This window comes from Trachypithecus francoisi, unplaced genomic scaffold (genome assembly GCF_009764315.1).
Source record: "Trachypithecus francoisi isolate TF-2019V2 unplaced genomic scaffold, Tfra_2.0 Lachesis_group20, whole genome shotgun sequence".
NCBI classification, from domain to species: Eukaryota; Metazoa; Chordata; class Mammalia; order Primates; family Cercopithecidae; genus Trachypithecus; species Trachypithecus francoisi.
In genome coordinates this window covers 3,361,059-3,505,237 of record NW_022681466.1, presented here as the reverse complement: position 1 = coordinate 3,505,237, position 144,179 = coordinate 3,361,059, and the positions used below count along the sequence as shown (strand labels likewise).

The 144,179-nt window shown below is 43.7% G+C and overlaps 1 protein-coding gene and 1 long non-coding RNA gene across 9 annotated transcripts; one reads left to right on the top strand and one right to left on the bottom strand.

The window, feature by feature from the left end:
* Positions 1-36,377: 36,377 nt before the first annotated feature.
* On the bottom strand, positions 36,378-41,765 carry SOX9 (SRY-box transcription factor 9). Its single transcript, XM_033181988.1, has 3 exons — positions 40,959-41,765; positions 39,802-40,055; positions 36,378-39,230 (listed from the first exon to the last, which is right to left on the bottom strand). Exons 1-3 carry the CDS (start codon positions 41,387-41,389, stop codon positions 38,386-38,388), a joined length of 1,530 nt encoding a protein of 509 aa, XP_033037879.1. The 5' UTR covers positions 41,390-41,765; the 3' UTR covers positions 36,378-38,385.
* A 209-nt stretch (positions 41,766-41,974) lies between these two features.
* On the top strand, positions 41,975-142,116 carry LOC117066609. Of its 8 annotated transcripts, none has more exons than XR_004430404.1 (4): positions 41,992-42,016; positions 78,134-78,190; positions 137,990-138,069; positions 141,988-142,116. It is a non-coding gene; the product is annotated as an uncharacterized LOC117066609 (long non-coding RNA). The 8 variants fall into 8 exon arrangements; XR_004430405.1 differs by lacking the exons at positions 41,992-42,016; positions 78,134-78,190 and adding exons at positions 132,616-133,037; positions 134,167-134,376; XR_004430408.1 differs by lacking the exons at positions 41,992-42,016; positions 78,134-78,190 and adding exons at positions 133,091-133,623; positions 134,167-134,376.
* Positions 142,117-144,179: the final 2,063 nt, after the last annotated feature.

Here is a 144,179-nt window from a genome sequence, read left to right as displayed (position 1 = left end):
CCCCATATCCCAGCTTCTATGATTATTACCTTGGACTATACACAGCTGGCCTTGGAGATGTTCCTGTGGAGAGGTATCAATTTCTTTTATGCAGGGAGCTCCTCCAAAGAGGAATAGTCAGTGCGTGAGGTGAGGTGGCATGCAGCTCTTATCTCATTGGAGCTTCCAGCTCTCTTTCCCACAGCTAGGAACATTTGCCAGTGGACGAGGTGTCTTGTGTAAAGAGGCCTCTCCCTGGAATGAGTGATGATAGCTTATCCCTTTTCCCACTGGCTTCCAACATAGCTATAGCCTGACACCAGGGAATTGAGCTCTACAAAGCTGACCTGAAAGGACCTAAGAAAAGCAGATCTTTAGATTATGCAATAAGAGTAGTAAAGAGCTGGGCCGGGCGCGGTGGCTCAAGCCTGTAATCCCAGCACTTTGGGAGGCCGAGACGGGCGGATCACAAGGTCAGGAGATCGAGACCATCCTGGCTAACACGGTGAAACCCCATCTCTACTAAAAATACAAAAACTAGCCGGGCGAGGTGGCGGGCGCCTGTAGTCCCAGCTACTTAGGAGGCTGAGGCAGGAGAATGGCGTAAACCCGGGAGGTGGAGCTTGCAGTGAGCTGAGATCCGGCCACTGCACTCCAGCCTGGGAGACAGAGCCAGACTCCGTCTGAAAAAAAAAAAAAAAAAAAAAAGAGTAGTAAAGAGCTGATTTGGAAGAGGAGGGACAGAAGGGTTAATATTCCATTGATGGTGAGGGTAGCCAGGTAATTACAGAGTAGCTAAGGTTGCTAACTATCCTTATTGACCAAAGAACAAGTTAGAACTTGGCCCCAACTAGAAAGTACTAGCAAAAGGAAAACCTTATTTGAAGCATATGTTTCTTCTCAAGGCATGTTGTTGTTGTTGTTGTTGTTATTTTAGTTATGTCTTCAACCTTCACTAGATGGGTTGTTGAGTCTAGCTTTCGAGGTGAGAAATGAGGAATTTGAAATTTGCACTTTTGGCCGGGTGTCGTATCTCACGCCTGTAATCCCAACACTTTGGGAGGCTGAGGCGGGCGGATCACAAGGTCAGGAGATTGAGACCATCCACGGTGAAACCCCCTTCTCTACTAAAAATACAAAAAATTAGCCGGGTGTGGTGGCAGGCGCCTGTAGTCCCAGCTACCCGAGAGGCTGAGGCAGGAGAATGGCGTGAACCTGGGAGGCGGAGCTTGCAGTGAGCTGACATGGTGCTACTGCACTCCAGCCTGGGCAACAGAGTGAGACTGTCTCAAAAAAAAAAAAAAAAAGAAAAGAAATTTGCACATTTGTGTAACATAATTTTCATTTGCAAATTACTGTTACTTGATAGAGACTCTTTGAGTTCAGAATTGTGAATACACATGCAGTGCTTTTGATCTTCTCTGCCCTAAGGTGGACATTCTATAGGAAGTAAATTTATTCTTACAAATTAATATCAAAATAGTTGCTAATAGTTATTGAGTTTTTACCCTTGCCAGACATTGTTTTAAGCATATTATATGGGAATATTTTATCCTTCTAACCCTTTAAGACAACTACTATTATCAACCCTATTTTTAGATGAAAAAATAAAACCTAGAGAAGTTAAGAAGTTTCCCAGGGTCATATGGCTAACAAGTGGCAAAACTTGGATTTGAACCCAAATAATATGACCTATGACACCCAACACTTTACTGTCCCTTTCGCCTGTGAAATGCACTGATTATAGGTCAACATGTGTTTCTCCTGAATAAGGTGAAGCGATTTCCTCTTTAAGGAGCAGTACTGGTTCTAGACATCAGTCTCCACCCTGGCTGGTGTTTTCTGCTTCTTTATGCCATGGAGAATGCCCCACATCCTCAAGGCATCAGACTGGCTTCTGGATCTTTCTATTTTTTTCAAACTTATTTAAATGTAGTCCTTCCTAGTCTTTCTTCCACTTCCTGATGATGTCCACTGGGCCAACATTCCAAGGGCAGCAAAAAACTTTAGCCAGGGAGCCCCAGTTGTTGTTGTTTTTCAACTTCCTTTGATCCTATTTTGTGGTTGACTTGGCGAAAGTCCACATCTGTCACCAATGGGCTTTAAAGCCCATATCGGATTTGACCTCAACACACCCAGTTCTAAGGCATCCATTTCCTTTCAATATTGGATGAATAAACGGGGTTTCTCTTATTCCACATTCATCTTTCCTGTTTTCTGTCTCTCTCTCTCCTCCCCCTCCATAATCCTTCAGACTCAGGAAGGACCTTAGCATGTTTCTGTTGCTGTGCAGCATATGTTGTGTTCTAATCCTTCCTGTGTTTGCTGTAGGTATGGCGGCTCTCCAAAACAAATTACTGATGTTGTCGAGGAGGTCACCAGGGCATCTTTCTGATGGGGGATGGAGGGGGAAGACGTCTCTGGCGATACACTCTCGGGGCCGCCTCCGCCTCTTGGCCTGTTTGGTGCTTGTTTGACGCTGAAGTGCTAGACCTTGGGACCCCAAGCTGTGAGCTGGCAGAAAGGGAAGGAAGAGATGAGTTTTACCTACTGGTCTTGTCATTTGATGAAGGAGAAGCTTGTATGGGGCAGGCCTCGGGCAACAGATGTTGGGGGAGGATCTGCCAAGACTGGGTTGAGGCCGAGGGAGTGATGCATATGTTACTTGACACGGGAGGATTAGGGAAACCATGAGGAAGCATGCCTGGGCCCTTCACACCGTGACACCTCGGGGAAGTGAATTATGAGGACAGAGCAGCACAGTCCACGCACAGTCAGGGCATGATGGGCTCAGGGCAGGCAGTTTGAATGATGCCTTTGCTTTTTTCTCCCCCATCAATTGTCCCCCACTCCCCTGCTGGGACGATTGGCAGGCGTAGTGGGATGTTTTGTGCGAGTTGTGAAATCAAAAGCAGAACTCATCTGATGGAAGAGCTGCCTTCAGGGTTGTCTTCTGTTGTTCCACTCTGTTAGCCTTCCCCGCCCATCCCCACATTGATAAGAGGTTCTAATGCAATGCCCAGTCCTTTTTCCTGGATTTTGCAAATGAAGTCATATGGAAGGTAGCCAGAGGGTCCAACCATCCGTCTTTGTTGATGGCACAAGGGAGCATCTAGGGAAATGAAAACAATTCAATGGGCTCAGGCCCTCGAAAAAAGCAGGCAACAGGGTCATTGGACATTTAAGATTGGGTCACATGAGAATCAGGTAACAAGTGGGAAGGAAATGAGTTAGAGCCCACGGTTTCTTCTTTTTCCCTTTGTGTTGTGGTTTCTTGGGTCTCTGCATTCTCCTGGTGGAGCTAGAGGCAGCAGAGGATTCAAGCACTTATCTGCCTCCCCCATCTGTGAAATTGTGTGTGTAGGGTAGAGGGTGGCGGAGAGTGGTGAGTAGAAGAAAAAAGAGATGATGGAGGTTGAGTGTGGTGGCTCATGCCTGTAATCCCAGCACTTTGGGAGGCTGAGGCAGGCAGATCACGAGGTCACAAGATCGAGAACATCCTGGCCAACATGGTGAAATCCCGTCTCTACTGAAAACACAAAAGTTAGCTGGGCATGGTGGCAGGTGCCTGTAGTCCCAGCTACTCAGGAGGCTGAGGCAGGAGAATCACTTGAACCCGGGAGGTGGAGGTTGCAGTGAGCTGAGATCGCGCCACTGCACTCCAGCCTGATGACAGAGCAAGAGTCTGTCTCAAAAAAAAAAAAAAAAAAAAAAAAAAAAAGAGAGAGATGATGGAAGATTGGCCTAGGAAAGACACATTTTGGTAATGAAAAGGCTTTTGGAAATGATCTCAGGATCTCAGTTTCTTTTTTGGGCTATCGCACGTTTGGAGGAGGAGTAAGAACAACCCTACTGAAGTCCATGACTGAATCCAGTGACCTCTACTAGAAAAAGAGGTCAAGGTTTATTTCCATTAAACGAAGCAAGCCTCTCAACCAAGTCTTGGTTCCCTTCTGCAATACCAACCTGTTTCCGCCACTGGAGATTCTAGAAAGGGTAGAGAGAGGGTGGGAAAGAAGGAAGGGAAAGGGTTGGAGAAAATGAAGAACGTGTGGAAAAAACACAAAATGTGGAGAGAGACAAAGAAGGGAAGAGAGGAAGCCAGTGAGAGAGAGAGAGAAGAATGAGGAAAAGGGGCGTGGAAAGAAGAAGTCAACCTGGAGGTATGCTAATGTGGCTGCATGTTTGTGGTTGCGTGGGTCTTGACATGCTTGGTGCCTGGGCCTAGTGCTTTCTTGCTGCAGAATAGTGGAAGCAATTTTGAGGCACTTCATCAAGTTTGGACTCAGACAAGAGGCACTGTAAGAGCACAAACACTTGTGCCAAGTTGGTGTGCTGCACCCATCAACTCGTCAGCACCCATCAACTTGTCAGCACCGATTAACTCGTCATTTACATCAGGTATAGTATACATATGTAACAAACCTGCACGTTATGCACATGTACCCTAGAACTTAAAGTATAATAATAATAAAATAATTAAAAATAAATAAATAAATAAATAAATTCAAATTTAAAATACTAAAAAAAAAAAAAAAAAAAAGCACAAACACTCTGGCTCAAATATCTCTACTTGGTCTTTCCTACTTTCTTAGAAATCTGACTGCATGGCTGGGTGCGGTGGCTCACACCTGTCATCCTAGCACTTTGGGAGGCCGAGGCGGGCAGATCACGAGGTCAGGAGATCGAGACCATCCTGGCTAACACGGTGAAACCCCGTCCATACTAAAAATACAAAAAATAAGCTGGGCGTGGTGGCAACACCTGTAGTCCCAGCTACTGGAGAGGCTGAGGCAGGAGAATGGCGTGAACCCAGGAGGCGGAGCTTGCAGTGAGCGGAGATCTCGCCACTGCACTCCAGCCTGGGCGACAGAGCGAGACTCCGTCTCAAAATAAAAAAGAAAAAGAGAAAGAAATCTGACTGCAGAGTTTGTCAGGTCCTCAGACTCTACAGGCTGTTTTCAGATTGCAAGAAAGAGTTTATGAGAATAGTATTAAAATGGAGGTAGCTTTACATACAACAGGACTAGGCCAGAGGTATTTCCTTTATCGCTTGTCATTTTTGCTGGAATTCTCCCATTAGAGATTTATTCCATTAAATCTCAAAGGTGTTCTAGAGGTTGCTGTGAAAGTTTAAAAAGAGTGCTCTGGGAGGGTGTATTAGTTTGCTAGGACTGTCATTGCAAAGTGTCACAGGCTGGGTGGCTTAAATCATTTTCTCATGGTGCTGGAGGCTGAAAGTCTGAGATCAAGGGGTCTGCCATGATTGGTTTCTTTGGAGAACTCTCTCCGTGGTTTGTAGATGAATGTCTTTTTTTTTTTTTTTTGTGACGGAGTTTCCCTCTTGTTGCTCAGGCTGGAGTGCAATGGCACAATCTGGGCTCACTACAACCTCCATCTTTCAGGTTCAAGCAATTCTCCTGCGTCAGCCTCCCGAGTAGCTGGGGTTACAGGCATGTGCCACCATGCCTGGCTAATTTTGTATTTTTAGTAGAGATGGGGTTTCTCCATGTTGGTCAGGCTGGTCTCGAACTCCTGACCTCAGGTGATTCCCCTGCTTTGGCTTCCCGAGTGCTGAGATTACAGGCATGAGCCACCGTGCCCGGCCATGTAGATGGCTGTCTTTGCCCTGTGTTGTCCTCACACAGTCGTTCCTCTGTGTGTGTCTGCATCCTAATCTCTTCTTGCTCTAAGGATAAGAGTCATATTTGATTAAGGCCTGCCCGTAAGACTTCATTTTACTTTAATCACCTCTTTAAAGACTCCGTCTCCAAATACAGTCACATTGTCACATTCTGAGATATCAGGGGTGAGGACTTCAGCATATGAAGTCACAGGGAAGGAGGGAATTTAGCCATGACAGAGGAGTCCAAACTTAATTCTTTTTTTTTTTTTGAAACGGAGTTTCGTCCTTTCGCCCAGGCTAGAGTACAACGGTGGGATCTCGGCTCACTGCAACCTCCACCTTCCGGTTTCAAGTGATTCTCCTGCCTCAGCCTCCTGAGTAACTGGGATTACAGGCACCCGCCACCACGCTTGGCTGATTTTTGTATTTTTAGTACAGATGGGGTTTCACCATGCTGGCCAGGATGGTGTCGAACTCCTGAGCTCGTGATCCGCCTACCTCGGCCTCCCAAAGTGCTGGGATTACAAGCGTGACCCACCGCGCCCGGTACAAGCCTAATTCTTTATCAGCCATTCAGAGTTTAGCAGGGATCTGAGAGCTGGCTGAGAACGAGCCCCACGGGTAAGGAAAGCCAGGCTCAGGGGAATTCAATAACTTGCCCAAGGACACAGAGGAAAAATCTGGAATTTCAAGACAGGTCAGTGGGACTGCAATGTTCACTCTGTTTCCATCATGCAGAGAAAGAGAAAAGATGGAGGGAGTGTGAGGTTGGGATGTGAATCTGGAAGGAGCCATTTGGGCTAAAGGACAAGCAGTGAGGCTGAGGATGCGTGTGGATGGGACCTCAATTCCTGATCATCCCTGACTGACAGTGACCAACACCATGCGGTCATTCCTGATGGCAGTCACTCTCACAGCCCGTGACTCTCCAGCCCCACACCCCTCACCCATTTCTAGTTTGAAAACCTGCCCAGCACTGCAAGCTAATAAACAAATCAAGTCTCTATAACATGCCTGTGCTTCTAGTCCTTCCAAAGGATTTCAAACTTTCAAGGGTGCCATATACAAGCAGCACTGAATAATTATAAAAGTTCACAAAGTCTCTCTTCCATCACACACAGACACATATACATGAAATTTTTTATGATGGTTATTTTTTATAGTTTCAAATTATGTAGTTTCTGGAAATTTCACATCTCTAGTGATTCCAAGTGGAAATGAATTGAGCTCTGGGGTTTATTTTAGCACATGGTTTATTTTAGTACCAAGTGCTGAAGTATAAAGGGGGTTGACTTTGGTCTGGGCCATACCATGGGCATAGGCAAATAACAAGGATCATCAACACTATAGCATCTGCTATGCAATTGACACAAAAGTCTAAGCATTTTGCTTATATTAAGCCATATAATCTTTCCCTTTGGGACACACACTCTTATTATCATTATCATTTCCATGTTACAGACGAAGAAGCTATGGCTGGAGAGTCTGAGTAACTCCCCATGCACAGTTCCTGAGAGAAAGGACTGGGGTTAGATCTGGGCAGTCTGTGTCCAAAATCCCCTATAGTTGAGAACCATTGGTCTGCACCCTTTGCCCTGACAGAGTACTGGGTGTGGAGTCTGAGCAGTATGCCCTTCTGTGATTGAGGCCTCTCTATTACATTCTCCTCTGAAGGTTTCTTCCCCTCAGACAGCAGGTCCTTCCTGAATTCTGCTCATCATACAACCAGGAAGCCTTAAGAATGGGGTTACAAAGCTTTGATCCCAATCCTGACTTTTCAATGCTAGTGCTATCATTATTAATTAATAATAGTTATCAAGGGCAGGTGCAGTGTGGCTCATGCCTGTAATCCCAGCACTTTGGGAGACTGAGGCGGGTGGATTACAAGGTCAGGAGTTAGAGATTAGCCTGGCCAATATGGTGAAACTCTGCCTGTACTAAAAATACAAAAATAATTAGCCAGGTGTGATGGCGCGCACTTGTAGTCCCAGCTACTTGGGAGGCTGAAGCAGAAGAATCACTTGAACCCAGGAGGTGGAAGTTGCAGTGAGCTGAGATCGCACCACTGCACTCCAGCTTGGGTGACACAGCAAGACTCCATCTCAATAAAAAAAAGAAGTAATAACAGTTACCATTTATTTAGCATCTGCTTTGTTCTAGAACTTCTGTTAGGCATTTAAGATAAATTGACTTCTGTCTTCTCAATAACCCTGGGCATGATTATTATCTATTATTTTATATATAATTATCTATAATTAATTATCTATATATAAAATAATAGATAATAATTATCTATTAGATATAGATAATAAAATAAAATAATAGATAAATAATAATAGATAAAATAATAGATAATGATATATATAATTATATATATATAATTTTTTTTAAAGACAGGGTCTTGCTCTGTTGCCCAGGCTGGAGTGCAGTGACTCAATCATGGCTTACTGCAGCCTCAACCTCCTGGGCTCAAGCGATCCTCCCATCTCAGTCTCCTTAGTAGCTGGGACTACAGGTACATGTCACCACACCTGGCTAATTTTTGTATTTTTTGTAGAGACTTTGTCTTGCTGTGTTGCTCAGGCTGGTCTTGAACTCCTGGGCTCAAGAGATCCCCTGCCTTGGCCTCCCAAAGTGCTGGGATTACAGGTGTGAGCCACCACACCCAGCCTATTATCTGTTATTATCTTCTGTTTACAGATGAGCAAAGGCATACATTATTGAATAATTTGCAATAAGGAAAAATTGGAAACAAACACATGTGCCAATTGCAAATTTCTTACTCTTATATGAGTTTTTGTGCCCTTATACGAGTTTATTTTAGTCTAGATTCTAAGAACTTGAAGAACATATATTTGAAATGACAAATATTGCCATGTTGCCCTACCAAGGACGGCAGTTATTGACTCACCCGCTGTCAGTGTATGGGGGTGCCTGTCTTTCCACACTCTGTGTCATGCTGGATAATATCAATTTTTGGAAAGTTTTTGCCAGACATTTGGAATAGTGTTACCTAACTATTACAGTAACCACTATGCATGTATGGCTATATAAGTTGATTGGAATGAAATAAAATAAAAAATTCAGCTCCCCAGCCGTACTAGTCAAATTCCAAATGTTTGGTAACGGCACTTTGCTCTAGAGGCGATCATATTAACAATGAAGATACAGAGCATTTCTGCCATCACAGAAAGTTCTACCAGACAGTGCTGCTCTTGGACAAAAAAATGAAATCTCATTGGTGTTTCATGCCTGTTCCCGATACTAGTAAGATTGATCAGCTTTTCATAGAATGATTATAGAAAACTGTTAGGCACACCTGCTGTGTAACAAGCATTAATCTAAGTGCATGATGCAGGTAATCCACTTAATATATTGATTGACCTGTTGTTTGAATGCAGACAAGAAGGCTCAAGAAGTGAAAGGGAATTTGAAGGTGCCCCAGCGAGAGGACTAACTGAGCCTGCAGGTCCCTGGGGAGGATTCAGAGCAATTGGTCTTTGATAGCAGAAAGGACTTCTTTTCCCCGGAAGCATCAGGGAAGGAGGAGAAGATGAGTAAAGTGGGGCTGCACCTGTAGGTTTAGTGGGGATGGCTTCCATCTTCTCTGTGAAGTATAAGACATGATCATCACCCAGAAGGCAAAGAACAGGGGAAATTTCCAAAGGGAGGGTCGAGGAAAGCAGAGGTAAAAACCATAACCACTCACTAGAATGGGAACATGAGTTGTCTAAAGAAACATATGCTATTTCTGGCTATTTTGAGGGCCCAGTTGAGGTTGGGGATCGTGAATGTATCTTGACAGCAATGTAGTTATAGATCTGATTTTCTTTCGGCAATTATGCTGGCATTAAACTTAGAGCAAGGTATGCCCTCTGAGCCTGAGTTTTCTCAGTGTGGAATGCTTAGCTTCTGAGAAGCTTAGATGAATGTCCCTATGTAATGGCTGTTGGGGGGCTGCCCAACATTCAGTAGAGCCCCAGGAAGATTCTGTTGAATGAATGAATGAAGTAGCTGTGGGTTTTTTTTTTTTTTTCCCCCTTTTCCACTTTCTGCCCCTACCTCCAAGCAGATTAGTTTATGCGTCCTTTCAAATTTGGTCAAATACCTAAAACGATGTGAGCAAATCCTGGTAGAGTGAGCTTCGGCAAGCCCATGTCCTCCAACTGAAATTAAGAAACATGCCACCCAGCTCCCCAGGCAAGTAGCCCTTGTCCAGACCAGCCCAAAGTCCCTGAGGGGGTCTGTTGTCCTTTCTTTAGCTCTTAGCTTGTCCACAGTCATCCAGGCCATTTCCTCTTTGTCTTGGCTTGGGGTTGAATGGACGTAGCCCTCCCTTCGGTTGGAGGTATAAGCTGCAGTATTCTTGGCTTCCTGATATCTCTTCAGCCTCTGACCCCTGACAAGAAGGTAGAATGAACTTCTTTAGAGAATTATAGGTACCTTGGAATCTTCATAATGAATTCCCAACTAACCAATCAGAAAAGAAAATGCAGCTTGGGAAGTGAGGGTGAAGGGAATAGGAATGTCTCCTCAAGGATTTTCTCCCTGGGCCTAAAGTATTTACATTCAGATTTGCATATAATTTGCATATAATTTGTCTGGCTACAAAGCCTTTCTGTTGTTCAGATAATGTGTAAGCTACAGTTGATTTCTACTATGTCCTTCTCTGCCCCTATCTTTCCTTACCCTATTTACTCAGATGTGTGGTAAAAATGTCAAGACTGTCAGGGACCAGTTCGGTGTCTGGGACAAGGGTAGGCTCTGGGTCACATTCTTTCTGTGTTAGCAATGCTGCATGATATTATGCATTTTATTGTTGCAAAACATTCTGTACAGCAAAAGAAACCAGAACAGAGCTGCCTGGAGTAGGGTTGGAAGCAATAAGTAGAGGAGTGAACTTGGCTAAATTGGAAAGGGGAGTTAGTCAGATAAACCAAAAAAAAAGGTGAAGTCTGGGAAAATTAATTAATAACCCTTGCTAACATTTTATTTAAAATGCTTACAGCATGCCAGGCATCATTTTCAGCATTTCCCATGTAGTATGTGTTCAATCATTACGACAGCCTTAGGAGGTGAGTAACAATTGTTACCTCCATTTTATAGATGAGTAAACTGAGGCACACAGAGTGTAAGTAACTTGTCTAAGATTGTGCAGCTAGAAAATAGACAGTCAGGATTTGAACTTGATCTTCAGAACCTGGAACTGTGCTTTAAACTAGTCTAGTGTGCTGTATACAGAACAAGAAGGCATAGTTCTAGAAGTGAGAGCGAGTGCCAGCTCTTAACTTTAGGCTACAGGGATCAGATGCTCAGGCCAGTAAAGGGTTAGGGACAAGGTATCTGGATATCCAGGGGGTGGACAGGTGGAAAGAAGGTTTAGAGCCTGCGCCTACAGCACAAATGAGCTGTAGCTCTGCCATCACCTCCTTCTGGCTTGGTCTGAAGCCACCCTTGTTTGCTCTTTCTCTTGGCTCTTGGGTTAGAGTTGACAGATGACTCGCTTCAGGGTAAAAACTGGCCTCAGCCGGTGGCAGTGGCCTGGTGGCTGAACTTAAGCCTGCTGATGTGGATAAGCGGGAATACTTGGTCAGTGGCTGGGACTAAGAGGTTGGCAGGACAAACAATGGCAAGGATGAGTCACCGCTCTATAGTCAAACCCACAGGATCTGTCTTATCAGGCCCCAAGTGACCCACAGGATGCTGCTTGCTGGAGAGAAAAGATGCTGCTTGGAGTCTTTCCACAATGGGAAAAGGGAAAAGAGGAGCTGCTGCTCCGTGGAAGCCTGGAAATTATTTGGTTTCTCTGTTTAGTCAAACTCCGTTTTCAGCATCGATCTGAAATGTAACTTTCCCGCTGGTTTTTATTCATCTTTTAAAAAATTGTATTTTGTTTATGGCAATGATGTTGACTGTTCCGGGATGAAAAGGAGCCAACAGCAGCTGGGAAGTGAAGGGGGATATAGCTGAGAACAAATCTTGCAGGAGTGAAGGGGAGAAAAATAATTAATGAAAGATGGCGTAGAGGCCCGTTAGTATTGGCTGAGACAGTGTGAGAAACTTCCTTGTGCTGAGGCAGTGTTGTCGAGGAGAGAGTGTTGTCATCTGAATTAATTTGCATGACAATAGGCTGAACCCTGATTATGCATAGGGATGCTAATGGGCACCAGCCACAGTGCATTTCCATGGGAAAAGCCTCTTCCTTTCAGGAGACAACCTCTTCCTCCTCCCCTTCCCCACCTCCCCTCCCCCTTCCTCCTCTCCCAACCTGTCCTTCTAACCCCTCCTCTCTGTTCTCCCCTCCTCCCCTCCTCCTTTTCCATTTTTCTTCCCTCTTTTCCCTCTTCTCCCCCTCCTCCTCACAGTGGAAGCCCCAGCCCCTCTCCTAGTGGAATATCCCCTTGGGGTGGCCACTCTTAAAGGGAAGGAGAGGGTCTATGAGATGGAAGGAATGAATGCCTTCCAAAACCTCCCCAGACCCGCATTTCTCCCTCCCACCTCTTACGAAATGACCAAGGAGGAGGTGTGAATGTGTGTAGTATAACTGAAAACAAATGGATCCCAAATAGTGTCAACCTAGTTGTCACTGGAGATGCTGGGGGAGAAGCCACTGTGTGGGAGCAGGTGGGGCAGAAGATACCGAGGTTTAGGGTGAGAGTAGGGCCCAGGAAACAGGGCAGAGACAGCCTTTATTCAAGGACTTTCAAAATGTGTTTCGGTGCAAGCTGTTCTCTTATAGTGTTTCCATTGCACGCCCTTGAAGAAAGACTTAAAACTTGGCATGGTGGGGCTGCTCTATCTCACTTCCCACACCACACTTGGGGAGGCTGGAGAATTCAAGGGCAGAGTCTGGATCCAGATTACCTGGGTTCAAATCCCATCTCTGCTGTTTACCAGCTATCTGATGCTGACTTTGTGACTTAACTTTTTATTGCCCTAGTTTCTTCACAGGTAACATTGAGCTATTAGTGCCTTTTCCCCATCAGGCTGTTGTTTGGTTGAGACAAGTCATGCAAAGTGCTTAGAACATACCTGGCATATTGTAGATACTCAAGGAATGTCACATATTACCATCTGCCTTTCTTCTCTAGCTAGTTCTCCTTCTACTCAATGGCCTCTGTTGTCTCTTGTTCCATTAGAAAATCTCTTCAAGTGTTAGGTGACTGATGGCATTGACTAATTCCCCAAAGCCCTATATCTCTATCCCTGTTCCCCCTGCCCGCCCCTCCACACCACCACCCTGCTGGTGGCAAAAGAAGTGAAGACCAGGCTTTGTGGGACTGGACCGCTCATGATCACGGGAAGAGTCTGTCCCTGCTTTGTCACATGGGAAGATAAAATGTCAGCTGATGAACCTGATTATATCGTGGGTGCTGGGAGTTCTCAACGGCTAATCTATAACATGCCTCATGGTATAAAGTGTTCTCTCTTGTCCAGAACAAGATTTGATTGTCAAAGTTGAAATAACTGCCTCTTAAGTGATTTTGACTTGCTTAGCTTTGCCTCACAGTGTCCCTGAGGAGGAAAGATAAGGACATCTCATTAATGGGGCTCCTGACCTACCCAGAGGCTTGAAGGGTGAGACTTGGGCACCTCAGCAGTGATTCTCACACTTTTTCTTAAAGCTCATGTTTGAGAAATATAAATATTTCTATATTGTCATTTAATATCTCAAAATGGATATTTTCACTAAATGTAATTCAAACAGGTGATAATTCTAAATTTACTTTTTGTAAGGCCTTTATTTGAGGGTGTGATGAGGACCAATCAACAATCTGGTATTAACTCATGAAGCTCTAGGGTGATACCTGTGTCAGAGGCGTTTGAATCAGAGCAACTCCACTTGAATAGGAGCTGGGTAAAATAAGGCTGAAACCTACTGGGCTGTTTTCTGAGAGAGTTAGCCATTCTAAGTCACACGATGAGATAGGAGGTGAGCACAAGATACAGGTCATAAAGATCTTGCTGTTAAAACAGGTTGCAGTTAAGAAGCCAGCAAAACCCACCAAAATCAAGCGACGAGGAGAGTGACCTTTGGTCATCCTCACTACAACACTCCCGCCACCACCATGACAGTTTACAAATGCCATGGCAACGTCAGGAAGTTACCCTATATGGTCTAAAAAGGGGAGGCATAAATAATCCACCCCTCGTTTAGCATATCATCAAGAAATAACCATAAAAATGGGCAGCTGGGCACAGTGTCTCACGCTGGTAATCCCAGCACTTTGGGAGGCTGACGCGGGCAAATCATGAGGTCAGGAGTCTGAGACCATCCTGGCCAACACAGTGAAACCCTGTCTCTACTAAAAAATACAAAAATCATCTGGGTATGGTGGTGCATGCCTGTAATCCCAGCTACTTGGGAGGCTGAGGCAGGAGAATCGCTTGAACCCGGGAGGTGGAGGTTGCAGTGAGCCAAGATCGCACCACTGCACTCCAGCTTGGGCGACAGAGCTAGACTTCATCTCATAAAATAAAATAAAATAAAATAAATAAATAAATAAATAAATAATAAAAACCCTCAGGGCTGCTCTGTCTATGGAATAGCCATTCTTTTATTCTTTTACTTTCTTAATAAACTTGCTTTCACTTTACTCTGTGGACTCACCCTGAATTCTTTCTTGTGCAAGATCCAAGAACACTCTCTTGGAGTCTGGATTGGGACCCCTTTTCGGTAACACCTAGGTGGTACCCATGACGGGGTGGAGAGATTTGAGGCGGATATCAAGCTTCTTTACCCTTGTGCTTAGAATGGCCACATCTTACAAACCTTTTTTGACTGTTCCATGCTATTAATAGAAGGGTGTTAATGTGAGGGAATGTCTTCAGGGGAAGATCGTTTGAGTTCTACTTTACCATGGTCCTACTTAACACTTTAATTTAAAAAAAATTAGATGAAGTCATAAAAGAAATGCCTCTGAAATATGTTGATGATCAACAGTTGGACAGGATAACCAATATTGATAGTATTACCAATCAGAATTAAAAATGATCTGAAGAGTCTGGTAGCCAGGCGTCAAAACAAGCCAAATGAAATTCAATGGGGTCAAAAGTGAAGTCCTGAGAATTTTAGTTTCAAAAATCCATTGCATAGAGATGATGATGATGAAGAACATCAAATGTGGAAACAGTTTTGATGGGAATAAAGCAGGATGTTTGGGTTAATGACAAGTTCAGTAAGAACTGAAGGTATTGAGAAAGCAGATAGGAATACTGACTCCAATCTTCTGGTTAATTAACAAAGACATGTGTCATCTCCACGTTAAAAAGAGAACTCTTTCCCACACCTTCATTTGCAACCTTGTTGTTTGGAATTTGGAATGTATTTTTTTCCCCTGGAAACACTGTTATAAATTAACCAGGCTTTGATAAAGCTTCAGCTAAAATCTAGCAGAACAACAGTACAGTAAAAATAATCACTTTGATTCCAATTTGCAGACAGAAGGACAACCCAGGCCTCATTACCTCCAGGTACAGGTGGTTTGCTTTTAGTGTCCCCAGACCCTGCTCCTCAACAATCAGACTCCTTTTCATGCAGCATGTCCCACTCGTTCCTACACAGCTGGCTGTGGGCAGCAGGAAAGGGCGTTACCAGAGCTGCCACTGCGAAGAGAGATCAAGAGTGTGAAGCAGGAGATGGCAAAATTCAAACATTGCGCAGGCTTCATTTTGGGAAAAGCCCTTCTTAATTGATTTGTTCAATACCTAGAATAGTAACCCCAGGTAAAACATTATTATCTGCAGCTATATATTAGGTTGGTGCAGAAGTAATGACAAAAACCATAATTACTTTCCCCTACAGAAGGCTCAAGGCCTAGACTGCATTCTGTGGGCATTTCAGGACTTGGCAATTTTTTCTGTATTTTTCAGAGACCCTTTGTTAGATCTCACTGCTCATATTGTCATTTCCAGACAAAGGGAGAGAAACTGTAGCAACCTCATGGGGGTTTCCAGTTTGTAGATGGTTAAAAATTTCTTTTTAATCAGGAAATTTCGATGTGACTTATTTTATTTTCTCCTCCTCCTCCTCCGCCTTTTCCTTCTTCTTCTCCTTCTTCTTCCCCTTCCCCTTCTCTTTCTCCTCCCCCTCCTCCCCCTCTTCCTCCTCCTCTTCCTCCTCCTCCTTCTTCTTCTTCCTCTTCCTCTTTCTCCTCCTTCTCCTCCTCCTCTTCTTCTTCTTCTTCTTTTTTACTTTCTATTTCTCCACACATCTCAGTTTTGAACATGGTTAAAATAATGATGTGTCACTAATGAGGTCATCTCATAATAAGAACCCTTGGCTCGGGTACAGGGAAGTTGAAGTATTTCCATCAACTCTCCCAATCTTGCCAGGATGAACCAGATGAAAGCTAGCTGGGCAGGAGTCCTGACCCCTCTTGGAGCATCGTGTTTTCGTTTTGAATCTTTTGAAGGAATGGGAATCTTAGCAATTAGGAAATAAACCATTCTACCAAAGTTTCATATTGCCCCAATGACATTTACAAAGTGACCAAAAAAAAAAAAGCTGGGGAGTTACTCTTTATTCTGGTTGCAAATGCAAACAAAATAAAATACTGACCATTTTCACAGAAGGCTCAGTCTCATGAGAGACACAGGTATGAGAAAAGATGATTGAAATATAATGTGGTAAATGGTAGGAGGAGAGAATAAGAAAGTGGTCTGAGAGTGCAGTGGAGAGGCTGACACAACCTGGGAGGAGGGGAGGCTTCCAGACTTTCAGCTAAGGCTTGGAGGATGAGTGAGTAGGAGTACCCAGGAGAAGAGATCAGAGGATCAGCACAAAGAACTCACTCATGTGCAGCCACAGCTAGGAGAGACACAGCAAGGAGCATCAAGGGGTATGGCGTTGCTTTCTCCTTAAAGAGCAAAGCAAGGAGAAGCAAGGGATAAAGCTGTTCAGAGTAGAGAAAGACCATATAACCAAGAACTTTCCAGTCTGGATTAAAGATACTGGACTTTATTCTATAAGCAAGGGGAGGCTTTTAAATATTTTAACCTGGGAGATTGGTACATCAGGATAGTTTTAGATTGATCACTTGCTGGACAAAATGGAGTATGAAGTAGATGAGTGTAACCCTTGAGTTGGTGAAACCCATTAGAAGGATGACGCAATAATCTAGGAGAAAGGATTTCTGAACTAGGACAGTGGTTGTAGGGAAGAGGAGTATGGGTTAAAGGAATGTTTAGTAGGTAAAATCAGGAAGCCTTGGGGATTGATTGTAAAGGCATGGGAGTAGGAAGAGTTGAGGATGCTTTGAAAATTTTTAGCTGGATGGTGTTGAGACCCCTCACTCTAACAGAAAATAAAGACTTGGGGGACAAGATGACTTCAGTCTCGGACAAGTTGAAAAACTCTATGCAGATGAAGCTGTCTAGCCAGTGTGTCTATTTGTTTGACTACACCTCTGTGTCCTCATTAATGTATTAGTGGCTATGGAGTGCCTATCACATACTATGTTTAAGGCACTGTTCTATTCATTCTAGCTCTATCAGGGATAATTGAACACGACTTTTGCCTTCAAAGAATGTACAATCTAATAATAGGAGAGAAGATACAACTACAAAAAATACTACTCCAAGAAAAAGTTCTTATTGCCATAAAATAGAATTCAGGGGTAATAACAGAAGGCTTTATAAAAGAAGGAGGTAACATTTGAGAAGAGATTTGAAATCCAAGTAGAATTTGAATATACAGAGATTTACAGTTAAAAAGAAAGGCATCCCAGATGGAAGGAGGAATATAAACAAAAAGAGACCCAAGAGATTTGAGGATGAAAAAGGAAAGAGAGAAGGGGGGAGAAGAAGAGGAAGTAGGAGGAGGAGGAGAAAGAGAAGGAGGAAGAATAGGTTGTTTGATGTGAATGGAGCATAGAATGGTTGAAGAGCAGGAGAATAGTAAGATACCAAATTAGCAAGGTAAGTTGAACCAAGATTATGGAAGGCTTGCTTGTTTGTCTTTTATCTGTATTAGTTCCCCACCATCTTGGCTCATGAAGTCTGAGCAATAATCAGTCTTGCCCCACACTTTCCTTGTTAAGACACATGCATTTACTCTTGGCATCACCCATCATGATGCTTGGCTATGGTGCTTCTCTTCTGAGTTGGTGGCCATGGCCCCTATGCCAAGGATGAGAGACCTGCTCTGTGCACCAGTGTTTCCTTCTGCTTTGCTACAGGAATAATCTGTACTCTATGATTCATGCACATGCCCTCAGCCACTGACAAGCATGTTCACTTGGCCGTTTTGCTATTTGCCCCTGGTAAGTACCTACTTGCATATCAATATCCAGGGACAAAGCAGACTGGTAAAAATCAACAGGCTGGTATCTTGTAGGACTTACTTGCATAGCTGCTCCAAAAAAGTGATCAGGGTGAAAAAAAAAAAAAGTAACTGGTGCTACTGTGTTGACTTATAACCTGTATGAGCATCTGACATGTGCAGAGCCCTCCTTTCTGGTGGCTGACTCTATCTCCCCTTTCAGAGTTCCTCCTGTCTCCACGGCTTCTGAGAGATTCTAACTCTGAGAGTCGAGAAACCTTCCTAAGCTTTCGTTAATATAAAGGGGTTTGGACATGAACTTGAATGGCTATTGAGCTGATTTTCCAGCTGACAGGAGATGGTTAATTGTATGGTGTCTATAGGAGTCTTACAAATCTGTCTGGCCATGTTAATAACAGTTTGAAATTTATGGCTTGAGACCATTGGGGGTGAAAATGAACTCAGGGCCCAGCAAGGGTAATAATCCCTTAGGTGGAAAATAAAGTCCAGTGGGCAGATCCCAGAGCCCTATAAAGAGAGATGATCAAAAGTAAACATGGTGCAAGTTCAGCAGCTCTGGTGGTATTATGTTCTCTCCTTCTGGGATATCATCTGTCTTTTCAGAAGCATATACGGTCAGTTAAGAGTGGAACTAAGAGTTGGTGGTTATAACATAGTCTGCTTACGTGCTATAGGGATGGGAACTCTGCATCTTTTCCAGGAATCACCTCCTCCCTGCTATGGTTTTTGATTCTAATAATCAAAAGGCAAGAGAGACAATTTATTATAACTGAATATGTGGATAGATTTCTTTTTCTCCCTTGAATCCTGAGTCAAAATGCAATAGTGACACTCATAGAAGGAAGAGACCCAATCTTTCTTCCAGAGAGAATGTGGGGAACTTCTCCAGAATTCTTCTGTTGCGGGATTCATTCTTGTGTTATCTTTGGGAGGAGGCAGTATCTGCAGCGATGTGAGCTGCAGCCCCCCTGCCCAGAAGCTTAGGGTCATAGGTGAGGATGTGGTCTGTGTCGTTTGCTGCCAGTTCCTTTCTTTCCAGCACTAGTTTGGTTCTCAGGCCTACCCCGACTCTGTGTCTCATTGGTTCCTCTGATTGCTGCTTCCTCATCTGTATACTTAGAAAGTAGGGCTAAAGGGCCCTACCTCTCAAGGTCATAGTGCGGATCAAAGGAGACAGGTGCACAGCACAAGGTGCTAAACAAATAGAAGTCCAATAAATGGTGTTGCCTTACTTCTCATTTGCATTTGCAGGGCACATGCGCAATGGAAGGGACACATATGCAGTGGTTAGTGGAGGTTTCCACTGGGAGCTGGAGTGCGGGGGTTCTTCCACTTATTTCTGTAATTTCTGTATTTGTAATAAGCTGTTCACAGCGTGTATGATATTTTTATAGTTGAAAAGGAAAGCTTAACTGCATTCACAATAAAGAAAATTGAGGGTCTTTTATCATACCCTCCACACAGTGTGGTAGCTAAGGGGAAATGTGAATAGTAGTTACTTGGACTCATAGAGCGCATGACAAAAGGCAACAGCTGTGACCGTAGTTTTCAAGGGTTCTCTAGCTCATGGGCTGAGCTGATCCCATTCCTTCCTTCACCATCCATGCAGCCACCTTAACACAGATGCACACAATCTATTTTAATCCAGTTGAGTGATCTCCCCTCTCCCGCTCCATGAGATTGCATCTTCAACTACAAGGAGTGTATTTGACCAAAGGCCTGAGCATCTACTCTCTGAAACTCAATGCCAAGTTTGCTCCAAAGCCATGACTCCCATAGGCTGCTCCTGACCAATGGTTGAGTGCAGCAAGGATGCTGTGCTAAGGAAGACCTGTTCTTGGGAGATTCAACTTTAGCTTGACAGTTCCCCTGTGGCCTTGGCCAGTGGTCTAGGAGGCTTTTACCAACCTTCTGTCCTTAACTCAGGGTCAGATTTGCATTGAGGCCTGATGGCTGTACCAACTTTTCCAGCTCTCTCTATCCCCTGCCCCGCCTCCCTGCCCTCACAAGCATTTCTTTTAATAAAATATTCACTTATGAGACTGGGCACGGTGGCTTATACCTATAATTCCAGCACTTTGGAAGGCCAAGGCTGGAGGATCACTTGAGGCCAGGAGTTTGAGATCAGCCTGGGCGACATAGCAAGACTCTATTACTACAAAGCCATTGAAAAAAAGAAATTAGCCACTACAAGTGGTGTGCACCTGTAGTCCTAGCTACTTGGGGGACTGAGGCAGAAGGGTCGCTTGGGCCCAGGAGTTCCACACTGCAGTGAGCTATGGTTGCACCACCACACTCCAGCCAGGGAGACAGAGTAAGACCCTGTCACAAATAAAATAAAACGATAAAAAATAAAATCCATGCTCATTTAATCTTATCTCAGCATCTGCTTCTCAGTAGGCCCAGGCTAACACACTTTTGTTTGTTGTTTGTTCTTTATTTATTGCTTTTGTTTTCCTATCTGCAATCCCTAGGAAGCCAAGTGGGAAGATCCTTGCTGGTTTCTCCCTCTGAGGAAGGAGAAAAATGCCATGATTCCCTGTATGGCATCTCTTGGAACCATATTTTGAGGTACCCTACTTCCTTCTTGAGTGTCAGCAGAGCAACTGTGGGACTGGCATGAGATCTGGTCATTTCTAGGAGAGCGTATACCTTTTGCCTCTTTGATGAGAAAACTAGATGAGACATTGTTTAGCAATTCTTGAGCTCAGACTTTGGCATTATGACAATGTGCATTCAAATTCTGCCCCAGCCACTTGCAAGCTGGGACCTAAGGTCATGAGCTTCTGGTTGTTCATCTACAACAAGCGGATCTCAGTACCTACCTCATAGGGCTGCTGTGAGGAGTAAAATAAGATGCATCCATCAACCAGCTTGCAGTGTCTGCACTTAGCAGGTGCCCAGGTGCAATACCTTGACAGTTTGTGATGTTTATTCTCTTCCTCATTAGCATGCATATGTGTCTGTATCTTGTCAATATAAGCCAATATCTTAAAATGTATGAGTCAGGCTTTTAAAAATATTTAAGTACACATTTTAAACTACAAAACCTAATGAATTGAATATATAAGGATTCTTGAGGGCAAAAATGCTTTTCACTCTTACTGTCATTTTTCCATGTTCATATGAATGTATACGGATATGTGTTTGTGAATATAGCACCAGCACTGCCCTAGGATTGATGAGAAACACAAAAGTTGATCTGTTAGAGATCATACCTCTAGGAAGATGTCAGTTCAGAAAGGGAATGCACAGTAACTACGATCTGGGATAGATGTATAGGAAAGATTAGGTGTCAGAATACATATTTATCTCACTGATTATAAAAAGCACATTTTGTCTTTCAGCCAATGGCATCTTAGATTTGACCAAAATGCAAGTTTGTGCAATATGTTTCGGTAGTTTAGAGGAAAGAAAGATTCTTTTAGCTTAGGCATGAGCGTGGAGAGGACAAGGCTCAGGAAAGGCTTGAACTTTTGGATGGACAGAATTTGGGTAGAAGGCAATGGGGACAAGCACTTTGAGGGGAAGAATAGAATAAACAAAACATACAGGCAGTGAATGGGAGTAGGGGGAGAGAGGTGAGAAAGGCGAGGTGGGATAGGGAAGCTCAGGGGTTTGTGGATTTTATTATGCAAATCAGAGAGGGTCAACAGAACTCTTGCATGAGAGGGTGGGGAAGTAGCAGCGAATAATTAGGGCTGTGTTTCAGGATTTGATTTGACAGGGGCACAGAGGTCAATGGGAGGTAGAGCGTGAGGTGACTTGGAAGGCTATTATGACAGCCTGGTGGAGAAGTAATGGAGAGAAAGGGAAGCCCAGTTCTTGGCCCCATACAATGCGGCAGTCATTATCTCATGTGTCCTTTAAAATGACCTTGGAAATTGTTGGGAAAATTAAATGAATTGACTCTGTCTTCCGCAGCTTCAGTTATCTGCTTCAGTCTTACGGCAAGCTTGAAAAGACCTTGCCCCAACTCTAATCCCCATGGCTATGTCTTGTGGGAGGTGTAGTGAGAGGCTATCCATTTTGGTTGCTTTGTTTTCATGCCCTCCACATGTTTGGCAGTGGTGTGCCTTCACTTACATCCTGGAGGTGGCCTTAGTTCTTTAGTGTTTGGATGGAGGAGACACAGGGCCCTGGTTTTTACTTGTAGCAGCTTCTATGTACACAGAAGCCATAGCTTTTGGTGTGTGACTGTGGCATTTAGGGAAGCTTTCAAACTGAGGTCATCAGAAAGAAATCTTTGCATCCAGGCCCAAAGCCAAGGCCACCTGGACTTAGGCTTTCTGATGATTCCAGTAATTTGGGAAGCAGGTGCCAGTAAGGGCACAAAGGAGTACTCGGATCAGGACAGAAACAATTTAGGAGAACTGCTAATTTTCTAGTTCTATGAGAAGTCATTTGATACCTTCCTTCCCTCTCCACTTCCCTCCAATCCTCCCCTCCTTCCTCCCTCTCTTCGTTTCTTCCTTCTATTCTTCCCTCCTGCCGCTGATGTTTGTTGAGGGCTTACTACGTGCCAGGTACTCTGCAATGAGTGCAATGCTGCGTAGGTTGCTAAGTGCTACAGGTGGTACCTAAGAGGGAAGAAAGCACAACTCCTGTGGTCCAGATGCTTGAGAAGTGTTGCTGTCAAGGAGACAAAGCCGTAAAACAGTTGGGAGGCAATGACAACACAAAATACAAGAAATGTCTACATAACACAGGACCAAGACATAGGAACATAGAACACACAGTTCAAGGGTGACTGACTCCGGTTCTTTGGAGGAGATGATTCAAGTCTTCAAAGTTCTAAACAAGGAGAGGTAATAGGAAGGGGTATATCCCAGACTGAGGATCTCGTGAAATGCAGCCATAATTATTCACCGCTACCTCCCCACCCTCTCATGCAAGAGTTCTGTTGACCCTCTTTGATTTGCATAATAAAATCCAGAAATCCCTGAGCTTCCCTATGCAACCTTGCCTTTCTCACTCTCTCCCCGCCACTGCCGTTCACTACGTGTATGTTTTGTTTATTCTATTTTTTCCCTTAAAGTGTTCGTCCCCGTTGTCTTCTACCCAAATTCTGTTCATGCCGCAGCGTCAAGCCTTTCCTGAGCCTTATCCTCTCCACTCTTGTGCCCAAGCTAAAAGAATCATTCATTCCTCTAAACTACCAAAGAATATTGAATGAACTTGCATTTGGTCAAATCTAAGATGCCATTGGCTGAAAGACAAAATGTGCTTTTTAAAATCAATGCAAAAAATAGGTATTCTGACACCTGAATCTTTCCTATACATCTATCCTGGATCGTAGTTACTGTGCGTGGGTTGTTCTCCCTTTCTGAAATGCCATCTTCTTTTTGTTTGTTTATTTTTGTTTTTTTGGAGATGTAGTTTCGCTCTTGTTGCCAAGGCTGTAGTGGAGTGGTGGGATCTCGGCTCAGTGAAACCTCCTTCTCCTGGGTTCAAGCGATTCTCCTGCCTCAACCTCCTGAGCAGCTGGGATTACATGTGCCCACCACCACATCCACCCTGAGTAGCTGGGATTACAGGCAACCGCCACCACGTCCAGCTAAGTTTTGTATTTTTATTAGAGATAGGGTTTCGCCATGTTGGCCAGGCTGGTCTTGAACTCCTGACCTCAGGTGACCCACCCACCTTGGCCTCTCATGAATGCCACCTTCTTAAAGGTATGGTCTCTAACAGATCAACTCAACTGGGGCAGTTTTCCTTCTTCCCCCACCCAACCCTCCTCAATCCAAGGACATCTGGAAATATCTGGAGACAATATTGGGTTGTTGGAACTAGGGAGGGGTGTTATTAGCATTTAGTGGGTAGAGGCTAAGCATGCTGCTAAACACCAAGTCCCCCTGCAACAAAATGCCACAAAATGCAGTTGTGCCAAGGCTATGAAACCCACATGAATCATCTCACAATGCAATGGGGCATGGGACTGATTATCCAGAGAGGTGGCTGGAGATGGATCCATTGAGGAAAGGTGTGCTTGAAAAAGATTATAAAGTTTCACAGAGTGGTCTTTAGGATCCCATGCTGTTGGTTCCTGAACAATCCAGAAACAAGACAACTGGTGCTTCCAAGTGTTTGGATGACAGTATAAGTGAGGAGACAATGGCACCAACTGCAGCCTGAACTGCAGTAGCATTTTCTGGGCAGGTGGCTCTGAAGAGATGCACTGGGAAGGAAAAATGAACAGGACATGCAGACTCGCTCCTGCTCCGTAAGGAAGGAAGAATAATCATCGAAAGATCAATTTTGGTACTTTCGTGTGACCATGTCTTCAGAGACCTAGCTTTGAACTTGGGGCCTTAGGGACTTTGCCTTTTGTTTTAAAAATGACACTGTTTCATTCCATCTTGAAGGGCAAGTTGCTCTATCAATTAGTTTCTAACATTTTTCTTCAACCCAAGATCATTTATCTTAGGTTTTCTGGACTTGAGATAATTTGCACTGCAGACTTTGAGATAATTTGCACTGCGAGCCCTGTTTTGTGTGTTTGTTTTAATAAGTTGAAGTAAAAACAGAAACAAAACAAAAAGTCTTCCTCAGAAGAAAACCTGTTGTTTTCGTGAGAAGCTTTTACTCCTGTCTCTGATGCTCCTTCCACGGAATGCTCTTCCATCAGGGCTTCTGAGGACACTGCCTCCTCCCCGAAAAGGCCGCCTTTCCTTTCAGGTCCCTGGAGTGTTGCTGGGTGGGTGATGTTCACTTCTGGTTCCCATTCATTGTCCTAAAAGGAGCTTGTGGGGTCTGGTGTGGAGTGTGTATGCACGCGTGCATGTGTGAGCTTTGCCTCTGGGAACAGGCAAAAGAGCAAGAGAGGAACAGATGGGCCCCCTGAGCTTCTCTTTGGCCTGAAAAATGAAAGGCGGAGAAAATTGTAATAAAAAACGGAAACAGCTGTGGCAGGACAACAGCAGCTTGTGGGGTGGGCCTAAGCCTGAGGGGGAGTTGCAGTCTGTCAAGATTCTGCTCCTTGGTTGGTTGGGTATCACCAAAAAGAGTGTCCGGAGGTCATCAGATGTGCCCTGTGGCCTTCCTCCCTCTTCACTCTCCAAGCTAGACTGTAAAAATGGAGATTGAATGATTTTTAAAATATATCAGAGAACATGGACAAAGAGGTACCATAACTGCCACTGAACCTATCCATGCAACATGACTGTTCTTTCTTCGATCTCATGTAAGCTCCCCCAACTTTGTTGAAACCTGTTTTTTGTTGGGTTCTTGGCACATAAAGTCAGCAGCAGGTTAAGAAGGCATTTGCCAATGACCGACCAGGATGATTCACTGAATAAGCAGAAAAGACATTTAGTCATAATTATTGGCTCCCATTCAAGAACAACTGGACTCTTTCTCCAGAGGGACTTTTAGACCGGGTAGCTCTGAGAAATGAAGACTGAAAATGTGACAATGTGAAGGAAGACTGCAGATATCATATCAGAAGAGACAAAGAGTTTCTGAGAAAGTGAGGAGTTTGCTACTCCTTCTCTACTTCCCACCATCAATAATGAATAGTAATGATCATTTCAGTTGAATCACTAATGCAGTAATAAAGTATAACCTTGCTATGTAGAGCAATCCAATTGCTAATCAAATGACAGGTGGCTGTACAAATCAGGATATTACTTTTTGTCAGGTAACCTATTTATTTATTAAGCAACCTTTTATTTTTTATTTGGTATTTAAAAGCAACACACATTTAGATGATGAATTTTAGAAGCTAGGGAACTCCTGACCATAAGCTCTTTATTTGCTTAACTCCCTTGACTATGTTTAATGAAGAAACATAAATATCCATAATTTATTAGCATCGTTTGTTTAATGTTGGTCTCTTCCTACTAGGTGTGGGGTCCCTCTGTCCTGTTCACCTCTGTGCCATTAGCCTAGCATGAGCCTGTCAGGTAGTAGATGAGCAAGAAACATTGGTTGTCTTGACGATTACGACTTCCTGGACAATGTGGCTGGATAGACCTGAGCATGTCAGTTCTTTCCACACTGTATGCCCATGAGGACGGTTTTGATGAACAGCTGTGGGCGCTGGTCTCTAGCTGGAAGCTGGATTTCATTTGGTCCCATGTCCATTGATTGACTACTATGCATGGCTGATTTCTGTTATGCTGTTGGCTCAGGTTATGTTCCTGCCGTCTTAATTTTGTTGTCTAGCATGAGATGCAAGCTTGGTTCTTATAGTTGCCGACTTGCACTGTGGTTGAATCAAAATGATCAGATAACACAGGTGAACATTGGAGGGAAAGGAGTCTTGGTGGGAATAGGGGCTCAAGGGGCAGGGGCATTGGGGAGACTTAAATATGCCATGTCATTTTTTTCCCCTTAAATCCCAGAAAACAGCTGCAGGTGGAGAATGGGATGGATTTCAAGAATTCTTCATGGAGGCAGGGGTTCACACAGGGGCCAGCTGGGTGATGAAATCCACTGAGAGGTCAGATGTGTGCTTATGTTCAGTGAAGACTTCAGAAATTTCAGGGACTTTCAAAATTGGCTCTGGAGGGAGGCAGATCTGTTGACTGGGAAGGACTCACACATGATGATTCTGAGACCCAGGGGCCTCAACCAAGAGGGAAAATGAGGACCCAGACTCCTTCTAGTTCTGTTTTGGGAAACCCTTGAAGAGAAGTGTCTCTTCTTTTCTAAATTTACAGAGATGTAGGACATTCAGAATAGGAGCAAATCTTACGGTTTCCAGGGGCTTTAAGCTATAAAGTGCAGAAGTCCCACAAACATTGTCTTTCCAAAGGTCCTTTATTTGCATAGATGTGGGTCAGCTCCTCACAGTTCCAGGAATTAGAGCAATTTGCATAAGTGCCACCTAGAGGGCCAGATGTTTATTTGGGCTTTAACTTTCCCCCCTTATCCCTTGACTTCTTCCGCCTCCCAAGCTGCCTGTAAGTGAGCCTGAAAGTCTCACATTAGACACTCCTGAATTCCCAGCCCTATTTGTCACCAGCTGGACCTAGAGGACCAGCATAATCAGCTTCTTCACAGAGCTTGGCACATCCCCACATGAGTCTAGCTAGATTCATACAGTGCCGAGGCAGCTGCAAATATGAAAAGTCAAAAGAAAAACGGATATCTGAACTCTTCCTATCCAAATAAAGGAAATAAACATCTGGGTTCCAAAAAGAGTGTCAGGGTCATCAGATCTGATGTCCCTCGAATTCCGTAAGGCCAAACAGTGTGCAAAGGAACTGGATAGGGCATTGAGGAAGAAGGGGTGTTGGAAATGTAAAGTGAAAGCATGAGATACCATTTTACACCCACAAAAGTGGGTGTCGCAAATACAAAATCTGACAACTGATGGGAGTGTTGATGTAGAGGAACTGTAACTCTCCTTCCCTGCTTGTGGGAGTGTAAAATGATTTCAGCACTTTGGAAAATGCTTTGGCAATTTTTTTTGTAAGATTGAACGTTTATCTATTCTATGACTCAGCAATCACATTTCTAGGTATTTACCCAGGAGAGATTTATATCAGCTTTATTCACAATAGCTCCAAACTAGAGAGTGCAAATGTCTGCCAGCAGGAAAATGGATAAACAGATTCTTGTAGATTCATGCAATGGAGTACTAGTTAGGAAGAGAAAAGAATAAACTACTGATACATGCAACGGCATTGAGGAATCTCAAAAATCATTTTAAGCAAAACAAACCAGATGTGAATGGGTACCTATTGTATAATTTCTTTCATATCAAGTTCAAGAACAGATTCTAATCAAGGGTATTAGAGATCAGACCAGTGGTTGTCTATGGAAATGAAGACGGACTGAAACAGGGAAGGAGCAAATGTTCTTGGGTGATTAGTTTGTTCTCTAATTTGACTGGTGTGGTAGTTGCTCAAAGGTACACATATATCAAAAATCATCAAGTTGCACACTTAAGACCTATGCATTTCACTGCATGTAAAGGATTAAAAAAAACAAAAAACAAACAAACATACAAAGAAACCCCATAATAAAGCAGGACAGGAGTCCAAGAGGGGAAAGGAAATCTGTAAAGGATGCTTTTTGAAGAGTTGTTTCATCAATGGATACTCATCCTCCCTTCACTGGGGAGATGTGGTGTATTACTCATTGGCCCCAGGTTGAGTAAATGGGGCTTTATTTTATTTTTTTTAAGATTAATTTTTTTAATGATTTTTTTTCTTTTTTATTATACTTTAAGTTCTAGGGTACATGTGCACTATGTGCAGGTTCGTTGTATATGTATACATGTGCCATGTTGGTGTGCTGCACCCATTAACTCGTCATTTACATTAGGTATATCTCCTAATGCTATCCCTCCCCCCTCCCCCCACCCCACAACAGGCCCCGGTGTGTGATGTTCCCCTTCCTGTGTCCAAGTGTTCTCATTGTTCAATTCCTCACATGAGTGAGAACATGTGGTGTTTGGTTTTCTGTTCTTGCGATAGTTTGCTCAGAATGATGGTTTCCAGCTGCATCCATGTCCCTACAAAGGACATGAACTCATCGTTTTTTATGTCTGCATAGTATTCCATGGTGTATATGTGCCACATTTTCTTAATCCAGTCTATCATTGATGGACATTTGGGTTGGTTCCAAGTCTTTGCTATTGTAAATAGTGCCACAATAAACATACATGTGCGTGTATCTTTATAGCAGCATGATTTATAATCCTTTGGGTATATACCCAATAATGGGATGGCTGGGTCAAATGGTATTTCTAGTTCTAGATCCTTGAGGAATCGCCACACTGTCTTCCACAATGGTTGAACTAGCTAAAGTCCCACCAACATTGTAAACATGTTCCCCCTTCTCCACATCCTCTCCAGCACCTGTTGTTTCCTGACTTTTTAATGATCGCCATTCTAACTGGTGTGAGATGGTATCTCATTGTGGTTTTGATTTGCAGTAAATGGAGCTTTAAAAGAGGTCACTTGCAAAGCTTTGAGAAGAGTTCTTGCAGTTGAGAAGCACGGAGAACTCATGCTTGCCTTGAGAATCTAGTTATCTAGGGTGAGCTGTGAGAACTGTTGACTTTTCTTGGGTAAGGGAGGGACGTGTTTCCATCGACCAAATGTGGGTCCCTATCTAGAAGAGAGAGCAAACATGGCACTGTCGTGGGTCCTGTTTAGCAGAGTTACCTGCAAAGGTGAGGAGACCTCTACAGAAAGAGGCTGGTGGTGTTCTGAGCATGCTCTGTGGTGGGAAAGGCAGTGAAACTACCTGTCTAATAGAGATGTATCTGCCGGAGTCAAGACAGCCGTATGAATGAACAGTTCATGAAAGCGCCCAAGGGGAAACAGTGCAGCGCTGCTCAGGTGCCTGGCCCACCAGGAATACCAGCCTTAAACATCTACTAGGACTGGAGAATTTGGCACCATCCATATAAATACCCCTTTCTCTTACTTTTCCTCCCCTGTTAGTCTCATCCTTTTTGACTCTGTTGGGTAGACAGGAAAAAGCAGCCAGTTAGTGGGAGAGGGGAAAACAGGGAACGTGCAGAGAGGTGTACGATCATCCTCTTCCCCAGAGTGGGTTTTCATCCTGGAGCATATGTGAGTTGAGGAGGGAAGATTTACTATTAAAGCCAATTTAGACATTTCCTGGGAGGGACATTTCAGTTTTCTAAAATGAGACTTAAAGCATAAGCGGCCAGGTGTGGTGGCTCACTCCTGTAATCCCAGCAGGTTGGGAGGCCGAGGTGGGCAGATAACCTGAGGTCAGGAGTTTGAGACCAGCCTGACTAACATGGTGAAACCCCGTTTCTACTAAAAATACAAAAATTATCCAGGTATAGTGGCAGGCACCTGTAATCCCAGCTACTCAGGAGGCTGAGGCAGGAGAATCGCTTGAACCCAGGAGGCAGAGGTTGCAGTGAGCCGATATCAGGCCATTGCACTCCAGCCTGGGTGACAGAGCAAGACTCCATCTCAAAATAATAATAATAATAGAAAAAAAAACATAAGCATAGTAGTTTTTTTCTCCCTATCATTCTGAGAATAATAGGAAAAGTCATGTCTCCCTCCCTTCCTACCCGCTTTCCTACTTCCTGTGAGCACTAAGGGTCAAGGGAAGATCCAGCTCCTGAATAAAATCCAGAGTCAATGAAGGCAAACAGAAAGTGCATTTTGATCACGATCCACATAGGTTACATGTATTTCTAACTACTACTAAGCATGTCCAACTACATTCCTATATTCCATGATTTGTTCAAATGACACTATCTTTCACTCTGCCACTGAAGGTAGGGCATAGAAGTTAGCCTCGATGTCACCTTCTGAGTGGTCTGCATACCAACAGTTCTCAACCTCATCACTTCTAGCCCTTGAGTCCTCTCTTAGCCATCCATCCTCTCCGTTTTTATTCCTGCTGCCTTGGCCTTAGCTCAGGCTTTATCTCTTCTATGATGGACTAAACTAGAGACTCCTAAGTGGTCTCCTTAATGATCTGGTTTCCTGGATTTTGACAGCAAAGTCAAAAGTCTGGGTTGGAGCAGGGGGAACAATGTCCACTTTTAAATTTGTATATATAGTTTTTGAAATAGAGTCTTGCTACGTTGCCCAGGCTGGCCTCGAACTCCTGGGCTCAAGGGATTTTCCCACCTCAGCCTCCTGAGTAGCTGGGACTACAAGCGCAAGCCACCACACCCAGCTAATGTCCTCTTTTTTAAAACACACAACAACTCTTGGCATTTCCTGGTTCAAAGCCTTCTTAAGTTCATTATGATTCTGCTTATCTCTTAACTAATTTTCTGCTATTTACCTACCCATATCCGATACTAGTCACAGTGAACTAACTTACAATTGCCCCAAAGCACCAGCCTGTTGAATATTTCCATGTTCTTGCACAGTGCCTCCTCTGTGCCTTAGTGTCTTTCCTTAGCTGGACAATTTCCCTCTCCTCCCCTTCCTCTGCATTCTTTATATATATCTCTAACTCAATGCTCAACAATCTTGTCTGTTTAATGTCTTTATCTTCACCCTTCTTTCTGTGAGCTCCTTATCTTATTAGTTTTGAAGCCCAACTGCTACCTGGCGTATAGTGAGCATTAATCAAGTGTTCATTTAATTTAATTGATAATTTAATTAATGAGTAATTGATTTTTTTTTTTTTTTTTTTGCCTTCTAACCCCTAATACTTGATTCCCATCTCAGGATCTAGGAGAATACAGCAACTTAATACACCAATGAATTCGTCAATAAATGCTGACTGAGCTCCTGTTATGTGTCAAAGACTTTCCCAGGTAATGGAGATAAATTGAGAACAAGACGAAGTTCAAAGCCTTAGTTGGAGGAGACAAACACATAAATGACAAAGATTATTTCAGGAAGTGATGGTGTTATAAAAATGGAATAATGGATTAGTGAGGTTGGAGGTGATGGCAGTGTGGACTAGTATATCCAGGATGGGCAGGGAAGGCCCCTTGGACCAAATGGCCCCTTGGTCTGTTTCAGCTGATAACTGAAAGATGAAAAAGAAATAACAGGGAAACTGATGAAAGGGTGTTTAAGTCACGAAAGTAGGGAGTGCAAAGGCCCTGAAACAGCAAAGAGTTTGAGAGATTGAGAATGAGAAAGAAGGCAGAGGGGTGGGGCCTTGAGAATAAGGAGAGTAGTGGCAACAGATGAAGTCATAGAATTAGGCAAGGGCTACGTTGTGCAGGGCAGCAGTCAGCAAATCTTTTCTGCAAAGGGGCCAGCTAGTAAATATTTTGCACTTTGTTGGCTACTGCCTCTGTTTCAACTACTCAAGTCTGCCATGGAGGAGAAAAGCACATAGACAATCCGTAGACTAATGAGCATGACTTTGTTCCAATAAAACTTTATCTGCAACAATAGGAGGTGGGCCAGATTTGGTACATGGGCTGCGGTTTACCAACTCCTGGAGTAAGGCAGTTGAATCCTATGGTAAGGAATTTGGATTTTATTCCAAGAATAGGTAGCCATTGAGAGGTTTTGAACAGGGGGTCATATGGTCGGATTTTGCTTTGAAGAGGTTCCTGTAACATAATTTACAACATAAGGATTGTCTTTACCCGTTATGAACTCTATTTCTAATTTTCTTTTGAAAACTGAGAGAATTGGGGGAGCCTCTGGTAGTTACCTATGTCATTTACTAGTCACATGACCTTAGGTCAATTGCTTAATCTTTCTGAGCCTCAGTTTCCTTCTTCATAAAACTGTAATAAGAACACCTGTCTCAAAGGGTTGTTAAATGGATTACATGAGATCATGTATATACAACATCTGTCACAGTGACTGCCAAAGTAAGGGCTCAATAATGCAAATCCCTTTGCCATTTTTTTCTTCCATTGGGCCTGTATATGTCATACTCCAATCAAAACAAGAGGATATGTAAAGCTTGGATTGAAAAATCAATTGCACAATTAGAGGATAGGTAAGAAATTACTTAATATAACATAACTGGGTGACATGGCTGCTATAAGAGCTAATATGATTTTAATTTAAATTAATAGAAACATGATTCCTGATGACAAGAATGATGAATCTATTTGTCTTCCATGTTAGCCAAGTATTTGGAGTCCTGGAAAAAATCCGAGTGCACTCATTTGAGAATACTAGTAAGTGAAGTACATTCAAAGAAGGCTGTCAAATACAAAAGGGTTTGGGAACCCTATCATACGTAAAATGTATTGTAAGTGTTTAGATTGGGAAGAGTAAAAGAAAACTTTAAAACTGCACACATAGTTGAAAGGCTGTCACTCAGAAGAAGGATAAGACATACACTATTCTGCTGTGGAGGTGGGCCACCTTGGGCCATTGCATGGAAACTGCAGAGGTAAGATTTTTCCACAATTAAAGATCTCCATGGTGGATGTGAGCTCTCAATCTATGCAGGTATTCTGGAAGCGATGGAGGAGTATTCAATAGCTGAGATAATGTATAAGAGATTTTTGCAATGCAAACACAAATAAATTAAAAGACCTTTCTTTATACCTTCCTCATTTCTGATTCCTTCCTCATTTCTGCAGGGTACATTAACCAAATCTCTAGAGATCCAAAGACTCTTTGGATACTAGAGACTGGATTTTTCTCTTGGGGTCTCCGCTAAAAAGAGGATTGTGAGACCCGTGAATCCATGGTTCATTAAGAGGTAAAGAGACTAATAGAGGGTTATTGCGGGGTAGGGCAGAGGGGCAGGAGAGAGTGGCTAAGGTAAAAATAGAGTGGGTTCCCTTTATGTAAATGGAGTCAATTTTATATCACTGAAAAAGAGATGAAGATCAGGAGAGGAAAAATGAACTCAGCATGTTCTCACCAAAACCATTTCCAAATCCATCAACTCCTCCTTCCCTGTGCCTGTTCTCCCAGTTGGCCCTAATGAGTTGCATTTTTCCCCCATGGCAGGCAAACAAGGAAAGACCAGGAAGTACTATTTATTTTTGCCTGCCTCTTCTTCATGAAAATGTAAGCCCCATGGGGCAGTCTTTCTTGTTCATGGTTGCATCCTAATCAAATGTTTACAGAAAGAATGAGGAGTGGGAATCATTCTAGAGTAGAATATGACAGCAGGAAATAATGGTGATTGGATGAAGCTCAATATAAAATCCTGAATACTCAAGGGACATGTCTAACAATAGCTTCAGGGAACTATTGCCCCGAATTTAGCCTGGTTGTTTTCTGAGATTACCTGGCCCATGTTGTATCTGGTCAAAAAAGAACAATTCTCCAGAAATTCAGAGTAAAATAGTTCTAGTCTGTGCTTGATGGAGGAGGAATAGCTCAATCAGGGCCCAGCAAAGTTTTCAGCTGTCAGAGTCAAGGGGAGACTCTGAGAAAATGCAGGGGAGAGGTGGCAAAGAAAGGAAAAAAGGTATGAGCAGGAAGAGGGAAGGGAAAGAATAGGAGGGCAGGTCATTGCGTTTCTTGTGTGCAAGAAACTTGTCTTATGCCCACAAGTGAATGTCATTCGAGAAGCGAAAATTCATTTGACTCCTAGAGGGATGAGAAACTGTGTAAGGACAAGTGGTAGAGTGTTATTGCAGAGATTCCAGTGTGTTCTTTGGCAATACCATCATGTTCATGGATACAATGGAAGGGCACCTACTATGTTTCAGACACTGTTGAGAACAGAAAGAGCCTCTAATGCTGCAGTTTACTGGCCAGTAGGTGTGGTCAGGGGCAGATCCAGCTTTTGTGGGGCATGAAGCTTATTCTTTTTTTTTTTTTTTTTTTTTTTTGAGGAGAAGCTCTTTAAGAAAAAGAATTTAAATTTTAAAAAGTCAAGAATAAGTCTAGAGCCTTAAAAGGAGCCTGTGCTTTTGAGAGGTGCTGAAGCTTGGGCTTTGTTTGCTTCATAGTAAATCCATCTCTGGCTGTAGTGTTAGTTCATCAATTACTTTAATATAAAAAGTGCCACCATGCTGCCTCAAAAACATTCATTTTGGAAATCAGGAAAGGAAAGGGATGGGATGGAGTTGAAGTGGGAAAGTCAAACAGCTCAAACGAATCCACATGGTTCTATTTTAATAATAGAGCAAAAGACTGATTCTTAAATGAGTTTATTTTTATTCTCTTTTGCTAAAAATTCCAGTTTTGTTAAAATGGTTAGAAAAGAAAAGGTTTTATTTTAAGTACAAACAAACAAATAAATAACCCTGGATCTACATACAAACTCTTTCCTTTCCAGTGTGGAGGACTCTCCTTGGTTTCCAATCAATATGTTGCTGTTTCCAGGGTGATAAGCTCCGTGCTTCTGGATTCAGACTAAAAATTCCTCCAAAATATTTTATAATATGTTGATGTTGGGCTTTGACTGGATCTGATAGATATGGGGGTGAGTGGGATTCTGAGGAATTCTCTCTCAGCATTCCTGTGTCTCTTGTGTTTTACTGTGTATCAGAGCCACTCGGGTAGCTTATGAAACTCTTTTGCCTGGGTATTACTCCCAGGAATTCTAATGCAGGGGGACTGCTGTACAGACCAGGAGACTCCAATGCAGTCAATTCCCAGATTGCTCTGGCTAAAATCTCCCCTGTTAACAACCTGCTCTATGTAGGAGGAATTATAAACATACTCAGCAAAAGGGGAAACTGAGGCACAGGAAAGCAAAACAGCTTGCCTCAGGTCCCTTCACAAGTTTATGTTCAAACAGGGCTTTCAGTTTCAAGAAGTCCTGGCAAAGGCCACATACTGGGAAAAAGAGCATGTTTCTGGAAGAAAGAACAGTCCAACAAACATACAGATTTGCTAGGGAAGGGGGTAGTCACAGCGGAATGGTGTGTGTTGATTTTAATAGACAAAGGGATTAGGACGAATAAGGTAGACAAGAATTAGGGAACACCACAGAGACTTTTTAAAAGGACTTTGTGAGTGTTGGCAAGAGAAAAAAAAAATAGATTTTGTAAGAGTGGAGGGCCTCAGTGCACGGAAGGCTATGTCACAAACAAGGAACAGAATTTGATGTCTGAAGGGGTAGGGAAGGATTTGCACAGTCCCCCGCAGATCACAGGCCCTCAATCAATGTTTGTCGAAGGAATTTGCAAAGGAGGCTGAGTACTAATGTAGACTCGATTTGATAACTACCATTTTCCTGGTTGCCATGTTCCTGGTGTGGGATGTCAGCCAGGAATCCAATAAGCAGAAACAGACAATGTGAGGTAATGCCAGAGAGGTTGGACTCTGGTTAAGACTGTCAGAGACACAGGCCTAGTAGTAAAACTAGCCTGAGAGGGTGAAGGTGACTGACTCTTTAGAGACACTTCTCCAATCAGCTGGGGTGTGGGAGTGGGGGTGGGGAGGTGTGCCCATGTGAGGGAAGGAGTGATTTCATCTATTTAATGAAAAATGACCTGAACGTTTCTCTGAACCTGGAAACTCCCCATCTAACTGGGGCCAAGGAAAACAGGATTAGGTCTTGTTTCTTCTACAGTGGCTTTGCGTCTGCTTAGAATGAGTTAAACTAGAGGGAGCAGAAAAATCATCCCCTTTCATTGTTTCTGCAGAGAAATCTGGAAGGCTCTGAATCATTTAATGGGTTAATACGACAGGCTTCTCTCTGGTTCCCTGTAGACAATTGTTTTTCTCTGGCTTCCTTTGCTTTTTAAATGGACACTCCATTTCTTGGGTATGTGTTCATAGGACAGAAAGTTTGCCATATTAAAACCAGAGAAGCAAGTCACTCCTCTGGCATTCTGTCTACTGACGAGCTCCTGATTTCAGGTCTAATATTCCCTCTGACCTCCACAAGGGACAGCTTTTGCCCTGAAGCATGAGGTCATGAAAACCACAACAAACATTTTTGCCAGAGTGGGCAACTACTGACATGTAATTTTCTGTGTGATCGAAATATTCAAGTGGCACTTTTTCAAGATTTCTCTGCCTAGATGTTTGGAGATACACAGTCTTTTCCTCAGCGTGTTTTCTAGGATTGCCAACGGTGCTCATAAAAAACATCACAGTCATCAGCACTTCACAATGTCTTTTGTGCTCAAATTTGCCAAATCGTCCAAGAGGAGAACTGGGTGAATAAATCCACAGGGCCATTTTCTTTTTAATGCAATGTATATTTATTGTAAACAATAATATACAAAAAAAAGAGAGAAAGAAAAAGGGAAAGGTAAGTTTCACGGAGAGAACAAAAGGTTTGGGGGTGGGAGGGAAACAAGTGAAACAAACAAAACATGTACACAAACCAAAGCTTACCTAAAGACAAAATATGATTTAAATGCCAGGTTTCTTAAGTTACAGAAATATCTTTTTAAAAAGATCTGCTTTTATACAGAAATTGAAGGATGCCATATTATGAGTGCTTTAAGATTTTATTCTACTGACTTCTAAAACTGTTAATATATCTTTTTTTAAATTAAAAAAAAAAAGTTTGCTGTCTTTTTTAAAAAGCAATCCTCAAAACTCTCCAGCCACAGCAGTAATTAAGATTAAGGTCTGTCAGTGGGCTGATCCCCTCCAGGTAGCCTCCCTCACTCCAAGAGAAGATGCAGAGGAATTATCGATGACACATGCTTGCATTGTTTTTGTGTCAAAACACACACACACACACACACACACACGATGTAGGGCGGCCCAAAGGTCTGTGGCAGAAAACACTGCAAATGACTCAGTGATACACTACATTTGCAATCTCTCAACAAAGAAAGAAACAAGTTTCCAGTTTGTTTTCAACAAAAAGAAAAAAGGGATGGACAAAAAGGCATTTATACAAATCTAGGATGAGGAATCCAAAGAAACTTGCTTTTAATAATAAAAAAAGATTAAAGAGATAAATAAAAAAAAAAAAAACTGGTTACAGTTAAGAACATAATTTAACAACAGATGACCATACCCTTTGAGGAAGGCTCCAACAACCTATTTTAAAGAAGGTAAAATTGAAAAAAAAAAAAAAATTGTTTTAATTAAAACCTCTCCTTACAAAATAAATAATTTTAGCACGTGGAATGTTTGAAGGTTAACTGCTGGTGTTCAGAGAGGCACAGGTGACAGAGCGAGCAGGCATCTGCCTTCCACATGGGGCCCAGGCAGGCAATGGGGGGCAGTGTGCTCGGGCACTTATTGGCTGCTGAAACATTCCCAGAACAGATTTTGTCTCCTTTGCTTGCCTTTTACCTCTTTCTTAAGACTGCAGTGAACAAGCAAAGGCAGGAGGAAATGCACTAAAAGAGAGCGCAAGTGTTTCCCAGCAGCATGGTTTTAAGGCTCAAGGTGTTTTTCTCTTGTTTAAAAATATATATATACGATAAAGCTTACCAAATGCTTCTCTAAACTATTGTTTACTCTCATAATTGCAAAATAAGGCCTTTATTTTTTTTAAGGCAGCTCCTCCTTGAATCGCAAAGCCTAAGGAATTAACCAGAGTTAACCCCCAAAGCTGATCACATAACACAATTCTTTTTAAAATGTTAATACAACAGGATTTTTTTTTTTTTCTTTTTGTAAGAGAAAGCAAATCTGTACAAAAATACTCTGGTTGCAAGAAAGGCTAGGGCACACTGTTCAACTAAGAGAAGTTTAGCTGTTGGAAAAATAAGAGCATTTAATTTTATCTAAAAATATGTATAAATCCCCTCAAAATGGTAATGAATCATACACAGTACATACTAAAAATATTTAAAATAGAGAATATTCCTCACAGAGGACTTTTTTCTTTAATTACTGCTAAAAAAATAATTACAAAGTCCAAACAGGCAGAGAGATTTAGCACACTGATCACACGATTCTCCATCATCCTCCACGCTTGCTCTGAAGAGGGTTTAAAAAGTCCAGTTTCTCGTTGATTTCGCTGCTCCATTTAGCCAAGGTTGGCCTGGCCACTGATTGGCCACAAGTGGGTAATGCGCTTGGATAGGTCATGTTTCTGTCTTGGAAATTTGGGTACGAGTTGCCTTTAGCTTAAATGTCTTTAAGGAAGAAGAAGAAGAAAACAAAAAACGAAATAAAAAACAAAACCCACAAATGTCCAAAGGGAATTCTGGTTGGTCCTCTCTTTCTTCGGTTATTTTTAGGATCATCTCGGCCATCTTCGCCCTTCATGGGAGGCCTCCTCAAGGTCGGGTGAGCTGTGTGTAGACGGGTTGTTCCCAGTGCTGGGGGCTGTGGGTCTGCGGGATGGAAGGGACCCCAGAGGTGTCGGCGATGGGGGTGTACATGGGGCGCTGGGCGGGGTTCATGTAGGTGAAGGTGGAGTAGAGGCCGGTGCCCTGGCCCGCCGCGTGGCTGTAGTAGGAGCTGGAGTTCTGGTGGTCGGTGTAGTCGTACTGCGAGCGGGTGATGGGCGGGTAGGAAGGGCTGTAGTGCGGAAGGTTGAAGGGGCTGTAGGCGATCTGCTGGGGCGAGTGCTGCTGCTGCTCGCTGTAGTGGCTGGGGCTCAGCTGCTCCGTCTTGATGTGCGTTCTCTGGGACTGGCCCGGCTCGCTGCTCAGTGTGGTCAGCGTGTGCGCCTGTGGCTGCTGAGGGGGCGCAGCTGGCTGCTGCGGGGGCGCCGCCTGCTGCTGGGGGGGCGCCTGCGGGGCCGGCGGTGCCTGCGGAGGCTGCTGTGGGGGTGGTGGCGGCGCCTGCTGCTTGGACATCCACACGTGGCCCGCGCCCGCCGGGGTGGCCGCGGTGCTGCTGATGCCGTAGCTGCCCGTGTAGGTGACCTGGCCATGCGTGGCCGGCACCCCCGGGTGGCCGTTGGGCGGCAGGTACTGGTCAAACTCGTTGACGTCGAAGGTCTCGATGTTGGAGATGACGTCGCTGCTCAGCTCGCCGATGTCCACGTCGCGAAAGTCGATGGGGGGCTGTCTGCCTCCCTCTGGCAGGGGGCGCCCCTCTCGCTTCAGGTCAGCCTTGCCCGGCTGCACGTCGGTTTTGGGGGTGGTGGGTGGGGTCGGTGGGCCCTGGGATTGCCCTGCAGACAATAAAAGAACAAGCACGGGAAAATCAACAAGGGCTGTGCAGACGCCCTAGTCTTAGGCACCCTCCGGGGACCCTCCCTCGCTGCTAAAGTGTAGTAAGGGCCCGCACCCGCGCGGGAGGCACGCTGCACCGGAGATAACTCGCCCAATGATTAACCCGCCGGTACACACTGGACAGCCCCCTTTTATCAGGGGAGGGTCTGGGGCCCGGAGGGTCCGGAAGAACAAATTGCTACTTGTAGAAGAGCCCTGTGTATGCTTTTGGGGTGGGGGAGCAAAGGAAGAAGGGGGAGGTCTCCTAAGGCTTGTAAGGGCATTTTACCTCCCAATAAAAAAAGTTAATCTCTTCGGATGCTGGGATTGAGCTGGGGTGCGTGTGTCTATGTGTGTGTGTTTGGGTGCCTCTTAGGCTCTGGGTAGAGAGGGGGAGCGGGACAGCGCAAAGGGTAGTGTGTAGCTCCCGGGAAGCATAAAGTCCCCACGAAGAATCTCCCAGGTGGAGGGCAGGGGGTGTGCCAGGTGGGTCGGGGGTGGCTTGTCCTTTGGGGCTGAGGGGCGACTCACCCGAGTGCTCGCCGGGGGAGTGCACTTCGCTCATGCCGGAGGAGGAGTGCGGCGAGTCAGCCTGCAGCGCCTTGAAGATGGCGTTGGGGGAGATGTGCGTCTGCTCCGTGGCCTCCTCTGCCTCCGCCTGCCCGTTCTTCACCGACTTCCTCCGCCGCGGCTGGTACTTGTAATCCGGGTGGTCCTTCTTGTGCTGCACTCGCAGCCGCTCCGCCTCCTCCACGAAGGGCCGCTTCTCGCTCTCGTTCAGAAGTCTGCTCGGGGCGGGGCGGGGGGCACAGAGAAAAAGAGGGAGAGGGGTCAGTGAAACCCGCCAAACTGTCAGGTCGGCGGGGAGGAGGCGGCGACCCAGACCACTTGGCTTCCTTTGCATACAACCCCATCTTCCCTCCTGCCTGCAACCACAGCTCATAATAACTTTTCTTAAAAATAAATAAGTTCTTGCAGTCCGACCTGAGCGGTCACTCCCCGCCCCCTCCCTCCCCTCCCTCCCCTCCCCTTTTATTTCTATTTTGGAAACGCTGAAGATGAAAACGACTCCCTAAACGCCTTTGCTGCTGGAGTTATCGCTCCCAACCCCAACACCCTTAAAAACTTTTCCCCAAATTACTTAAGCTGCAAGAAGCTCTCCAATTCTCACCCCCGCCTCATACACTCCCACCTATTTCCAGCAGCCTCCCTCCTCCTGCCTCCCAATTCCTGCCAAGGGTCTCCTCCAACCTCGGTTTCTCCCCTGCCCCATCTCCGTGGGTGTGTGTGTGTGTGTGTGGGGGGGGCTGCACGAGAGAGTGCAGTTTTAAGGGGCGGGGTGGGGGAAGGCAAGCTTCACTTCCCCGCCCTGATTGAGCTTCCAGGCGACGGGAGAGCAGGATGGCAGCCCCCCACTTCCGTCTCCCACCAGTCTTCGTCCATCCTCCAGCTACCTCCCCCACCCCTTCCAGTTACCACTCCCTCCTCCGCGTCCCTGCAAGCAGCCCAAGAACTTTGACAAACTCTGAGCCACAGTTACACCCCGTTCCCACTCCCACCCCCATCCCGCCGGCTCCCGGAACCGCAACTCCTGGGCGATGGGAGGCGGGGCGGGGCAAGTCAGCCCTGGCCAGCGCCCCCCGCCACCGCGATGCCCACCCTGCCGCGCCGCCTCCGCCGGGCCCTACCTCCAGAGCTTGCCCAGGGTCTTGCTGAGCTCGGCGTTGTGCAAGTGCGGGTACTGGTCCGCGAGCTTCCTGCGCGCCGCCTGCGCCCACACCATGAAGGCGTTCATGGGCCGCTTGACGTGCGGCTTGTTCTTGCTGGAGCCGTTGACGCGCACCGGCATGGGCACCAGCGTCCAGTCGTAGCCCTTGAGCACCTGGCTGACCGCCTCGCGGATGCACACGGGGAACTTGTCCTCCTCGTTCTCCTTCTTCAGGTCGGGCTCGCCCTTGGGGAACGTGTTCTCCTGGGGCCGCGTGTTCTCGGTGTCCGAGCCGGAGCCCGACGGGCAGGGCGAGCCCGCGGAGTCCTCGGACATGGTGGGGCTGGGGGCGCCGGACAGGCCCTTCTCCTGCTCGTCGGTCATCTTCATGAAGGGGTCCAGGAGATTCATACGCGGGCCCGGGGCAGGGGGCGGGTGGCCGGGAAAGGCGAGAAGCCGCGGCGGCTCGGGGACTCGAGGCGCGGGCTCCTCTCCCCTCGGCTGCCCGGATGCGGAGCGAGCGGCTCCCGGGGAGGCTGGCGCGTCGGCCGGCTACCGCGGCGAGCACTTAGGGAGGCGCGGAGCCAGTCCGCAACTGCCCGCTCCAAGTGGGGGGAGGCGAATTGGAGAGGAGGAGGAGGGGAGAAAAAGGAGCAAAAGTGGGGGCGCTTGCACCCCTTCTCTTCTCCTCCTGCAAAGAAAAGTTTCCGGGGTTGAAACTGGCGAGTCTCCGCGCCACTGAAGTTTCCAGTCAGTTTCGAGCTCCGCTCTCCGCTCTCCAACTCCCAGCCCAGGGTCTCTTTAATAAATACTCCGCCTCACCTTAGAGCCACCCGCCAATCACAGCACAGCAGTCCCAGGGTTGGCAGGCAGCTGATTGGACCCGATTTTGGGGAGGGAGGAGGACTGTGGCACTGGGCTGGGTGACGAGACGGGAGGGGAGGAGAGGGGAGGGGAGCGCAGCCGAAGGGTGGACGGTAGGGTGGGGGGGGCGGGGGGTGCTGCGGGGAAGGCGGGGGACCCGGGACTTCCAAGTGTGTAAGTTTGTCGAACTCTCGGAATGCCAGAATTTTAGTGACTTCTCCGCGCGAATCTTTGTGTGTGTGTGTGTGTGCGCGCGCAAGTGTGTATGTCTAGACTAAGATCTACCCCCACCTCCGACATTTATTTTCACTGCTCTCTCCGCGGCACAGGGAACTTAGCTGGAGTTTGTAGTATTCGAAAAGCAGCCGCTTCTTAATGCGTAGCCGAGTTTACGCGCCTGGGGCCTGCCTGCCTGCAAAAGTGCTTGGAAATAGTCTTTTGAAGCAAATGTTTTGGTGACTCAACGCCCGCTGTTCCTCCGTAATAATCCACATAAATAGATTAACATGCTCGGGTTCGCCGGGGCTGGTGCGGCTGGTCAGGATTCTGCTGCGCTTTTGCAAAGGGAGTCAATGGAAAGCAAAGCTAAGTCCCCGCGAAGGTTGGCAGCGGCGGCCGTGGCCACGCAGGATCCCCGCGCTCTCGGGGCCGCCCCGCGCCACACCGACCTTGAGCTCTGACAAGTCTTTCTCCAGTCCCGCGACCCCGCCGACGCTCCTCAGTAACAGGGCTACTGCTCAGACGTTTTGGTCTTTGCCTCCTGGCCGAGTCAGAAACGTCAGCCGAGTCGCCCTGCCTGGGGAGAGTTTGCTGACTGCTCTGGCTTTGAGAGATCGAAGTTTGCCAATGCGGCTGTCCCGGGCCGCGAGGCCCAGGCCGGTCACTTGGTTTGTAAAAGGCCAAACAAATGGGCACCACGGCAGACAAAATGTTCCACTCTGGCAGAGTCGTGCTGCTTGCCCGCTTTTGCTGGCATTTACTAAACACCTGAAGGGGTGAAGCGCCGGTGCTTCTGACTCCAGTCCGGTCGGTTCAGACCTGCGAATAGTTTGGAGTTCCGGGGGAGGCATTGGTGGTGTCTCTCATGTATTCCAAGTGTGATTTGAGCACAACCTTTGTGTTCACACGAAATGCTTAGAGCCAGGTTGGGTAAGTGCAGAGCTATCTGCTCTGGGACAGAAGAAAAATCTTGGTCGCTTGCGGGTTCCGTGCTTTCAGAATCCCAAATAAACGCACAACATTGGGAAAACTCTTTAATTTTAAACTCCCCCCCCCCTTTTGGACTCTTGCAAAAATTCGCCTCTAATTAAATTATTGTTATGGTGAATCGGCCCACATCATATTAAAAACTTTTTTTTTCCCTATCTAATTTGCGAAGTGAGGACACTATCACAAGATCCAAATCAATGTCCTTCCGGGAGAATTTTTAAAAATCTTGTTTTCTCTCGATGTCTTCGAAAGAAGCCCGACATTTCTTATAGGAAATGGAACTCTTCATCTCTTCACAAGGTAGTAAGTTATAGCCTGGTTCAACAGCGTTTTTTTTTTGTTTTGTTTTGTTTTTTTTTTAACGAATGTAACTTACTCAAATAGGATGTTTCTGGTGCCCCATAGTTTGTTTACAAATTTAAGAAATTTGCATACAATAGCTTCGTATCCTTAGCTCTGTGATTACTTTCAGAAAGTGTGAGAACAGCATCCTCCTTTCCTAGGAGAAAAAAGTCCGCGTAGTGTGGACCTATTTCTGTGTCCTGGGTAGAAGGGCATTGTGTGTACAGTATAACTGTGTGATTCTCAGACACCTGATTCAGGAGACTCGGAGACTAGCGGGCAGACATTTTAGACAGCTCGTCTGTACTTAGTCGTGTTATATTGTAATTACCATGTTTGCTGGCATAAAGTCAGTGAAGAGGGCTGTGACTAAGATATTTTGGAATATTTCACTAAATATGTGTCAAGATATATACGTATATGTATAAACATATTTTAATGCAATCATGCAATAAGATACTAATATATAGACTTTTACGTCACAAACGACGGGGATTTATACATTTCCCGTTGATTTGATGCAAGCATTTTTAAATTTTACATCTTCCTGAAAACTTATGATGAACAGGCGACTTAAAAATGGGCTGCAGTTTTCATCTGTATCCAGAGGGGGCGCCAAAAGCCCAGAAACTGTCTCCAACTCCGCGAACCAAGGAAAAGTTGGATGGTGGTGGCTGGGGGTGGTGTGTTCCACTCAATCTGGACTGCTTTGCCGCTGAGATTTATATTTGCAGGAATTCCTACGCAATATTCCCTCCTGTGCGGATCCACCTCTGCGCAGCTCAGTGAGGGAACTTGTGTCTGTAGAGAACCGGGTTGAAAAAGAGCACTTGAGATGCCAGCCGTTTCCATTCTGCGCAGAATTTGGGCACTGAGGCCAGGAGAAGGCCCCTATACCCCAGGTGCCAAGCGTTGCCACAGTCAGGCCAAGTCTAGCGCGTGGTACCGTCAATTCGCGAGTGGATCGGTCCGGCATTTCTGCAGGGGCTTCCCGGTGTCCACTCCCCTTTCCCCATTCAGGGGCTCCATTCGCTTCGTTGTGTCTTTCTCAGGTGGCCCCGACCCCTCCTCCCTGACTTGGGAAGACGCGCGCAGTCCCCGACCAGAGGACCTCAGGCACAGGTAGAGGGAAAGCAACCCGCTCCTGATGTTCAGGTTGCAGATCTGGAAACTGAGGCTGTTGACCCAGTGTTAGCTAGAACATTTAGCCAGGGGTGAAAGGAGTCAGGGTCCTCCATCTGATGCGGTGAGGGAGGGAAAGGGCGTAGGTCAAGAGGCAGGAGACCTAGGGCACTTCTCCGTGCTCGGGACGTGCTTTCGGATACCCGCTCTCGAGCAAGCGCCGCGAGGTCTGCCGCAGGGAGCGGAGACACGGAGGTGCGAGTGGCTCCCCAGGGAAGCCCTCGGGAAACCGAGGTCTGGGATCTCCGCCTTTCCCCCTCTTGCACGTTCCGGGCCGGCGCCGGGCTCAATTTCCCCAGCGGGGGCCGCCAATCTCTCCTCCGCGTCTACGCGGGAGCTGAGACCAGAGCCCAGAGTTGCTGGCGTAGGGCAAATTTCGCGCAAACACGCAGTGCTCAGGAGGGGGGTGATAGACGCGAGCGGATGGGGTTCCTTTCACCTGGCGAATTAGGGACCACAACCTCCCTATCCAAACTTCCTTAGCGAAAGTGGGGACAGTGTTTAAATCCGTTTTCAGTAGGAACGCTTCTCTGTCCTTAGGGAAAGTTTGGTGGGGTAAGCAGCCGTGTCTCAGCCCCGGGCAATGTTCTCATTAGAGGTGAGAGAAGGGGTTACCCCTTCTCCATTCCAGTTCCCCGGGCCGGGTCCCTTGCAGGTAGAAGACTCCAATCCCTGGGGGGACAGGTCCCCGGGTCCCGGGCTCCCAGCCCCTCCTGTGATTAGTACTTTTCGCTGGGATTGGAGAGTGTTTATCGTTCGCTCTTCACGCCGGACACGAGTTTCTTGTGGCAGGGAGCAGCCGGTAAGCCCGTCTCAGGACGGGCGCTTGGCTGGACAGCAACAGCTAAGGGGAAAAGGAAAGTAGAAGATAGCGTCGTAGGTGCGCAATAAATATCTGTTGACTGACCGAATAGATGTGACCTTTGGACGTGTTGCCCGAGTGAGTGCATGTCCCATCACAGCCGCCAGACCTCCCAGCGACAGTTGCGAACACGGGATGAATGTGCATTCCTGCGTGTGTGTTTCTCCCCACACGGGAGCCCGGCTTTGGGAAGTTGTTCAGCATATGCCACCCAGGGCTGTGGAATCCCGACCCCGCTAAAACTGCAGACCAAGAGGGGTGTTTCAGTTTTCTTCCCTTTCCTGTTTTCGAAAAAAAGAAAGATGAGGTGGACGGGAGGTGTCCGGTGAGGGAGCGCGAACCTCCAGTCTGCCTCGGTGACCTGGCCGGGTCTGGGGGCGTCGGGCGGCTGTAACACAGCAGGGCGCCCCGGGGGTACGGACCGGAGCCCAAGCCAGAGACCGGACGAGCTGGCTGGTCGTGGAGCTGCAGAGCCGAGCAGGGAAAAAGGAGGGGTGGGAGTGGAAGGCCCCAGTCCCAAAGGAACTGCGCTCCCAGAGGGAGTGTGCCCTTTTCTCATTCTGGGTTTTCCGAAAATATCTGTCCTTAGCGGTGGCACCGGGGAGCCGCGCGTCCTGCGGATTCCCTCAACTCATCCCTAGAACGCCCTGCGGAAAATATCCTAGGCCAGCTCTTCCCCCTAACGCCCACTCCCACTCTTGTAAAAAGTCTTTTAGGCAGTTTTAGCTGAAGGTGATTTTAAATAAAGATAAAATCAGCGCTAAACGCAGTGGTGCTTCCTTTGCGACATACTCGGCGGGGGCCACTTCGGCCCCTGGAGCTTCCTCCGCACCAGCACCTGCTCCTCCCCCTCGATCGCCCTTCAGTTTAGGTCTATTCAGTCTCAGGTACCGACCAAAGACAGCCGAGATGCTCAAGATGGTTTTGTGGGGTGGGGTTTCCCTAGGGGAGGGCAGGCTCAATGGCGATTATTTCCTCTCAGCCTGGAGGTATCCTAACCAGCGCTTCCCTCTAAGAGATCCCATTGGGTGGGCGATTATTCCGGATCTTAATCAGAGAAAATGTCCCCATCAAGCCACGGAAATAGAGGACATGCTTGTAAGGTACAATTTCGAAGGTAACGGTCAGAGTTAAGGACGAATTATCCTGTCTTCCCTGCAATCCTTTCCGTCCCAGCAGGACCCGGGAAATCCCGGGCAGAGCGCATCTCCCTGGCTCCTGCAAGCTACAGCTTCACCCAGCTTCGTGTTGGGTTCCGTTTTGGTTTAGGAGCGGCGTGAGGGAGTCTCAGGGGCTAGGTCGACTGCCACTGGCCTGAGCTCCGGACTCGGGGGGCAGCGCGTCCTGTCCCAAGGGCCCCCCGCCCCTGGGAAGGCCAAGGTCATGAGGTCAGACCCCAACTTTTGGGCTTCCGCGAGAGTAAAGCCCCCTGATGGTCCTCGGAGCTGTGACGTCACAAAAAGTGCTTGGGGTAGGCGGACCCACGGCTTTGTTAAACAGCCCAGGGGCTTTGAGGAGGAGTGGGGGCCCAAAGCACCTCAGGGACCCGTTGAGCTTCCTGCTTTGTCATTGTTTATTTCAAATTAATTTCATGGTGCCTGTCGCTGACTGCAAGGCTGCAGGAGAGACAGGCTGCCCTTGGGGTCTCTCCCAGCCTGAATTGGCAGACCAGGGATTTTTGAGAAAGCAGAGATTTTTGGTTTTCTTTCTTTCTTTTGTCTCTGTGCCATCTTTCTCCCAAGGCCCTTTCTCTCACTGATGTAAAAGGGAGAAGTGGAATAGTGAATGTCTTCTTTTTCTGTCTTCAGCCTTGTTTTCTGGATGGGTTGTGAAATTTGGACTGGCGTAGGGGAGGACAGTATTTTTGGACCCTCTCCCCTTCCAAATCATTAAGACCTGGAAAATATAACAGTGTTCCTGTCACTATCTTTTGGATCATATGTGTTTACCCCCACGAGAAAGGGAAGGCTGTTTCCTTTTGCAGAGTTCTAGGACTGGAACCTGTTACTTTTTCTTCTCTAGTTTCCAGGTTGGCTAAAATGTGAGGGAAGTCCTGAAAACACAGTCAGAAGGCATCAACTGTATTACAGAAACGGATTCCCTCTGGGGTCCCCCTAAAGCTCGCCAAACTGTCAGCTTTGGTTGGCAAAAGAAGACTTTTTGTATCATCTGCCTTAATATCGACAGGCAAAGCAGAGACAGATAAACAGTTACTAGTATAATTTAGGGGTAGGGTCACTATAGATTCAAGTATATGGGCATTTAATCTTTCCCCTAAATACTCATTTTCTTGGAGCAGTGGAGACATCTCATAGGTTGAGATGTTTTCCTCAGCAGCCAGGAGAAAAGGTGGTGTCTGACTGACTGAGGGAGGGGTTGCTACCATACCTGGAAGGTATGCTTTCTACCATATGATTGGACAGAAAGGCAGAGTGGGTTTGCTCAGATATTCCACGCAGGCGTTCACCCCATCCCCATGCCTCCAGGGTCCACTTCTCCCCAGGGACCTGGCTCTAGAGTTTTCCTAGGGAGCTCCCAGTAGAGCATTAGTTTGAACCCCAACTATGTTAAATATATGCGGTATCATGGGTGGCAAAGCAGGCGGTTGCAAGTGCTTGCAAATTTGTAAAGCATGGACGAACACGAGGCTGGGCAGGGATTAGGGGAATGGGGTGGCTACATCTAAATGTTTCTGGGACTCCAGATGACGGAGTAGAGTTCTGGGTAGAGGAAGTACAACGCAGTGGAGACACCATGTCCTTTCCATCCTGTCTTTCCCTGTCACTTGTCATGTCTCTCCCATTTAGCACAACATCAAATCATTCTCATTTTTGAATAAATCAATTCAGTGAATGTTGCTTGAGGGCTGACAATGTGCCTAAACTTCTGAAGGAGACAAGATTTGGTCTCTGCTGTTGTCTCCAGGTCTGATTTCCATCAGAATCCAGCCTCTGTCCACATGAACTCTGCTCTGCCCTCTGGGCTCATAATGTTCTGAGTCTCTCTCTTGCTGCCTCTTTCATGGATTCCCCCTCTATTTCCCTGAGACGACTCACAGGTCATAGAAAGCTGCCTCCCGTCCTTGCAGCTCCATCAAGGTGCTTTGGAGGCAGGTAAAGCACAGGTAAGGAGTGGTACCCCAAGCTCTGGGTTTGGTGGCAGACTCCATCCCATCTCTTTCCTCCTGGCCCCAGGAGCCCTGCTGATGCCGTGTTGCTCTTTGACTGGGCCATCTTCTTTCCCCGCCCTCACCCCTTCTTGGTCCAAGCCCAGAAATGCCTTGTAGTGTGTGGTACGCTTCACTCTCTCTTTGGGGGACATCTGCCAACCAGCACAGTGGTGATGACAGTTTCCAGATGATTTTCCAGGAGCAAAGAAATGTTCTGGGGGAGGAGAGAGTGGCACTGGCCAAACACTGAGTGGGCTGAACATTGTGGTTCCGGAAGAGGCCCAGGGAGGTGGAGTTTCATGAGGCTCAAAGATTTCTTTTTCCCCTTTAGATTCTGCCTAAAGCAAAAGTCACTAATTGCTTTGTATTTTCCTGGCACTTAAATGGTTCTCTGGTTTTTGACTCTCCTCCAGGAACTTAGGTTTGAGGAAAGCAGGGCTTCAGGGTGATATCAGCGGGGACATTTGCCTCTAAGCTCACCTTCCCCAGCTCAGCTAGGCCCAAGGCCTACTTCAGCCAACTCTTGGGTTATTATGGGATCATCAGCCAAGTGGCCTGCACAGTCTGGGCAGAGGATAGAATACAAACTCACCTATTCCCTTCTTCTGTCTCTGGGATTTCCCACTGCAACTTCACTTTGCTCGAAGCATTTTGATATTTAGTCAGGCAACCAGGAAGTGCTAGTGAAGTTGTTTTGGAGACTTCAGAATGGGTTCAGGCCAGGCGCAGTGGCTCACACCCATATTCCCAGCACTTTGGGAGCCCGAGGGGGTGCGAATCACCTATGGTTAGGAGTTCGAGACCAGCCTGGCCATTATGGTGAAATCCCATCTCTACTAAAAATACAAAAATTAGGCAGGTGTGGTGGCACATGCCTGTAATCCCAGCTACTTGGGAGGCTGAGGTAGGAGAATTGCTTGAACCTGGGAGGTGGAGGTTGTGGTAAGCTGAGATTGCACCATTGCACTGCAGCCTGGGTGACAGAGTGAGACTCTGTCTCAAAATAAATAAATAAATATAAATACATAAAATAAATAAATAAATAAAAGAATGGGTTCAGAGAAAAGATTCAGTTATCTCTTGATTCTGAAAAATCTTGGATTTATATACTGACTTATACCTCATCTTCACTCTTCTTTTTCATATACTAGGAAGGCTTTCTTTCAGTCCTTTCTTTTTTTTTTTTTTTTTTTTTTTTTGAGACAGAGTCTCGCTCTCGCCCAGGCTGGAGTGCAGTGGCGCGATCTTGGCTCACTGCAAGCTCTGCCTCCCGGGTTCACGCCATTCTCCTGCCTCAGCCTCCCGAGTAGCTGGGACTACAGGCGTTCGCCACCAGGCCCAGCTAATTTTTGTATTTTTAGTAGAGATGGGGTTTCACCGCGTTGGCCAGGATGATCTCGATCTGCTGACCTTGTGATTCGCCCACCTCGGCCTCCCAAAGTGCTGGGATTGCAGGGGTGAGCCACCGCGCCCGGCCTCTTTCAGTCCTTTCTTGCAACTCTCCTTTTCAGGGAAAGGTGTCTCTCCCAGATAAAAGCTGTCTGCACCTATCTTACCTTGGGAAAGATGTGAGTCTTATTCAGACTATGGAGTAAATGACTACTAAGGCTTCATATATTCTCAGTCTAAGAGGCAGTGAGACTTAAATAAGGGTAGAGATCTAGTTTAAATGCTAACCCCTCTGTGAAGATCTGAGGACTCCCTAGGAAAAGCTATTGGCTCCCCTCTCTGTGTTTTTATAACATTTTGTTCAGGCTTCTATTGTGCTGCTGTCTTTGTGCGTATATTGTCCACCACTAAAATGTGATCTGCTCGAGGACAAGCATGTAGTGTTATCCTCTTTGTATCCTCAGTCTGTGCGCCACATAGACTCTGCTGAATAAATGTTCATGTAGGGAATGAATGCTAAAATATAGCCAAAGCAATGAATACCTAATGGTAGAATTTTAGCCATTAGGCACACAGTGGGACATCTTGCTCACTTAGATGGAATGTCCTTAAGGCTCCCTTTGAAATGTGTTTGGTAGATGGTTCCTTATGCCACTTACAAGGAAATTTGTCCTTGTCTTGGCACCTTCATATAAATTTCCTACCCTCTGATTTTTTTTTTTTTTTGAGAGAGGGTCTCATTCTCATCACCCAGGCTAGAGTGCAATGGTGTGATTTCAGCTCACTGCAACTATGACTTCTTGAGCTTAGCTGGCCCTCCCACTTCAGCATCCTGAGTAGCTGGGACTACAGGTGCACCATTATGCCCTGCTAATTTTTTGTATTTTTAGTAGAGATGGGGTCTCACTATGTTGTCCAGGCTGGTCCCGAACTCCTGGGCTCAAGTGATCCTCCTGTCTGGGCCTCCCAAAGTGCTAGGATTATAGGCATGAGCCACTGTGCCTGGCCTTGGCTTCCTTCTATAAGAAAGAGTGTTGTAGACCTCCTTTGGAGAATATTTGGAGTGATGGATATAAAGCTTTCAGACTGTAATCTTTATACATTTCTGGCCTGGATTTACAGGTTTTGAGAAAACAATCAAACCGCAAACTGAAATCATTATTAACATATCAGAACCTCTAAAACTCCCAGACCTTGCTGCCCAAATATACAATGAAAATCAATTTTTTTGTTCCTGGTTTTTTGCTTGCTTTTCTAAGTTCCATGCACAGCTTTTCACAGATGAACCCTGGTGGTGGTGTAGCTGACTGGTGGATGAATTGTGGGCGGAGATGGTGGTTGTGGGGAGTTGGTGCCTAGGAGACAATTATGACCTGGCCTTTCTCTGCAGCTCCTCTTGGGAAGGCATTTTCTTCTTTCTGCAAACCGTGCTGCTGTTTGTTTGGAGAAGGAGAGCTGTGGGTATGGAATTAGCGGGTGTCATGTGGGCTGCACGTGTGGCTGGAGCTACCTGAAATCTGTAGGCTAATCACTCCCAGATGGCCCCAGGGACTGCAGTCCCCAGAGCCCCAGAAGCACAAATCCCTTCCCAGCCCCTCCTGTAGAAGGGGAGGGGTGGGAGTTAAAGGGAAAGCGAGAATGGCAGTGAGTGTACACAGTGTGTGTTGTCTATGTCATTCGTGCCTCTCTGACTCTGCATCCTCTGACCTGGGGCATTCGAGAAACAAAATCAACCACCACTACTCCTGCCCCTAATCCAAACTGTGTGATTTATTTGGAAGAAGGAGGAGGAGTAGGAAGAGGTGAAAGGAAAATGAGGACAGAAGGAGGAGAGAAACATTAGCTTCAGCAACTGTTGCACTGGCTTGGGGGTGGGGAGGGATGGGCGGGGTTCATTTCAACAGCTGTTTACTTAGTTATTAAATGTCAAAAGTGCGGTAACTTTTTGCTGCTTCTGGGTGAAACCTGTTGCTCAGATGGGTGGGGTGATGCACTGAGGGGTCACAGGAGAGGCACTCTCTTCCAGCCCGTGGGCAGCCACCACATGTAGGAAGTGTGGGGTGCCGGCTTGGGGAGGAGAAGCCTTGGTTTTGGCCCCCTGTCTATTTAGAGCCTGTATTCTCTCTTCTTTGTCAGCTTCCACCCACAACTGTGGCCTCTACGCCTCTCCCCTGCAATCAGCCTTTGCCTGGACTCAGTGATGACAGCTCTATGCAGTCTCCCTGAATAAACACCCATTCGCACACTGCACCATCACTCACTGACGTGGGGGAATCCTGGGAGGACACGCCTTTTCATTCTCTCCCGCTGTCTCTCTCATACACACACACATGCGCCACCCCAAAGCACACATATTCATTTGCTCTTGTTCCTTCTCAAATAGTTCCATCACTAATACACGTTCCTTGCTGCTGCTTCCTGCTTTCGCTTTTGAAGTGCCCTTCCATCCACTCCTCAGCTCTATTCCCTTCATATCTCTAGGAGGCTGTGAGGGGAAGGAATTATTCTCTTTGTTTTCCACCTAAAAAAACAGAAGCTCTGGCAATAGCTGGCTGCTTGCTCAAGGTCACACAGTTCATGGAGAAGCAGATCTCTGGATGCCTTGTCTCAGGGGCCACGCCTGTCTCCCGCGCCGCTGCGTGCACACACACAATTCCTCATGCTGCTGCTATCACGGAACTCAGGGTACGGGTGTCCCGCAAGCCAACTCCTCCACAGTCTTCTTGTTCTCCCTGTGCTCTTCTTCGCTCTTTTTTGGGTCACGTGGAGAGACTGGGACTCCACTCTTTTGTGAAGTGTATCTCTGATTTTATCTCCTCCCTTCTCCCCTAATCAGGGTTTGGCTGCCTTTGTCTCTGAGGAGCAGAGAACAAAGTGTGACTTGAACCATGCACGTCAAACGTGTCCTCCATTTGTTTAATTTCCTTTTCATGAGAACTTCTCCCGGGTTTGGGTTTGTAGGAATGGTGTGTGGGTTGACTTTGCTTCACAGCGATGGTTACTTTATTTTACTCTGCTGTGTGCTGGGATTTCTTTCTTCTCTATGGGATGTGGCAGCCTTTTTATATCTTGATGCAGATTTTAAAAATCATTTTACTCTATGAAGCAGAACTTGGATGCCACCACCCTCTTACACCTGGAAGAGTCCTCATCATTTTGGAAGTGCAGGGCCTGCTATTATTACCCTGTCCTTTCTCTGCTACTGGAGGCATTTCTTTTTTTCTTTTCTTTCTTTTTTTTTTTTTGAGACAAAATCTCGCTCTATCACCCAAGCTGGAGTGCTGGAGTGCAGTGGCGCAATCTCAGCTGACTGCAACATCTGCCTCCCAGGTTCAGGCAATTCTCCTGCCTCAGCCTCCTGAGTAGCTGATATTACAAGCGCCCGCCATCACGCCTGACTAATTTTTGTCATTTTAGTAGAGACGAGATTTCACCATGTTGGCCAGGTTGGTCTTGAACTCTTGACTTCAGACCTCAGGTGATCTGCTCGCCTTGGCCTCCCAAAGTGCTGGGATTACAGGTGTGAGCCACTGTGCTGGGCCTAACATTTCTTACTAAAAGGAAGTACTTGCACAGCCTTTCGTATGAGCTTGGTCATCTGCTAAGAGCTTTACCTGGATATATTACCTTGTGTGCCCCCAGGAACCTTTTGTGGTGGTTCTTCTTCTTTTCCTCATTTTACAGATGGGAAAGATGGGGTGCAGAGTGGCGAATTCACTTGGCCCACATCTCACAGCTGTAGGTGTTAAGGGGTAAAAACCAACACTAACAACAACAATAATGAAACAAGAAAACAATAGCCACCAAATTTTGGAAGCTTTACTATGTAAAAACTCGATACAAACTGGGATGGGCTTACCCTGTCATCATCTCTATTCTATATCGGGGGAAACTGTGTTTACCACGGCCTTATTTCTCTTCGGCCTTGCCTTGTTTTCTTTGGAATACAGGTTTTGTGGGGCAATGTTAGTTCACATTTAGAGATGGCAGTCCCTGAGCCAAGTTGTCAATGGAAGAGAGTGGGTTAGAAAGGAAGAGGGGCTGCTGAAAATTTCTTTTTTTTTTTTTGCTCTTTTTTTGAGAGACAGTCTTGCTCTGTCACCCAGGATGGAGTGCAGTGGTGCAATCTCAGCTCACTGCAACCTCCGCCTCCTGGGTTCAAGTGATTCTCATGCCTCAGTCTCCCGAATAGCTGGGACTGCAGGCACGCGCCACCATGCCTGGCTAATTTTCGTATTTTTTTTTTTTTGATAGCGATGGGGCTTCACCATGTTGGCCAGGCTGCTCTCGAACTCCTGACCTCAGGTGATCCACCCACCTCGGCCTCCCAAAGTACTGGGATTACAGGTGTGGGCCACTGTGCCCTGCCTGCTGAGAATTTCTGAATCTCTATGGTTGTCTTGCATTTTGCATAAGCTGTAGCAGGTGTGTTACCCAAGTGGTTTCTTCTGTTATCTGCATCTCCATTGCTTCAAGCCGTTTGCTCGTGTGTCCATTCTCCCCATCTACCCAGAGTTCCCAATTGTCCCCTAATGCTGCAGGACCATGTAGAGGAAGGGTGCATTCTTTTTGGGGGAAATTGAGGTTAGAACTCGCTGGTTCAAGCCAGGTCTGAATGATAACACATTTTCTTGGTACAGCAAACACGGGTTCTGAAAACTTGCTCATGCAGAACAGGTGGGAAGAGGGTTGCTCTATGCTCCTTTAAGGAAAAAAGAGGGCAAAACACAGAGGGGGTGGTTAGGACTCGCTGAAACCCATGAGGTAGATAGGGTTAGGGTTCCCTGAGTATTTTGGTGTCTGTCCATTGTTTTTTAACTGTTTTCTCCGTGAGAGAGCCAGATCCCAATTCAATTGGGGTTAGTCTTTTAATTTTTGGCAATTATTCCTGTATAGTTGGTTGGAGAATGGAATGGATGGTGTGAGGGCATTGCTAAGGATTGACTCCAGTGAATATAGACAGAACAAGGACAGGGGATTTCAAGAGAATGACAAAGATCAGTCAGTTCAAGCATATATTTTATTGACTTTCCCTGAGCTCAGGCCCCTCTACGGGGAGCTAGGAAGGCTGAGGGGAGCGGCGGGCAAGAACAATGAAAAATTTAAACGTTAAAACTCCTGCCTTGGGAAGTGTCCAGTGTGCTCTAACAATGACAGCGTGCTCTTTAAAAAAGCAGTGCACATTCATTCCACAAACATTTCTTGAATGGCTAGGAGAGGCCTGGCTGCGTGCTATCCAACTGCCCATATTTACCAACCCAAGGGCAACTTCATTCTTAATTCAGCATGTCAGGCAGTGGTGCTTTCCTAGCTAAAGCCCTTGTCTGTGTGGCCCCTTTGCAAAGAAATGCCACTTTTGGGACCTGATTAGGAAAAGAGAAAGCAACACATTTGTGCCACATAGCTGGACATTCGCAGATTCCTTCCCTGTTTCTGACACTTGGTCATAGCTCTGTTCTAAGTCTGTGGTCGCAAAGGTTTCCATGGATATTTTAAAATGCTTTGTGTGTCGGAAACTGTGAATAAAAAGGTAAAGGGGGAAAGGCTAAGCAGCAAGCTCACCCAAACCCTCAACCTCAGACTCTTGGAAGGAATCAGCTGCATAAAACAGTCCCAAACTGCAAATATGCCGTCAGCCAGGACGACGAAGGAGACGTTTCCAGAGACTGGTGGTTCTGCAGTCTCTGGAGGCCTTGGCTGCACACAAGCCCACACTGAATGAGTGGAGATCCTTTTTAAGTCTCGGAAAGCAAAACACTCCCTGCCGCACCCCTTTCCTTGCTCCCTTCTGATGGGCCTTCTCTCCAGGGTGCTCCTGGCTGACCCCAGGGCTTACACCAGCCTCCCTCTTGACAGTGGCCACCTCTCCTGCCAGCTCTTATCTGGGAGAGCAGGAATCCTACCTTTCAGATTCCCCACAGTTTCTGAAAGAAGGTATTGTTATTTTCTCCAGAGTGCCCAGGTTAGGAACAAAGGCGGATTCTGGATCTTCTTTAAGCAGGATAGAATGGAATTGGCATTCCTTTAAAATGGCTTGTTATTACAGCTGATTTCTGCTAACAATTACCTGACAATATAGAAAGAGGATCTGACTCCTTTAGGGTGTTGTTGAATTTTGCTTTTCTCATTTTCTTTTTGCGGAATCTTAAAAAAATTTGTGTGTAGTTGGAGTTTAGATTTAGACAGGTCTAGTATATTTATATTAGTGATGTGTAAATCCTACTCGATAAATTATTATTTTATAAAAATGTGTGTGTGTGCTTCTCAGAGAAGAGAAAATGGGATATTTTATTTCCTTTGATAATCAAGTTGTCTCTTCTTGAGAACAGAATTTTGTAGGAAAAAGGATGAGTTGCTGAATTTTGAGAACATGTCTCTGAAGAGTATGATGAGATGGTTTGTTTCACAAGTGGACTCTGTATTTTTTATTATTTGATTTGAGCAAATACTTTGCACAAAACTGATGCTCAACATATATTTGTTGAAAAGAATTGTGCCTGCTCTGCTTGATGTGCTGAAGTAGAAGGAAGTCCCTGCTCTATGCTAGGATGGGAGATTGGAGGGTTGAAGACTGTCCTGCAACAAAGCCTGTGCAGATGAGCAGGGCGTTTGGTTAAACCTAAAAGCCAATTTTTGTCAATACAGTGCAACCTCCATAGATCTTTCAGGGAGTAATTCTAAATCAGGAGTTCCTTAAACCAAAAATGTGACCTCTGTGTTTCTGTAATTATGTTAACGTGACCTGTAAAACAGTTCACTTCTCAACAAGTCAGTTTCCTCATATTTAAAATGAGAAGCTGTCTTGAGTTTCTAAAGATGTTTAGGCTGCATTGTCTTGGGCCTGCTTAGGATTTTGACCTCTGAGATAAAAGCTGGATTTAAAAAGCCAATCCAAGCCAAACACATGGCATTATTAGCATTGTTATTCCATCAGATCTGTTTGTTTGATAGAGAAGCTGGGGGTGGAATTGGTGGTGCCTTAAATGCCCTAGCTTAGTGGAGAGGTAAGATGAGAGGTAAGATACTCTGTCCGGGCACAGTGGCTCATGCCTGTAATCCCAGCACTTTGGGAAGCCAAGGCGGGCAGATAGTGAGGTCAAGAGATCGAGACCATCCTGGCCAACATGGTGAAACACCGTCTCTACTAAAATTACAAAAATTAGCTGGGCGTGGTGGTGCACACCTGTAGTCCCAGCTACTCAAGAGTCTGAGGCAGGAGAATCTCTTGAACCTGGGACGCGGAGGTTGCAGTGATCTGAGATCACGCCACTGCACTCCAGCCTGGGCGACAGGGTGAGACTCTGTCTCAAAAAAAAAAAAAGATAGTCCTTAAATATCCTTGCAGCCTGACATACATCAGGAGCTCAGTAGACAATCAACAAAAATTCCCTGAATACCGGAAGATTTGACTGTTTGGGGTTGAGTGGAAGCTGCCTTAGGAGTTGGGCTGTAGCTTTTCAGAGGCAATTTGTCAGGAGGAGTCATGTTCACATCATATTCTTCATACTGTGTGCCTCATACCAAATACATACAGTCCCTCCAGCCCCCCCTTTTTTAGAGACAGAGTCTCACTATGTTGCCCAGGCTGGCCTAATATTCCTGGGCTCAAGTGATCCTCGTGCCTCAGCTTCCCAAGTAGCTGGGACTACAGGCACACGAGACACCAGAATCTCTTTTTGATGAAGTTGGATTTGATGGCAGATAGATAGGTTGTTGTTTGTTTCAACCAAAGCTAGATGTCACCTTCCCCTTTCACCCTTTGTTCCCACCGTCTTGTCTCCCTCTTGCAGGCCCCACACATTGATTTTAATTTTCAACACTTAGCACCTGACTTAGTGATCTAAGATCACTGACTCAGAAAACAGGAAAGGTCAGTCTGCCTAACACCTCACCCAGCGTCCTGGGATTAGCATCCAAAACAAACAGATTAGAGATGGGATGCAGACTCCCAAGAGAGATTCCCACGTGTGAGAAAGCCCAGGAGAAGCGGATGGCGGATGGCGTTTCTCAAGCTCACTGACGTCACTCAAGTTCATGATCCAAGGCTTCACCCTACTGGGGTTGGGGGTTGGGTACTACCAGAAGAGTGAAGTTGGTGGATTAAGAAAAGTAGTGGTAGGGAGAGGGAGGGAAAGGAGTTTCTTTCTGCTAATCAAAGGAGAAACCAAATAAAATGAATGAAGTCCAAGAAAAATACAGTTCTATTGTTTTGGGGGACTAAGAGGCTGGCTTGGAGGCTTCATTGAGTAATTCGAGTCACACCCTTTCTCTGTGGGACTGAAGGAATGTTGGCTGTTTCTCTGGAGCCCAGGTGGGAGGTGGGTAGACAGGTCTATGGAGATGAGAATTTCTTGGAGCTGTAACTCTCTGAACATCCCCACGGCCTTGCAAGCTGGGAGGCTGGGACACAAAGAAGCAGGAATGCAGTGCTGAATCAAGGCCAAGGAGCAGCGGCCATGGGAGGGGACGGCGGGAAGAGAAAAAGGCAGAAGAAACCTAGAAAACAGGGAAGGAAGTGACCCTGTTCTTTTTCTCCTCTTCTGAACAGGGGCTTCTCTGTCCTCAAGAGCCCCTTGGCTCCCTTTCATTAAGCCATAGGGCGGATACCCAGGGAGAGGTGGCGTGTCTGGGTCGGGGGTGTGATGGGAAGCAGGAAGCACCAGTCATTTCACAAGAAGGCTTGACATTGGAGATCGAGCCAGCGAAAACTGGCAGACCCCCAAGGTGGGGTAGGAAAGTCTGGCCTAGCGTGAAGAACACTTGGCTCCACAGAGTTCTGTGGGTTTGTTGAAAAACAGGGCAGTCCACAAAGTTGTGCTGCCAGCCCACCTAAAACATCCCTTTCTCTCCTCATCCTTGATTGTTTCTCTGCAATGACACATCTACCTCTGGTGGTGAACTTCCACAGCCCAAAGGAGGATTAATGTGGCCAGATGTCTTGGCAGGATTGTCCGTCCCAATAGCAAGTCCTTAATCATAATTGTCAAGAATGTATGTGGACTCCTGGTGGATCCTACTACCTTATCTCATCCCTCTTTGCCTTTCACTCTTTCTTCTCTTTAGATTTCAGCAAGAATCATATTTGTGTAGATATAGCTCTGGAATTGCCTGTAACTCTCCTTTGGGGAGAGTTTCACTGTTGGATTGGTCAGTGTTCTGTTCCTTCTGTAGCTCTTTGTCCCTTTCCTGGACTGGGGATCTTTTTCCCAAACTCTAGCTTCAACTCCTCAAATTCCATATTATATTCTTTAACTATTAATGGTGAAGATGCAGGACATACCTCTTCATTCTTATTCTGGATACACGATTTATTCGACTTATAAAATGCCCTGTGTTGGTGTATCTGAAAGTTCACTCCGTGAGAAAGATGATGTCATTAGGGAGCCTTCCATTTTTTTTCCCCCAAAACACTTGTTCTACAGTTGGATTTGTTTTGGTTCCAAGGTCTCTGAACTTACGCTAATGGAAATTATTACTGATCTAATGCACAGTAGCACTCTGGATTCAGAACTCCTGGTTTCTCTCTTTCTTTTGACCAACTTGGTCTGCGACTTTAGAAAAGCTATGCCACGTTTTCTGTGCTTCATTTCTACCTCTTACTCAAAGAAAGTTCTTTATCAAAATTCAGTGTCTGCTCGCCCTTTCTTTGTCCTTTTCCAAGGCCAGGACACTTACTGTAAAGATCTTTGACATGCTTCCTTGTGGGAGAGTTTGTTTAGAGTGAGTTTGGAGGAGCTTAGGATGACGGAGGGGTTGGAGGCAGTCAAGAGGTTTTTGGGCTGAAAGATGGTAGTCCATTTGCTTTTAAGGAAACCATACCTTACCCTAGAGAGGAGCTAATCATCGATGGGGCACCAGCCCCAGAATCTTTAGGGTTTAGAATTTGTATGGCAACCACTGTGAAAAATATCTTTGAACTGAACAGAAGAGGGATGAACCAGTCTGGAAATATTTTCACCATGCCAATAGCCATATTTACAATAGAGCATATGGACAGAGTTTAGAGTTGATATATTTCCATCACTTAAAAAAAAGATGATCCATCCAATAAAAGGTAAACCTTAGCAAGTGCTTGTGTCTGAATTCTGTTTATCTGATATGACACAGAAGTCCCTAATGACAGCACTTCGACATTTCCCATTTCCTTATCACAATGATACCATGCAGTGTTCGGAATTAAAAATCAGAGAACTCCAAGCAGTGCTTTGCGAAAGAGTCTTTGCCAGCTACACAGAAAATTGCTGTCCAAGTAAAGCCTTGGTTTAGGGGTGCTGCCATTTAGTGCTAGGCCACTGATAACAAACTCAGATGCTAAAAGAATGGCATGTAGAAGGCCAGGACAATGAGAAGCGCTTATTATAGTCTGTGTTCTCAGCTACGATTGTGTGCTGATTGGGTGCCCTCTGCAAAAATGTTGCCACTATTGATAAGAATGATCCTTGAATTCTTTGTTGAAAAGCCACTATGAGTGAAGGCTTTGTGCTAAGTGTGTCATAAACACTCTGCGTGCTTCCTACAGCACCATAGGCAGTAGGCTTGCGTTTCCAGCCTGATTATCCACAATGGGGGATAGCACTAGTGCCTCCCTTTGTGGTTACTATGAGGATTAGAGCCTGTGGGTGTCATGTGGAAGAGTTGCTGGCATCTAATAAGTGCTCACTACAGGGTAGTTGGATGGCTGTCATGCCCACCACCAATTGAAGGCAAGCTCAGGCTCAGAGCAGTAAAGAAACACATCCAGAATTTAGCTAGGAAGCTAGGAAGTGGAGGGATTGACATAGAAACCCAGATCTGTCTGTAACTGAAGACTGGACTCTTCTCATCTCTGAAAGAAAACCGAGAGAAGCCCTGGATTACAACTTGAGCAGCCATGTGGGGCACTGACATCCCATGCCACACGTTTCCCATGACAGATATCTTGAAAAATGTTACTTGGAGGAAAGGAGAAGAATTCAAGAGCCATTCACGAGAGAGTATTAACTTAAAAATAGGTCTCAGGAGTGGTTTAGATTCTCTGGATATTTGAAAAATTTCATAGTAAAATGTTGGGAGAAAAAAGTATGGTGCAATGGAAGCAAGAGGAGGCTTATTTAGAAGGCAAGAAGGCCTTTGCCCAGTGTTCCAAAGCTCAGCACTTTCTAGAAGAAAGAAGCAGCAGCAGTGGCCTGAAGCTCTGAGCCCCTGGCCTGGGGCGTGGCCACAGAGAGTTGCTTGACTTGATTGGGAGGACATCCACCCTAGGTGGAAGATAAGATTCTAAGGAACAAAAAGCCACTTTTCTCAAAGCCTTGCTGAGTTCCACATTACATAATGTAGAGTTATGTGTCTGCTGTGGGGTTGGCAGGAGTCTGAATGTGATATGTTGATAATACATGGAGTCTTGCGTGCAAATTTTGTTTATATGCTAGGCCCTCCCTCCGAGTCCAGGGGCGGGTAGCTGGCTCCACAGCTTCCATCAGAGCCTGGAAGAGTCAGTGTTTTATGGCCACTCATGTTTATTTTGCTGTCTAACTATGTTAGCCATTGTTAATTTGGTTAAAGCAAAGCACTGTAAAGAAAATGGAGAAAGCATTCTCTGATATAGAAGCCACTACATTTTCATATGTATCTTCCCTGTCAGATGGCGTCCCTGTCCAGAGAGAAGGGGCCACCCAGGGTCAGAAAGGAGACTAGGGATCTGTTTTGAACCTTTAGCTACTTTCCTAAAAATTTTGCTCCTATACAAGTGTCCATTTAAATATTCAACCTAAGTTTTATGTCAAAGTTGGCTGTCAGCTGCTGAGAATGGAGAACTGGCATTCCATCTTTGAAGGGATGGCAGAGAGATGCATTTCACTTTGTCACTTCCAAGCCATCTGATCTGAGTGATCAGAAAAGAGATCAGCCCTTCTCAAGAAGACTTTACCATCCCAGCCAAGAGGGAGCTCAGGCCTCAGGTTGAGGCAGGTTCCCATGAAGCAGCCAAATGTTTGCAAAACAAGCACGGAGATGAGGAGGCTCGGTCTGCAGAGACGTCCCAAGGTTGCGACAGTCTTGGAATATGTGAGTGAGCTGATGGAAGAACCCTAGGGAGCCAAGGCTGGGAGACAGCTGCCTAGGCAGAGCTGGGGTCCCTTTTGTCCCCTCCAATCGCTGCCTGAAACGCAAGTGTGCTGAGCAAGGAAGGGCTAACTGGCTGGTGTAATTGTCTGGTGTTTATATTTGAAAAGGGATACTGCACTTCCAGGATAATTCCCTCCAGCCTCCTCTAGGGCTAAGATTTCCAACTGGTCTAGAGTCCTGAAGAGAAATCAGGGGCTGATTACCTGGCCGACTGGGCTGCAATCACACCCTTCAATACTAATTATCTGCTCTTTGAGTTCAATGACATTGAGCGTCCAGGCTCTGGTTGGGGTGAACCTTGCTCATTGGTTTGCATCACTGGCTTAAGACAATGATTTGAATGGACAAAGTACCCGCACTGTGCCTTGATAAGCAGGAAATGAACGCTTGTTTGCAAATAAGATTGGGAAGTGTGATCAGCTTTTTGTTTGGCATCTGTCTTTGGCTTACAAGCCTGGTAATACTAATATAGAAATAATATGTGAGGAGACACCAGTGGTGGAGCCTTTTTGTACCTGAAACCACGGAAGGAGAAAAGAGGATGCCTTTTCCCTTGCCATCCCTGAGAGTATTCTAGTTTGATTTTTTTTTTTTTTTTTTGGTGGAGGTTTGGAGAAACAGTTCCCAACGTGATACAAGATACCTTTACAGTGTTGTCGTGTTGGTATTTGTTTATATATGTGGCTTTTTCTAAATGCCTGCCTCTATTCCCAGCCATCTGTGATTCCCACCCCCTCCAAGAAAGCCCTCCTTCATTGAGTAGAATATAAATTTTACTCCTACTTGGATGCAACGTAATGGAGGTTCATTAGTCACATAAACAGCTTTGGTGCAGATTCATTCCAGTGGCATTTCTTGGTGACGAGAATGCATTATGAGTGTTTGGCAGCTCATGGGGGAGTCAGCTGTGGGCTAAGTGAAGAGAGAGAGAGAGATTATAAGCCAGTATCTGGCTTGAAACTGCTTGTGTTGGCGTCCAGCAAAATGTACTGTTTCTGGTGAAGGGACACTGGGGACATGGAATACATCCTCATGGTCTTTAATCTTTCAGGAATGTTACCTTCAAATCTTGACCCCTTGATCATAAATTACAGAAGCCCATTGTCATGGGTTGAATCGTGTTCCCCAGAAGATGTTGAAGACCTAACCTCCAGGACCTTATCATGGGACCTTACTTGGAAACAGGGTAATTGCAGATATAATTAGTTAAGATGAGGTCATATTCATCTTTGGGTATAGCTCAACTACCCCAGCCAGTAGGGTGGGCTTCTAATGCAATATGACTCATGTCCTTATAAAAAGAGAAAATTTAGACACAGCCAAATACAGAGGGAAGATGCTGTGATGTGATAGAAGAAACCCTATGAGAAGGTGGGAAATTGAAAGGAAGCATCTATAAGCCAAGGAATGCCTGAGGCTCCCAGAAGCCAGGAGAGAGGCATGGAACATGTTGATCCTTCAGAGGGAACACAGCCCTGCTGATACCTTGATTTTAGACTTCTAGCTTTCAGGGCTCTGAGAAAATACATTTCTGTTATTTTAACCCCCCTCCCCACCTACCCCCGCCCAGTTTGTGTTCCCTTGTTATTGCAACCTTAGGAAACTAATATATCCAGCTTCCACAGACCCAGATAGTTTGGAAAGGAAGAGCAGTATCAGCTTACCCAACCCAAACAACACTCATGTTCTTTTGTTTGCCAGCTTGGGCACTGGGAATGCTCAGGATCCTTGGTTTGGTTACCACTGGAGTCTCAGCAATCCCAGGCCTATCTTGGAGGTGGTTAAATGTCAGGGGACTAAACCAACTGCAAGCACACCCCTGGCTACATTACTAAAAGGGGTCAGGATGTAATTGAGACAGCTCTTTGGTATGATGGACTTGCACTTTTAATTCCTGCTGCATCCTCTTAGCTTCTCTTCCTTTACCCTGGAAGGGCAGGAAAGAGAAAGTGGCTTAGGTACTGGAGCTTAATTTATAGGCAAACATGGTCAAAGCCAGAGACAGTTTTAATTGATTTTCTTACCGTGTTGTCCAGTCTCAGGGCCTTTTGTGATAGATTGGATTGTTTCCTTTACTATGCCTCCCCTGCAACTTCTCCCAGTATAGCTGGAACCTGGAAAGAATGGAGACCCTCTGGGCTGAAAATAGTATACTTCACCTTCATCTCTTTGCCACTATTCTGAGGATCATTAAGTCTGCTAGGTCCTGATGTGATTGTCTACTTGGCTTCTGCCCTTGATGAGAAAGACAACCAAGGAGGCAATTCCTTTGCTCCAGCCTCTTCCCTTTGCCATGGTCATGTATGATGCCATCGAACCGTAGAGCTATAAGGACCCTCAGCGATCAATATGAAAACTTCCTTATTTTTACTTGAAAATGCTGAGATCCAAAGAGGGAATAGAACTTGCTCAAATGCTCTTGCCTTGGTGGTACTGGGCTTCATGCCCAAGTTTTCTGAGCCTTGCTCTTCATTTCTAACCATGACCCCATTTCTTCCTCTTCAGAAGCTTTTGGGTTTGTTCCCTGATTTGACAATTCCTCAGTGCTCTATTGATAAGGTTTTGCTGTGTCCCCACCCAAATCTCATCTTAAATTGTAGCTCCCATAACTCCCATGTGTTGTGGAAGGGACCTGGTGGGAGATCATTGAATCATGGGAGCAGTTTCCCCAATAATGTTCTCATGGTAGTGAATAAGTCTCACGAGATCTGATGGTTTTATAAGGGGTTCCCTCTTTCACTTGGCTTTTATTCTCTCTTGCCTGCCACCATATAAGACGTGCCTTTCACCTTCCACCATGATTGTGAGGCCTCCCCAGTCACATGAAACTGTGAGTCTATTAAACTTCTTCTTCTTTATAATTACCCAATCTCTGGTGTCTTTATCAGCAGCATGAGAATGGACTCCTATTTTTCTGCCACCAGACCACTTAGAGTTGCTCTCCCTGTCTCCCTGCAGCCTGTCCACTCCCCTTGGGCTACTTTTATCAGTAAGTAAAGAAGAATTGGTATTTTTTGAGCAGCTACTGTTGGCCATGCATAATGCTGAAATGCTTTCCCAAATGTTAGCAGGAGAGTGCGGCTCACAGAGGTCAAAGTCATGCCCAAGGTCATGCAGCTATTAAAAAATAGAGCTGGAATCCAAATGTCTCTGGGGAGGCTCTTTCTCCAGCTTGAGAAAGGGGACCACACCCGTGGTGCCATGCTTGGATGTAGCAAAGGGAGGGTAAAAATGGCACCTCTGTGCTGTTCTTCCAGTCTCTGTGCTGTTCTTCCAGCTCAACTCTTTCCACACCAACAAAAGCATTTTAATTCAAAAGGGGCAATGCCTGCTATCTATAAAAGAGGTGGTTTATATATATTTTTTTCCTGCTCTGCACTTTTCTAGCATAAACAGAACACCCTCTGCTGGTAGCACACACAGACTCCCCCATCTCACACTTAAAGGCCCAGCATCAGAGTCAAAGCAAATCAATACATATTTGGTGGGCACCCACGATGCCCAAAGTCAAGGGAATGATGTGTAAACTCCTCTATTTGAGTTGGTTACAAGCCTTGAGGGGGATGACTCAGGCACTGCTCAGCAAGTCAACAGGCCAAAAATAAGGGTGTTCTATGAGGAAACCGGCCACCAGCCACCCTCCGTCCCCCTTCGAGCCTTTCTTGTCACATCTCTGCACACTCCTGGCCTAGTTTTGTTGCTATAGCCACTGCCACATCCTGCTCACTCGTTTTGGTGCCCTGGCTGATATGTTGCCCCACCTCCTTCTAAAATGGCCCGGATGATGTAGTGGAAAGACTGGGAGCCCCAGCTCCTGATGTCCTGACCCTCTTCTCCTGCAGGAACTGGATGAGGGGATGGGGAACACTGGGCTTCATTTTCTGCATTTGTAAATAAGTGGGTTATATTTAATAACAAAAAGAATCCTTCTTCCAGTTCTAAAATGTTATAAGTTTTTAGTGCCAATGCCTGTTCAATCACTCTCTTCAAGACCTTGGCCAAAACTCTTTCTTTTAATTTTTTCCTAACTCTAACTCACTCTGACCTTCAAAGTACTTAACCAAATCATTATTGTAGACTATTTTATGCTTTTTTAATAGGTCTCTGGAATGGTTTACAAATTTTGTATTTTGTTTTCTGAGCAAGTTTTTCATCTATTGAGTGTAGAATCACATTTGTTTGTAATCCAAGGCCCTCAGAAGTCTGTGTTGTATGATAGAACTTAATTGTGAATTCCTATGTATTGTCACTGATAGTATTTTTTTCATCCAGTCTTCCATTAAATTCTTCGGTGATTTAGACGTTTTTAAGTCAACACATTCATGCAGGTAGGGAAGATTCTCAAGCAGAAATGGGAGGAAATGTCCAGTTGGTATAGTATATTGGCCCCATATTACAGAACACACAATAAAGAGTTTGAATTTTTGCAATGTCCTTTCTAGCAATAAGACCATTAGTGTTCTTGGCCTTTTTGACTATGCCTCTTTCTGCCACTGCCATTTATTCTTCATCTGACCTCAGCTGGAGATAAAATTGCCCACAGGGTCAGGGATTCTGGGTTCTAGTGGCTGTTATTGATCTCTCCCTTGAACTAATTAAGCCTGCACAAAGTAATGGCATTCATTTATTAATTAAACAGATTTTGATTGATCCCCTATCAAATTCTAGGCACAAATTCTGCCACAGCAGAGAGCAGCCCTCAAGGAGCTTAAGATTTGGACAGGAAGACAGAGCAAATAAAAATTATTAGAAATTGTGAGGAATATTCAAACAAATCAAACTATGTAGAGAGCAATTATTGGGGTGGGGTGGGATGGGGGTTCTCTCCTGCATCTGGGGTAGCTGGGAAAGGCTCCTGGAGAAGATGACGTTTAAGCTGGAACCTGGAGGATGAGGGGTGTCATTCACAAGGAGAGAGTGAGAGGAGAAGGGATGGGAGAGGGCATCGTAGACAGAGAAAAGAGCACATTCAAAGACCTTGAGGTAGGGAAGACTTTGGTACGTTGGAGGAGCCAAAAGAATGCTGACAAGGCTAGCATGCCCTGGTACCCACTCTCCAGGCCTGGGATGGGCATGATATAAGCTTGAATTCCAATTCTTGCAATAACCCTAAGAGGTAGGCATTGCTTTCCCTGGGTTTCAGATGTGGGCCTTGTTTCATTTTTTCAAGCCCATACCCCTAGAATGTGGAGAATCTGGGTTTGTGCTCCTTCCCACCCACCATGCTTCAAGGCTTGCAGTTGGCTTGGGTGTGTGTCTCGGTAAGGAAGTCAGAATGGATCACCTGTCAGAACTGGGGAGGCTGGGGCTTGGCTGGCAGGATGTGGAGTGTGTGTATTTTCTGTTTATTCTTGAAGTTTCCTTCCCTGCAAATACATGCCTAGTTGCCATGTGCCTTTCACAAGGAAGCCAACGCCAGCACTCCATCGCTCATGAGCAGTCCTGCAAAAACAAATCCATATCCTCAATGCAACCCTAGGTGCCAGCAAGTCAGGCCTGCACTGGCCAGGCAGCCTGGAGCTTAGGAACAATCTGGTCCTCAGGAAGGGAGGGAAGAAAAACAATTTCAAATTCCAGGCGCCTAGGGCCTCTTACAGATGGCCATTGTTGGGAGAAGGGAAAACTAAACTGTGTAAAGGAGCTGGTGGCGCCTCTGGGAAAGGTAGAGGATATTGAGGTTAGGGGCTGCTGCTCAGGGTGTGTGCACAGTGGGCATGGGATGGGGTAATCTGAAGAAAAAGCTGAACAGTTCACTTATGTGAGCTTGGGCAGCTTGTCTTTAAGTGCCTCAGTTTCCTCATTTTAAAATGATGAGAGGAGTAATATCTGCCCTGGTTCCCTCAAGTTGGACATACAAATGTGAATAGGCTTAGAAAAGGGCGACAGACTCTTTAGATGTCAGGGATTGCAGAAGAGGGCTGCCTCCCTGTTTAATTATTCTGTTGATTAGGACCCCTGGTATGTCTTAGTAAGTTCCCCCTCCTGGGAATAACCACCTGAGAAGAGCCCTGTGGTTTCCTGTTGCCCAAGGTGAAGGTGGTGGTTGGATGCTCTTCAGGAGTGATCAAGGTTAAGTTAACCCCCAAAAGGCTTTGGTAGCTGCAGAATGGAATCAGCATATCAAGTTTTAAAGCACCAGGAGCCACCATAGAAAGACGCAGCAGGGCTGTTGATATATATTGATGATGATGATGACAACAGTGATCATTCACTGAGGTGACTGAGTACACTGCGTGCCTGGTAAATAGCACAAGGCACTTCATTCTTATCATCTCATTTGATCCTTACAAGAAATCCATCAGGCGGGTGCTAGGATGATTTCCACTTTGCAGATGAGAAGTTTGAAGCACAAAGGGATTGATAATTTGTGTAACATCATACTGCTAGTAAGTGGCAGCGCTGATACTCAAAGCCACATGTATCTGACTCCAAAAGGAATAATCTGCTAATATTATACATGGATTTTTTAAAATAAATGAGCATTAAAATTTGCATCATTAATGTCTGTCTTCCTAGAAGACTTGTATAATATAAGCATATATGAACTATATTTAACTTTTATTGGTGAAAAATTATTTACCATGTGGGATTGCTTGATTTGTTGTCTTGTACAGTTTTGGTCTCTGGAGCTTCAGAGAAAGAAAATATTAATATAATGCAAAAACTGTCAGCTGACGGCTGGTACTGTTTGTTTTCTGTCGTATGCTTTTTAGTCCAGTAAAAGTTAACCAGAAAATGGATGGGTGGGGAAAATATGTTCCAGGTAGAGGGAACAACGTGTGTAAAATCCAGGTATAAGAGAAAACATGGTGGGTTCTGGGAATGGCAGGTCAATAAGATAGTTGGAAAACAGAAGGCCAGTGCAGGTATGGGATGAAGTGAGAGATAAACCTGGGGAAAGAGGCCAGGGCCAGACCAGAAAAAGCCTTCTCTGCAATGTTAAAGACTTTACAGTTCATCCAAAATCAATGAAAACCATGAAGCTGAAGACAGACATGATCCAATTTGCATTTTAGAATGAGAATGCTGGGTGGAATGCACCACTTCTCTTGCTGCAGGCCTAGGACCATATATTTCCCCATTCAAATGGCAAGAGCAGTTGAATATTTTTATGTCCTAGTTCAGTACTCCAGAAGGCTCCTTGAAAGCATATGGCATTTTCTTCTTCGGTGTCGAGGAGTCCAGCCAACCATAGCTGTTGCTGCATCCTGGCCCTAACCTCAGAAGAGTGCATGCTTTCCCCACTTTCAGTCCAGAGGTATGCTTCCTGCATTTATTTTTCTCTATGAGATACTAAAAAGACAGGTGCTGAGTTTGGGGGCTTTCTGCTCACTCTTAGCCCTTATGCTGTGTTCTGCTGAATGCTCAGCTGAAGCTACCTGGAAGTGGGCAGTGCTATGAGTTCCTGAGCGACCATTTACCTTAGCTGTAAGTCATTCTGCACACTAGGAAGGAGAAGGTTGATCAAGAGGGGTATTTCTTTACTTAATAACAAAATAGAAATGTTGTTTGTATCCTACTAGCACTAGAATCCCTAAATGTTGTCTTCACCCACCGCGACGGCAGGCTAGACAGTGACAGGTGAATATAAATTTTAAAAAATCTGCTGACCTCTCTCCTTGACATTGCTCTTCCCTGAAGTCAAAGACACCAGCATCTCTTTGCTCAGTCCTCTCTAGAAACTGCAGTTCAATGTGGAGAGGCAGGAAGAGAGGAGTGTAGTCCTGGACTTGTTTTAACCTTGGGAGTTCTTGTTGCTTTTTCTGACTCAATTGTCCAATTCATTCAGTCCACTAAATACATATTTCTTGGGACTCAGTTGCTAGGGTCAACCAATCGGGATAGAAGATCACAGGTAATGACTGTGCCAGGAAGCAGAGACAAGAAATTCCTTCCTTGCTGCTTCATAGGTGACAGGTCTTCAGAAGGTGAAGGACTGCTGTTTGCAGGGTGGACTTCAGTGACCTGCATGGAGCTTGGGAAACTTCACAGTTCCACTTCGAACTCCCCTGTAAGAAGTCAGAGCAAACATTGGAGGTCAATGACTAAATCATGGCTTAAACTCTTTCCATGGGAGTCAAATTCCACTTCCAGCTGTTTAACCAGGACATCTGGAACCTGGATGTGAGCATTTTGACCTCCATTTTTGAAAGGCAGTCTATCAGTTGATTACCTACTACCACCTTTTGGCCAAAGAGAGAAAGAGAAGAAATAAAGATGGCCGAATGTGTTGTGTAGCCTTTGACTTAGTTAAATGGTTCAGCAGCCAAAATGGCATATTTGAAAGTTGGTCACTAAAATATTGATTATAATAACAAACTATAGATCTGAGCTTCAGTTTTCTTACAAGCACAGTGGAAAAATAATTTAAAATGTGGAGGCACCATGAATATCATGTGGATATTTTCATTAACTCTGTAAAAATCAGTAATCTATGCCAGAAGAACATGATGAGACAGACACATTTGTTCTTGGCATTTTAGCCTTTTTTTTTTTTTAACAGTGTTTCACTCTGTGGAGTGCAGTGGTGCAATCATAACTCACTGCTGCCTCAACCTCTCAGGCTCAAGTGATCCTCCCACCTCAGCCTCCCAAGTAGCTGGGACCACAGGCACTCACAACCACACCTGGCTAATTTCTGTATTTTTTTTTTTTATGAGACAGTGTCTTAGCAGGCTGCCCAGACTGGTCCTGGGCTCAAGCAATCCTCCCGCCTCAGCTTCCCAAAGTGCTGGGATTACAGGAGTGAGCCACTATGCCTGGTCCTCGCCTTTTTTTTCATTTTATCTTTTTAGTTTGATAATTGTATTATTACCAAAATTTATTAGTATATTTGGAGATTATGGATAAATATGAAACCTTATGTTAGGCTCTGCAAAGAGGACCTCCACTCAGTTTACTTTCTGTAATGGGGATTTATTGCAAGATTGTTACATGCTGAGGGGGAGAAAGGGATGCTATCTCTCTGGATCCTAGTAGCCCCAGGACTGTGAGGCATAGCAACCTTCATAGAGAACTGGACTTTAGAGATCAATCTTGTCTTGGTTTGCTTAATATTCATATTTCCTGAAAGAGAGGAAATTGGGCTTATCTGCCACCATTCTACACGGAAAACCTTGGTGGGCAAAATTTAGGATAGCATATCCCAGAAATAGCCTTCTTTGTATCTGGTTCTGTGACTTCTCAGCCATTCCATAAAGCAGTCAGCTGTGTGGTTAGAGAGAGCAGGGTTGGTTTATCCACATGACATGGCACGAACTACATCATGATTGATATGGTTTGGCTGTGTCCCCACCCAAATCTCATCTTGAATTCCCACGTGTTGTGGGAGGGACTGAGTGGGAGGTAATTGAATCATGGGGGCAGGTCTTTCCCATGCTGTTCTCATGATAGTGACTAAGTCTCACAATATCTGATGGTTATTATAAGGGGAGTTTTCCTGCACAAGCTCTCTCTCTTTGCCTGCTGTCATCCATGTAAGATGTGACTTGCTCTTCCCTGCCTTCTGTCATGATTGTGAGGCTTCCCCAGCCACGTGGAACTATAAGTCCAATCAAAGATCTTTCTTTTGTAAATTGCCCGGTCTTGGGTATGTCTTTATCAGCAGCGTGAAAAGAGACTAATACAATGATATATAGGAATAAACCATACTAGTCATTTTCCTTATATTATGTTTGGAAAAGTTGGGCATCTGATGATTTTGAGGTTCTTCCTGTAGCCCCTTCCTCATACTACTTTGATCTTGTCCAAAGTCTTGGAGCATAATTTTATTGTTATGACATTTACAAATGCACTTTTTTTCTAATGATAAAATTTTGTCTTTATGGGTGCATCTCAAAAATCTCTCTTTGCATAATGTGTGTATAGACCTGCCTACAGACATATTGGGTGGAAGCCCTAGGAGCCTCAAGCAAGTATGAATGTTGGCCCTGAGAACCACTGTTCTCATTATCAGAAAGGATGTTATCCAGAGACCTCTAGGAATACATTCACCAAAAATGCAACTGTGGTCCTGTGGTTGTATGAGCTTTGGCTCTTCTCGTGAATTGTATTTCACTGGAGTCAGGTGTTTTCTATAAACATCGTTAAACCACGAGACCAACTGCATTGAACGTTTTTTGTACCACATTGTTTTATTTCTTGCTCATCTTTTCCTTGAAGAGCTGGGGCTGGGGTGAGGTGTGTGGTGTACCTAGCACTCAAAATGTAATGATTCTCAGAGTCATACAGGGGCACGGTCAGTACCTGAGAGTGAGCCACTCCTTAACATTTTGCCTCCTAGGTGCTTCACTTGCCTTGCCCAAGCACTAGCCCTAGATTAAATAATATGTTTCCATTAGTTTTTCAAAATTATAATATTAACAATAACTAGCCCTTTATTGAGCTCTCCCTTAAGTGCCAGTAAATGTGACTTACATGTATTTGCTTATTTTTCCTTACATGAAACCCTACGAAGTAGATACAATGGGTATCATCCCTGTTTCATAGACAAGGAAACTAAAACACTGGAATGTTAAATCAGTATTTCAAGGTTCATCTAGGAAGCGCCAGATCCAGGACTGGGACCTGGGCCATCTGATTTTCAGCACTTGATCTCAAACTTTCCACTAGATACCTCTTCAAGGACATTTTTGTCCGTGTGACAAGTAGAAAAATTCCACAGCTGGTTTGCTGACCAGCCAAGTCAGAGCTTCCCTGACACCAGTGTAATCTTAACACTTGGGATTTGAAACTGTGGTCAAGAATGTTCAGACTAGCTCTCCAATAAGAGCAACTTCAAATATCAAACCCCAGGGCGGCTCATTTTCATCAGGGTCTTTTAAATGACTGATTCTTGGACCCGTCCATTGACACATTCATTCAACAAGTATTTACCGGGCCCGTCCTACATACTAGATATCGTTCTAAATGCTTAGAACACAGCTGTGATTAAATGAATGCCCCTATCTGCATAGAGGTTACATTCCAGTCGTGGGGACACATCATAAGGAAACAAACAAACATACAGTTTGATGTCACAAAGCAAATAAAGCAGATCTTGAGGGAAAGAGAGTGTTGGGTGGCCAGGAAAGACTTCTCTGAGGAAGCGGCATTTGAGCAGAGTCTTGAGTGACATGAGCAGAGAGAGAGAATGCGAGCCTCACATAGCAGTACTGTAGCTACTTTATAAATAAATTTTTCCTATTGTGTATTTGACTTGACATTTTTAAAAAGTACAAGATCAACACTGACAACAATGTAGTCACGAGAATGTCACTCACCATGGCTTCAAGAGCTATTTTCACCTCCTTGCTGTGGCAAGAAGGAGTAGGTGGGGTAGATGGCCCATGAAACAATTTACTTCACGGACAAAATCTTCTGACTGGGGATTTGAAGTCTACTGAGTGATGCCCTGTTTGTTCTTCTGAATTAAATTAGAATTGGGCAGTCTCCATTTTGCGGTTTTCTTCTTCAGCCTCTGGTGGACCAGAACATCAGCCAGTTTTCATTTGTGTTGATTTCCTTGGAGGAATAAGTTGTGGCAGAGGCTGCCCCAGGTGTGCGAAAGACCATCCTTCCTGGGCCATGGCTGCAGCCTCTGTTTCCATTAGCCTTTCTGTAGGGCAGTGTTGTCAGGTGTCCGATTCCAAATGTCGCATGACCCAATAGTGAGCACGCAGTGGATTTGTCAGTCCTACCTAAGGCTGGGTCAGGACGAAAGCTGCCATGACAATGTCACGTGTCATTTACTGTGCAGGTGGGTGTCTTAGGTGAGACTGGACTCTTCCTCTGAGAAGATCTGAAATGCAGTGAGCACTTTTGCTTGAAGACAGGGACTGATTTGGGTAGCATCCTTCGGCCTCTTCTAGTCTGGGAGTCAGAGAAAGTTTGCATCAAAATGTCATCAGGATAAGTGCGAGTGTGAGTAAAGGTAGACGTTTCCAGGGCATCTTTGGCCAGAGGTAACATTTTAACATTTCAGGGCCAAATTTTTAGTTTTGGCAAAAACACGTTTTGCAACTCAAAACTTCTCTTCCTGCTTTACCCTGATTAGTTGCTAGTTGAAAACACTCGGCATCTCAACTGTGTCCTCCCCTCCCTATTACCACCCCCTCTCCCCAGCTGCTAACTTGGGAACTCAGGGCTGTGCCCAGTGGAGACGTTTATAACAGTTGTAGGGAGGTAGGTGGGAAGAAAGGAGGGAAAGAAGACAGGAAAGGAAGGTGGAAGGGAAGAATGAAGAAATTCCTTATCTATCCAGTTTTAGACTTGGAGATAACATTTTTCTCCAGGACACGGCGCAGGCCTCAGCGGTTAGAACAGTCGGGTTCAAATCTTAATCCCCCACTGAAAACACTGTGTGACCTCAGACAAGTAACAGAACCTTTCTGAGCCTCAGATGTTCCTCATCTCTAAAGGAAGAACGTGAGGGACTGATTTCAGTGAAGTAGCTTCTGTCGAATGCTGCTGCTGCCACGCTTAGCAAATTGCTTAACACATAATAGGCATTCAACCTGAGAGTTTTATTGTTACTTTATTTGGGTACTGAGAGCTCTGTTTCTGGGGTGGCACTGCCTGACCTAGGGTGGAGTTACATCGTGTATCCCAGATCCACTAAGTCTGTGGCTTTATATAGCCTAAGAGGTTTGAATAACCCCAAAGCTTCTATCATACAAGAATTTCATAGAGATTCAGATACCAGCAAAGCCACTGGAAGCTGTGATGGTTAAGTTGATGTGTCCATTTGGACAGGCTGCACTATCCAGTCATTTAATCAAACAATAATCTAAGTGTTGCTAAGGAGGTATTTTGTGGATGTTAACTTTTACAACCTGTTGACTTTAAGTAAAGAGGATTACCTTGGATAATGTGGGTGGTCCTCATCCAATCAGTTGGAGGGCCCTGGGACCAAAAACTTGGAGAAGAAATTCTGCCTTCAGACTGCAGCCTCAACTCACACGGGAATTTCCAGCCTGCCAGCCTGCCCTATGAATTTTAGACTTTCTAACCCTGACAACTGCATGAGCTAATTCCTGAAAGTAAATGAGCTAATAAATACTTGTATTTTATATTATAAGTTATTGTATTATTTTATATAAACTATATCACACAATTTGTTACCTTTATATAATAATTATATGCTATTTCTAATAAAATGTATATTACATTATATATTGTATTCTATATTATATGTCCAATTATAAATTATAAATACATGTAAATTTATGTATAAATAAATTATAATAATTTATAATTTGATATAATCATAATAAATACATGTATTTATAATAACTTATAATTTGCTATATAACATAATATGGAATATAATGTATATATTCCATATTATTATATATTACATTCCATATTATGTTATATAGCAATTATAAATTATTGTTTTTTCTTAATGATATGAATTATATATATATGATATATATGATATATATAAAATCTGCTCTTGGTTCTCTTTCTCCGGAGAACCCTGACTGATTCAGAAGCTTCTAGCTTAAGCATGTATACAGTGTAGACAAATTTTAGCAGGACCCTTTCTTCAGCTCTTCTGTTAGAGGAATCCAGACTTGAATTCTTAATGAAAACCAAAAAGGGGACAAAGGCAGGAGCTTCTGGCTAGGTGGGGACCGGTGTGGGGATGGATTTCCTAATCCTAACCTGAAAAGGGAATTTCAGGATAGAATGGACGACGTCCCAAACCCCAGACCAGTGTTTAGTCCCTGAAAGGCTCCGTGGAGAGGTAAACAGCTTGGGTGGAGTGCACAGTTTTGTCTGTTCCGTTGCAGAGCTTTCCTGGGCCTTTTCCCCAAGCTGGGTTGTGGTGGTTTAAAATTAGTTCTTATTTGGCCTGCGAGGGAAGAGCGAGTTTGTGGAGTCTGGGCTGGACTCAGCCTTTTGCTGTAGAGGTTCTGAGGGCTGTGTCTGTGACTTGTGCATGTTGAAAGTGGAGAGACTTGGGCTCAAGACCTCCATGTGACCAAACCTCTGTCCTTGTCATCAGAGCTGTCCAGAAACCTAAATGGAACTGAAGGACCACCTTGGTCTGATCTGGGAGACACGTCTCCTGTCCCAAATAGAGCTCTCTACCTACCTCCCTCTCTGAGATGCCTGCGATCCGCAGGAGGAATTACTCCTTTTGGGCATGACTGTAAGCAACTACTCCATTGCAAGTCTTGTTCCCAAACCGTTACTGCCCATGAGCACAGTGACATTTAATTTCATCTTTAGGATTCACTTCCATCACTTCAAGTAGGGTCATCTTGGAACAGGACCCAGGATAGGTAAGCTTTGGTGGGGAGGGGAGGAGGAAGGTTGCAATGCTAGTTGTCCATTTAGGAAAGAAGCCCTAGCTCACTGGGAGGCGAGATGAAAACATTGCAGGCTGGAGAGCGGAGGATGCTGATTGAGAGAGTTCTGTAAGGGGTTAAAAGAGCAGAAAAACAGACATTCATTTTCTTTACAAGTGTGTTTTCAGTTGGCATGAAACCTCCTTTGACTCTGGAGTTGTTTTCTCTGAATATCTTTGCTTTCCCTTTTTCGGACATTGATTCCAATGTCAGTGTAAAGCTAAACATGGCTGACTACACACTTGGCCTGGTCCTTGTGAAAATATCTAAGCTATTACTGAATTCAGGGCTATTGCTGATTGGTTTCCTAAGTGGACTTGAAATGTATAGCTTTATTCAAATAATCATATCAACAAGCCATATTGCAAACAGGTCAGCATGGGTAGTTGATGACTAATACCACAACACACACACACACACACACACACACACACACACACACATATGTGCACATACACCACTTCATTGTGAGCTGAGTTTAGTTATAATCATTCCAATCTCAGCAATGTTTGATTTATTTGATTTCTTTTGTCTGATAAAAACAGAAGTGATGAAAGATGATCAGTTTTAGTTATTAATAATTATTGATACATATTTAGATCTTTGATTGGCAGTTCAGTCTTATGACCACTAAAAAAGAGAGGCCCTTGGAGGAAAGATTAGCTTTGTAAGAATGTTAGAATTTTAATAGCTTAGATAAAGTTTTTTAACAGTTGGAAACTAGAAAATTTGCCTTGAATTTAATTTATGAAAAGGACTTCCAGACCTCTGTCATGTAGACAGATTTCTGTTCCAATTGCAGACAACTGTGTAATCTGTTCTTCAGTTAAGAATGTTTGTACAGTTTGTGTTCAAACAGACATATTTAAGCAATGAAGAAAGTATTGTAACTAGGCAACTATTGATTATCTACCCAGTGTCCAGTCCCTGCTATTCCCTTCCTAGCAGAACCTTGATTGGGTCGAGGTTTAAACAGCAATGTGTCAAGGCAGGTGGACCAGGAGGATCTTTTTTTTTTTTTGAGGTGGAGTCTCTCTCTGTCGCCCGGACTAGAGTGCAGTGGCCAGATCTCAGCTCACTGCAAGCTCCGCCTCCCGGGTTTACGCCATTCTCCTGCCTCAGCCTCCTGAGTAGCTGGGACTACAGGCGCCCGCCACCTCGCCCAGCTAGTTTTTTTTTTTTGTATTTTTAGTAGAGACGGGGTTTCACTGTGTTAGCCAGGATGGTCTCGATCTCCTGACCTCGTGATCCGCCCGTCTCGGCCTCCCAAAGTGCTGGGATTACAGGCTTGAGCCACCGCGCCCGGCCAGACCAGGAGGATCTTAAGGGAGGGAACTTGATTGACCTGAGGCAATCATAATACTCTTGAGCATCCCTTGGCCAGCGATTGGCTTAGAGGTGGGCATCCTAGACTTGGCATACGAGAAAGACAGTAGGAATTTGCTGGGCGCTCTTGCGAAATATTGCATAAAACAGTTCATCAAAATTGGCCTTTCCTTTTTGCCTTGACCAGCCATGTAAGAATTAATGCCTAATGCTGAGACAGACAAATTGCAACCATCAGGGAAAGCCAGGAGACTCTGAAAGAGACCAATTATTGAGTTGCTGAATTAACCCTTCCTGAAGCCACCTACTTCCTCACTTACTGGTGTGTCCTTACTGTGTAAACCCCTTTTAACTGGGTGTTTTGTTTCTTGCAGCCAAAAACAATCCACTGATACACTTGGTGACATTGATTGAGAAAAAAACAAAGATGGGTAAGATTTAGTCTTCAGATTATTTTTTGTCTTTAGTAAGGCATAATGTAATTAACCAAAAAAGAAGTGATTATACTTTTGGTAACTCTTGTAGCCATTGTCAAAAAATAAAGTGATTTGGAAAATATGCATATATGCATGTACACACACGCACACTCACACACACACACACACTCTTCAATCCATTCTTGAGGTTGATATATTAGTTTCCAGGCATTGATTGTTTCAGTATTTCTATATCTAAAAAGTTGTGGAAGGATCTGAGAGACCCAGATTCAGTTTTTATAGCTGTTTGCAAGTATCCTAAGTTGGCAATGCATAGATGTGTAGAGAAGGAAAGTAAGAGACACAGGGAGCAACATGAGTGAATAATCTCAAGGGATGAACAGTTCCCAGCTGTGCGGACTTCTTTAGCCACATCACATCACACGCTTAGAAGTCAAGTTCGCTAGGTGTGTTTTACAGATAGAAAAGTCAAGGTGCAGAGAAGTCAGGACTTGCACATAGAAATTAAGTGATCTGAGTTCCCAGTGCCCCCAAAGGATTTTCATTACTGCACATTACCTCTGTTTTATCTCCTCTTACGAAAATGCAGACATGCTCAACCCTCTGAGGACCTGTTGCCTTTTTGTGAACTTGAGTAGAAAAGAGATCAAGCCACTTGCTGTGGCTGTTAGACTGGAAACTCTGAGTTGGTCACAAGAAAAATGGTGTTCATTTCCATGAACCCAGCCATCTGAACTGGTCAGGCTCTAATAACCGAGTTTATGGAAGCTTGTTTGGAAGAGATGAATTTGCTTTTGGTATTTTGGAAGGGTCTCAGGATCTTGCCAACATCAGCTGCTGATGGAGTTCCTGACTGTGTGTGACAGGTCTGAGCCCCCTGCTTCTATGGTGCTCCAGGTACCCACTCCCTGGTAACCACCTCTGATTTTAAACTTCCCTAACAGTCTGGCCGTGGAGGCATGATATCCATAACATCCCCCAAAGGAGCTAAAGGAGAAATCCACAAGTTACCATGAGCATTTCTAGTCTGCTGATTGCCAATCGATTCCTCCAGGACATTCCTCAAGGTGTGTATGAAAAATAGTGTCCACCAGGGACTGAGGTGGTTCAGGTACCATTGCTGATTTGGGGTGGAACATTTCTGTAAAGTGAGAACAAAATAGGGGTAGGAGCTATGTGAACAAACCCTCTATTGACTAGGAACAAGACATAAAAAGTTTCTGATAGACACATATCTAATGGGGAGTTCATGGCGGAATCAACGCCCTCCACTTTTCTACCGATTACATCCTACCTTCCTCTCGGGCACATGGCTGCAGTCGTGCTTAGCCCATGAGGGTGCTGTTCTCCCTTCCTTATGGAAATTGGAGAATGTGGGAAGAGGAGACTTTGTTTTTCTTTTTAATTGTTCTCTTTTTAAAGAAAAACAATTAGGTTGTATTTTTTTTTAGAGCAGTTTTAGGTTCACAGCAAAATCGAGCAAAAGGTATAGAGAGTTATTATACTTTTTGTAACTCTTGTAGCCCCCTGCCCCCACACACATGCACAGCCTCCTCCACTATTAACACACCACATAGAGTGGTACATTCCTTGCGACCAATGGGCCTACATTGACACATCATTATCACCCAGAGCCCATAGTTTCCATTAGGGTTCACTCTGGGTGTTGTATATTCTATGGGTTTGCACCAATGTATAATGACACGTATCCACCATTATAATACCGTACAGAGTGGTTTCACTGCCCTAAAAATCCCCCTGCTTCACCTATCCATCCCTCCCTCCCCCCAACTTCTGGCAACCACTCATTTATTTATTGTCTCCAATGTTTTGCTTTTTTTCAGAATGTCATATAGTTGGACTCATATAGCATATAGCATTTCAGATTTTCTTTCACCTAATAATAAGCATTAAGTTTAAGAGACTTTTTAATTTTGTTCTGTAAGATAGCCTAACATTTTTCACACCCTTTAATAAGGGTGTGGTCTTACTTGATTTATGTTAGAAGGAAACCATTTGTTTGGAATGAATAGAGTAAATCTTTTGGGAAAATAGAAAAAAAAAGAATATTTAAAAGTCATGTGAATATTTAGGTCTAAGAGTTGTCCATGAATCCTTAGCTCAGTGTCCATAGGTCCCTACAAACAAGATCTATGAATAGAATTCTTGGAATCCTTAAGTTAGGATAAGAAAAAATTACCTTTATTTTTTCTAACCTCTATTTGAAATGTAGTATTTCTTTTCCTTATAAGTGTATGTGACAAGACACAATAGTATTGGTCATAACTAAGGCTTTATCACCAACAAAAATCATAGATTTTTTATATCACATTGTAGTGTTGTAAAAATCTCAAGATATCATCTATACTCCTCACTACTTCAAAATTATGGTAGTTAGTAGACCCACCTTCAGGTCTTGTTATTGAATGCATTAATAAGGAAGCATACATGTTATGTTTCACAATTTTATTTCCTAAATATTTTTAGATCTCAACTGCATTGCCATATAATTTATTTTATAATTCAATGTGTTTCAAGTTATGCATTTACACATGTAATTCTAAAAAGAAGTCCATAGGCTTCACCAAATTTCCAAAAGAGTTCACAGTAAACAAATTATTAAAAATCTCTGTTAATTCATAGATACTCATTCCAGAAAACATAACAATGGCTGCATATCAGGAATATCTTTTTCTAGAAAAAATATCCTCAGTTACTAGATATTCTGGGTAGTTTCCGTATGTGGAGTTTCTGGGGTAAATCCTTTGAGTTCAATATGTTGACTCTATGCTATGTCATTTCAAATATCTGACGTTATTCTGTTTTTCTTATCCAGGTCATTGTATGTTTCATAACTGGATTTCGTATTTGGTATTTGCCTCCCAAATTTTAAGAGCAAAACTTGTCATCTATCGCCTTATTTTAATTCTCACTATGTAAACTTATAAGAAATAACTCACAACGTGGTGTCTCATAACTCACTTCTGAAATATCCAATGAAAAATTGCCAAGTTATTCACTGTTGTTTATTTTGGTCCCAGTACACTGTCCATGCCCTGGTTGAATATCTCGCCAAATTTCCTCCAATTTATTGCAAAACCAATTGGCAGAACAATGAGGAAACCTGTCTGGGGCCAATTTCAGCAATTGATGGTGCCGCCTTCTCCCCCCACCTCCACTTTCCACTAATCCATCAAGTTTCTTCCAGATCTAGCCATTCTTAATGGGAATTTAACACCTTGGCATAGCTCCAAATGTGAAAAAAAAACCCTTCCTATCCTTACTCCACTGTTTCCCTCCCCTCTGCTTCTCATCCTTTTCTCAAAACTGACAGCCTCCAACAAGTACTTCTCCCAGCAGAGAGGATGGCCTACCTGGCATTGCAACATTGAGAATGAACCTTATTTTGAAAATAGGTGATCATGCTGTTATTGATACAGGAAATGGGAGATTTAAACCTCTTCCCATCAAGGTGTGAACCTTTCACAAAGCAGCAGCTCTGAAATATTTCCTATGTGGTTGGCATAGGTGAAAACACTGTTTTGCAGAGCCTGCTGAGGCCAAAACTAGGGAGTGTCTTTGCAGCCTGTTAGTCAAAGTAGTTATGTATTGCTGATGGTGCTTTTCTAACATAGACCTTAAAGCTCTTTTACATGGACTGTCTTTTTGCTGCATTTTTAAGACAGAGCAAGAAGCTGAGGTTATCTGTTCCCACTATGGTTTCAAGACTAGAAACTCAAGGAGGTTTTAGGCTTGTCCAAATAACTTTGGACAAGTATACTTTGATACTTGTCCAACATATACTTGATACTAGTATTTCACTAGTGTCAAAACCATAGTGAAATATGTGAATTAAACTCTGCTGCCATTCTGTTTATTATTATTATTTTTTTATTATACTTTAAGTTCTAGGGTACCTGTGCACAAGGTGCAGGTTTGTCACATATGTATACATGTGCCATGTTGGTGTGCTGCACCCATTAACTCGTCATTTACATTAGGTAATATCTCCCAATGCTATCCCTCCCCCCTTCCCCCAACCCCATGACAGGACCCAGTGTGTGATGTTCCCATCCTGTGTCCAAGTGATCTCACTGTTCAATTCCCACCTAGGAGTGAGAACATGTGGTGTTTGGTTTTCTGTCCTTGTGATAGTTTGCTCAGAATGATGGTTTCCAACTTCATCCATGTCCCTACAAAGGACAGGAACTCATCCTTTTTTATGGCTGCATAGTATTCCATGGTGTATATGTGCCACATTTGCTTAATCCAGTCTCTCATTGATGGACATTTGGGTTGGTTCCAAGTCTTTGCTATTGTGAATAGTGCTGCAGTAAACATACGTGTGCACGTGTCTTTATAGCAGCATGATTTATAATCCTTTGGGTATATACCCAGTAATGGGATGGCTGGGTCAAATGATATTTCTAGTTCTAGATCCTTGAGGAATCGCCACACTGTCTTCCACAATGGTTGAACTAGTTTACAGTCCCACCAACAGTGTAAAAGTGTTCCTACTTCTCCAAATCCTCTCCAGCACCTCTTGTTTCCTAAGCATTACGTTGAGTTGATTTTCAGATTTCTCCCATAGGTAACAACCAGAAAGAATTTTGGGATATTGTGTTAGTTAAGGTGCATGCAGGAATACAGAAAGCATATTAGGTGTTTCAACAGAGGGGATTTAATTTAGGAAGTTGGTTATATATATTTCAGCCTTTTTGGAAGGCTGAAGTAACTAAATGGGAACAATGAGATAACACAGAGATAGTAACTGCAGGAAGAAGCTACTCCCACCAGGGCTGGGGAATAAGGGAAAAGATTAGGTCTATTGTAACCTAAAGGATCAGAGGAAGGGCCTTGAGGAGTTGAAGTCCAATCTCTGGGAGGAAGGCCCTGTATGGCTGCTGATGGCATGTCAGGAGATTGAAGGAGGGATCTTATAGAGCTGGAATTCAAACATCTGAGGAAGGAGTAATACTGACTTCCTAGAATTTGCACCTCTGAGAAAGCACTTTGAGGCTGACTCTAGGAGATAGGGACTGTATCCAACTACTGCTGTAAGGATGAAGTATTGCTGCTAGGTAGCACTGGTGGGAGCAGCAAGTAAAAAAGTGGGGAGATGCATTCTGCCTTCTCCTGATTCCAGTCTCCCTCTACTGCCTCCTATTGCCAGAATCTATCTGTTAGAAGCAACTAGCAAAGGAAAAACATGATTTGCAGAGTCCCTTTTAGCGTCCTAGAGCAGGTGTTGGAGGTTTGGGAGCTGGGAGACAGTAGCTTACTACATCACACAGGTATGTAGGACACTTTTGGATTACCAGAGGATGTACCAGTCATCCATAAGAATGTTTGGTATCATGAAGAGGATGATTTAGTATGAAGTCTACAGGTCATATACGTATGCCTAAAGCTGGCAGGTGAGTCACTGGGACTTGAGATCCTAGGCCTTCTCTCATTTGCATAGTCCTCTTGCTTGGGGCAGAGAGAGTGGGGTTGGTGTGGGAAGAAGATTGCAGCATGCAGGGTTGTGGGTGGTGATGCCAGTGTCCCTTGTCCAGCCTTGCAGGTACTAGAAGCTTCAGAGCAGTTGGGCTGAGGCTACGGTCAGGGATTAGATGGGGAGGCACCTGGCAGAATATCTGAAGGACCACACCAACATTTTCTTGTATAGGAATCAATGTATTGGTTTAGACAAACATTTGCACCCACTTAAGGCCCCAGTTTCTGGAATTATAAGGAGTAGAAAGAATCTTGATTATGAAAATCTACAGATTAATGTGCTCATCGAATAATTATAGAACGTCTAGTAAATACTACCCATTGTGCTGAGGCCAGGGAACGTGACGATGAATCAGGTAAAGATGAATCTGCCTTCAGGGGAGCTCAAACATTCACAGAAAATTATAGTCACTTTATTTTTAGCAGAATGGGAACAGAGTTGAGGGAGAGGCAGCTTACTAGTGCACATTAGGGACAGCTTCACCCAGGAGCATGAGCTGAGTCCTGTTATCAGGAGGGATGTTCAGTAGATGGCAAGAGTCAGGGGACAAAGGGCCATGGAACGATGAAGCAACATGAACACAGCCCAGAGGTGTAGCATAGACTGGTGCCCTTGAGAAAGTGGGAGGGACAGCAGGTAGAAGGTCAGGGTCTCCACTGAGGCAGCAGCTTCGCCTGCCTTCTCTTTCTGAACATTCTATCAGGCAGCAGCCTGACCGGTTTGAATTTCACCTTCTGCTCGCCTTGGATGAGAGCAATAATCATCATGATCCCAGGGAACAGCCGAAGGAAGAGAAAAGGCAGAAGATTTGGACAAGACTCCATGAAGACTAACAGCTCTTGGATAATTGAGAGAAGGCAGCTGCATGAACAGTTTCGATGCACTCATGAAGGCAGGGCCCAGTGCCTGTGGCATCTGCCCTTTTCTGGAACCAATCCATATTTCCTTGTGGCTTTCTAAAGTGCAGAGAGGGTACATTGGGAACTTTGTTTGGGGTCGTTTTCACATCTTAGAGAGAGGGAGGGACCCTCAGCATCTGTGTTAGCGGAGGGTGATCCTCATGTCCCTCTGAATGAGCTGGACTTGAGGGAACGAGTCCCTTCCAGGAAGCTGTCCCATGCCTGAAGCCTCAGCAGCAGCCTCTTGTCAGTTCCCTCCCCCCACAGAACCTTTGGCTTCCATCTGACCAGCCTTGACACCCAGTGTCCAAACACCGATAAAATTGATTCCACTAAGCGTGGGAAAGTCCTGGAGCATCGATTGTTTCCTCCTCTGCACCCCCGATACCCTGGCATTAGTGCTCTCCCAGAATGTACCCTGCTTGTTTGATTGGAGGAGGTCAAAGCCCTGATGAAGAATGAGTGGAATTCCACAGGATTGGGGCAGTCTTGATAAATGACAGCAGGGGATGGTGTGGGGAGGGGAAAGGATCAGAGGAAGTGGGGATAACTGAATGGCTTAAAAAATAATCCACCTTTGCCTCCCCTGGTTCTACCAGTCTGTCTAGTGCTTTCAGAATGGAAAAAAAAAAATGCTTGCCATTCTAAACATTTGGAGTTTCAAAAATGATCTATAAGCCATGTTTAGTTTTTCAAGTTAGAGATATTAAAAGAAAAAAAAATGTTTGAGGGCTTTACTGCTTTCCCGCAAAGAGCTAGAGCCACCCAAGCAGGATTGACTGTCATTGGTTTGAGGTTTCTGCTTGCTTAGAGGCTATTTTTTCCTCAGTGCTATGAACTAGATCAGTCCATTTTTAGCTGATAACCCTTTCCAATTTCGCTATGAAATGAGAGGCTGGTTGGGTGGTCTTTTATGTTCCTTCCAGATTTGACTTTTATGGTCTTTGATTCCAAGGTACCTCATCGACTCTGAAGACGAGAGATAGGTAGGTTCTAACTCCAGACAAGCCACTGCAAGATGGTACCAGGATGGGACAGAGAGTCTTTGTACTACCTTTTATATGTTCTCAAACCCAGCCAGGGATCAGAGTGACAATATACCATGGGGAATCAGAGAGATGTTTATGGTGATTCTGCTATGAGTCAACTGAGATGTCCCCTATGGAGATAATTCCCCATACTATAGGTAGTTAGACAAAGATGTAGATGCCTCCATTACAAATGCTACCCAGATCTAATTAGGACCACACATGCAGAGAACCCAACGGCTTTTGGACATACAGGCCAATGGTCTTCTTGGGAAAGTCTCTTCTAGTCATGGGAATTGTCTTTTTATTGTTTAAGCTTTTGCATAGACCTGGAAGAGACATCCATTGCTGTTACCCCTGAGTTTGTAATCGTGCTGCAAGTCCAGTGGGGAACTTTGGCACAAAGCGTTGAATGAGATGAGACTGCACTTATGTAGCCTGCATTGCTTGAGAATAAAGATTTCTGTTCATTTGGTGCAGTGGTTCTCATCTGGCGAAAACCCAGGGAGTAGAGGCCGGGAATGCCACTGAAATCCCTACACTGTGCAGGAAAGCTGTCAGCCCTTTGCTCCACAACAGGGGATTAACTCGTCCCAAAAGTCAGTAGTGCTGTGTTTGAGAAATGCTGTTAAGCACCTGGAAGTTCCAGAGAGCTCAGATGGTGGTGGTCATTGTGCTGAGTTTCAAATTCAGTATTTAGGTTTGGTTTTTAGCTTATAGGCAACAAATTGGCTGACTATGGGGTAAAAAGGAACTACCTCCTTTATCAAGATTGGCTTCAAAAGATGTCTGTCTCCCCTTCTGGTGGGTCCTGTGTCCATTCACAGTGTGAGAAATGGAAAGGAGGTCACTAAGAGACTTGCAATGGATGTAAAACTGGATGCAGAAACTCTGGATCTGAAGGGAATGTTCCTGACTATTTCATCCCTCCTGCCTTGGAGCACCAAATGCAGGAGCCACCCAAGGTGAGACTGAGGATTACACAGTTTTCAACATTGCTTCCCATGGACTACTTCTTCCAGCATTTGTAGATTTTTTGGTGCCTCCTTTTCTTCTGGAGACTTTCCCCTTTTCTCTGAGCAGTGTTCTGGCTATTTCAGATCTCTGCATCTATGGAGGAACACATGCTAATTTGTTGTTGCATGGCCAGATGTCAGCAACTCATTGCATTGTGTTACCACTAGCAACTCTATTAGCATTTTTTTTTTTTTTTTTTTGAGATGGAGTCTCACTCAGTCACCCAGGCTGAAGTGCAGTGGTGCGATCTTGGCTCACTGCAAGCTCCGCCTCTCCAGGTCATGCCGTTCTCCTGCCTCAGCCTCCCAAGTAGCTGGGACTACAGGCGCCCGCCACCATGCCTGGCTAATTTTTTGTATTTTTAGTAGAGACAGGGTTTCACTGTGTTAGCCAGGATGGTCTTGATCTCCTGACCTCGTGATCTGCCCACCTCGGCCTCCCAAAGTGCTGGGATTACAGGCGTGAGCCACCGTGCCCAGCCTCTATTAGCCTTTTTAGATGGGGTTCTTGAAAAAAAAATAATGCCTAGCTCAATTTTTCAGTGGTGAAACTCTAGGTATCATAATACTTTAAGGAAGAAAACACTTTTGGTTGCAGGTCTTTTACTGCTTTTCAAATGGTTGTGTATAGGCAATCATTTACTCTTAATATCTACCTTATCCATGGTAATATTCCAAGCAAGATATTGTATAATCTTTCTTGGAAACACACTTGAATATTTAACAAGAGAGAGTCCTCTAGATAACAGAACCCTATTTGCCTAAATCTAAACTCTTGAATATAATGAAAAGTCTTCCATCTGGACTATCTGGGAATAGTCATGTTTATAGCTGCTAAACTGCGAATCAGTTATGTCTCCTGGCATTAAATATGACTTGCCTTCCTGTTTGTCTCGTTAGCACTTTTCGGCCCTCTCTAACTTAGAATCCCAGGCCATTGATGAGGGCACAGGTGGGCTGTAGAGTTTAGCAGAGGGAAGGAAGCCACTCCCTGCCTGCCATGCTTGGTGATGGACCACTGGGTCCTGCCCAGTCTATTTTCATCTTCCAACACCTTTTATGACCTTGCTTTAGAGTAAGAAAATCACCCTTCAAAGGCCTCGCTCTGTCAATTTCCCCCACCATATGTTCTTATTAAAATGTTTATGACACTCTTTATCTTAGGCTTATTATCTTAGGATTGGCATTGATTAATAAAACATGCTACAAACTACAACTTACTATTTAGATTTTTAAAAAGTGGGAATAACAATAACATATGTAGATTTTAATCACTTTCTAAGCAAATGTTTCTAGTTGCAAAGTAGTCTCAATAGCAATGGAGGACATTATCAGGGTGTGTTATTTTCAGACTAGAAACACATTGAATATATATATTTGTTTGGGTCACACGCCTCGTGATGTTTTTTTATGAGACTAGATAAAGCGTATTGCAAAGCTGATAGCAGCAAAGCATTTATTGACATATTTTAGGTGTTTTCCAATTGACTGTAGTTTGTCATTGTTTGACAAATATAGCCCGGTCAATTCCTTTGATGATGGTGTTTTAGCAAAGTACTGTATGTTCAGATATTAGCATTAACAGCACATGGTAAATAAGCTATTTCTATTAAAGATTTTCATTGTCTTATTGTAAAAGTAATTATGCTAATTGTAAAAATTTTGGAAAGCCTAGAAAAGAGTAGGAAGAAAATAAATATAATTCATGATCCCACCACCCATTTATAACACTAATTTTTTAATAAACATGTAGAGACACTAAGATGCAGCTATATTGCATACATACACACATATAAACAAGTAAAATATATAATTATTTTGGTAATTCTATTGCATAACCAATTCTGTATACTTCTACTACCATTATACTATAAACATTGCCTATCAGGACAGAATTCTTTATAAACGGTTTTAAAGGCTCTGTGGTAAAACATTATGAGGGTGCAGCATAATGCTTACTCTCTCTTAGCAGTATACAAGAAGGATGTTTTCAATTTTTCACTATTATTAACGATGCCATAATAAGCAGCATTGTCTCAATCTCATAGGTTTTGTGAGAGGGAAATGAAATGGTTCATGTAAAGTTCCTAATGTAATAGTGATAGACGTTCAAAATGCCTTCCTATCCAACTTTCTTCCTCTCTCTCCACCTACGTTTCTCCTTTTCTACCTTTAATGCATTTTCTTCCCTTAAAAATAAGACCCTAGAAGTATAGCTACTTGGTTAACGTATATACACTTTTTTGTTGTTTGTAGTAATTTTTACTTCCTCATTTTAAATGCAGTTACGTGGATCTAATTCTTGATTGGCTTGATGCCTCGTTAACCTCTGTCCCAGTCTCAGTCCCATGTTACAATATAGAAGGGTGGGAATGAAGGTGTGCTCTAAAGTCAGTTACCACAGGTAGAAGGGTCTGAGAGTACGTTTCCAATGTCAAGTCCTTGCTGTCTTCCAGTCTTATCCAGCTGAAACCATCAGCCCGTTTGATTCCTGGGCGTACCCGGATAGAATAGTGATGCTTATGGATGCAGCTGGAAAACCATCATTCTTAGCAAACTATCACAGGAAGAGAAGGCCAGACACCGCATGTTCTCACTCATAGGTGGGAACTGAACAATGAGATCACTTGGACTCGGGAAGGGGAACATCACACACTGGGGCCTATCAGGGGGGGGGGAGGAGGGAGGGATTGCATTGGGGAGTTATACATGATATAAACGTTATGCACATGTACCCTAGAACTTAAAGTATAATAAAAAAAAAAAAAAAAGAAAAGAAAAGAAAAAAAGAAAAAAAAAGACAATGAAATATGATTTGAATAAATGAAAAAAAAAAAAAAAAAAAACACTGTCTCCCTCAGTTCAATCAAGCTGGTCTGGGAACCAAAATTATCCTGAGGAAGGGGGAGAAATCCATTTATTTTCCTTGTGAGGCAAGGAGGGAGGTCTTTCTCGCAAAGTCTTTGTGTGTCATTCAGGACCAGGAAACTTAATCTTCGAGTTCAAAGCTCGTCTCATCATAGAGCTCAGGACGTGCTGACTTCTTGTGCCGGGAATATTTCAGTTGCAGGAGATCACCCATTTCATCAAGAGCTTCCAAAACCTGCAATGAGATTGCTTTCTAATAGCTATCATTGAACACCTAAGTAACCCTGCTTTGCAGAGGCCAGGTTAATAGCAAGCCTCACAAAGACACACAGTCTTATTTTGCTAGCTTCTTTGATTTTAAAGAAAAGAAGCAAGATCCATACCATTAGGTTGTGGTTTAAGATCCTAGAGGAATGTTAGATGCTAATTAATTTTATTTGTTGTTTTAAATCCATACTATGAATGTTATTTTATTTTGAGAGTGTGAAGAGAGGAATAAAAACATGTGACCCATGAAAAAAATAAAAATAAAAATAAAAGTTCCATCTGCACTAGGGGTCTAGAATTTGATTTGTTGTGGAAGGTAAGATCCAAACACCTTCCTGTCCACAAAACACATTTAATTCTGCCGTATTTATTCAGTTCGTAAGATTTATCCTTTCTCCCATTTCTGATTTATGGATACTTTACCTCCTTCTTGCAGTTGTAACCCTCTTCTAAACACTAATCTGTTTGGCTGGGCTTCAAGCTTCTGTCTGATCCTTGCCGACTCCTTACCCCTGGAGAAACGCAGTCTATTTCCGACTGAACGGGCCATGTGGAAGCACATTGCTCTCACTCTGCCAGGTGTACTTAGACATTTTTGCTCTCCTCTTTCACCCTCAAGAACTAACTTCCTTGAGCATTTATAGAATTCCAGATTCCTCTTAGGACTGTAGGCCATCTCTCTTCTCAAAGCACTGACCCTGGGGCTGATCAGACAAATCTGTTTTGAGCTCATCCGCCCCAGAATCCTTCCTTCTTTCATGGCATTGGCAAATGTCACCAACTTCTCAGCCCGCTCAGGGTCAAGCCAGCTCATGAAAGGACACCCTCTGGTGTGCTTCTGGCTGTTTCAGGACCACAAGGAGAAGCAGCAGCTGGCAAGAAGCATGTTGCTAAATAGACCTGGCTTCTATGGGAATCGCAGAGTTAAGCATTCCCACCCCTTTGGGCCACCTTTCACATTTGATTGATTTTTTTTCGATTGGTTGTTTGCCTGACCTGATCAGAGAGTTTGGACAGGAGTTTCTGTTGACACTTTATTTCACTTTGGGTAAAGTTTAAACATGACTTATCACAACCCTGACACATCTGGAAGGCCATATTTTGCCCCCCTCCTGTTGTCTACCTCTTTCAATTATGAGAATATAGGGCATAAAGGCCTTTTTTTTTTTATACATGAGGAGGACGTTCATTGCTTTGGGTCCTTTTAGAGATAAGTCTTCAGCCGTCTAGGTTATAATTACTGCTAGATGATCCTTCTTTTCTCCTATTGTTAAAAACCTTCATAGTTATTTTATTTACCGCAGGTGAAAACCATCCATTTCTTGGCGAAGTGCCCCTGTGGGGCTGCAAGTCCTAGGGTCAAGATTTCTATGTGTCTCTTTTTCCCTTAAAGTGGCTGAAATCTGAAGCTGAAGTTGCAAGTGTCATGAAGTCATTGAATCTCACAGTCTCGACTGATAAAAGTTATTAAATGTCCTCTGGTTCAACCTTCTATTTAATGTGGAAATCCTTTCTACAGTAACCGTGTGTGGGAATCACGGTTCACTTAGGGGCTTAGTCTCATAGTCAAAATGTCTTCTTCCTAAGTGGGAAATTACTTCCAGCTTCTAGTCACTCAATAGTTGTTTAATACTGAGTCTCTCTCTCTCTCTATATATATATGTATATCTATATATATGTATAGATATACATATATACATGTATATATAGAGATATATATGTATATATGTCTATATACATATATGTACATATATCTCTATATATACACACACACACATAAATATGAAAAAATATATATAGAGAGAGTATATCTCTGTCTAAAAGTAGAAGCATAAAACATTATACCTTTAACACCAGGGTCCAGTTAGGTGTGAGCGCCACAGGCATGCTGCTGGGCCCATGGGACGTCAAGTTTAGTAAATCCCAGAATTTGCCTTTAAATATCTAAATATATATTTTAAAAGATGTCTACAACAAGTTTCCTACTAAAAAGTGACTTGTAGTCTAGAAGGCAAGGAATGACAGCCGCTCATACTTTCTTTCATGTGCTAATCATAATGGTAATAAGAATGATACATGACATGCATTGAATGCTTTCTCTGTGCAGGTACAGTTTTAAGTGCTTGACATGAATTAACTCATTTAGTCATCATAATTTAACACTGCAAGGTAGGTAAGCACTTTCATTAACTTACCCATTTCGCAGAGGAGAAAACCGAGGCACAGCTGCTCAAGATTATACAACTAAGAATAAGAGGATCCAGGATTCAAAATAAAGCATTTTGCCTCCTGAGTCTGTAGACTGTACTGGTATGCTATTTAATCTCTTGCAAACAGCTAAGATGTTTGGTAGAAAGAGAAATGCCGTGAGAGAGAAAGGGCAGACTCCTGTGCTTGGAAAAGATGGCCTGTTTTGATGCCTTTGTAAATGATTTATCCCTGGTGTTGGCTTCTCTTGGGCATGTTTCCGGGTATGAGGGAGAAGGGAGTCACTGGCTTAATCTGTTGGTTGCCACCTGTAATTTACAGCAGCAGAGTTCACACTCAACTGGAACTTGGTGTTAAAATGATAATATTTTATGCTTTTGCTTTTAGTGAGTGACAATAAAAAAATCAATGAATTATAATTATAGGACCTTGAAGTTCAGTGTTGCCCCAGACTGTAATGAAAATCCATTTATGGTATGACAACCACAGATTAGCAATTTATCTCTCCCGAAATAGCAAAGCAGTTTATTGTGTTGCTGGTTTGCCACCACTTACAGAAGGGACCAGATAATGTGCCAGGTTGCCCCGTGAGTAATAGCCTGGTTTTATTATACAGGATAAATCAATCACATAGCTTCTTGCGTTGGCTTAATGAGGTTAGATTAGCATGCACGGAGCTTGGGAAAACTTGTTGGTCAATAACCTCCCAGTGCTGACAGAGGACCCTCAATGGGCTGAATCTGGAGTGAATACTCAGCAGTTTGCCTTGCAGGTAGGTGATAAGAATCTGAGACTTGGTTTGGAAGTTGGTTTTCAAGAGGGGATGATTCCTTTTTCTTTCTGTCTTTTTTTTTTTTTTTTTTTTTTTTGAGACGGAGTCTCGCTCTGTCGCCCAGGCTGGAGTGCAGTGGCCAGATCTCAGCTCACTGCAAGCTCTGCCTCCCAGGTTCACGCCATTCTCCTGCCTCAGCCTCCCGAGTAGCTGGGATTACAGGCGCCTGCCACCATGCCCGGCTAATTTTTTGTATTTTTAGTAGAGATGGGGTTTCACTATGTTGGCCAGGCTGGTCTCGAACTCCTGACCTCGTGATCCACCTGCCTCAACCTCTCAAAGTGCTGGGATTACAGGCGTGACCCATGGTGCCCAGCCAAGAGGGCAAGATTTCTAAAATACAGTTGAAACTGCAGACAACTTTTGTAGATGAGTAGATCAGTTATAAAACAAAAGCCCAAACAATAAATCTTTTAAAAAGAACTGGCAGTCTTTGTCATTTCCCTTTGGAATGATGGATTTATTTAGGAGAGGATGTACATAGAAGGGGAATGGATTATAGAATATCACACTAGTTGATGTCCCCCAAAGGAAAGCATCCTGCCTCTCTATGGCTAACATTGGTTGGAGTGTGGAAGTTGTTTTGGCACGATATCTAGTGACTCCCTATCTTTCCAAGCTCCCTTATGTCACAAGTGCCTCCCTTTATTGCTTAAGCTAGGTTCATGGCAGGAGAAAAGGCATTATAGTTTCCGTCTGCCCTTGGTACCCTGGCTTTCCTGTAGATGTGTTAGAGCCTACCTTTGAATATCTTTCAGACATTTGACAATAAGAACCAGCTGAAAGTAATCAAGACCTTCTCTCTTGGTGAGCCTGCCTCACTAAATATCTCTCATGAAGCTAATATCTTAATTTGCCCCCACTCTGTGTGTACAGCTAATAAGAGTGCCACGCATTGGGCTGGGTGCAGTGGCTCATGCCTGTAATCCCAGCACTTTGGGAGGCCAAGGCGGGCAGATCACAAGGTCAGGAGATCGAGACCATCCTGGCTAACACGGTGAAACCCCGTCTCTACTAAAAATACAAAAAAATTAGCCGGGCATGGTGGCGAGTGCCTGTAGTCCCAGCTACTCGGGAGGCTGAGGCAGGAGAATGGCGTGAACCTGGGAGGCAGAGCTTGCAGTGAGCCGAGATTGCACCACTGCACTCCAGCCTGAGTGACAGAGTGAGACGCCGTCTCAAGGAAAAAAAAAAAAAAAGTGCCACGCATTAAAAATTAAAATAACCACAAAGAGTTGTGTTGTGGGATCTGGAAGAGGGAAAAGCAGACTCAGAGAGAGGGTTCAGGTGAGGTCCGATACTGGCATTCTCTATTTCAGGGTCAATCATGTCTTGCCTTTTGGAATGAAGCCATAATCCCTACGGAAATTCTAGAAGAGGCACATTTGAAGACTTTTTGCCTCCATAATGCGTTTCATATTTCATTTCAAATTTCTACTTTGTCCTTTCTATTAAGAGACTTAGACTTACCAGAAAAAACAAAGGTTTTAATTCTCGTATGTCAGAAGATAGAAATTTGTTGACATTGAAGCAGAAGGGGGATAACTGAGACATAAGAAAGCAGGTTATAAAAGGGACCATGACAGTGTATCAGTCAGCGTTGGTTGCATTAGGGTGTGGTAACAACCCTCAAACACTTTGTAACCTTTCGTGTCAAATAAAACACAGATACAGAAACCCACACAAAACAAATATTTATCATATTATTAGAAAGCTGACCAGGCGCAGTGGCTCACACCTATAATCCCAGCACTTTGGGAGGCCGAGGCGGGCAGATCACAGGGTCGGGAGATTGAGACCATCCCGGCTAACACGGTGAAACCCCGTTTCTACTAAAAATACAAGAAATTAGCCGGGCGCAGCCTGGGTGACAGAGCGAGACTCTGTCTAAAAAGAAAGAAAAAGGAAGGAAGGAAGGAAGGAAGGAAAGAAAGAAAGGGAAAGAAAGAAAGAAACCTAATATCCTTGTAACCAGCACGAAGGAAGGAAGGAAGGAAGGAAGGGAAGGGAAAGAAAGAAAGAAAGAAACCTAATATCCTTGTAACCAGCACGAAGGAAGGAAGGAAGGAAGGAGGGAAGGGAAAGAAAGAAAGAAACCTAATATCCTTGTAGCCAGCATGAAGGAAGGAAGGAAGGAAGGAAGGAAGGAAGGAAGGAAGGAAGGGAAGGGAAAGAAAGAAACCTAATATCCTTGTAACCAGCATGAAGGAAGGAAGAAGGAAGGAAGGAAGGAAGGAAGCAAGGAAGGAAGGGAAAGAAAGAAAGAAACCTAATATCCTTGTAACCAGCACTCGGGTTGGGAAATAGAGCATAGATAGTCACCCCAGAAATCCCCTCATAAGCTTTGTCCTTTCTCTTCCTTCAAAACTAGCCTCCTTCCTCGCTCTTACGGCAATGACCCCACATCTTAATGGATTAAGACAATGAAAGTGTATTTCTTACGCTGTGTGTCTATCACCAGAAGCTGAGGTGATAGCCTGCTTGTCATTGTCATCCATATTCTGGGACTCAGACTGGAACTTTCTGGAATATTGCCAGGGAGCATGGCAGAGGGCACAGTGCATTCTGGGGGAATGCACATTGGCTCAGCCTGGGTAATGAGTGGTATACATTACCTCTGTTCACAACTCATTGCCCAGCACCAGTCACAAGGCCCCACCAAATACCAGAGCCCAAGAAATGTAGTCCTGTGGATATGGTTTTGCTGTGTCCCAACTCAAATCTCATCTTGAATTGTAGCTCCCATAATTCCCATGTGTTGTGGTAGGGACCCGGTGGGAGGTAATTGAATCATGGGAGTGCGTCTTTTCTGTGCCATTCTCATGATAGTGAAAAAGTCTCATGAGATCTGATGGTTTTGTAAAGGGGAGTTCCCCTGCACATGCTCTCTTGCCTGCTGCCATGTAAGACATGACTTTGCTCCTCATTTACCTTCTGCTGTGATTATAAGCCTCCCCAGACATGTGGAACTGCGACTGAATTAAACCTCTTTCCTTTATAAATTGCCCAGTCTCAGGTATGTCTTTATTAGCAATGTGAGAACGGACTAATACACCTGTGATGTGCCCAGAAGGTGGGGCTAAGGAGGGATCAGGAATATTTGGCAAATAGAAGTCTACCACAGTTCTGGAACTCAATGCTGGGTTCACATGTTAGCTCTATCAGTGGCTAGCTGTTGCTTTGGATGAGTAGTTTAAAATACTCAGTTATGTCTTTTAAAAAAATGAGAGGAAATTCATAGGGTCTGATATGGTTTGAATCTGTGTCCCCACCCAAATCTCATGTTGAATTGTAATCCCCAGTGTTGGAGGTGGGGTCTGGTAGGAGCTGATTGGATTATGAGGGTGGATTTCTCATGAACAATGATATGGTTTGGCTCTGTGTCCCTCATCTTGAATTATAATCCCCACATGTCGAGGGAGGGAAGTGGCGGGAGGTGACTGGATCATGGGGGTGGTTCCCCCATGTTGTTCTCGTGATAGTGAGGGAGTTATCATGAGATCTGAATGGTTTATAAGTGGCAGGTTCTCCTGCTCCTGCTGTCTCTCCTTCTGACATGTAAGACATGCCTTGCTCCTCCTTTGCCTTCCACCATGATTGTAAGTTTCCTGAGGCCTCTTCAACCATGCAGAACTGTGAGTCAATTAATCTCTTTTATTTATAAATTACCCAGTCTCAGGCAGTACCTTCAAAGCAGTGTGAAAACAGACTAATACAAATGGTTTATTACCATCCCTTTGGTACTGTCCTCCTGATAGTGAGTGAATTTTCCTAAGATCTGGTTGTTCAAAAGTGTGTGCACCTTCCCCCACCTTGATCCTGCTTTCACCAAGTAAAGTACAAGCTCTTCCTTCTCCTTCCACTATGATTGTACGTTTCCTGAGGCCTTGAGCAGATGCCAGCATCATGCTTCCTGTACAGCCTGCAGAACCATGAGCAATTAAACCTCTTTTCCTTATAAATTACCCAGCCTCAGGTGTTTCTTTATAGCAATGCAAGAACAGGCTAATACAGGGTCCTTGAGATAATTAAATAAATTGATGCTTGATACAGTTTGGCTGTGTCCCCACTCAAATCTCATCTTGAATTGTAGCTCCCATAATTCCCATGTGTTGTGGGAGGGAACCTGTGGGAGGTAATTGAATCATGGGGGTGGGTCTTTCCTGTGATACTGAGTAAGTCTCATTAGATCTGATGGTTTTATAAAGGGGAGTTCCCCTGCACAAGCTCTCTTGCCTGCTGCCATGTAAGACATGTCTTTGCTCCTCATTTGCCTTCTGCTGTGATTGTGAGGCCTCCCCAGCCATGTGGAACTGTGAGTCAATTAAACCTGTTTCCTTTATAAATTGCTTAATCTTAGGTATGTCTTTATTAATAGCATGAGAACAGACCAATACGACGCTTTACAGTCTTAGGGCATAGCCTGGCCATCACAATATTTATTGAGATGAAGAATGTTTAAACAATCCCTATTCAGGTAAGATGTTCAAGATTGAAAGAGATTCCCTCTGACCACTGTCTAAGATGGTGTGGGGGAAACAATCAGGTGACCTTTGCAGTCTGCATTTATGTACCCCATGTGTAAACATGAGGTAACAGAGTGATGGGCTGTTCTTTGAAGCACCTTGGAGTCTTTCTATTTTCCACTCCATGGCCTATTAGTTTCAGGCGGGGGATGGGGGAGGGAAGGAAAGACAAGACGTTCCCATTGCTAGATACCTCTGGGGTTTCTATTTTGTTGTTGTTATTGCTTCAGAATGTTGATCCTTCATTCTTTTTTGGATGACAAGAAAGTGATTCATGTTCAAGGGGTGGGGTCCCATCCTCTGTTTCACTGACAGCAAAACTGTCAAAAAACCCATCCTTATAAACGCCAACCTGGCAAATGAGACCAAGCCTCCATATGGAAAATCAAAGTAAGGGATTTGGCAGGGAGTTGTAAAGATGGTTTGAATCAGAGGCAGAGACAGCCCATGGATATTGGGGTGGGGGGTTGGGGGCTGTCTGCACCATCGTGCCAAGAAGGCTGGGAGCTTTGGCCAGTGAGTTTTCATTCTTGGGAGAAGGCAGGCCCTATTTATGGTGGAATCCAGATTGTAGCAGGTCTCTGGTTTAAATTCGGCTCATTGGAGGGTCCTCCAAGCTAATTGGGAAGGAGCCAGCTGTATTTTCTTTCCTGCTTAATAACAAGGGGGAATTGCTTACAGCTCTGGACTTTATTAGGGGGGAATTTGACATTGTTTTGTTCGACAGAGGCTCCATCCAGGGAGCTAATCTCTCACACCTGTTTGGCTTTGTTACGGAGCCAAGGGTCCCTGGCTTGTTTGCTATTGGTTATTGTAGGGACTGATAAAAAAAGAAAAGGAAGGAACAGACCAGATAAAGGATGCGGATTTTCCTCCTCAATCTTAACTCTAAAAATCTAGACCTAAAGATGATACAGATGCCAGTGACAGAGTTAATAAGTCCAATGTCAGTGTATGAATTAGGTCCATTCAAAAACGCCAATGCCCAGGTGTAGTGTCACGGTCTGTAGTCCCAGGTGCTCAGGAGGTTGAGGTGGGAGGATCCCTTAGGCCCAGGAATTCGAGGCTGCAGTGAGTTAAGATCCTGGGTGAAAAAGATCCCATCTCTAAAAACAAAAAAACCCCACAATATCCACAACCCCCTCTCTCCCACAAAAACGCCAATGCCCTCAATACTTATAAAGCATCTGTCATTTGCAAGGCATGGTCCTGGGCCAGTAACTTGTGAGTTAAGCAGAGCTCCTACCCTTTGGGGAGTTATATGTTAGTTATCCCAAGAAAACACTGGAACATGTCTCAGGATTCTAGGAAGTTGGGACTCTCAGCAAAAGGGATTCTTTAAGGAACTGATACTGGCTCCTTGCCTGGGCTTTTTCTTTCACTGGAGTAAGCTCCAATGTTATAGGCTATTTTATAAGTCCGGGGAACCTGGCCCTTTATCCTTTGGGGGACATTTTACCCTAATTAGTGCTCTTAGAAGAATGATTAAGAGAACCTGAAGAAAATACAAGGCCAGCGTAAGACACCTGGAGGGAATGGAAAATCGCTCTTCCTGTGGGATGAGCACGTGACAAAGCCTGGGGCCTTCTGGGGACCAGTCACACACATTTCCTCTTCTTGTCTTGTGAGCTTTGAAGAAGGAGGAGTCTGCCAATGCTGGAGCAAGGAGCTCTTTGAACAGCTGAAGGCATAATAAAAAGGTGCTGGCTCTTACGGATTGAAGAGCCAGGTGTCTTGCACTTTGATTGGTAGCTCCATCTCTGGACTTGAGCTGTCTGGGTTTGTATTTCAACCAGGGCCAGGCCCACATCATTTGTGGGGCTCAGTGAAAAATGCAAATGCTGGGTCCTGGCCAGGAATCAGCAAGTCATGGGTTCATAACCCCCACCCACAGTAGACTGGAGACCCTCAAGGAGATTGCCACTTCCATCCCAGGAGGTGCTCAGCATCTGGATTGGGATTAGGGAGGGGCTCCTCCAGAGGTGGGATTGGCTGCTGCCTTCCCCATCTGGAGATAGCAGAGGGTATGCTTCTGACCCTGAGCCTCCATGGGTCTGTGCCCCGCTTCACCACTTACAAGCAGTAAAAGCTTGAGAATGACCTAACCTCTTTATGCATCGATTTTTCCGTCAGAGTCATGATGATGACAGCAGCTATCTCAGAGGGATACGGTAAAACATTTAAAACCCTAATACACTTGAAGTGCTCAGAGCAGTGCCTGCCTCTTAACCAGCAGTGCTGTTAACCATTATTATGGAGCTAGATTCACCGCTTGCTTTGCTGTGGTAGGGTGTATGCTTGGAGCTATGTATTTTTTTCACCCAGTTCTCCCAAAGGGCCCCGACTTGTTCTCTTTGCTCTCTTGTGACCAGTAGCAGGATATTCTAAGATATCTTCTCCAGGCTTTAGGAGGAGACCCATATTAATATAGAACGCAGAATACTCTGCCCCCTCAGTACACACACACACACACACACGTCCACACATACACAGGCACACATAGTCATACAACACAAACACAACACAAACACACATACTCCCCTCAACAGCATTAAATGCTAAGGTGAGGTGTTTTGTTTTGTTTTGTTTTGAGACGGAGTCTCGCTCTGTCGCCCAGGCTGGAGTGCAGTGGCGCGATCTCGGCTTACTGCAAGCTCCGCCTCCCGGGTTCACGCCATTCTCCTGCCTCAGCCTCCCGAGTAGCTGGGACTACAGGCGCCCGCCACCGCGCCCGGCTAGTTTTTTGTATTTTTAGTAGAGACGGGGTTTCACCGTGTTAGCCAGGATGGTCTCGATCTCCTGACCTCGTGATCCGCCCGCCTGGGCCTCCCAAAGCTCTGGGATTACAGGCATGAGCCACTGCGCCCGGCCAGGTGAGGTATTTTTTAAAGGGCACCAAGGAGACGAAGGTTCTTTGAGGGTGCTAAGGATCCCCATGAACAGCCAGCAGGAGTAACCAACCACTGTCATCCCACCATTCCCATTCAATTACAGAAACTTTTCATTTTCTCTGAATTGTATTTTATTGTTTCTAATAGAATTTTGCTGGAACACATAGAGCTTTGCTATTCTGGAAAAAAGAAGTATGAAAACCAGCACTGTAATCAGTGGTGCTGTAGGACCTTGGCTCTGCCATAGTTATGAGTCTATTGAAATTTTGATTACTCTGGCCAGGGGTGCAGTGGCTGAAGTGGGCACACAGACAGTTCAAACCCTGGGCTCTGATATTAAATGCCCTTTACCCAAGGAGGTACAGCTAGTAAGCTTGGCTGGGATTGGCAACATGGCTTGCAGATTCTCTCTCTCCCCACTGAACTGCCTCCTTGCTTAAACTGAGGTCTAAGAGGGATAGAACTTTCCAGAAGAGCTGTTCCAAAAAGAGTATTTTGACTTTCTCATGAGAATCAGAAGACCTGGGTTCTGTTCTTATCTCAGCCATTCTCCATTGTGTGACTTTGGGCAAGCCATATAAGCCTTTTGAACCTTAATATGCTCATCCACAAAGTGGTAATACGCTCTAGTTCATTTTTCCCACAAGAACATTATGAAGCTCACACAATATGGTTTGTAGAAAAGTCCTTTTGGAAACTATAAAACACTATACAGATGTGTGAAAAATTTAAGAGTGTACTCTTGCCTCCTTTGTCTGTTTTTTTTTAATTAAATTTTTTTATCTGTGTAAATTTAAGGGAAGCAAGTGCAATTTTGTTACATGGATATATTGAGTAGTGGTGAAGTTTGAGCTTTTAGTGTAGCCATCACCTGAAAAATATATATTGAACCTATTATACAATTTCTCATCCTTCACCCCCCTTCCACTCCCCTACCCTGCCAAATGTCCAATATCTATCATTCTGTATTCCATGTCCGTGCGTACACATTACTACCTTCCATTTATAAGTGAGAACACACAGTATTTGTCTTTCTGGTTTTTTGTGTGTTGTTTCTTGCCTGTCCTTTGATGAGTCTTGTTCTTGGTGACCCTGATGAAACTTGTAGGGCAAGTAGGAATAGCTCACATTGCTTCGTTTTTCTACCAATAGCCTTGTTTCTGTGTTTTGTGATCTGCCTCTACTAACCCCAAGTTAAATGATGGACTAAACATATACATGCATGCACATATGCACATACTCCTATACCTCTATTTAATTATCATCCTATAAATTATTCAAATTACCCCCTTTCCTTACATATAGGTATGCTATTGGACAGTAAGTAGTGTGATGGTAATTTTTTTAAAATGGGGCCTCACTCTATCACCCAGGCTGGAGTGCAATGGCATGGTCTCAGATCACTGCAACTTCCGCCTCCCAGGTTCACGCAGTTCTCCCGCCTCAGCCTCCCGAGTAGCTGGAACTACAGGTGCGTGCCACAACTCCTGGCTAATTTTTGTATTTTTAGTAGAGACGGGGTTGCCCTATGTTGGCCAGGCTGGTCTTGAACTCCTGACCTCGTGATCTGCCCACCTCTGTCTCCCAAAGTGCTAGGATTACAGGCGTGAGCCACCACAGATGGTAAATATTTAACAACCAGCTCTCAAAAAAAATTCATGTTAATATGGGCATAAGTTTACTATAAATTTTATTGATGTAAAGGATGTGTAGCACACAATTTGCAAATAATTATAAAATATTAAATATCCTTTATTATAAATTCCATATACCTGCTTGATTCTCACAAAAGCATTTTACTGATTTTTTTCTTTTGCAGTTGGTGAAAAAGTACAGTTCCAGCATTTAGTGCTGGTTGATATTTTCATGTCTGTTGAGAAATGAAAGAATGGCAGGGCATGGTGGTTCAAGCCTGTAATCCCAGCACTTTGGCAGGCGGGCACAACACTTGAGGCCAGGAGTTTCAGACCAGCCTAGCCACTATGGTGAAACTCCATTTCTACTAAAAAATACAAACATTAGCCAGAGGAGGTGGCACTTGCCTGTAACCCCAGCTACTTGGGAGGCTGAGGCAGAAGAATTGCTTGAACCTTGGAGCCAGAGGTTGCAGTGAGCTGAGATCACATCACTGCCCTCCAGCCTGCATGACAGAGTGAGACCCTGTCTCAAAAGAAAGAAAGAGAGAAAGAGAGAGAAAGAGAGAGGAAAAGAGAGAGAGAGAGAGAGAGAGAAAGAAAAGGAGAAAGAGAGAAAGAAAGAAAAAGAAAGAGAAAGAAGAAAATAAATGAAAGAATTAAGATGTATGTTGGAAGGTCAGTTCTTAGTCAAATGATGTAAGTGATTTCTTCTCTCAATCAAGGAGTAGTTTTTGAATACTGGAAGAACATTTCCTTAACTTTTTTTTTTGGTTGTTATTTTGCTACTCACAATGTAAAAACCCTTGACATGATTTACTTTTATGTTTAATCTGCATCATTAATATTTTCTTCATCCCTGTCTCAAGTCTAGACAATTACAAAACTATAAAACCATGATTTATGGCATTTTTAGATTTCCATGGTGTCAGTGTTCCCACCAAGGCCTATTTTAAGCTAAAAATGTGACATAATTGAAATAAGAGCAGGATAGAGATGCATGGTAATCATTAGGACACTGTATTTCCACCATATAAACACAGCAGATGTAAACAACCTCCAGAGTATAGGTAATAGTAAAATAACAAGGAAGTGATGAGCTCATTACCTTTGTTTTTAATACAATTTATTTAGTTTTAAGTTTATAGAATTTAACTTTTAATAGTGGCCGTGTTTAACAATTGGCTCAGAAAACTCTCATAAATTTAATAATTGGCTCCTGTGAGTGGGTGTGGAACAGCTCCAGCATACCACTCTATATTTGTTTTCCTCTTCCTCGTCAATCTGGAATTTTTCAACATTCGGAGAGAGATATTGAGCACTTCTATGTGCTAGATGTCGGGGATTCGGTGACATAGTCCCTGTCTCATGGAGCAAATAGTCTTCTTGAAAATCAAATAAGCAGTGATTTAGAGCAGTGGTGTAAGTGTATCTTTGTGTTTTATTTACAAGAGAGCAGAAGTCCTGTTTGGTGTTAAGGTGCACACTTGTTCCATTCTTTTTTTTTTTTTTTTTTTTTGGAGATGGAGTTTCACTTTTGTCGCCCAGGCTGGAGTGCAATGGTGCCATCTCAGCTCGCTACAACCTCTGCCTCTTGGGTTCAAGAGATTCTCGTGCCTCAGCCTCCCAAATAGCTGGGATTACAGGCGCCCGCCACCATACCTGGCTAATTTTTGTGTTTTAGTAGAGATGGGGTTTCACCATGTTGGCCAGGCTGGTCTCAAACTGCTGACCTCAGGTGATCTGTTTGCCTTGGTCTCCTGGAGTGCTGTGTGAGCCACCGCGCCTGGTCCCCTTTTCCCTTCTTAGTTCCCAATTGTCTTGTAGGGGTAGCTCTTTGTGTCAGGGTTTTCCAGTTTTCTGACTAAAAATTCTTCCTTTTAATAAAAAGTTTGGCTAAGGAGCTTGACGCTAAGGATGATGAGGTGCTGTCTTGAAGTTGCCTTTTGAAGGCTGACTATATTAACAGGTGTGGCACCTGCCTCCTTTGGAAGAAAGGCCCTCTAAACACTTTATGATTTGTATGGACCCAGGAATTCCTTTTCCTTCACTGTCAGAACTGATCCCCCAGACTTCTACCCTCTAACCTGGGCAAGTGCAAATTCTGGATCCCAAGCAAAAATAAATCCATGAATAAAAATTTTCAAATACCCACATACCCTTTGAGAGAATAAAAGAGTTCATGTTGAGAGGGCCTCCTCATTTTGTAGGCTGCCCTGAAATCAGAGGATTTCCAAGCAATGGTTACACCTCTGCTTATGTAAAAAGGTGTGGGGCTTGATCACTTCGTCCGGACACGGATGCACCTGTGCAGGTACATGGGCCTGCAGACACAAGGACACACACACAGGGAGAAAAAGGCTCCCTTCTTGTCTTAACAGAGATTGTTCATCAAAAAGGGTTAGCAGCGAGTTCTCTGTCATCATGTGTAATGTCCCCTGAAATGACTTGGAAAAGTTTAATTATGTGAGTGCCTTATTTTCAGCTCCTGTTATCTTTTGAACTCTGGGAGGGTGGGGGGATGGGTTACCCCGAAGCTCAGGCTCTTTCTAAAGAGCCTTTGTCTTTCTGCCCAGGTATTAAGTTGGTGGCGCAACAATCCTAGGTACATTTGGTTCACTTTCCTCCACCCCGGCCCTCCCCTCAAGCGCTATCCTGGGTCTGAATGTGGGCCTGTGTTCTGGCCCACCATCCTCAGGCCTGTACAGGGGACCGAAAGAAAATGGGCCACAGGAATGCACCCAGAACAGAGCCAAATTGTTCAAGCTGCGTGAAGAAGAAAGAAAAAAACGGGAGGAGGGTGCACGGGGAGGGAGAAGAAGAAAAGCTTTCCTTGTCGGTTCAATTTCTCCGGAGATATTTGGAGGATAACATCGTAATTTTTCAGGGAGGGGCTGCAGGGGGAGCAGAAAACGAGAGAGCCGAGTTTTATCGGCACAGTGGCCCATACAGAAAGGTGACATTTGAGAGAACAATTGCTAGGTTGTTTGGCCACATTTGCTTCTATGAATGAGGCTTAAGAAAAGGTGTCTTTGGATTGCTACTAATAGTCATCTTCATCATTCCTGCGCTCTCTCTCTCTCTCTTTCTCAGTTCCCTTATGAAATAAGGGCACACAGGTAATAAACAAAGCACTATAAAAGATCGGATTGAGGTATTCTGTGGGCTCATTCAATGTTTGGAGCAAGCTTTCTGCACTCCACTGCCGGTACTTTCCGGCTTCAAAAGCAGCTTCGAGACTGAAGAACAGTAGGCAGGATTAGACTAAGGCCCAGGAGTTCTACAACCCTGCTGAATTTAAAAGAACCATATTCTTGGTCAGCTAAACCACACCCGATGGCCAAGGGGCACAGGAAAAGATGGCAGGGTAGAGACTCTTGGACTTACTCATTTGGATTTTGGAGTTTTACCTGACTTGGTCAAGCCTCATGCCAGATCCAGGTGAGTAGCTGCCTGGGCTAAAAAGCTGTCAGTTGAATCTTGTTTTTGCTAACCTTGACAGATGATTCACTGCTATCCTTATTTCTTCTCTTTTTGCCTCGATGTGGGCACTAGGGGTGAGTTGCAATCTCCCAGCAGAGTCTGTTCCGGCCACCTGCTGGGGGAGAAGCCGGCCAACCTCTACAAAGGAATTGTATTGATGTGTAGGAATTGGGGGAAGGGAGTTAGGGAGGATAATCAGCAATGGATTGATGGAGAGAGGTATGAATGACTCTTCTCCCAAAGGGCAGGCTTTCTTACCACGAATCTTCTTGCTCCTGGCCAGGCCTCTATCCCCTGCCCTTGCCTCCTATACATTTCTCCTTTGCTCTCAATCTGCATGATTCCCCATAAGCAAACAAGGGAGCTGTTGGAAAGTGTGAAGGGCCCCGGCCTGGTTTCCAACACAAGAAAGTTAAGTGAGTGAGCAGCAAGCTGTGGATCAGATTTCCTACGGCATATTGGTACCCAGGGCGCTTATCTAGAAAGTTCATCCACATGAAGGTGCTGCTGAGCTGGGTTCCCACAGGCCGGGCCTCTGGGCTGACAAGTAACTAAAGATGAAAGGGGGACCCAGGGGTTTTGGGGCTCCGTGTTTCATCAGAGCCTCAATATTCTTTATTCTGCTATTGGTTCTCCTTCTCCAGGATTATAATAATCATTACTGGCTATGATCAAGTAATAGACCTGAATGGAGTTATATCCATTTTGCAGAGAGGAGTACAGAGTTTAAATGGGCTTGTGCCTGTGCTTGTATTTGCACAGGAATGCCCACCCAAATGTGATAGATATAGTTCAAATATTTGCTTGACAAAACCTTGAAAATGCCATATTGCTTACGGACAGTAATTGTATCAGTTGCTTAGTTCTAGGCATTCCGAGGAGAAAATTCTTCTAGTAGCTATATATTCCCATCTATCTTATGACCAGTGAATAATGCCAGAAAGTGGTCTGATGTATACCTTTTATAACACTAGATTCTCCTATATCTACACCATACATTTAGCCTCAGGATTTTAGGTACTTTCCAAATGAACCCATTTATTATTACTATTTTTATTAACCTCCATTTTGTGAGTAGAGAAAATGAGTCATCAGGGTGTCGCTTATCTTCCAATTATTACACAGAAATCTTTCTGAGGTCTAACTAAAATCTTAGCCTTCCCAGATGACAAACAGATTTGTGTGTGCATGTGTGTTTAAGTGTATGTATTAGAATGTACATCATGGGAGCTGTATACAAACGCAGCGGGTATATCGCTTGTTCTGTTAAGGTGTGTGTATGAGAATAAATAATGGAGAATATTGAGTCATTGTAACTTGGTGACTTCGACTCAGGCTCTAGACTTTTCAACAGAGACTTTTCTGATAGCCTGCTGTGTGAGAAACGAGGCTGAACGCTGCAAAGACATGCTATTAATTCGTAGGAACGGGGTTATATTTAATACCCCATAAAAGTATTTCATAGACACATACAAAGTTTAATATAGGTCTTCCCACTAATGAACAAGAGATGCTTGAAAGCTCCCCCAATTGGCCATTGCATAGAAAATTACCTCTTTCTTTGCTCAGCTTTGAGGCTTTTGTTTTCTTTGCTTGTGTTTCCTAAGCAGTGTGAATTTCTCTAGAAATAAAAGAGATTTTTAATATGGCTACTCTAAAATAAATTAAGCCTCTGGTTTTAACTGTGCCAGGAACATAGTAGGGAATCAGTAATGGTTTGAAGATTGAAGGAATGATTGAATAGTTCCGTGAACTGTAGGTATTGATTTATGTTAATGTACACCTCTATATTTATTTACACAGGCGTGTGCTTTCTTAAGTGGAGTAGTCAGTTTTTTGACTCAGTTGACAAGTTCTTATCTTAATGTCTCATTTAAGATAATTGATCAATTGATCAGTGACTTAAATTCAGTCAGTTAAGCGGTTGCTTTGGTATTTTGTAAATATATAAAAAAAACTTTTGTATCCTTGAAGTTTCCTTCTTTGTATTTCCCATCATCATCTATATTTAATCAATATACACTGAGTAGCTTAAGATAAGCCCTCATTTCTCTGAGACTACAGTTTGAAATATGTGTGCAGTATAAGTCAGGTGTACTAAATCTTGGAACAGAATTTAACTTCTTTTCTCATACTTCCTGATGGGAGACCTTGAATGACCAGCAGTGCTAATGGTAGCACAGGGGTCAAAAAATTTATTCCTATAAGGAAAAAGCATATCGTTGCTCAAGAATTCTGTAATTAATGCTAACTACAAGTCACAATCTATGGTTGTGTTCTAACAAGCATTTTGCCCAAACAACGCTAGGTGAAGCAGCTGCCAATGTTGTCTGGACCGGACATCTGCTTTTTACAGACTTATGGGGGCATGGGGACCCAGGGCTCAGACACATGCATTATTCACTGTTTCTTTCTCTGCTTATTAGCCTTGTGGGTAAGGGCGGCATTAACCACCGGCCCAGCAGCCTTCGAGAACACCATGGCAAAATTCAAGAAAACACACAGTCTTGTGTTTGGGGCTTTAAGAGACTCTAAGGTGACTTGGTGCTCAGGAGGATTTGAGAACAGATTGGCTTATAGCCATTACTGTTGGCTAATAATTGCACTAATCTTTTCGAGGTAGGGGTTTGTATTCCCCCCTCCTTCAATCTCCAAGACAGAGAACAATGGGTGAATTGTGTTTCTGAACTATTCCATGAGATAGGGTCAGAGACTGCAACTGGGTGGATAAGGTCTTCAGGGGATGACCCACCAGGCGTTAGCCCCAAACCATCGTTAAGAAACCCAGGACCTGAGCATTACAGCTTTGGCCTAATGATAGGGAAGCATTTCCCTAGTGGAGCCATTTCAACAGCAGCTGTTTTGGGGTTCTCAAAGTGTCCTTTGGGTGCTCAGAAGCAAGTGCAGTGCTCACTGGAAGAGAAAGGGTGTGTGTGTTTGACCTGCACATATCTGCACTTGTGTATGCTGCCTTCTATCCATTTTTCTCTTGCTTAAAATTCACTTAGTAAAACCATTTTGTCTTCTTTAGAATGGATGACATTAAACTCAAATTTGGAATTGCAATGCCACATGGAGATACTTCTGTAGAATGAACCGTGAATGTGTGTGTGTGTGTGTGTGCGCGCGCACGTGCACGCACACGCAATGGTGGTGGGGACCATATTTGTCTTTAATATTAAAGTCAAGTTGTCAATTCTACTACCAGGAGTTAAAATAATCTACAAGATTAATCTATGCAGAGGGTATATCCTCTGATGTAGAAAGTATCATTTAAATGTAAAGTTGTGATAAGCATGCATCCTGTAATTTAGAAAGTACATGCACAGTAAAAACTTTTGCCTAGAAGGTTCCACTAAGAAGTTCAAAGTTCTTAGATTCAAGGGGCAGGTAAACCTCAGAATACATTTGTCACAGTTCATCCTAATCTCCTTCAGTTTTCCCAAAACGGGGTCCACGATCATTTTAAACATCCTGGGCCTACCCTTTCCTTTTAGGGAATTTCCATGGGCTAGTTGTTCAAATGTGGGGCATTGAGAAGGCCGGGTCCTTGCCATATACCGATTGGGATAGGTGCAGAGCATTTTATTTCTCCTCTGCCTCTCCACCCAAGGTTTCCCTCCTGCCTGAGAGTTCCAGCCCTTTCTCCATCTGCTGCCTGTTAAGCAGCTGCTGGGTTCAGCAACAAGGAGGCCGGTGTGGCTGATGGATGGAGAACACTGTTGGTGTAACTTGGCAGGAGGTTGCACGCTGGCACAGAGGGGCAGTGAAAATGAGAGGAGGTGAGAATATCTCCACAGGGTGGGGGGCGGAGGACAGAGAAGGAGGACGACCACTAGGAGACTCACTGGCCCTGGCGGCTGGAGCTCGTAGGGAGCGGCTGGTCCAAATTGGATGGAGATCCAGCAAAGACACAGTGTCTCCCCTCCCAGACCCCAGGAGTTCTCCAGCCTGCATTTTCCAGTTCCCCACGAACATTTCCAAATTAAAAAATAAAATAAAAATACGTGTGGAAAAATACAGTAAAAGTGACAGCGCCTTCCCGGTTTCCGACTGTTCTGTTTTGACTTCACAATCAGCCAAACTGGAGCCCCTGAGTAGCTGGCTTAATTTGTCACCTTGAGTTATTAACCGTTTCCCTGCCTCTCTCGGTGGGTGTCCTCCTGGCTCCTCGCCCTGGCTGGCTCAGTGACCTGTTAATCTTGTGCCCTTTCTCTCGGGCTTATGGCTCTGCCTGGAGAGCCCTGTTTCCCTCTTGGAGTCAAATTTGAATTCATTTCACAGTCATCTCTCAGCTGGTTTTTGCCAAGTGGTGGCTGAAACAGAAGGGTGATGGCAAAGTGCAGGAAAGAATGGCTCCAGAGGCAGCTCTCACGGGGTCCCCGGTGTCCTTTAGAAGTTCAACAGTTCAGTCTATTTCTCTTGGTTAAGGGCCAAGAGGCAGAGGGAGGCTCATTTTAGAACTGGGATGATATAGAATATAGTCTATTGGGAAGCAGAGGAGAGCTAATCCTGATACATTTTTCATTCAGCAAAGTTAGTCTGCGTAGCATTCTATCTCTCTTTCCATTATCTCTCTGTTACTTCATACTTTCATGTCTCATGGAGGCTTGGGACGTTTTTGGAGAATATCCCAAGAACACCATTATCCAATGTTCTCTTTTTCCTCAAGACTTACATACCCCTAATACCGTTCATCCTTGAAGCCTTGTATTTTAGGACATCCAACTTATTAACAAAAGCAATGAATCCAAGTTAATGAATTCTTTGGGGGAGCTACTGGTTTAATGTGTTACTCAGAGTACTAAGGTGTCTTATAGAAACAAATTTAAAATGTATTAAAAATTCTTTTTTATTCTTAAAATATGTAAATTGTCTTATATTTAAAGAGGTAGTATGATTGCATGAATTATAATTCAAAATATAAAAATAAAACCACCTCCCCCAGCAACTGAGGTCCTTTTCTAGAGGCAACTGCAATGATTAGTTTATTGCTTTTCCTCCCACAGATGTTTTATGCATATGTGGGCAATTATAAAATCTCTACTGCTTTTATTTATTTTTTGTTATTATTATACTTTAAGTTCTAGGGTACAAATGCACAACCTGCAGGCTTGTTACATAAGTATACATGTGCCGTGTTGGTTTGCTGCACCCATTAAACTCGTCATTTACATTAGGTATTTTTCCTAATGCTATCCCTCCCCTAGCCCCCCACCCCATGACAGGCCCTGGTGTGTGATGTTCCTCGTCCTGTGTCCAAGTGTTCTCATTGTTCAGTTCCCACTTATGAGTGAGAATATGCAGTGTTTGGTTTTCTGTCCTTGTGATAATTTGCTCAGAATGATTGTTTCCAGCTTCATCCATGTCCCTGCAAAGGATATGAACTCATCCTTTTTTATGGCTGCATAGTATTCCATGGTGTATATGTGCCACATTTTCTTAATCTTAATAATTAATATTAATTATTAATTATTAATAAATGCCATATTTTAGACTAGTTTTAAATTTAAGGAAAAGTTGTAAAGATCATTACAGAGTCCCCATTTATTGCATCATTCAGTTTTCCCTTTTGTTAACATCTTGTAGTTTTGTGGTACATTTGTCACAGCTAGGGAACCAACATTGGTGTATTAGAATTAATTAAATTCCACAGTTTATCAGGTTTCACTACTTTTACCCCAGTGTCCCTTCTCAGTTCCAGGATCCCATCTTGAATTGAGCTCCCATGTCTCCTTAGACGCCTCAGATCTGGGACAGTTTCTCAGACTTTCCTTGTTTTTGATGACCTGGACATTTTTGAGAGGAGCTGGTTAAGTATTTTGCAGAAGGTTCCTGAATCTGAGTTCAACTGATGTTTTTCTCACGGTTAGACAAGGGTTTTGAGACAATGACCTCAGAGATGAAGCGCCTTTCTCATCATGTGATATCAAGGGTACGTACTTCAATATGACTTATCGGTGATGATGTTAACCTTGATCACCTGGCCAAGGTAATGTGTGTCAGGTTTCTCCAGTGTGAGGTTACGTCTCCTCACTTCCATACTGCAATCTTTGGGAGAAAGTCACCAAATGCAGCCCAAACTCAATGACTGGAGAGTTACGGTCCCTCTCCTTATGGCCCCTTGAATTTTCAACAACATGACAACATACCCTACAGGCTTTGCCTTTTTGTTTGAAACAACACATTTTAGAGATTCTCATGTCAGTAACTCAAGAACTTCCATATTTTCTATTAATTTGCATTTATTCTATGGATGTATGAATACCATAATTGAGCCAACTAGTGATGTCCTTTGTGATGACAGGCATTTAGGTTGCTTCAATATTTTGATCTCGTAAACAATGCTGAAGTAAATAACCTGGTACACGCTCAAGTATACCTGCAGAACAAATTTCTGAATGTTAAATGGCTACTTAAAAAGGTGTGATTTGTAATTTCATGAGCTATTGCTGTATTGCCTTCCATAGACAGTCAATGTATAATCCCTCAGTATTACATAATCAGGAAGATACAGTGGATGGAATTTTGGGTTGGCGGAGGACATATTTTTAAATTGGTAGACCATTGAGTGCTTTGGCAAATCTCCTTAAATCACATTACAGCAGGAACAACTATAGAAAATACAATTATTTAGGAGCAACCTGATCTGTGAGCTAATTTAATGAGTCAGGAGCCCAGCCTACATGCTGAAGAGCTCACATGCCTCCTACCTAGTTCCTTAACTAGGTTCTCATTCATGCCCATTCTGTCATGCTCTTGAAACCTTCCTATCTTTGCATAGAACATTATTCTTTCCACTCTCACCTTCTTCCCCAACCAATCATGTACCTGTTGAAAATCTGTATCTTGGCTAGGCTTATGTGACTCATTCTTTGCTATTGTAGCACAAATTCACTCCGTCTACCTTATAGTTATATTTGCACCTGTATATTGCTACATTCAGCCTCTTAAGTTATTGTTATATTGAAGACACTTTTACCTCCCATGTACATTATGAATATGCCAGGGTAAGAGGTTGTATCTTCTCTTTATTGCATCATTCCCCAAAGGCTCCTGAGCCCAATATGAAAGGAGTCCACATTGCTAGTAGACTGCTGGCTGCCCCTCTTCTCCTCTGTTCACCTCTATCACCTGCTACAAGAGTCACCTGGGAGGAAATCATTGCTGTGAAGATGTCTGCCTATCCCTGGCTTCTTGGTGCTGAGACTGTTTCCTGAAAATAACTTGAGAGGGACAAATATTTTATTTATGGCTAAGTGATAATTTCACAGGGGTAGTGAGGAATAGCTATAAAGATCACCAGAGAGAATTGAAATTATCTGAAACCATTGGAAATCACAGTGGAGTAACTTTTTTATTTTTTTGAGACAGAGTCTCGTTCTGTCACCCAGGCTGAAGTGTAGTGGCATGATCTCAGCTCACTGCAACCTCCGCCTCCCAGGTTCAAGCGATTCTTCTGCCTTAGCCTCCCGAGTAGTTGGGACTACAAGCACGTGCCACCACGCCTGGCTAATTTTCCTATTTTTAGTAGAGATGGGGTTTCACCATATTGGCCAGGCTGGTCTCGAACTCCTGACCTCATGATCCGCCCGCCTCGGCCTCCCAAAGTGCTGGGATTACAGGGGTGAGCCACTGTGCCCAGCCCAGAGTGGAGTAACTTTAGGCCACAAAGGCATCGTGGATGGTGGGGACCGTGGCTTCTCTGCTGTGTTGGTGCTGGCTGCCTTGAATTTATTTACTGCAGCCGGGTAAGCTGGCAGCTGAGAAGGTTCTCCCTTTTGGCCATTCTGGTATTACACTAGCTGTTTTAGTCTGTCCTGGCTGCTCTAAGAAAATACCACACACTGGGTGGCTTAAAAATAACATAAATTTATTTCTCACAGTTTTGGAGGCTGGAAAGTCATTAGCAGATATGGTATCTGGTGAGGGTCCACTTTCTGGTTCACAGATGAAGCCTTCTCTCTCTCTTCTTATATGGTGGAATGGATGAGGGCTGCCTCTGGAGCACGTTTCGTAAGGACACTAATTCCGTTCATGAGAGTTTCACCCCTATGACCTAATGATGCCCCAAAGGCCCCACCTCAAATTAATATAATGGTTAGAATTTCAACATATTAATTTGGGGGAAGCACAGACATTTAGACCATAGCACTAGGGTTTTTAAAATTTTCTTCCTGCAAATCCAAGTTGAGACAGACATACTCTGCTCTAATGTAGTTGTCTTTTGTCCAAGTCTCTGAAACCTACCCTTCCTGAGATCAGAACATTGTGAAAGCCAGACATCTTGCCTTTGGGAATGGGCTTAGTATCATTATTTTGTCTAGTGAAACATCCTCTGTTACACTTCTGCTTTCTAACCCTTTTAGCCCATGTACACATCTATGGAGATAGTTTTATTTCATTTGGTTCTTACTCATTCAATCTGTTTAAATGATAGGATTTTAGAATTAGAAGGTGTCTTGGAACCCCAAAGGAAAATTCTCTCTCAAGGTCACAAAGCTGGTTGCGGAAGTCCAGGGTCATCTCAGACAGGTCTCCAACAGCCATGAGTTAGTTTCTCTCTATCAGACTCCCTTATTTACCAAGTGGCAAATAATAACAACAATAGTGATTAATGGCTGGCACTTATTGAGTACTTTCCACGAACCTATGATACGATAAATGCTTTCCATATATTGTTGTTCCCTTCCTTCCTTCTTCCCTTCCTTCTTTCCTTCCTTCCCTCCTTCCTTCTTTCCTTCCTTCCTTCCTTCCTTCCTTCCTTCCTTCCTTCCTTCCCTCCCTCCCTCCCTCCCTCTCTCTCTCCCTCCCTCCCTCCTTTCTTTGCTTCTTTCCTTCTTTCCTTCCTTCTTTCTCAGAGCCTTACTTTGTCACCCAGGCTGGAGTGCAGTGGCACAATCTCAGCTCACTGCAACTTCCACCCCCCGGATTCAAGCAATTCTTCTGCCTTAGCCTCCCGAGTAGCTGGGATTACAAGCGCCTGCCACTGTGCCCGGCTAATTTTTGTATTTTTAGTAGAGACAGGGTTTCACCATCTTGGCCAGGCTGGTCTTGAACTCCTGACCTCATGATCCACCCGCCTCGGCCTCCCAAAGTGCTGGGATTACAGGCATGAGCCACCGCGCCCGGCCCCCATGTATTGTTTTCTTATAACCACTCTCTAAGTCAGGCAACTATCTTTATCCCCATTTAGCAGATGAGGAAATATAGGAAACAGTGATTAAGTTACTTGCTCAGGATCACAGGTCTAATAACAGGTGAAGTCAGGACAGTCAGATTGCTGAGCGTTCACACTTATCCTTGCTATGATGCCTTTCTGTGCTACATGACAGAGCAAAGTAGCACATGGAATGCAGGAAGGACATGGCAGAAACAGTCTCAGCCTTTGAGGGTTTCCATTATAGCCCAGGGGGCAAGATGTGGGGATAGGGTTGCCTATAAAATACACAACACCCAGTTACACTTGAATTCTGGATAGACACTGATTTTTTTTTTTTTTTCTTCAGTCTAAGTATGTCTCAAACATTGCCCGGGGCATACTTATCCTGAAAAGCGTATTTGTTGTTAATCTGAAATTCAGATTTCACTGGGTATCCTGCAGGTTTATGTGCTCAATCAGGCAAGATTTTATGGGGAAAATAAAGCTTATATGCTACACACTTTTCCTTTTCCTTGACCCCAGATGATCTCTCTGTTCTCCTTTCTTCCTTCTGCACCTCTTGCTATTGGGCCCCTCTCCCTGCTATGTGCACTCCTTCCAAGATATGCAGCCTTGGGCCACAGCAGCAGGTTCTAGAGCTACGTCCCAGGCTGCCCAGCAGTCAGTGTGAAAACATTTTCCCTTCTCCCTGGGAGCTCAGCCCTGGGGTGTGCCCCGTAACACCCGAGGCCTTGACGCTTCTGCGGGAACACTCTTCCTCTTGGCTCTCTCCATTTTCTCTACTCAACCTGTACACCACCCCAGACATATTTTACCAGGGTTCTCACCCCGTCCAGTCCAGCGGCTTGTGCTGGTTTGCATCAGGTCACTTGGTATTCATTAATATTCACCTACATCCCTGAACCCAAAGGGAATGAGGCAGCAAAGGAGCCTGGCTGCTTCTTTGTCCTCTCTCTGAGATAGGCTTTCATGGGAATCGGATGAGCCGTTGGGGTGGGGTGGGCGGCTGCTCTGAGCACACTGGCTGCAGTCACTGCCTGTGTACTCTCTGGGATGGGGGCGTTCCACCGGCTATTTTAAGGCCAGACTGGTGAATGTTGGGTTCCCCTTCGTTTACCTAGGCTTTCAATATTTTCCCTGGCACAAGCTAAGGTGGTCACAGAATGTGGGAAACCAGGCAAGGGAAAAAATTAATGCAGTGTGATGACGCCCCTGGTAGCTGCTGCTAGATTCCACGGAAAAGATGGGGGGCTTGCTATCTGTGTCCATGGGGGCCTCCTAAAGCTGTTAGCTGTGTTGGCACCTGCTCAACTCCAGAGATGCTGGAAAAAAGAAAACTGGCTGCAAACTTGGTCCACGGCCTGCCTGGTAGCACCAGCTCCACCCATTCCCGTGGAGTGGCTTTGCCCACTGTGAATGCCCTTTATCGTCAGTGGGCGATAATGACTTTTCAAAAATACTGTGTAGGCCTTGTGTCCTGGATGCCTGTGGCACGAAGGCTCTGCTTCCCTTTCAAGGGTGTTGGCTTAGAAACTCACCCAGAGACCTGAGAAAAATATCTCCACTTGGCAACTCAGGAGGCTGACACCAACCACTTTCTGTTTTTTAGCCTGCTGGCCATGAACTAACTAGTGGACAGTTATTATCAGGGAAGGAAGCAACCTCAGTACTGAGAATTATGCAGCAGGCAAATGACAGTTATCTAAAGTCCCACAGGGAACATTCCCTGTGTCATTTAGACCTGCATGGTGAGGATTTAATTCAGAACCTTCTCTGAGCTGTAGACTGGCTTTGCAGGAATGTCCCCCCTTGGCCTCCTATAGTCTTAGCCTCATTACGGCTTATGGTGGAAATCAAGTCCTCGTGTGGGTCTAAAATTGGGTATGTAGTTGGGTATTGGTCTTTCCCATGGGTCAAGCATTTGTTAAGTGCCTACTGTATACTAGGCACTCGACAGTCACATAATGCTGTGTACCTTATGTCTATCAACCTGCATTCACAACAACTCTGTGTGGTAGGTGTCACTGGATCTGCTCTATAGATGCCATCTTCAGTAACTTGACTGTGGTCACCAGACAAGGTCAGCCTGGAAGAACTCTTGTGCAGTGTCTTCTTTTACGCAAAGCCTCCAAAGTAGCAGAACTTTTATCTTGAGCATGCATTTTTTCCATCTAACTGCAGCTTTACTCTGGAAAAACAGGTCATAGGGGGTGATGGGGTCCACTTTAGGATTTTTTTTGTTTTTTTGTCATTTATCACATATTAACAACTGAGTTCTATTCAGATACAGGTAATATAATTTCATTACTTTTTAGTGACTGATATGGTTTGGCTTTGGGTCCCCACCCAAATCTCATGTTGAATTGTAATGCTGGGCGAGGGACCCAGTGGGAGGTGATTGGATTATGGTGGCAGACTTTTCCCTTGCTGTTCTTGTGATAGTGAGAACGTTCTCACAAGATCTGGTTGTTTTAAAAGTGTGTATCACTTCCCTTTTCACTCCCTCTCTCCTGCTTTGCCATGTGAAAATTGTGCCTGCTTCCCTTTCACCTTCCACCATGATTGTAAGTTTCCTGAGGTCTCCCCAGACAGGCTTCCTATACAGCCTGTGGAACCATGAGCCAGCTAAACCTCTGTTCTTTATAAGTTACCCAGTTTCAGGTAGTTCTTTATAGCAGTGTGAGAAGAGACTAATACAGTGACATCAAGTGAAAAATGCCTCACCCCAAAGCTGTTGTCTCTCTGTCATACCTAGATGGGTTCTGCTGACTGGAGGACCACTTACATCCTCAACTGAGTACAAGATAGAAATAGCTCAATGTGGTCTCCAAATTGACTCACACTGGTCACTGAGATGTCAAAGGCAAACTCTTCTATTAAGAGTGTGAAATGCTCCATGTGAGCTTTTGTTCCTGCAGAGGTAATGCCCAGTGTGCTCATGTTAAGTGCTGCTAACTTACTGGTGGAAAGTGAGCATTGGGAAAGTACTTAGAGTCCTTGATGTTTGACTTAATCTAGGTAAAATCACAATCATGGTTTTATTGATTGTTTGGTCCCCAGAGTGATCCTAATTCCTTGCCCTCCATGAATGTCACCCTCCCTCACTGTGGTGACTGTGGGCTAGCCTTCATTTGGAGAGTCCCGAGAGCATGTATAAGTGAAAAAACCCACAGGAATTGGCCTGTGACCACATCTGTTATTAATACCAGTTATGATTTTTAATTAAGTTATTGACAGTCCAAAGGATCACAGTCTTTTTGTAATAGGCAGATCTTCTCCCTGGTTGGAAGACAGGAGTTAGCAAAGCACAAATATCTAGAAAAAATATTCTGTTCTAGTTCTTACCTCAGAAGACATAAACCCAACTTCCTGGAAAGTACAGAGAGATGGCTAACTCCCCAAACCTACCTGTCATTCTTCCCCCCATGATGAACATTTAATATAACATTATGCAGATTTGGGGGCAAGTTGGTTGTTTACTTTTACTGCTTATCCTTTTGCCAAGCTTTCTGCATGTTCTTTATATTGCTCATCAAAGGCCATTCATTCCATACCATTTCTCAAGAACCTGCTGTGGACAAATCCCTACGCTTGGTGCTCTGAAGGACATAGATGGGGTCAAGGATAAGCAAGGGAGACTCAATGACTATACTAAAAACAAGCGAACAACTGTAAGGCAACAAACAGACTGTGCAACCATGGTACTGACACTGTATCACAAACCATACGTTCTTCTGCCAAAATGCAATTAATGCTCCCAGAAATGAATTAGAATAGTACATCCTGTTCCTGCAAATGCCCTAGTTTGCTGAGGATAATGGCTTCCAGCTCCATCCATGTCCCTGCAAAGGACATGATCTCGTTCCTGTTTATGGCTTCATAGTATTCAATGGTGTAAATGTACCACATTTTCTTTATCCAGTCTATCACTGATGGACATTTGGGTTGATTCCATGTCTTTGCTATTGTGAATAGTGCTGCAATGAACATACACATGCATGTATCTTTGTAACAGAATGATTTATATTCTTTTGGGTATATACCCAGTAATGGGATTGCTGGGTCAAATGGGGAGGGAAAGCATTAGGAAAAATAGCTAATGCATGCTGGGCTTAATACCTAGGTGATGGGTTGATAGGTGCAGCAAACCACCACGGCACATGTTTACCTATGTAACAAACCTGCACATGTACCCCAGAAATTAAAATAAAAATTTTTAAAAGTACATTCACTTCTTCATTCTGATATTCACTCAACAAGTACTTCCTGAGGGTCTTTAATGTCAAACTTCTGCATTAAGCCCTAAGAAGAAAGTAGAATGGTGAAAGATAAGCTCTCCCCTTCCAAGAGCTTATAATTAGGCTGGTAGGAGATATTATAAGTAGGTCTTTCTTATATTGTTATTGTATAGAATAAATAGGGAGTCTGCTGTTTACGGGGAAATTTATGTTTGAAATGCCAACACACATATCAAATTCAAACAGACATCACTCTTTTCTAGGCACTCATAGATTAAAAATGTATGAAAATTTAAAATAAGAGAGAAGAAAGTTTGACACTAAAATCAATGATGTTTTAAGCATTTCTCTGTGATAAGATCTCCAATCGACGAGGAATGTGTAGATGCACAGGAAGGGTAAGGTCATGGAATGTATTTCATCAGGGCAACAAACCCTCCTGTGTGGCTTAGATTCGAGGCAGCTTTAGTAGTACTTGAAGGTGACAAACATACCTCCAGGAAAGAGTGTGGCTTAAGCAGAGTGGAAATAGGGAGAGAGGAAGTCCACACTGTGGTGGGAATGGAGGACAGGAAAAGATTCTTCTAATGTGAATGGAGGAGCAAAGCTGTGGGGTAAGGAAAGAGAAGGATAAAAGGAAGGAATAAATGTAGGGTATGAGTGCTAGCTAGACTGAGGGCTTTTGTTTTAAATCAAAACAGACTTTTATATAGGTCAAATCTGTGCATGATACAAAAATCAAAAGGTCCAATAAACATATTGTGCAAATTCAGTCCCCTCCTGGCCTTCGCTCCTAGCCATCCAGTCCCCTACCCCACAGGTACCAGTGGTGCTTCTGGTTATCCTTCCAGGGATAGTATGTGCATTTATTCAAGCACTAGAACAGTGGTTCCCAACCTGGGGTGATTTTACCCTCCAGGGAACACCTGGAAATGTCTGGAGACATATTTGATGGTGATAATGGAGAGGGTGGTGGTCTGTGGGTGGAGTGCTAACATCTGGTGGATAGAAACTAAGGATGTTGCTAAACATCTTATAATGCACAAAACACATACAATCTAGTTAGAAAGGTTATAGAGAGGAAGGAGATAGATTTACTGCTGCCCAGACTATTAGGCACTTTGACATTTTTAATTTAAAATATATCTTGGAGACTTTTTATTTAATTCAACACACACAGAATGGCTTGTATGGATGTAAAAATACCAAAACACAGACAGCTGTCTTTGTAAAGCTCTATAATATTCTATTATATGGCTATGCCATAATTTTCTTCCCCCATTGTTGGACAGTAGGTTTTTTTCTCACAGTCTTTTGCATTATTCTGCACAGCATTAGAGACAATGCTTTTACATTCACCTTTCTGTAGATCTGAAAGTATATTTGTTAAGATTAATTCCTTGAAGTAGAATTGCGGGGTCAAGGAGGGTGTATGTTTGAATTCTGATAGATATTTAGACTAATATTAAATTTGCTATGATCAAGTTTTTTTTTTTTTTAAGATATTATACCTGCTGTTCTTTGTTTTAGATGTCTGGATGTATGTTCTGGTACTGTGGGCAACAGAAACAGCACAATGCAGTGCTTTCTCAACTTGCACAATCTTAGGAAATACTTTGGGGGCTTGTTAAAAATATAAATTCTCTGCCCCTCTGCCTACACCAAGCAAATCGGAATCTTCAGAAGAGGGGTCTGGGAAGCAACGTGAACAAAGCCAGGCAAATTTGGTCAACTATCAGCATGACAAGCCAATGTCCCAGATTTTGATGTGGGGCTCAGGGTAGATGTAATTCAGAGTCATGGGAAAGTGACAGGAAATCCTTATAGCACAGATACTTGGGAGGCTTAATGAGCTGTGTTAGTTTCATCCTTGGAAGTATTTCACAAGAGCCCAGCTTCTTCCTGTTGGAAAAGGTTAGGCAAGATCTGCACAGAGGCAGGTGGTCAGGTATAGAGAGGGTAGGTAGAGGGTTGGGAGGTGGCAGTAGATTAACAGACCTCTGTTTCATTTCTCATTCATGTACTGCATGACCCTCTGCCTATGTTTTATATCAAAAGTGTTCCTCTTTAAAGGTTAGGCAATATCTGTATGAGGCAGGTGGCCAGGTATGGAGGGTAGGTAGAGGGTTGGGAGGTAGGGGCAGATTAACAAATTTATGACCCTCTACCTGTGTTTTACATCAAAAGTAATCCTCTTCATAATAATTACGCCAGCTAATGACTATAGAGAGCTTTCTGTGCCTGACCCTCTGCTCTGTTGTTTACATACATTACCTTTACTTCTTATAATGGTGTGATGTGGTAGGTCACTTCTTATTTCTTCATTTTGGATATGGAAACTGAGGGTCCCCAGGATTAAGTGATATGCCCAAGTTAACCCATTCTATCAGTAGTATAGCCAAGGACTGGAATTCAGATCTGTTAGATACCAAGACTGTGATCTTTGCAAATTCACTGCACATACTTTAAAAAAGGGAGTAGGAAAAACCACAGAACAAACAAGCCAATATGGAGAGTCTATTTACACATTTCTACCTTGAAACTAAGGAAACATTATTTTAGCACAGAAAGTAAAATTTGCATTTAGCATAAAGATAAAAATAGGAGATATAGAGATGCCATATTGTCAGCTGGCCACTTCCAGACCTCCAGAAATCTCGCTTCACTTTCCTCTTATCGTTTATTTGGTTAAAAACTTTGAGGAACACTGTACTCTATTCAGTCACTGACATTCACCTCTCAGTTTGTACACTTAACACAAGACATGCCATGAAAAACATTTGTACCTTCAAAACAGCATGGTATCAAAACACGTAAAGCAAACACTGTTAGAATATGCAAGAACAATTTGGGCAGAAAACACACTTGCAAACCCAAACAAGCACAAAACCACAAAAACAGCAAATGGAGTAACTTCTGTTGAAAAGTGCTCCTTCTTGAATATCTTTTTCCTTCTTTTCTCAGGTAAAAATGGTGCTACCCTTGGAAATCCAAGAGCAGCTTCAAGAGTCAACGACACCAGCAATCCCTAAAGCTGGAGAATTTATGCCCACGGAAGTCTGTAGCATTTCGCAAACCGTGAGGCTGAGGAATAGACCTAGTTCCTGCAGCAGATCAAAATTGTAGCCCATTTCCTTTCCATGAAAAGAACTTCTACGGAGACAGTAGGTTTCCTATTGGATTGTTGTCAGATGAATTGACCTTGTCTCTTTTCAACCCTTACTCTTGGAAAGATGCAGAAATGCAGCAACTATTGCAGGGATTCCCTAAGACCAAGCAGCTGTCTCCATAGCAGGGTGATGTTGCCTTTAGTAATAATTATAATGATAAAAATGTCATCTGATATTTATGGAACAATGCCAAGCACTAGAACTGTGGTTCTCAACCAGGGGTGATTTTACGTTCCCAGGGGACACTTGGAAATGTCTGGAGACATTTTTGATGGTGATGATGGAGAAGATGGCAGTCTGTGGGTGGGGTGCTAACATCTGGTGGATAGAAACTAAGGATGTTGCTAAACATCCTGTAATGCACAAGACAGTGTGCCTAACCTCCAACAAAGAATTATCCCACACAAAATGAAAAGAGTGTTATGGCTGAACAACCTTTCAGTAGACTGAGGCTTGTACACATATTTAGCCTTCAAAATAACCCTGTAAGACACACAGTTATTGCCCCCACTTTACAGATGAGAATATTTAAGCTTGAAAGAACTAGCTCTAATTGTTTTGATCTTTGAATGCTCTCAGGTTTCTTTCTTAAGATCTATTTGGGGGGCCGAGCACGGTGGCGGGCGCCTGTAATCCCAGCTACTCGGGAGGCTGAGGCGAGAGAATGGCGTGAACCTGGAAGGAGGAGCTTAGATCACGCCACTGCACTCCAGCCTGGGCAACAGAGTGAGACTCCATCGCAAACAAAAAAAAAAAGAAAAACTGTTTGGGTCTATGGTCATTGCAGAACATTTAGGTTTGTTCAGTGGCTGGGAATTGGTTCCCTCAAATGTCAGCATGGAAGTTATTCAGCTCAAGCTGACCTAATCCCGCTCCCATTCTGCTGACTAACAGCTGGTGGCTGGAGCTGCGGGGAGAAGATATTATATAATGTCTACAGAAGTAATGAAAAGTTGATTTAACTACTAAGATAAGCAACCAGCAAGACAGAGAGAATTTACACTGATGTAAAAATATGTTTGCTGAGCATAGTATCTAGACTGCCCCCCATGCCCTCTGTTGTTTATTCTTGACCTCTGATAGTGCTGTGGCATGTGCTGTTGAGAAATCAGAGGTCTCAATGCCATGAGAATCAGACAAGAGGCAATCTCTACACTGTAACCATATACAGAATTAGGTCATTGAATTCCAAGAGTGTTGGGTCCTTTGGAAGACAACCTCTGTTATTCTTTTTTTTTTCCTTTTTGATAAATGCCTAGCTCCTTGTCAAAATATTTATGACTACAGACAGGAAAATCAGACTTTTTCTTTTGAACCATTTCTCTGCATCTGGGTTGGATGTTGACTACTTCTTCTCTTTCCTCTGCTCTTTTTCTATCCTTTTCCCTATTTTCTTCAACCTTTTTCACAGTTGTTTCTATTTCCTTCTTCTCCCCTGTCCTTATAATACCTTCCCCTGTGCACCAGGCAAGTCAGTATGGTTGGGTCAATAAGGGCAAAGACCTCTTTAGTGTGGTGGGGAGTCACCAACTTTGAAGTCTTTTGTAAATGAATAACCCCCCCTCTGAAAGTTTTCGAAACCTAAGCTGGGTACAACAGGGTACAAATATAAATAATTTCTCCCCTCACAATTTTCAAAAACTTTCTATCCTAACCAGCTATCTGCCTTGTCCTACTGCTCATGCACATTTAAATGTTATTATCACTTTGACTAACTGATTTCAATGAAATTCAAAATACATGTTAATTTAACAAACATTGATTAATCATGTATTATGGACCAGGTTGTATATTATGGGCTGTGAGAGGTAGCAGGATGAATACGTTGTAACCTCTGCCCTGTAGGAACTTAACATTTTGGTGGGGAAAATGAGTAAATAGACATCCAGTTGTTACTACAGGTTGAGGTATTCATTATCAATTGCTGTGAAACAAATCACCCCAAAAACTTTGTGGCTTAAGATAACACACATTTATCATCTCACAGTTTCTGTAAGTCAGGAATCCAGATATGGTTTTACTTAGTCTTCTCATTTCAAGATTTCTCATAAGCCTTCAATCAAGATGTTAGTATAATATCTGTGGTCTTATCTGAAACCTCAACTAGAGAAAGGTTCACCCATATGGTTGTTGGCAGGATTCAGTTATTTGACCATTGTTGGAAGAAGGTCTTATTTTCTCACCAGCCACTGACTGGAGGCCACCCTCCCTTCCTTGCCACATGAGCCTCTCCAGCACTGCAGCTTGCTTCTTCAAAGCATACAAGCTGAGAAGGCAATTGAGAGAGACTGCGAACGAAACAAAAGTTACAGCTTTGTCTGAACTAATTTTGGAAGTGACAGCTCATCACTTGTGTGTATTCAATTGATTAGAAGAAAACCACTAAGTCCAGCCCACATTCAAGAAGAGAGGATTGGCCGGGCGCGGTGGCTCAAGCCTGTAATCCCAGCACTTTGGGAGGCCGAGACGGGCGGATCACGAGGTCAGGAGATCGAGACCATCCTGGCGAACACAGTGAAACCCTGTCTCTACTAAAAATACAAAAAACTAGCCGGGCGAGGTGGCGGGCGCCTGTAGTCCCAGCTACTCGGGAGGCTGAGGCAGGAGAATGCCGTAAACCCGGGAGGCGGAGCTTGCAGTGAGCTGAGATCCGGCCACTGCACTCCAGCCTGGGCGACAGAGCAAGACTCTGTCTCAACAAAAAAAAAAAAAAAAAAAAAAGAAGAGAGGATTACATCAGGGCTTGAATACCGGGAGAGGAGATCATTAGGAGCTGTCTCAGAACTGCCTACCTATAAGGTTTAAGAGAATATTAAAGAGAGGCTCAAAGAAGCTGTGATTAGCCAGGCACAACAGCTCACGCCTGTAATCCCAGCACTTTGGGAGGCCTAGGCAGGCATATCATGAGGTCAAGAGATCGAGACCATCCTGGCCAACGCGGTGAAATCCTGTCTCTACTAAAAATACAAAAATGAGCTGGGTGTGGTGGTGTGTGCCAGTAGTCCCAGCAACTCAGGAGGCTGAGGCAGGAAAATCTCTTGAACCCAGGAGGTGGAAGTTGCAGTGAGCCAAGATCGCACCATTCCACTCTAGCCTAGCAACAGAGTGAGAGTCCATCTAAATAAATAAATAAATAGAAGCTGTGATTGTGTGAAAGCAGGGAGTGGTAAAGAAATCTTATTTTTAAAAGGAGATGTGTTTTACTCTACTGATACTAGACTGCTCTAGAAGGTTTGCATCTACCCAGTGGTTTATGGAATAATCCCAGACCTCCAGAATTTGTGACTGGAGTGTTGGTGGCTAACTACTTAAGGTATTATGTCTCTAGTCATGATGAAACATGAAGTTGCAACAGTGTCCCCAAAGCCACATTTATGGTTGTTCTTTTCAGGCTCTGTCTCAAGGAATTTTTTGTAATCAAAAGGTCATTCAGTTGTTTATAGTTGTTATTACAGTTGACCCTTAAACAATGCAGGGATTAGGGGCCCCAACACCCCATGCAGTCAAAAGTTGGCATATAACTTTTGACCCCCCAAAAACTTAACTAATAGGCTACTATTGACTGGAAGTCTTATTGGTAACAGAAACAGTTGATTATACAAGTTTTGTATGTTATATGTATTATACACTGTATTCTTACAATAGACTTGAGAAAGAAATGTTATTAAGAAAATAATAAAGAACAGAAAATATATTTATTTTTCATTAAGTGGAAGCAGAACATCATAAAGGTCTTCATCCTTATCTTCACATTGAGTAGGCTGAGGAGGAAGAGGAAGAGGAGGGTTTGGTCTTGCTGTCTTAGGAGTGGCAGAAGCAGAAGAAAATCCAAGTATAAGTGAACCTGCACGGGTCACACCTATGTTGTTCAAGTGTCAATTGTATATTTATATGCATTTTTTGTATCAGTTAATGCTAGATAATGAAACTCAAGGATGAATTACCTTTGAGGGATTAGATAATAAAGTTCAAAAACAAGTAAGATTTACCTTTGAGGCTTCTCCTCCATCAAGACCAGGAGTTCAACTATGTCCTTTGGGTTAAATCTGCCCCCATCTCGTCTGTTTCTGAATAGTTAATGAGATTTAAAAAGAGATAGTTTTTACATTTTTTAGCATTTGAAAAACAAATAAAAAATATTTTATGGCGTGAAAACGATATGAAATTTAAATTGCAGTGCATATAAAGTGTTGGAATGGAGCCATGCCCATTTGTTTCCATATTGTCTCCTATAGACTGAATGTCTGTGTCCTCCCAGAAATCTTTTTTTTTTTTTTTTTTTTTTTTTTTGAGACAGAGTCTCGCTCTGTTGCCCGGGCTGGAGTGCAGTGGCCGGATCTCAGCTCACTGCAAGCTCCGCCTCCCGGGTTTACGCCATTCTCCTGCCTCAGCCTCCCGAGTAGCTGAGACTACAGGCGCCCGCCACCTCGCCCGGCTAGTTTTTTATATTTTTTAGTAAAGACCGGGTTTCACCGTGTTAGCCAGGATGGTCTCCATCTCCTGACCTCGTGATCCGCCCGTCTTGGCCTCCCAAAGTGCTGGGATTACAGGCTTGAGCCACCGCGCCCGGCCTCCTCCCAGAATTCTTATGTTCAAATCTATTCCCCAATGTGATGGTATTTGGAGGCAGGGCCTTTGGGAGGTGATTAGGTGATATTGTTTTGCTGTGTCTCCACCCAAATCTCATCTTGAATTTCCATGTGTTGTGGGAGGGACCTGGTGGGAGGTCATTGAATCATGGGGGTAGGTCTTTCCTGTGCTGTTCTCGTGATAGTGAGTAAGTCTCATGAGATATGATGGTTTTAAAAATGGGAGTTTCTCTGCACAAGCTCTCCCTCTTTACCTGCTGCCATCCATGTAAGATGGAACTTGCTTTTCCTTGCCTTCTGCCATGATTGTGAGGCTTCCCCAGCTACATGAAACTGTAAGTCCATTAAACCTCCTTCTTTAGTGAATTGCCCAGTCTCAGGTATGTCTTTATCAGCAGCATGAAAACGTATTGTATTAGGTCAGGAGGGTGGAGTCCTCATGCATGGGATTAGTACTCTTATAAAAATAGATCCCAGAGGGCTCCCTTTTCCCTTCTGCCATGTGAGGACAGAGAGAAGACACCACCTACAAACCAGGAGGTAGGCTTTAACCAGATGCGGAATCCACTAGAGCCTTGAACTTAGACTTCTCAGCTTCTAGAACTGTGAGAAATAAATGTCCATTGTGTACAAGCCACTCAGGCCACGGTATTCTTTAATAGCAGCCCAAACAGACATCATTTATGGTTGCTTTTGCAAAAGCAGCAGACTTGAGTAGTTGCCACAGAGACCATATGACCTGCAAAGCCTAAAAATTTTTACTCTCTGGCACTGTTAAGAGAACATTTGCCCGTCTTTGGTCTAGAGGAAGATGGACATGCAAACAAATGATTATTGACACTGTAAGTGGTATACTGGCCTTACAGACAAAAGACATCAAGGAGTACAGAGCAGGAGTCTGCAATCTTTGTGGCGGTCTCCTCGAGGATAAGTAGGAGTTTTCCCAAAATGGGAGGAGTAAAGAGAGAACAATCAATCTCAAGAGTTTGACCCATTTATGCCTAGTGTTCCATTATTGGAATGCTAAGCATGTGGGAGTTATTTATATCCTACTACTCAAGATCATCACCAAGATCTGATTGCAAAAATTGCAGCCTCAGGCATAAATGGGTCAAGTTGGTAATCACATACTTCTTAGAGAGTGAGGTACTCCCTGAAATCACTGGCAAAACCCTGTGTTTATGTACATATGTGTGCTTTTCCCACCTTAGGGATAGAGTTTATCTCTTTCAATAGGTTTTCAACAACTTAAGAACCACTACTGTGGTCGGACATGGCAGCCCATGCAAAGTCACAAAGGTGTAATATAGAGAACAGCACACTCATGGGGTCAACAGTGAGATCAGCAAGAACATAGAACAGATTTCTATGGAGGAGAGTGGGAAATGAGGCTAAAAATATGTCACCCAACATCAGAGGGAGCACCCAGGATGGGGGTGGGGCAGAGGTCTGAGGCTGATTCAATACAGTATGAAGGACTAATTAGTACAAGGAGAGTGAACAACATCAAGTTAAACAGATGTGGACTTTGCTCTCAGGTGGCTACTCCATCAAATGCAGTTTGTCTTCTTGCAGACAGGCAAGAAGAACCCAGCTAGCCTTCAGAGAGGCTGTGGGTTGGTAGTTCATTGTGTTAAGAATAGAAGGGCTCACCAGATGGTCAACTGTTTTTTTTTTTTTTTCTCTGCTGTTTAAAAATTGATCCAAATATTTGTGCTTATTTATGGGGTACCTACGATATTTTGTTACATGCATAGACTGTGTTTAACGGTCACATCAGAGTATTTGAAGTGTCCACAACTGTTAGTATTTATCATTTCTATGTATGGATCATCTCAGGTCCTCTCTTCTAGGTATTTTGAAATACACAATACCTTGTTAACTATAGCAAATAACCAGCTCTTTAATTAATCCTTGGTCAAATCTCCATTTCACATGCCCCTCCGAACCAAAACAACATTGACTAAATCTGCCTCTGGCCCTGTGAAAGGCCAGCCAAACAGCAAGAGGCCAGCACAAGACATAGCTTCCTCTTCTTAGAGCTGAGACTTCACTTTTGAGTGTACTGTGGGGCACACAGAACAACATCGAACTCCCAGGTGATGGGAGGGAGAGCTCCTAGGACTCGGGAAACGGAGCCTATAGATGTGAGGTGTGTGAGGAGCTGGGGTGGGGAGGTAATGGTTTTCACTGGATTCCTTTTTATATTTTATTTAGATTAAGTTCTGCTCAGCAGGGTGATTTCTTAATTAGAGCTGCCCAGCCAAGCAGACCTCCAGCTCAGACCCCTGTGCTGCCTTCTAAGGTTTCATGAGGGACCTTGTCCTGCCTTATTTCCTGAGTTCTAATATTTGAATAGTATGCAGTGGATTTCAATGGGAGGAAAAGACATGTAATTTAATCATCTTTATTAGATTTTGCCTGTGGATGGGGAGAGGAGGAGGAAGCAGGAGGGACATGGGTCCTTTCTTAATTTTCTTTTTCTTTTTCTCTACCTTTCTTCCAGTGGTCAAAGGAGGATGAGGATCAATGGCCTTTTTCCTCCCCCCACCACTCTTTTTTTTTTTTTTAAACAAAGAAGCAAAGTGAGAACATTAAGCCCTAAAGAGAACTGTGTTCATTGCAGGACTTTTTGAGGTCTGGTTAAGCCATTTATATAAAGAAATTACACAGTTCCTCTTTGGTAAACTCAATCCTGAGAGTGAGTGTGACAGGCCTACAGCTTTTCGTTCTCTTCCTCACTCCAGAAGTTGCAGACTGCGTTCAGCAAGACCTCACCACATGGAGGAAAATTAAAGAGATAAACAGTCCATGGTGTATCCCCTTGCCCCACCATAAATTGACATCATTTTGTGCACAATCCAGGGAGAAGAGAAAGAAGACCAGAAGCTCGCAAACCATCTGAGAGAAGGAAGGGAGCTTTGTCATGTTGCCATCTGAGGCAAGTATATTTGGGATGGGACAGGCAAGCTGAATAGGAATGAACAAGAGCACTTGGTCAACAAATACACAAATCTACTAAGGTTTTTCAAGAAAGAGAGACAAAATTCAGCACGGCTCACCAAAAAGAAAAAGAAAAGAAAAAAATTTGTCCAGAATTCTCCCAGTTGTCCTGCTAAATACACACACACACACACACACACACACACACACACATCCCAGCCTATAATCCCCCCCACCTCATGCCCCTATTCTGTTGATCTTTCCTCACTTAAAAATTATCAGAAAAGAATTTATTCATTTGGGAGGATTCCAGGCACTACATTTATGTTGAGTTCAGATGAAATGGGATCCAGACTTTTCAAACTGTACTGTTTTACAGATAAAACACAAAGGCAGAACTTCATTATCTGGAGACACTGCCCTTTCTTTTTTCTCCTGCCTTTTGTTTCTGAGCAATTTTAAGCTTGTTTGGAAAGTATCATAACAGGGGCAGAGCGTTTTTTACCACATCTACTTCAGGAGGGTTTTAATACAGAATAATAAAATTATTGCTAAACAGATGGAAGAGTTTTACTAAAGCTAGAAAAGACATTTTTACTAATACACCCTATAGGCTGATCTCAATTCTTTCATTGTTAAGAATGCTTGGTCTGAGAGAGTTGTATTTATGTGCCAAATGGCTTTATTAAATCATTATATTAACACAGAAAAAGTCCTATTACAATGACTGTCTCTGTATGATCAAAACTTGTCCATGATCCTGCTGATAGCCTATTTATTCTGAAATTTAAAAAGGTAACATTCCAGTACAGCCTAATGTTTGGCCAAGTTTTACAAAATGCATTATAATATGGCTGGAAGGGTTACTATGTCCTAGCCAGGAAAGGCCTAAGTTTTATCAGGGCAGTAGTCCCCAGACAAAAAGAAAACTGTGAAAAAGAGACCTCTCTCATCCACTCATAGAAATTAATCCCTGGCAACATTGTAATGATTTCACGTGTAGAAATACAATGGGTCTGTGATTTCTACTTTGATTAATAATAATAATAATAATAATAATAATAAAAACAAACAAAAACCCAGGGTAATCTCAGTGCTTTGGGAGGTTGAGGCGGAAGAAACACTTGAGGCCACAAGTTTGAGGCCAGTCTGGGCAACATAGCAAGACCCTGATAAATTAAAAACTTACCTAGGCATGGTGGCTTGTGCCTGTAATTTCAGCTGCTCAGAAGGCTGATATAGGAGGATTGCCTGAGCTCGAGAGTTTGAGGCTATAGTGATCTATGATCATGCCACTGCACTCCAGCCTGAGTGACAGAGCAAGACCCTGACCCCTCCCTCCCCTGCCCCCACACGGACCAAAAAGAATCCCAAGTGACAAATTTAAAGGCAAATTAATTGCACTGGTGAATCCAGGACTATGGCATGTGAAAAGAGTTTAAAAAGCCAAGAGAAGCAAAGTTTGTTGTATACTGGATTTGGAAACCGAATTAAACAGAGAAACACACAGAATTTTTGAACGTAAAATTAATACATGTTGATTATAGAAGGAAAAAAAAAAAAAACACTCCTAAGCCTACCACTGAGAAAGCATATTTGTTTTGGCCGCTCAAGATTGATTTCTGCCTTCATGGAAGTAAGTTTAAAGGCTCTGTGTTAGGACATAGTCTAGAAACATGGGGTCCCATGGGCATCAGGAAAACTTACAAAGGGGAGAGATAGAACTAGTTCCATCTCTCCATGTTTTAGAGAACTGGGGCACTAGGTCAGCCAGGTAAGGCCAGGTCAGAGGAGGGTCCCGATGAAGCTTGAGATGCAGAGGGATGGTGCATGAGTGAAGACCTTGGGTAGCACCAACGTGTGGTGGCAGAGGTGGGGCGGATGTGGCTGATGTCAGGGAGAGAATGGGGAGCATGCACAGGGCTCAGTCCTATAGATACATTGAAAATCCTTTAGCCTTTCAAAGATTATTAACCCAAATCACCTTTCTTTCTTACTCCAGATGACTCAGTCTCTGATATAATTGCTAAGTATCTGCCGTGTTAAAAATAAACATTTGAGAATCGAGGGTGATTTTTCTCTTTTCTTTTGAGTTGTAATTGCGATGTACTTATGGCCTGCCATGACGTGAGGTCTGGCTTAATTTAGCCCCTGGCTGAGAGACCCATGCTAATTTAGTGCCTGCAATTATGCCTGCCTCTAATTGTGTTCTGCTCTTTGTAGGACGTGCCCTTTGAGTTTCTCTGCAATAGCAGCAACGGTTATGCTGGGTCATCTATACTTTCTTGCCCCAGGCCCCTTGTGACACACATTGGTGAGACAACTGGCCAGGATTAGGGGTATGATCTGTGACCCTGAAACAGAGTGAAATTGATTGGCAATGAGGGATGAGGGGGGTGATCCTATGAAAATTGTAAGCACCGTAAGTATTCTAATATCTGACCCCCCACTGCCATGGATGTGCACCTGCCTCCCAGCTGTAAAGATGCTTCCAATAAAAGAGTCAAAAAGGAAAACATGCAGAAAAACAAACATTTTTGTATTAGTGCATTTGTCTGAGGTGTCATCCAGCTGTAGCTTCAGAGTAGGAATGTACATGTCAATTGAGAATTGAGAAGGATCAGCCTTTGCTTTCTGTCTGCAGAGCCTGGCAAAGGGGTAACAAGCTGCATAGTTCATTGCTGGCAAAATAAACCACTATGTAGTTATAAACCAGAGTGGGTGGGTGAGTCGAAAGATGGGTGGATGGGTGAGTGGGTGGGTCCCCTTCCTGATGTATAAAAACAGAACTCCTAGGTTTGGGGTTCATGTTACAATTTGACTCCAGGAAAACAGACTATACATTCAGAATAATTCTAAACCAGCTTTAAAATATAAATTAAAAAGTATTTTCCCTCTAGCACATTTGACTATTTACTAAGAGAAAGAAGAACAGGCTACATGCCATCTTCGATAGCTCCCGCATGCTCCTAGATTCACAAATGATACCAGGGAAGCCACTGCTTGCCTCTGTGCCTTTGAAGAGCCGGGGGTTGTAGTGGGAAGTCTGAAAGCTCACCATCACGGAGCTCCAACTTCTTCCTGAGATGGAGCACTTGGCTGTGAAGCCACAGGAGGCTGGAGGGATAGAGGCTGGGGGCAGGAAGAGGAGGAAGTGAGGAAGGGGGCGATGCCCGGGAGGGCTCTGGGAGAGTAACCAATTCCGTCACTGGGGGCAGGCGGGAGTTTCCAGGGTCATTATGGGGCAACCTGTGAAGCGAGGGGAGGAAAGAGATTTCCGGAAGTCTCCCGCTCTCCCCCCTGCCTGCTTCCCTCCTTCCCCTAGCGGTTGATTGCGAGGAGCAGCGGAAGGAAGGATGTATCAAACTGAAAGAAGAAAGAACCCCTGCCAGTCGCCCCCATGACATCCGACTCTGAACGGCAGCGATCTCGAGGCTGCGGCGTGTCGCAGATTAACAGCAGCGAGGGCAGGAGGCAAATCAGATGCTGCAAGAGCTGACTGTTTTCTTTAGCCCTGAGAGCTGACTGTAGGCACAGGTTGCATATCAAAGGCAACAGGAATCAGTCCGTGGCAATATTACATCAGGTCCTGGACTGGTGGTGGTGTTGGTTGGGGGGGGTGGGCGGTGGGGTCCAAGTCCTAAAAGATGTCAGTCAAGCACCAGCTGAGCTTCTAGACCTCCTTCTGTGGCCCTGCTTCTGAGCAAGTATGCAAATACTACAGTCAGGCTCTATCTCCTGCAATTAGCACAAGGGAGGGCTGAGTAACTAACTGGGAAGACTTAGCCTTCTCCTTGTGGTTAGCTTGAAAGGCTTTGCAGTGTAACTTTTGTTTTGGTTTGCTTGCTTTTCCCCTGCATAGAAATTTTCCCTAAGGGAAAGGTGGGTCTAAACTACCTTTAAAATGAGTTTTCACTCCCTGAACAAGGCTTGTAAAAGCTTGAGAGAAAATGCCAGGAGAAAGCATGGAAACTTTTTGGTGATAAACTATGGGCACATAATCAGCGGACAGCCGCTAACCCCAGTAGCTGCATGCTTGCTGCCATCTTCATCTACCTGAGCAAAACTTTGGGAACATGTTTATGCTGAATCTCCAGAGACAGCAAGAGAAGCCCAGCTTGGGAGAAATGACTGGACCTTGATTACTTAGGATAAAAAGAGATCAATTTATGGTAGGACTATCTATCTAATTATGTCTGCACATTCATCAGGTTTGCCTAGGAAAGGAGTCTGAGAAAATGTGTTGGAATTGGGCATTTCTGATGTCTATCCTATTCCCTGCCTTGTTTGATAACACTTTCTCCAGTCCCCAGATCTCATTTTAGGAAATGAGACTTGTTATCAGTCGTCCTAGAGCCTCCATATTTTTCTGAGTCTTTCTGTGTCTGCCAGCTCCATTGACGTTGTTACTGTTGCTGGTTTTCCTCTTCCTTATATTTTCTGTGAAAATGCTTAGGAGTTTTTAAGAACTGGTGGCCACCAGAGAGGTTAAACATTGTAAACAATATAAAGCAAAGGAATCTTAGTGTGCTCTCTTTGGGGTGTGTCAGTGCTGTACAGCTTTTCTTTTATCCTAAGAAACCCTAATCATCTTCTGTGGTGGGAGGGGTTGGAGGCGAAGGGATGGCTAGTTGAGGTGGGGGGCAATTTGTGCTATACCTGTCTCTGACAGTCTTTTTAACTTTTCATTTGACTATGCAAATTTCTTGTAAAAGAGCTGTGTCCAGAACTGGTTCCTTCCGGTGGGTTCTTGGTCTCGCTGACTTCAAGCATGAAGCCATGGACCCCTGCAGTGAGTGTTATGGTTCTTAAAGATGGTGTGTCCGGAGTTTGTTCCTTCCAACCTTCAGATGTGTCCGGAATTTCTTCCTTCTGGTGGGTTCGTGATCTCGATGACTTAAGGAGTGAAGCCATAGACCATCCCAGTGAGTGTTACAGCTCATAAAGGTAGTGTGGACCCAAAGAGTGAGCAGCAGCAGCAGCAAGATTTATTGTGAAGAGGGAAAGCACAATCTTTCCACAGCATGGAAGGGGAACCAAATAGGCTGCCGCTGCTGGCTCGGGTGGCCAGCTTTTATTCCCTTATTTGGCCCCACCCACATCCTGCTGATTGTTCCATTTTACAGAGTGCGGATTGGTCCATTTTGCAGAGTGCTGATTGGTCTGTTTTTATAGAGTGCTGATTGGTGCTTTTACAAACCTTTGCTAGACACGGAGTGCTGATTGATGCGTTTTTACAGAGTGCTGATTGGTGCATTTACAAACCTTTAGCTAGACACAGAGCACTAATTGGTGTGTTTACAATCTTTTAGCTAGACAGAAAAGTTCTCCAGTCTCCACCCCACCCAGAAGCCCAGCCGGCTTCACCTCTCAAAGTTAGGACTTTTTTATTCATTCACTCGTTCACTTAGCCATTCAACAGACATGTGCCCAGCACATGCCTTGAGTAGGACAAAGCTGAACGCTGTTTTTAAAAGGTATGTTTCTGTAAAGATGCACTCTTCCTTGACCACCAGACCCTGCCAAACCTTTGAGAGAGTGCCTCTGAGAAAGAATGAGCAAGGGGAACTATTCCATTGGAAGGGAACTCTTGTGTCCTCATCCCTCCTGAGATAGAGGTGATTATGGGCGTCTTCTAAAGCACTAAGAACTGTAAGGTCTCCTTAAGGGGGTGAGGGATATGACTTTTGAAAATAGCAGTAACAACAGTTTATGTGGGGATAGTTTATGAGAGTTCGCAGAACCCTTTCACGTGCGTTACTAGAATGAGCGTTGGGTTGAAGATTAGGCAGACGTGCTTCCAATAATACTTTTGAAGCACTGAACACATGGTGTGTTTCACCAAGAAGTTAACAATTGTTCACAGTTGTAGTATCTGTGAACACATCTCCCAAATGATCAGATTAGCTAACGTGACCAAAGAGGAGAGGCTTGAAATCTCTTTCACTTGGTTCCATCTCCTTATTTTGTCACTTACCTAGTGTGTGTGGTCATCCATTCACAAAACACACAGAGATGAAAAACTAACTTAAAAAATCAGGGCCGGGCACGGTGGCTCACACCTGTAAACCCAGTACTTTGGGAGGCCGAGGCAGGTGGATCATGAGGTCAGGAAATGGAGACCATCGTGGCTAACACGGTAAAACCCCGTCTCTACCAAAAATACAAAAAATTAGCCAGGCGTGGTGGCACGTGCCTGTAGTCCCAGCTACTCGGGAGGCTGAGGCAGAAGAATCGCTTGAACACAGGAGGTGGAGGTTGCAGTGAGCCAAGATGGCGTCACTGCACTGCAGCCTGGGCAACAGAGCAAGTCTCTGGCTCAAAAAATATATATATATGTGTGTGTGTGTTTGTGTAAATGTGCTTGTGTGTGTGTGTGTGTGTATATATATATATACGGTGATGATTTTAGGGGATCAAGTCTGATTTCAGGATTTTGGGTTGCTTCTGTTCCTCTGGGTGTTTTCTTGGACCCAGAGTCAACATTTAAAACAAAACAAAACAAAAACACCTACTGGTTCTCAAGTTTTGACCCTTGTGTCATTTATCATCAGAAGTCATGGGATCCACAATTATAGGACCCAGGACGGAGTTAATCTTTGAGGGATAAATTGTGGCACATTCTGTTTTTGAGGGCTGTTCCAAATCTAAATAGCTTTGTCAGTGATTTATGATCTTCTGTGATTGTTTATTTAGTTCCCTTGGTCTAAAAAAAAAGAAAAGAAAATAAAAAAGAAAAAAGTCAGCCTTTAGGGTCAGCCTTCAGTGAACAGCGGCTGGACATCTCAACAGCCTCAGCGCAGCCTTGGGCTTCTGCTGAGATGCAAGCATAATGACCAGGAATGTGATCTGTCCCCAGCCAGATGGTCAATAGCTGGAAATACTACTCCCTACACGGTAACTACAATCTAGGGGAGGTTGAGAGGGACGATCAGCAAACCTGGTTGATCTAAATGGATTTCCACTCCATGTTCAAGCATTTTGGGTTTGACAAAACCCCCAATACTTCGAGCCCCGGGCATTTTTTCCATTAATATTTTAAACCGATGTTCATGTCAAGGGAAATTTAATACGTAGGTTTCTGATTCATTTACACTTAACTCATCAAAATATTGTTCTGTAAGAGATGATCGGTGTCCAAGAAATCTTAAGAGCCTTTTTATAAGCTTTTAAACTTCTTTTAAACATTAAGAAACAGAAGTTGCAGTCTCCCCAATGTAAACAGGAGTGAATCCCTGGTGGGGGGGAAGGAAGGTGGGAGGGTGGAGAGGGTGGATATAAAGCGCCAAGACACACTGACCTCAGTCCTTGAGGGACAAGAAAGTGGAGCCCAGGACTTTCCAGTCCCCACCTAGCGATCAACGTCTCACCCACAGTCAGGGGAGCAAACTGCTGGTTCTACTTTTTTGAATTCTGAAGGCAAAGGCAAGCTTTTTTTTAGGGGTCCTGCTGTTGGCAGAGAAAGCTCCCAAGAGTTCTGCTGCAGAGAAGAAGGATATAGACTCCAAAATTTGACTTCCAGGCAAGGCCTCCCCCCACCCTCTTTTTCCCCTTCAAAGAAAGTGCTCATAATGTATCCTTTCATTTATAATTTTATGAAGGTCTCAATTGAACATGTAAAGAAAGTGGAAAAATTCTAAGTTGCCATGGATGTTTGGCATTTTTCCTACTATACTAAAATCTACTTTCTGCCCCAAGCAAAATGGTTTCAGAGATTCCAATGAAAGGGGGTGGAAGACAGTGAGGGCGGAGGTCTGGAATCAGAGTCTTCATGAAATATATTTGTATTTTAATTATTTGAATATGATCGACTTCTGTTTCACCCTATGTCACTTGGCTTCCTATGGTAAAATACAGCTCCTTTGCATTTCATAATGCTTGTAACCTGTGTAAATGAACACTCACGTGTTTTATCTTGTTTTACTCGTGCTTCTACAAAATGATAAATGTAGCAGAATTCAGCATCTCTTGTTTAGGTTTGTTTATTTGTTATATTGTTTTTATTTTTCCTCTTGTGTTTTCTTAAAAGAGGGAAAGCTTGAGAATAAATCAGCAATGATAAAAATTTTGTTCTGTTTTCGGAGTTTTAAAAAATTCTCATAATTTCAAGTAAATGCAGAAAGCATTCATATTCAGAAAAGGAGCCAAGGAAAAATGTTAGACACCACTTTAGATTTGTCCAAGATAACATTTACAAAGTGGTGGCTTTTTTCTTGGTCTAAGTTTTAATCTATTGGTATTAGCAATATCTGCTTTTCTCCTGCCTTGCTTTACACAAATTCATGATTTTCTAAAAATTGATGTTTTACTCAAATTGAGGTAGGTTCTTTTCTGCTGTCTTACATGACTTTGGGTGGATAGACCAAGATTATTTATACGCTGTAGAAGTCGATGGTATTAAATCCGCTCGAGAAGTAAGAGAAGTCAGAGGCTAATTATGAAAAACCTTTGTCAAAAGACTGTAGGGTGAATGTGGTTTTTGCATCCAATGCTTTACCTGTGGTTCTAATATGGTTTTTGTGTATTCGTCTTCTGCAGGGATCTTTTCAGTAGAGCCTCTTAAGACACATGTTTTGGAATGCAGTCAAATGTGTGCTGCTGTATGACCAGCCTATTCGGTAAGGAATGCCCAAAAATTCTGTCTTGTCAGATTTAGATGTGGAGATTGTTTTGAGGAAATTGCATGTAGAAATTCTTCCATGAGTTCTGATAGGAACATGAAAACCATCCTTCTGAAAAACAGGATAGACATCTGAGTACTTTGAAACACTCATCTACTACTATTGTTGAAGTGTTTCTTTTTTTGAGTAACATTTTAAATAGTATTACTGTTACCCTAATTATACTATTGTTTATTTCACGGTTAAATTCTCTGCATCTTGTTTTTTCTTTTGAGAAAAAGCTAATATGACATATATCTTCATAACTGCCATTGCCTTTTAAAAAATCTCTTTTTAAATGATGAATTTTACAACATCCCTGAAAGCTTAGGTTTGAGGTGTGTGCCTCTTACTATCATGAGGTATCAGTGCTGATCTCTAATGTTGCTTTTGTGCTATTTGAATTATCAATTAGCAAAGGAAATTCTTGTCCATGGAAGATATGACTACACATATTTTCAGCAAGGTTTTAAATTTTTTTCTCTGTTGAGTTAAAGTTTTGTAAGAAGAAAAATCAACTGATGTTAATTGTGCTGACACCTATTAAATAATTATTTGGTTGGTTTTGTGATCATTCCATGTGACTGTCACAATTGCCCCAATTCATAGTTGAGAAAACTGTGGCTTTAAAAACTCATGTGATGCAGCTATTGATTAGGTAAACCAGTACGGCTCCTTGCAGTGCTGGGTAACTGGAGCATGTTGGCTGGACGATCTCTTTGTGATGATGTTTGTGTTATCCCAGCATTAGAATGGGGACTTAATTGACAAACAGAACTGTTTACATTTTCTTTGACATAGTATTTTTTAAGTTCAGAAGAATAATTTTTATACCCAAAGCCACATTTGCTCATATCCGCTGTACAGGTATATTTCTAGTTATTATTTGTTCATTGATTCACTCACTTAATGAATGCTGACTCTTAGCTGAATAAGGCTGGAAATAGGCAAGGCGCCCGGCTTTGAGTATATAATCAAATAGGGGAAGTAATACAGAAATAATTAGAAAATCATGTAAGAAGGTCTAATACAAGTATTTTACAAAACAACTAGCTTTATCGTATGACTTTCAACTTGAACATGATTTCCTATTTAGGATACCATTTTACCAAGAATGCAGGAAGTTAAGCCTTCATAATATTTACAAACACTCCAGAGTTAACTTTTTTTCTGCCCTATAAATATCACCTCAAGTATTTGGTTTTGCCATAAAACATCGGATAAGCCCAATTTGAAATGTGATTCCTAATTCTGGAAAAATGCAAATGCTACTAAAAGATAAGCTTCATTTTCAGTTCCTTTATGGCTGTTAGTCACCAGAAGAAGGGAGAGTCAATTTCCAATTTATTTCCAATGTTAAAACCTTCATTTTGAACATTGTTTTTCATTCTAGTTATGGCTACATCCAACCTCTTTGCAATGGTTGGAGACCCTTCCCTAAATTGCCCTCTTCTTTATGGACTGTTAAACTAGCAGAAAGCACTAATTAAATGATCATTAGCTTGAGGATGATTGATTACACTTAGATTTACATGTTGCCTTTTATGTTCAAAGAACTGCTTAAGCATCAACTAATTAATCTGCAAGTGAAGAATACTTCCAGCATTACTCTATAATTAGACAATCTCAGGAGGAAACAAGAGGATTTCAAAGGGGAGTCAGATGGTTTTGCACACCGCTACCTCATTTATTTTTTCATTGCTCAGGTAAAATGGCCAGACCTGAATCCAGTTGCCAACTCATTATTCTTATTTACAAATAAATTCATTTTAAAAAGGCTAAAGTTGTATAACAGATGATGAGCTGGAAATAAAAACAAATGAATAACCAAAAGTAATGCCTTTCATCTCAGCTGTTTGGGTTATTTCTAACACTTTATTCCCCATACAGAGTGAAATTAAGCAAGTTTGTTTCATGACATGTGGTAGACTGTCCTTTCTCTCTTTTCTTTCCCACCATACTCTTATTTGCAAGTTATTGCTGTATATGTGTGTGTGTGTGGGTAGAGAATTAATACTTATTTTGGGCTTTGGTTTCCAAAGTGGTAAGTATTTGAGATAGGACAGATCAAAAATATATATGAGGGGGCTGACAAACAGAATTTTATAAATATTTTTGGGAAACAAATGTTTGTGACCATAAGAATGATTGATTGATAGAATGTTGGGAATCTATTTGGTGTAATGATGCATACATGGAAGTAGAATATATCTTTGTAAATTCATCCCAAAATTATATTTAAAACCATAATGACTTTTGCACCAACCCAATACACAAAACAAGGACCTTGAATAGTAATAAAAGATAATCGTTTTACTGAGGCATCTCATCTGTATATATGGGTCAGTAGGACAGCTCTGACCTATATATACAAATTAGGTAGGATATTAAAATGATACTACAATGTCAAGCCTCTGTTGGTCAGATGGTTATTTATCAAACTTTCCTTGAAGCATAAGAGGTCTTCTGAGCTTTACAAAATAGAGGGATGTAGCAGTAAGCAAATTCAGTTCAAGTTTCTGTTTTTGGTTGGTTTCAGATGAGCTTGTGTCGAATGCTAAATTTTCCCTAATTCAGCAACTAGCTTGCATATGAACATTAAGTGTTTGTGGGGGAAACTTCACCATTTATTTTTTTGAAAACTTATAGCTATGCATTGATTTGCGTTAACTTCTCTCTCCCACTTCACTTAATCACAGTAAATTAAAGTGATGATCTGTTTTTAGGTTAGAATTTGCTAAGTGAGTGTCTTTGGGAGCAGTCACTTAATTTTCTCACTAGGAGTATGCAGTTTCTAACCTGTCAAGGACAGCTTAGATTTACCATGCCACACAGGCATTCTGATACAAAATTCAAAAAGTTGGGATTGTTAGGAGAGCTAGAAAGCACAGATTGCACTCAGTTGGACAAAGATAAACAGAAAGCATGTTTTTTTATGAAATCGGAGATTAAATGAGTTGATGGAATCAAGCCTAGACAGCCACATAAGCCAGAGTGGAAAATTATAGACTAAAATGCATCTGATATGAAGAGAATGACTCTCTCCAAAAACCCTCACTTTTTATTTGATTCAAGGAGTCTTTATAAGCTCAGCAAACCCTAAGATTTTAAAAAGAAAAACAAAAGCCTCCAAACAGCATGGCTTTCATCCAGCGCTTTTGTGATTTACAAGTGACCAGATTTAAAACTTTAATCATCTCACACCTAGGGATTTTTTGGGTTTGTTTTAATTTGTAAGGCATGTTCACAGACAAAATGACTCACCAAAAACAAAATCAGCCTAAACCCCCGATTGGCCCTATTCTTCTGTCAAACCAAGACAGTCAATTTTGCCCTGGGATTTCAGAGTGTCCCCAAGTGGCCCTTATATTGATGCAATGTTCATCTTGCAGCTATAATCCCTGGTTTCTTTTGAAGTATACTTAAGCTCTTGTTTAAGTAAATCCGTTCGTGGACAATTATTTAAGAGACTGGAAAATCATTTTTCCATGTGAAACCTTTCTTCCTGAGCTTCCTTTAACTTGAGATGATAACTTCTTTGGTCGACTCCATGCCATGGATCCCACTCTGTGAACCTGTTTTATAGAGGCAGTATAACAGGTGATGTGAAGCCTTGATATACATTTGGAAGGTATGTGGAAGCTAAGAAAGTGCCCTTTGAGAAGCCCTGGTCACTCCTGAAATTGTAATTCATAGAAAGTTACTGGAGCTAAGACTTATTTTTAGGGGGAAATAGAAAAAGAAAGTAATAGAACTATGAAGATCAGGTCTTGATCCTTTCAGAGTTGCTAATGCTAATGTCATTGTTCTTATTTTTCTTTCAAAGATGGAATGACACTAGTTAGAAAAATAAAAGTCTGTTATTTAACATTTCAGATTATGCCTCCAAATCCTATGGAAGTGTAACAACCATAGAGCAGACAAACACCAACAGCATCAACAACAGAGAAACTCAGTCCAGGAGGATATGAAACCCTTTGTAATAAAGAAAGCAACAGCCATGAACGTTTGTGTACACGTGTCTTTATGGTAGAATGACTTCTGTTCATTTGAGTACATACCCAGCAATGGGATTGCTGGGTCGAATGGTTCTGTTTTTAGCTCTTTGAGGAATCATTACACTGCTTTCCACAATGGTTGAAGTAATTTACACTCCCACCAACGATGTATAAGTGTTCCCTTCTCTCTGCAACCTTGCCAGCATCTATTTTTTCTTTTTTAAACTTTTTTTATGGTAGCCATTTTGACTTGTGTGAGATGGTATCTCATTATGGTTTTGATTCGCATTTCTCTCATGATCAGTGATGCTGAGCATTTTTTTCATATGCTTGTTGGCTGCATGTACACCTTTTGAAAAATGTCTGTTCATTTCATTTGCAAAGTTTCATTTCATTTCCTTTGCCCACTGCAGCACTATTCACAATAGCAAAGATATGGAATCAACCTAAATCTCCATCAATGACAGATTGGACAAGAAAAATGTGGTACATATACACCACGGAATGCTATACAAGCATAAAAAAGAACAAGATCGTGTCTTTTGTGGGAACATGGATGGAACTAGGGGCTATTATCCTTGGTAAACTAACACAGGAACAGAAAACCAAATACGGCATGTTCTCACTTATAAGTGGGAGAAAAATGATGAGAACTCATGAACACAAAGAGGAGAACAACAGACACTGGGTCTACTTGAGGGTGGAAGATGGGAGGAGGGAGAAGAGCAGAAAAAAGAACTAGGCTTCGTACCTGAGTGATGAAAAGATCTGTACATCAGACTTCTGTGACACAAGTTTACCTATGTAACAAACCTGTGTTTGTACCCTTGAACCTAAAAGTTTAAAAAAAGAGAAAGCAACAGCTAACTTCATCCATTCACTGATGTGCTACAACTTTCTCCCATAGGAAGATGCTCTCCACAGCTAGTATCTTATAGTGATTTAAAAGCACAGGTTGAAAAGTCCCTACTGGCCTCGCCACCCTTGGTACTCCTCTGACTTCAGTTCTTTCATTTGCAAAATGGAATTGAGCACCTTCCTCATGGAGGGTGACCAGCAGTCCCAGCTTGCCCAGGACACTCAGTTATAGCCAGTGATATGGTTTGACTGTGTCTCCATCCAAATATCACCTTAAATTGTAATAATCTCCACGTGTCAAGGGGGGGCCAGGTGGAGATGATTGAATCATGGAGGTGGTTTTCCCCATACTGTTCTTGTGGTAGTGAGTAAGTCTCATGAGATCTGATGGCTTTATAAATCAGATTTCCCCAGCACAATCTCTCTTGCCTGCCACCATGTAAGACGTGACTTTGCTCCTGTTTTGCCTTCCACCATGATTGTGAGACCTCTCCAGCCACGTGGAACTGTGAGTCCATTATACCTCTTTTTCTTTATAAATTACCCAGTCTTGGATATTTCTTTATTAGCAGCGTGAGAACACACAAATACAGCCAAGTTCCAGGGAACCCATCAGTGCTGAGCAAACTGATACATTTTATCACCCTCTATGAGAAACAAATGAGAAAATGTGTGTACTATATATAGCAGTCCCTGGCACATAAGAAAAGCCCAATTTATGTTAGCTGTTATTAAATGGATTGGAGGGGGTCAAACTTGGTCTTCTTTCCCCCAGCCCCCCAACATATGCATTTTATAAAATAAGAAAGAAATGCAACTTTTCACGACCAGATGTCAGATTGGGTCACAATCTTCCTGATGACCTTGAGGGACTTGGAGCAGTGTGTCATCCATCCAGGGCAGAGTGTGGAGTGTAAACAGGATGGGAATTGAACAGTCACATAAACAAGGGTATTTTGTTTTTCTCATGTTCTCTGTGCTGTGCTGATGTGGATTTCATCTCAGCCCAATTCTTCCTATGGATACTTTCAGTCCTAAGCTTCTGGGGTACCACATTTTCAACTGTATAAGGTTGGTGCAAAAGTAATCGCAGTTGCCATTAAAAGTAATGGTGACCAGGCGTGATGACTCATGCCTGTAATCCCAGCACTCTGAGAGACTGAGGTGGGCGGATCACGAGGTCAGGAGCTCAAGACCATCCTGGCTAACATG

Excerpts from the sequence above, each read along its gene's own strand:
- SOX9 (XM_033181988.1), bottom strand. The coding sequence starts at position 41,389 with ATGAATCTCCTGGACCCCTTCATGAAGATGACCGACGAGCAGGAGAAG. Across the intron at positions 40,056-40,958 it reads ACCCTGGGCAAGCTCTGGAG|ACTTCTGAACGAGAGCGAGA; the intron begins GTAGGGCCCGGC and ends CGCCCCGAGCAG. Across the intron at positions 39,231-39,801 it reads CTCCCCCGGCGAGCACTCGG|GGCAATCCCAGGGCCCACCG; the intron begins GTGAGTCGCCCC and ends TATTGTCTGCAG.